This window comes from Muscardinus avellanarius (assembly GCF_963383645.1).
Source record: "Muscardinus avellanarius genome assembly, chromosome: 13".
Taxonomy (NCBI): Eukaryota; Metazoa; Chordata; class Mammalia; order Rodentia; family Gliridae; genus Muscardinus; species Muscardinus avellanarius.
Genome location: NC_137799.1, coordinates 24,271,686 through 24,396,609, shown reverse-complemented (window position 1 = coordinate 24,396,609; position 124,924 = coordinate 24,271,686). Strand labels below are relative to the sequence as shown.

General features: G+C 44.5%; 3 protein-coding genes across 3 annotated transcripts; 2 read left to right on the top strand and 1 right to left on the bottom strand.

The window, feature by feature from the left end:
* Positions 1-40,397: 40,397 nt before the first annotated feature.
* Positions 40,398-68,710, bottom strand: PTGR1 (prostaglandin reductase 1; the record flags this gene model as incomplete). Its single annotated transcript, XM_080708649.1, has 9 exons — positions 40,398-40,508; positions 43,760-43,878; positions 47,821-47,929; positions 50,252-50,407; positions 53,406-53,523; positions 61,009-61,176; positions 64,552-64,608; positions 66,054-66,099; positions 68,605-68,710. The coding sequence occupies 9 exons, from the start codon at positions 68,708-68,710 to the stop codon at positions 40,398-40,400; spliced, it is 990 nt and encodes a 329-aa protein (XP_080564775.1).
* Positions 68,711-88,790: 20,080 nt separating this feature from the next.
* Positions 88,791-110,676, top strand: DNAJC25 (DnaJ heat shock protein family (Hsp40) member C25; the record flags this gene model as incomplete). The annotated part of the gene is made up of 4 exons (XM_080708647.1): positions 88,791-89,102; positions 102,718-102,870; positions 105,494-105,964; positions 110,554-110,676. The coding sequence occupies 4 exons, from the start codon at positions 88,791-88,793 to the stop codon at positions 110,674-110,676; spliced, it is 1,059 nt and encodes a 352-aa protein (XP_080564773.1).
* Positions 110,677-117,385: 6,709 nt separating this feature from the next.
* Positions 117,386-124,590, top strand: LOC308271951 (guanine nucleotide-binding protein G(I)/G(S)/G(O) subunit gamma-10; the record flags this gene model as incomplete). Its single annotated transcript, XM_080708648.1, has 2 exons — positions 117,386-117,466; positions 124,465-124,590. 2 exons carry the CDS (start codon positions 117,386-117,388, stop codon positions 124,588-124,590), a joined length of 207 nt encoding a protein of 68 aa, XP_080564774.1.
* Positions 124,591-124,924: the final 334 nt, after the last annotated feature.

Sequence of the window (124,924 nt, the reverse complement as noted above, 5' to 3'; positions counted from 1 at the left end):
CTGTGTATACACAGATGTGTATATACACATATGCACATACACGTTCTGTGTATACACATGTATGTATACGCACATGTGCACATACACATTCTGTGTATACACATGTATGTATATGCACATATGCACATACACATGCTGTATATACACAGATATGTATATACACATATGCACATACACATACTGTATATACACATATATGTATATGCACATACACATGTATATACACATATGTATATATACATGTGCACATATACATTATATGCATACACATATGTATATGCACATGTATATACACTGTGTACACATGTGTATGCACATGTATACACATGTGTAATGTTTGGTTTGTTTTATATGTGTGTATATATTATGTATATATCCACACATTTAAATAACATTTTGTGGTACTGAGGGATTGAACTCAGGGGCATTCTGCCTCCGATCTACACTCTCAATCCTATTTTCTTTTTTCTTTTTTGCAGTACTGGAGATGGAAGCCAGGGTTATTCTACCTCAGAGCTCCATCCCCAACCCTATTTTTTATTTTACATTGTATTATTTTATATTAAACAGGGTCTGAGTTGCAAAGGGCCTCACTAAATAGCTGAGGCTGGCTGCAAAGCACAGTCCTCCTGTCTCAGCCTCCCAAATGCTGGGATTAGAAGTGTGTACCAAGCCGGATGTGGTGACGCACACTTGTAATCCTAGCATTCCGGAGGCTGAGACCTGAGGATCGGGTTGGCAGACAGCCTCAGCTACTTAGTGAGGCCCTCTGCAACTCAGTGAGACCCGGTTTCAAAATAAAGAATAAAAAATAGGGCAGGAGGTGTAGCTCAGAGGTCGAATGCTCCTGGGTTCCACGCCCAGACCAGCAAAAAAAAAAAAAAAAAGTGTGTACCACCACGCCCGGCTATATTCTTTATTTTGAAACAGGGTCTCACTAAGTTGCAGAGGGCCTAAGTACCTGAGGCTGCCCACAAACCTGAGATCCTCCTGTCTCAGCCTCCCAAGTACTGGGATTACAAATTTGGGCCACCAAGCCTGGCTTATTTTCGATATTGATTATTTTTATTGCCTTAAGCGTGTCCATGAGGTCACTTTGCACACTTGCAAAGTGGAATTCAAATTAAGGGATTGCATAAGTGTTATACTTTTTTTTTTTTTTTTTTTTGGTGGTACTGGGGGTTCCTGGAAACCTTTCTACTTGTGGGCTACACTCCCAGACCTATTTTATACTTTTATTTGGAAACAGGGTCTCCTAAACCAGCGAGGCTGGCTTCGAACCAGCGCGATCCTCCTGTCTCCGCCTCCCAAGCCCGGGGGTTACAAGCGTGAGCCACCACGTTGGCTTATTCTTTATTTTGAAACCAGGTCTCACTGAGTTGCAGAGGGCCTCACTAGGTAGCTGAGGCTGTCCGTGAACAGCGATCCTCTGGTCTCAGCCTCCCGAATGCTGGGATTACAAGTTTGTGCCACCATGCCCAACTTGTGTTGTACTTTTAAATTGATATTATTGGTATGTAATTGCTGTACCCAAAGAATTGTGCGTAATTAAGGGCACATTTTTTTTCCTAATAGGAAGAAATCAAAACCCTAAATGAATTGAAACTGTATTTGAAGATTTCTTAAGCAGAAATCGCTGAATCTCTGTTTCAAAATTTAACATATAGCATTCCAGATGTGACATAGGCGAGTACCTTCCAAGTATTTGCACAACACAAAAGACATTCCTATTTCCTTTATTGTTTTCATTACAGAAATTTACATTATCTTTGTAAAGAGTACAAAATGATTCAGAATACCATAAAAGTGAAAGAACCCCTCCTCCCAGCCCCATTTCACTTCTGAGAGAAATTTATGGAAAATAGAGTTAAGGGTGCATCCTAGAAGGTTAGTTTCTACATTTCTATCTACAATGCATATAGCTTTGGTGAGGGCCTGAGTTCTAGATCCCCCCATAAACATTTTTTCATGTTAATTCAAAAAACTCAAGCCGGGTGTGGTAGCACACGCTTGTAATCCCTGTGCTTGGGAGGCTGAGACAGGAGGATCATACAGGTTCGAAGCCAGCCTGGGCTACTTAGACCCTGTTTCCAAATAAAATATAAAATAGGTCTGGGAGTATAGCCCGGAAGTAGAAAGCCTCTAGGTTCCACCCCTAGTACCTCCAAAACAAACAAACAAACAAACTCTACCAGCACCTGTGTTGTTTATTACTTAATAGTACATTAAGATAACTTTATTTATGATGGAGTCTACTGTATTACCAGGCTGGCCTCCTACTCCTGGACTCAAGTGATCCTCCTACCTCAGCCTCCATAGGAGAACTACAGGCACAGTGACACCAAGCTTTGTTATTTTTTTTTTTTTTGGTGCATTGTATTTATACATCTTAATGGGATACAAGACTTGTGTAGACATACATGCATGTATCACCCAATTAGCCCCTACCCAATCCCCACCCCATTCCCTCCCCGTCCCTCCCTCCCATGCTTGGCTTAGTGATTGACTTTGATATGTTTAAGTACATCATGTGCTTTAGCAAGTATGCTTCTCCCCTCTCCCATCCCCTCAGTTAGGTCGCCTTATTTGCTCCTCTATAAGATCTCCTTCTTCATCTAGAGTTCCTCCTGTTACCCGTTTCTCCTTAGCTTTTGCATATTCGAGAAAGCATCTAATTTCTTCTTTTTTGTGGAACATATTGAAAATGGCATACATTCAGACTATCCTTGGTATCCCTCCCCTTTTCCATCTCCCCTTCCAACAATGAGTGTCCAGGTTAACCATGCTATATTTATATTTTTACACAAATTCGGATGTAGCTCCTTCATTAATCAACCTCAGCCTTCTTCCTCTCCCATCCTTCCATTCTAGCTTTACTGAGGTTTCCCCTCCATTATCTGGAGTCCCTCTGGTATCCCTAATACTCCCTAGTTTGAACATATTAGAGAAAACATAAATTCCTTTCCTTTCTGTGCTTGGCTGATCTCACTTAACATAATGTTCTCCAGGTCTTTCCATCTTCTTGCAAATGACATGATTTTGTTCTTTTTTATAGCTGAGTATAATTCCATTGTGTGTAATTCCCATAATTTTGCAATCCATTCAACTGTTTATGGAGACCTAGGTTGGTTCTATATTTTGGATATTGTGAATTGTGCTGCTATGAACATGGGTATGCATATGTTACTGTAGTTCTCTGATTTCAACCCCTTTGGAAAGATACCCAGGGGAGGTAAAGCCGGATGATATGGTGGGTTCATTCCCAGTTTTCTAGGGAATCTCCACACTGATCTCTATAGTGGCTGAACTAGTGAAACCCAGAGGCATCAGTGTGTGTTTGTGTGTGTGTGTGTGTGTGTGTGTGTGTGTGTGTGTGTTTGTGATACTAGGGTGGGTAGAACCCAGAAGCATTCTCCACCCCCAGCCCAATTTTATTTCTTATTTGGAAACAAGTTCTCACTAGGTTGATGAGACTCTCACTGCTTTCTGAGGCTGTCCACAAAACTGTGATCCTTCCTGGGCATGCCGCTGGAATGCCCCTGGATTCTAGAATGCCCCTGGATTCTATTCCCAGTATGAAAAAAAGAAATTGTCTACTAAACCAACATCAAAAAACAAAGCAAGCCCGGCATGATGGTGCACACCAATAATCCAGTACTTGAGAGGCTGAGACAGGATGATCACAGGTTTCTGGTCAGCCTCAGAATGTAGAGAGGCTCTCAGAAACGTAGTGAGACCCTATTTCCAAATAAAATAGAGCTGAGGGTGTAGATTGGAGGCAGAATGCTCTAGTACAATAAATAAATAAAAACAAAAACAAAGACAGCCTGGCATAGTGGCTCATACCTGTAATGCCAGTTGCCTAGAAGGAGAAGCGAAAATTTTAATCCAGCCTCTTGAACGTAATGAAACCCTATCTAAAAATAAAAACAGCCAACTAAGGTGGTGCACAGCTGTAATCCCAGTACTTAGGAGCCTGAGAGAGGAGGATCACAGGTTCATGGCCAGCCTCGGCTACTTAGAGAGGACCTCAGGCATTATAATCCTCCTGTCTCCTCCTTCCAAGTACTGGGATTGCAGGTATGCACCACCACACCCTGCTTGCACTTATCCCAAAGAAAGTATCCTGGAGCGGGGTGTGGTGGCGCACGCTTGTAATTTCAGCATTCAGGAGGCTGAGACAGGAGGATTGCTGTTCTTGGACATCTCAGCTACTTAGTGAGGCCCTTTGCAACTCATTGAGACCCTGTTTAAAAATAAAGAATAAAAAATAGGGCTGGGGGTTTAGCACGGGGGTAAAATGCCCCTGAGTTCTATTCCCAGTACCGTAAAAAAATTTTTAAAAAGATGGATTTGACCCCAGGAAAAAGGGAAAGAAGGAAGGGAGAGAAAAAGAGTGAAGTGGGAAACATGGAGTATATATTAGGAAGATTTTCATCTAAAATAGCTATAATAAGCAATTTTAGGCAACTAAAAGGATTAATCTTTAACTATCTAGAAAATTAAATTATCCAAATGATTCAATTAGCTATTCTTAAAGAGTTCCAGATCAGCCAAAATTCTATATAAATAAGTTTCATATGGTATTTGTTTTGGTTGCTGAAAAAGTCAGGGACTGGGTCCAACTTGCCCAGGCGTGCTTACAGTGTTCTTTTCAGTTTTTTTTTTTTTTTTTTTTTTTGTACTGGGATTAAACGCAGGGGCATTCTACCTCCATGCTATACCCCTAGCCCTATTTTTTTTTTATTCTTTTTTTTGAAATAGGGTGTCAGAGAGTTGCAGAAGGCCTCACTAAGTAGCTGAGGCTGGCCTCAGCAAACCTGCGAACCTCTTGTCTCAGCCTCCCAAGTACTGTGATTACAAGCATGTACCACCACACCCAGCTGGGTTTCTATGTTTTAGACATTGCAAATCAATTCCCAACATTAAGCAAAGTCTTTGATTTTCCTCCCAAAGGTCATCAGAAGAAAAGCAAAGAGCTGGCTAGTCCAATATATATAAAAAGAAGGAAGGCAGGCAGGCAGGCTCGCTCTAGACTTTTAAACAGTAGAAACCCTCAGCAACTTAATGAGACCCTGTTTCAAAATAAAGCCAGGATTGGTGGCACACACGTGAAATCTCAGTACTTGGAAGGCTGAAAAAGAAGTATTACAGGTTCAAAGCCAGCCTTCACAACTTAGCAAAAACTTCAGTAATTTAACAAGACTCTGTTTCAAAATAAAAAAGTAGCCAGGTATGGTGGTGCACGCTTGTAATCCCCATGCTTGGGAGGCTGAGACAAGGATCGCACAGGTTCAAAGCCAGCCTCAGTTAATTAGTGAGGCTCTCAGCAACTTAGTGAGACCCTGTTTCCAAAAAAAAAAAAAAAAAGGTCTGGGAGTATAGCCCAGAGGTAGAAAGCCTCTGGGTTCTACCTCCAGTACCACCAAAAAAAAAAAAAAAAAAAGTAAAAATGGGCTGGGGGCTGGGGTGTGTAGCTCAGAGGTAGAATGTCCCCATGTTCTATCCCTATACCACAAAAAAAATTAATTAATTACATTAAAAGGTGTGGTGTAAGCTTGGTGTGGTGGCACATGCTTGGAATCCTAGTACTTGTGAAGCTAAAGCAAGAGGATTCGGGTTTGAGGCCAGCCTCAGTTACTTAGTGAGGTCTTTGCAACTCAGAGCCTGTTTCAAAACAAAAATAAAAAATCGGGCTGGGGGTGTAGCTTGGAGGTAGAATGTCCCTGGGTTCAATCCCCAGCCCCCCCCCCCAAAAAAAGGGCTGGTATAAACCTGGTGTGTTTGGGTTCACCTCTAATCCTAGCACTTGTGAGGCTAAGAAAGGAGGTTCACAGGTTCAAGGCCAGCCTCAGCAACATACTGAGCCTTTCAGCAACCTAGCTGGCCCCTGTTTCAAAACAAAATTTTAAAAGGGCTGGGGCCAGATGTGGTGGCACGTGCTTGTAATCCCAGTACTTGTGAGGCTGAGACAGGAGGATCAGCCTTAGCTATTTAGTGAGACCTTATTTCAGAATAAAGTATAAAGATAGGGCTGGGGATGTAGCTCGGAGGTAGAATGCCACTAGGTTCAATCCCCATTACTGCAAAAAGGGTGTGTGGGGGGGTAGCTCAGAGGTAGGTAGAATGCCATGGTTCAATCTCTTGTACCAAAAAAAAAAAAAAAAAAAAATTATAGGCTAAAGGTGTGTCTAAGCCGGGCATGGTGGTGCACACTTGTAATCCCATTATTTGGGAGGCTGAGACCGGAGAATCGCTGTTTGCGGGCAGCCTCAGCTACTTAGTGAGGCCCTGTGCAACTCAGTGAGACCCTGTTTCAAAATAAAGAATAAAAAAATATAATTGGACAGGGAGTGTAGCATGGGGGTCAAATGCCTCAGCTACTTAGTGAGGCCCTCTGTAACTCTGGGTTCCATCCCCAGACCCGCAAATTAAATAAATAAATAAATAAATAAATAAAGGTGTATCTAAGTGGTACAGCATTTGCCCACTGTGGATAAAGCCCTAGGTTTGATTCCCACAGTACAAAAAAAAGAGGGACTGATTTGACACCCACCATCATCTCTTAAAAAAAAAATACACTAACAAGCTGGGCACGGTGGCACATGCCTGTAATCTCGTACTTGGGAGGCTGAAGCAGGAGGATTGCAGATTTGAGGACCACCTCAGCAACATAGTCAGACTTTCCACAATTTAAGATCTTGTTTCAAAACAAAAAAATAAAACTGAGAGCCGAGTGTGGTGGTGCACACGTGTAATCCCAGTATTTGGGAGGCTGAGACAGGAGGATCGTGGTTCTCGGCCAGCCTCAGCTCCTAAGTGAGGCCATTTGCAACTCAGTGAGACCCTGTTTCTTTTTTTTTTTTCTTTCCTTTTTCTTTTTTTATTGGTGCATTGTAATCATACATCACATTGGAATACAAGACTTGAGAGGATATACAAGCACACATCATCCAATTAGCCCTCATCCAGCCCCCATCCCATTCCCTCCCCCTCCCTCGATCCCATGCTTGTTTGGTGATTAACTTTGATACATTTGTTTATGTACCTCCTGCTTTTTAAAGAGGCTCCATCCTCCCCTATTCCATACCCTCTGATTGGTCACCTTAGTTGATTCACTATAGGGCCCTTTCTATAGCTCGACCACTTCCTGTTGCCCGTTTCCTCCTAGTTATTGCTGATTAGGGGAAGCATCTGGTTTTAATTTTCTGCGATATTTCTCTGGACATGCCACATTGAAAATACTAATCCCACTCTTGACGGCCCCAGTTGTGGCCTGGCTACCCGGTGGACTGATCCAGACCTCAGACCTCACTGGCTTAAGCAGCGGCCTTGCCTCATGGGAGGCCCTGATTCTGGTCTCTCTGGCCCCGACACCGGCCTAACCCCTCAGCTGGCTCCGATCCCAGCCTCGGTGGCCCCAGCACTGGCTAGGCCGGAGAACCTGTTTCTAAACAAAGAATAACCCCGGTGTGGTGGCGCACACTTGTAATCACCCCCCCCCCACGCGCTTGAGAGGCGGAGACAGGAGGATCACGCAGGTTTAAGAGACCCTGTTTCCAAATAAAAAGTATAAAATAGCTCTGGGAGTGTAGCCCAGAGGTAGAAGGGCTTCCAGAAACCCCAGTACCACCAAAATAATAAGAAATAAAATATAAAGAATAAAAAAAATAGGGCTGGGGGTGTGGCTAGGAGGTAGAATGCCCCTGGGTTCCATCCCAAGTACTGAAAATATAATAATATAATAAAAAATAAACAAAAAATGAGGCTGGGAGTATAACTCAGAAGTAGATCTCACTAAGTTGCAGAGGCTGGCTTCGAACCTGCGATCCTCCCGCCTCAGCCTCCCAAGAACTGGGATTATAAGGGTGCGCCACCACGCCCAGCTCAGAGCCATTTAATGCAAAGTGAATGTTTGCAACGTGGACTAGTGAGCGGTGGTCATCATTTGTCTTATTGTTCAACATTCCCTTCTTCCTTGTGTTAATGGCGCCAGCTCCCCTTCACATGGTGAACATGAGGTCTAAACTAAATCAGTCAATTCTGCTCTCTCAAGGGATTTTTTTTGGAGGGAAGGAGCTTTGGGGGTTGAATCCAGGGCTAGCCTACCTCTGAGCTACACCTCCCACCCTATTTTATTTTTTATTTTGAAACAGGGTCTCACTAAATTGTTGAGACTGGCCACAGACCTGTGATACTCCTGTCTCAGCCTCCCAAGTACTAGGGACACAGGGGGTGTCACCCAGCATGCCCAGCCTCTCCTTTCAGGAATTTGATCCTGATTCTGTTAAAGAAATCAACTTTGAGCCTGGTGTGGTGCAACTTCCTGTAATCCCAGTACTTGGGAGGCTGAGACAGGAGGATCACATGTACAAGACCAATCTCAGCATTTTAGCAATGTCCATAACTATAGGAGTTATCAATTAAATATTCTTATTCTGGCTGGGCGTGGTGGCGCACGCTTGTAATCCCCGCGCTTGGGAGGCAGAGACAGGAGGATCGCGCAGGAGATATATATATATATATATATATATATATATATATATATATATATATATATATATTTTTTTTTTTTTTAAAGAAACCACTCACACATTGTTACACAAAGCTAATGATTTCATTCATAGCATGAATGAGAAATTTTATCTACTTAAAAACGTTTCCTTTGGCTTCTTATCAAAGAAAGTATAGAATGAGCCAGGCGTGTAATCCTACTGCCTGTAATCCCAGTATTTGGGAGGCTGAGACAGGAGGGTTGCAGGTTTGAGGCCAGCCTTAGAAATATAGTGAGACACTGTTTCAAAATAAGAAAAAGTGCCAGGCGTGGTGGCACATGCTTGTAATCCCTGAGTTTAGGAGGCTGAGACAGGAGGATCGCACAGGTTCAAAGCCAGCCTCAGCTACTTAGTGAGGCTCTCAGCAACTTAGTGAGACCCTGTTTCCAAATAAAGTATAAAATAGGTCTGGAAGTACAGCCTGAAGGTAGAAAAGCCTCTGGGTTCTACCCCTAGTACCACAACAAACAAACAAACAAATAAAGAAATAAGAAGGAAGCCCGGGATGGTAGTGCATGCCTGTAATCCCAAGTACTGGCATTACAAGGGTGTGCCACAATGCCTGGGTTTCCAATTTATTCTTTATTACTGAAGCCAGAACAGTTAAAAAATAAACAAACATACAAACCACTTCATATTACTCATAAGAATACTTACCCAGGTTAGCTGGGCATGGTGGTACACACTTGTAATCCCAGTATTTGGGAGGCTGAGACAGGAGGATAGGGGTTCACAGCTAGCCTCAGCTACTTAGTGAGGCCCTCTGCAACTTAGTGAGGGCCTGTTTCAAATAAAAAAAAATAGGGCTGAGAGTGTAGCTCAGAAGTAGAATTCCCCTGGGTTCCATCCCTAGTACCGAAAAAAAAAAATCCCACCAGATGATTTATAAATGAAAAAGAACGGATTTGCAGTCTTCTGTTTTTTTGTTTTGTTTTTCTTTTTTTGCCGGTCTGGGGATGGAACCTAGGGGCATTCAACCTCCAAGCTACACCCCCTACCCTATTTTTTATTTTTTATTTTGAAACAGGGTATCACTAAGTTGCAGAGGACCTCACTAAGTAGCTGAGGCTGTCTGGGAACCATTCTCCTGTCTCAGCCTCCTGAATGCTGGGATTTCAAGCATGCACCACCATGCCGAACAGTTTTTCTGTTTTCTTAATGATGCACAGTCCAGTACTCTTCACCATGATGGTTGCTTTTATTGATTGATTGATTGATTGATTGATTGCAGTACTGGGGATGGAACCCAGGGACATTCAACCTCTGAGCTACACCCTACGCCCTATTTTTTATTATTTATTTATTTATTTATTTATTTTGGTGGTATTGGGGTTCCTGGAAACCCTTCTACCTCCGGGTTACACTCCCAGACCTATTTCTATATTTTTATTTGGAAACAGGGTCTCTTAAGCCTGCTCAGCTGGCTTCTAACATGCACGATCATCCTGTCTCTACCTCCCAAGTGAGGGGATTACAAGCGTGCGCCACCACGCCCGGCTTATTCTTTATTTTGAAACAGGGTCTCACTGAGTTGCAAAGGGCCTAAGTAGTAGTTGAGGCTGTCCAAGAACCGAGACCCCCCTTTCTCAGCCTCCCAAATGCTGAGATTATAATGGAGCGCCAGCACGCCTGGCGATGGCTGCTTTTAAATAGAACTTACAGTTTGGCTACCTCTCTCCAAAAGATGTCACTCTTTCCTGGTAATTTTTATTTATGTGTAGAATGTCATTTAGTTATGAAATATTTCAACAAGTTAGTTTTTCCTCAAAGTGGGTTCAAAGATCATCTGTAGTGGGGTGTGGTGGCGCACACCTGTAATCCCAGTACTTAGGAGTCTGAGTCAGAATGATTGGAGGTTCATGACCAATCTCAGCAATTTAGTGAAACCCTATTTCAAAATTTAAAAAAATGAAAAAGTAGGGCTGGGGGTGTAGCTCAGAGGGAGTATGCCCTTGGGTTTCATCCCTAGTATTACAAAGAAAAAAAAAAAATCACCTGCAACACGTTGGGAAGTGGAAGGGTTGGAGGGTCCCAACATTTGTTTTCAAATAAAGAACACCATGTAATTTTAAGGTACAGTGAAATTTGACAGCCACTAACTAAAGTGTTTCTATCTTGCCCAGTAAAATATCCAATTGAGCCTGACATGGTGGCTCATGCCTTGGGAGTACTTTAGAAGTTACGACAGGAGAATTGAAGATTCAAGGACAGATTCAGCAAGCAGTGAAACTCGTCAACTTAGTAGGACCCTGTTTCAAATTAAAAATAAAGTAGGGTTGAGGGTGTAGCTTGGAGGTAGAATGCCCTGGGTTCAATCTCCAGTAACACACACACACACACACACACACACACACACACACACACACACACTCATTCAATTGGCATTTTGTGTTCTGTTGCTATATCTAATTTTTACCTGATATCCTTTCCATCTGCAGCAGTCAAAGAGACAATAATAACCTCTCACTCTCAGGCGTGGAACTGGGATAGAGGATAGCCTCTTCTTGACTGCAGGGCAACCCTATTTCCTTGCTTATTTGTTTTCTGTGAGATAAACACAATGGCTCATTTAGTTGATCTTGCTCTGATATATTTTTTTCAGTATTAAGGATTAAACCCAAGGGCATTCTACCTTGAGCTATACCCTCAGCTCTTTTTTATTTTTCTTTGAAACAGACTCTCACTAGGTTGCTGAGAGCCTCACTGCGTTGCTGAGGCTGGCCTGGAACCTGCGATTCTCCTGTCTCAGCCTCCCAAGTACTGGGATTATAGTTGTGGGCCACCACGCCCAGCTTGCTCTAATCCTTAGTCTCAGGACCTCGATTCACCCTGCTCATTCAGTCTGAAATGTCTTTCTTTCCCAACCATCCTTTTAAGAACCAGCTAGTTATTAAAACTCTCCAAACAATCCTTCCAAAGTGTGCCCATGTAAACACCCATTCGTGTGTTCAACAAATATCTGGGCACCTCGTTTGTGCCAGAAACTGTTCCAGGCCTGGAAATACAATATAGCACAAACCTGATAAGAATCCTCACGCTTGTAGAATTCATATTCTGGTGGAGAAGACAGATAATAGTAGATAACAGATAAGGAAATTAGACGGTGTGTGTTAGACGGGAAACAGGGCGGTAGGTTTCCTGGCTTAGATGGATTGGTGGCAGAGCTCACCGAGGGGGTCTGTAGGGTGGGATAGTGGGCCACCAGTTACCCTACAAGAAGAGCCTTCAGGACAGAAGTGGAGGGATGGGGAGGGGGGCCACGTGTGACTGGAATAGGAAAGGGCGGGGGGGGGGGAGAACAGGGAGGGGATGGGGCCCAGTTCCAGCTAAAGACTTGAGTTTCTACTTTGAGTGAAATGTCAAGTCTTTGCAAGGGTCTAGGCAAAGGGGGACGCAATGTGCTTGATCTTTTGTTTCAAGGTGTGTCTGGCCGGGTGGTAGAGAGTGGGCAAGAGAAGGTGAACCCAGTAAGCTATTGCAACAATCCACGACAGGCATCATGGTGATCTGTTTTGGACTATGGCGGCAGGCGTGGTACTCAAATTACCATTTATTTAATTTAAAAGCGGCATTAATTACGACTTGCATCGTATGCATCGCTAATAAGCTTCTGCGGTGGGCTTTTCTGCCTTGGACTTCAGGGAATGGTAGTGATGGGAGAAGGTTGAGAGGCTGTTGGAGGTTGCCAAGGAGACAGAGACATACAGTTCTGGAAACAGGAGATGGTTCCAAGGCCTTTAGGCCTCTGGCGCAGCAATAATTCTGCAGCTGAGCCCACCAGCCGCTTTGCAGTGACCATGCGCAACAGGCCAGGTGCGGGCCTATGGAAAGCACAGAACTTTCCGAAGGTGGGGCGAGCGCACCCCGGGAGTCGTAGTTTGGAGCCGCTGCGCAGGCGCAGTGGGCCCCGCGGGCTTGCGCGCGCAGCCGCTGCGGGACGAGCTTCTGGAAGCTCATTGCGGTGGTGTGGGAGCTGGCTGCGGATGCTGGTGCAGGTAGTGGCGGTCCGCGGCCCCCGGGTTTGGAGCGGCGCCGGCTGGGAGCGCGCACTGGCCGGGGCGGGGCGGGGCTGCGGCTCACCTGGCGGGCGCTGCGGCTGCGGGACCCGCGCTCCCCGGCAGGACCCCGCCGTCCGCTGCGCTCCAGCCCTCCAGGCGCCCAGGGCTTCCAAACTTCGGCGCTCTCGGGATTTGGGGCGGGATAATTCCTTGTTCTGTGTGTGTAAGGCGCGCGCGTTTGAGACTGTCCCGTTCTGTCGGATGTTTAGCCGCATCTCTGCCTGTCTCCTATCTAGATAGCAGTAGTAGCATCCTTCCTTCCCGGTCCTGATAACCAAAAATGATTCCGGGCATCACCAAAGGAGCCTTTGGGGGCAAAATTGCACCTCCCTTTCTCCCCCCGGCGGAGAATCTCTGCCTGCGTCACATTTTCACCGAGCTAGTATTGTAAGATCCCTGGAGACAAAGCCGAGTGGCTTAGTCACCGCGCAGCCCCAGGTGCCCAGCGTGGCGCCTGGTACCTGATGGGCGCCTAATATTGGGGGAGAAAAACAAATGAGGTTTGCGCCCTGTCTCTGCTCTGGGTTGGGAGATGGGTTTTGTATTGATGGGGGAGGCTGTTATTGATAGGATAATTGTTGTAGGAGGCGCGCAAGGAGATAGGTATTGTGTGGGTCTAGGAAATCCTTATTGATATGGTAATTGAGTAGGAGGTGCGCATCCCTCCCCTTCCTTCGCAGTAGCACGTCTCAGGCTGAATTGTCTTTTTCTGGACTCCCGGTGGGAATAGGGGGTTCTCCTGACCTATCCACACGTGTGCCTGTCGTGCCCCGTTCCCAGCTCATTGTAGCTCAGTTTGTTGAATGAATGAATGAATGAATGAATGAACGAAGGAAGGAAGGAACGAACGAAGGCAACACACGGCAGGCTGCGTGCAGAGCAGCATTTAGCTTCACACAAGAGGTGGCTGTTGAAAGAGTCAGGTTTTAAAGAATGAATAAGAATTTGGTGGGAGTTGGAAGAAGGCAGCATCCCAAGGAGAAGGAATAGCGCCTGTGCAAAAGATAGCGTGTGGGGGAGGGGTGCTTTTTTATGGCTGCGCTGTCAATCAGGTAGCCGGAGCTCCAGCGGTGATGTCATCCAGTCGTGTTTCTGGAAGGTTCTGCGCACCTTCTGCATTGAAAATTTATCTGAGCCTGCTGACCAGTGACAGTGTAAGAATGGGGGAGGCATAGTATCAGCTTTTGTGTATTAAAAGAAATCCTTTGGTTACAGTGGAAGACTAGATTGAAGAAGCCCCCCTTACTCGGTTTCAGTGGCATAGAACAGAAAGGAAATAGAGATGCAAGAACTTGGTTATTGATTATATAGAAAGTAAGATAATTTTTTATTTTATTTTATTTTTTTGCAGTGGTGGGGATTGAACCCAGTGCCTCAAGGCGCACTAGGTAAGCACTCTACTACTGAGCTACACTGCCACCCAGCCCCAAGGGAAAAAATTTTGGTAGGCAAATATAAAATCAGGCTTCTGAGTTGAGCAACTGGTGGGAAATGTGTGGCTCTTCACTGAGATATTAAATTAATATGCTTTTTATTACATCCTCTTGGAATAGTGAGCCTTTTCTGGTAAATTTAGTTTATGGAGAGTAAGTAGTATTAAATCTGAATTTATTGTAGCTTTAATCACCCTTAAGTAATTTTTGCCATTTTACCTATATTACTCCCGTAATCCCAGTACTTGAGAGGCTGAGACAGGGGAATTGCAGGTTTGAGAACAGCCCCAGCAAAACAGCAAGACTCTCAGCAACTTAGTGAGTTCCTGATTCAAAACAAAAACTAAAATAGGGCTGGGAGGTGTAGCTTGGAGGTAATATGCCGCTGGGTTAAATCCCCAGCCCCACAAATAAAATAAAATAAAAAATAAATAAAAATAAGCAAGACTGCTCTAAGCATCTAAGGATATGCTATATTTTGGAACCAAACCAGTGTTTTCAGAACTAACAGCAATTTGCTTCACTTTTTTTTTGGTCTTTGTCTTTTTTCTTGACAGTTTCTGCAAGAGTGTGAGCTGGGTCCCTGGAGAGCTTGATATTTGGCTGTTTATTGCCTGTTGGTGGACTGTACTCAGTCTAAAGAGGACTAGGTTCCTGCTCATGATCCACCATGCAAGCTGTCGTGCTCTCGAACAAGATGACAACCATCTACCTAGGCCCTCCAGCTCTGGCCTCAAGCGAACAGAACAGGGTCCCAGGAGTGGCCGCTCCTGGTGGTCAGGAAGCTGTCTTGAGAGGAAACACTGCTGACCCAGAGTCTTGCAGACAGAAGTTCAGGTGGTTTTGTTACTCGAAAGAGGCGGGACCTCGGAAAGCCCTGACTCAGCTCTGGGATCTGTGCAGCCAGTGGCTGAGACCAGACATTCATACAAAGGAACAGATTTTGAAGCAGTTAGTGTTTGAGCAGTTCCTAAGCGTCCTGCCCGGGGAGTTCAGGATTTGGGTAAAGTCACAACATCCCGAGAATAGTGAGGAAGTGGTGACCCTGATAGAAGATCTGACCCAAACGCTGGAGGAAACGGACGGTGAGAGTTATGGGTGGAGGGAGGTTTTTCCTCAAGGTATGAAAGTAGACTCCTCTAAAGAAGCAATTTACTGCCAGGGAGGAGTCTTGAGACTAAAAATTAGGCATTAGAATTATGTAGTCAAAGTGAGGAATTAAGAAACACATTCTGCCTTACAGAATGCTGGCATCCAATGTTTTACCTCAGGGTTCTCCTCTTAGAGGCCCTAATTTCGGAATGCACTGTTGTTGTGACAGGCAAATCAGAGAGGAGTGAGGAAACCCACCTTTCAGACACGGCAGTTAGCTGTGTGAAAACAAATTAAGTCTGTATTGGCAAACACTATTTCCTTATCTATTTCAGAACTCACGGTAGAATAACTTCTACCTATCTGTGACTGCAGCTCGGTGCTTCTCCAAAATTAGGACTTCTTTATAGAGGCCCCTGAAAGAAAGTATTGATTGCCAGTTGTCTGTGATGAAGGACAGTTTCCTTGAATTATGATCCTTTGTCTTTGATTACAGAATTCTTTTTTTTTTTTTCTTTTTTTTTTTTTTTTTTGCGGGTCTGGGGATGGAACCCAGGGGCATTTGACCTCTGAGCTACATCCCTTGCCCTAATTTTTTATTCTTTATTTTGAAACAGGGTCTCACTGAGTTGCAAAGGGCCTCACTAAGTAGCTGAGGCTGTCCATGAACCAGGATCCTCCTGTCTCAGCCTCTCAAATGCTAGGATTACAAGCGTGTGCCACCACGCCCGGCTTGATTACATAATTCTGTCTTTTACTGATTGCCTAATCAATAAAGCTGCTGAAACGCCTTTTCATAAGAAGGCAAAGTGATTTGAAAAAATGCTTTTCCTTTATCTGAAATAACACTCTGGACAGGAGGGTATTTAGTACCTTAGGTTGCTATGAATGCAGGTTCTGGGTTTCAGTCTGTAGGAATTTGCTGGTGATCACGGAAGTGGAGTCAGTTCTTGAATTAGCTCGTTGCCTTCAATCGACAACTTCAGGTGACACTTGAGCGAGGCATTGTGCTAGGCCTCAGACAACAAATTAACAACAACAACAGAAGAAGGAGCCATGCGAATCCAGGCGTGGTGGCGCACGCTTGTAATCCCAGCATTTGGGAGGCTGAGACAGGAGGATCGTGGTTCGCAGACAGCCTCAGCTACTTAGTGAGGCCCTCTGCAACTCAGTGAGACCCTGTTTCAAAATAAAATAGATCTATAAATGTAGCTTAGAGGTAGAATGCCCTAGGATTTAATCCCCAGGAGAAAAACAAAAAACAAAGGAAAATGCTATTATTTCTTAATTCATCTTTTAAATTAAAAATATTTAAAAACTTTATTGTGCAAAAAAACATTGTGTGTGGTACTAGGGATGGAATTCAGGAGCATTCTATCTCTGAGCTACACTCCCAGCCCTATTTTATTCTTCTATTTTGAAACAGGGTTCCACTAAGTTGCTGAGATTGGATGTGAACCTGAGATCCTTCTGTCTCAGCATCCCAACTACTGAGATTACAAGAGTGCGTCACCATGCCCAGTTCAAATTAATTTTTTTTTTCAGTACTGGGGGATGGAACCCAGGGGCATTCTACCTCTGAGCTGTACTCCAGCCCTTTTTTTCATTCTTTATTTTGAAACAGGGTCTCACTAAGTTGCAGAGGCCCTAACTAAGTAGCTGAGGCTGGCCACGAATCTGCAATCCTTGTGTCTCGGCCTCCCAGGTACTAGGATTACAAAGCATGTGCCACAATGCCTGGGCTTCGAATTAAATATTTTAAAGCTGAGTGTTTGTGAGCTTAGGAATTCAAAGAATATTTTTGACCGAGGTAGGGAAGAATGCCTGGGTTTTCATACAAAACGATCTCTGTTCTTTTTCTTTTTTATGGTGGTACTGGGGATTGAACCCACAGGCATTCTACCTCTGAGCTACACCCTTTACACCCTTAGCCTCATTTTTTTTTTTTTTTTTGAAATAGGGTCTAGGTTGCAGAGGGCTTCACTAAGTTGCTAAGGCTAGCTGCTCACCTGCAAGCCTTCTGTCCCAGCCTCCCAAGTACTGAGATTACAGGCATGTGCCACCACACCAGCCTTCTTCTGTTTTAAAAAGTGGGAAAACTTTCTTACCTTTTTCTCCAGAGAGACATGAAACATTGTGATGTTATGAAATATATATTTGAGCCAAGTAAGGCAGTGCACAGTTTAAGCCCACTACTTGGGAGGCTGAGACAGGAAAATCACAGGTTCATGGTCAGCCTCAGCTACTTAGTGAGGCCCTCCACAACTTAGTGAGACCCTGTTTCAAAATGAAGAATAAAAAATAGTGCTGGGGGTTTAGCTCGGAAGTCGGATGCTCCTGGGTTCAATGCCTAGTTCCACAAAAAAAAAAAAAAAAAAAAAAAAAAAAAAATATATATATATATATATATATACACACACACACACACACACACAAACACACACACACGTATATATATTTGAATTTTCATCCACAGTTCCTATATCCTTTGTAATTTCCTAAGTGACTAAAGCAGTAAGTACCTTTTTTCTCCTTTTATAATATTTATCCTAAGCCAGGCGTAGTGGCGCATGCCTGTAATCCCAGCGTTTAAGAGGCCGAGACAGGATTGCTGTACACAGTCAGCCTCAGCTACTACTTGGTGAGGCCCTTTGCAAATCAGTGAGACCCTGTTTCAAAATAAAGAATAAAAAATAAGGCTGGGGGTATAGCTCAGAGATATAATACCTCTGAGTTCCATCCCTAGTACTTCCAAAAAAAAAAAATTATTCTTGTCTCCTCCTTTCTGAAAACCTTTCCCAGAGCAGCTCCAGAACTATCAAGGTGAAAAAAAGTCTTTTTATTATTTATTACAAGCCCCTTTTGATCACACCTGAGTTTGTCCTAATGTGGGGGTGGCTGGTTACCTGGGAAACCAGCCTGGGTTTAGGGGATAAGAACTCAGTGGCATCCCCACCCCTGGAGAGGGGCTGAAGTGTGAGCTGGTCACTAATAACTGATGGTTTAACCAGTCATATCTACATTATGAAGCCTCCTTAAAAACTCAAAGGGATGGTTTTTGTTGTTTTGGTGGTACTGGGGGTGGAACCCAGGGGCTTTCTACCTCCAGGCTATACTCCCAGACCTATTTTATATTTTATTTGGAAACAGGTTCTCACTAAGTAGCCGAGAGCCTCACTAAGTACCTGAGGCTGGCTTCGAACCCGCGCGATCCTCCTGTCTCAGCCTCCCAAGCACGGGGATTACAGGTGTGCGCCACCACGTCCGGCTTAAGAGACGGGTTTGATGGCTGAACAGGAGGAGGTTCCTGGAGAGTGCCTCTAAAGAGGACATGGAAGGGAGTTATGTCTGGGTGTGTCCAGGCCTTTCCTGATTTCAGAAGCTTCGAGCCTTTTTTATACGCTTTCTCTCTGGCTGTCCATACGTATTCCTTATGGTATTCTTTGTAATGAATATGTAAACAGAAGGAAAATGTTTCCTTGCATTTCCTGAGCCACTGTAGCAAATTAACCCAAAGAGATGGTTGTGGGAACTGATTCATAGCTATTGGTCAGAAGTTGAAGAGGCCAGGACTGACCTCTGAAAAGGGAGACAGCTTTGTGGGACTGAGTCCTCAAGCTGTTGTATAGAATGGAGTTGGATCAAAGGACACTTAAGTTGGCGTCCACCGAAGACTTTGCTGCAAAACTATGCTTGGAGGAGCTGAGCGTGGTAGTGCACGCCTGTAATCCCAGTATTTGGGAGGCTGAAACAGGCGGATCACAGGTCCTCAGCCAGCTTCAGCAACTTAGCAAGGCCTTCAGCAACTTAGCAAAAACCTATTTCAAAAAGAAAAGATAAAATAGGGCTGGGGTATAGCTTAGATGAAGGATGCTCCTGGGTTCAGTCCCTAGTACCACCACACATACACACAGCTTGGTTGGTGTAGGGAGTAACCCCCAGTACCTGTGCCTCTAAGTCACGGAAGCATTCATTGTTGTATAGTAGGAGAAACTGACTTGGCTCTTTTCCCCTCTGTATCTCAGAAATGTATTTTATTCTGAAGAACCAATTGGAAAGACCAGACTGTCTGTTTCCTTTCCTAGATCCGGCTGTTCAAGATTTTGCTGTTTGCCAAGAAGATAGCTTGGGAGAAGAGGGAACGGTGGCTGTTCTGTCGAATACTGAGTCAGGTGTAAGTTTTCCTTGCTCTGGTTTTCATTCTTAACTGCGTACTTAACTGGTATAAAGATTCAAAAATAACGAAGACAAGGAACTAAAAGTTTGTTTTTCACATGCCATTTATTTGAGTGCACAGACTGTTAGAAACCTGATTTTTTTTTATCCTGTGGATTGAACCCAGGGGGTATCCTACCTTCAAGCTACACCCCCAAACTGATTTTATTTTATTTTATGGTACTGGGGGTACAATAATATAAACTCTCATTCTTTATAAATATTCTTTATTTTGAAACCAGATCTCACTAAGTTGCAGAAGACCTCACTATTAATAGCTGAGGCTGGCTGTGAACCTACTGTCCTCCTGTCTCGGCCTCCCAAGTACTGGGATTGCAAGTGTGTGCCACCATGCCCCACTTATTTTTATTATTTACTTATTTATTTATTTGGTGGTACTGGGGTTCCTGGAAACCCTTCTACCTCCGGGCTACACACCCAGACCTATTTTATACTTTTTCTTTATTTTTAGAAACAGGGTCTCTTAAGCCAGCGGGGCTGGCTTCAAACCAGCGCGATCCTCCTGTCTCCGCCTCCCAAGCGCGGGGATTACAAGCGTGCGCCACCACGCCCGGCTTATTTTTATTTTTGAAACAGGGTCTCACTAGGCTAATGAGAATCTCACTACTTGCTGAGGCTGTCCTTGAACCTATAATCCTCCTGCCATGGTCTCCCTAGTACTGGGATTAAAGCTGTGCCTCAGTATGCCGGAGTACAAACCTGATTCTGAACAAAAACATTTACTAAGAATTAATAATCCTGATAAAATTAGTCAGGTGGAAGTAGGATTATATTTCATTTATATGATGAAGAAAATCTCCACCGGGTAGTATTGGAAAGAAAAAACCAGTCTTTACAATGTCAGAAAGATAACCAGCCAGGTGTGGTGGTCAACACCTGTAATCCTAGAATTTGGAGGCTGAGACAGGAGGATTTGGGGTTTGTGGCCAGACTCAGCAATTTAGGGAGGTCCTGCCCTGTACAACTTAGTGAGGTCTGGTTTCAAAATAAAGAATTAAAATTGGGCTGAGGGTGTAGCTCAGAGGTAGAATGCCTCTGGATTCCATCCCCAGTAACACAGACACACACACACGCACACACACACACACACACACACAGTACTTGAGAGGCTGAGACAGGAAGATCACAGGTTTAAGGATAGCCTCTGTAACATAGCATGATCCTGTTTCAAAACTAAGTAAAAAGGGGTGGGGGTGTAGTTTGGAGGTAGGTTACCCCTAAGTTCAATCCCCAGTAACCACACACACACACAAATTCACAATGTTGAGTATCAGTGTTGTGGTAGATCAATAATGACTCCAAAAACATGTCTCCTTTCTTTTTTTTTTTTTTTTTTTTATAATAGTGAGGATTGAACCCCCCAGGCATTCTACCTCCGAGCTACAACCCCAGCCCCCAGCCCTATTTTTCATTCTTTATTTTGAAACGAGGTCTTACTAAGTCGTAGAGGGCCTCACTAAGTAGCTGAGGCTGTTCGAGAACCTGTGATTCTCCTGTGTCAGCCTCCTGAATGATGGAATTACAAGCATGTGCCACCATGCCTTTGCAAGATGTCTTTCTTTCCTTCCTTCCTCCCTCCCTCCCTCCCTCCCTCCCTCCCTCCCTCCCTCCTTTCTTTCTTTCTTCCTTCCTTCCTTCCTTCCTTCCTTCCTTCCTTTCTTTCTTTCTTTCTTTCTGTGGGTCTGGGGGCATTCGACCTCCAAGCTACACCCCCCAGCCCTATTTTTATTCTTTTTTTTTTTTTTTTTTTGGTGGTACTGGGGTTCCTGGAAGCCCTTCTACCTCCGGGCTACACTCCCAGACCTATTTTATATTTTTGAAACAGGGTCTCTTAGGCCAGCGCGGCTGGCTTCGAACCTGCGCGATCCTCCTGTCTCCGCCTCCCAAGCGCAGGGATTACAAGCGTGCGCCACCACGCCCGGCTCTTATTCTTTATTTTTGAAACAGGGCCTCACTAAGTTGCAGAGGGCCTCACTAAGTAGCTGAGGTTGTCCACAAACCACGATCCTCTTGTCTCAGCCTCCCAAATGCTGGGATTACAAGCGTGCGCCACCACGCCCGGCTAACTTGTCCCCTTTCTAATCCCAGGGATTTGTGAATGTTACTTCATTTGTAAGAAGGCTCTTTCCAGGTGTGATGAGGAGTTTTGAGATGAATTTATCCTGGATTATTTGACTAGTCCCCAAAAGCACCATTACAGGTGCCACTGTTAGAGGCAGAGGGAGCTGGAATGCACAAAGGAGATGGTGATGTAAGAGACAGAGGGGTGTTAGGGATTGAACCCAGGGGTACTCTACCATTGAGTGATATCTTCAGCCCTTTTGAAAATTTTTCCTTTTGACATTTTTTTGTGTGTGTGGTACTGGGGATGGAACCCAGGGGCATTCTACCTCTGAGCTACACCCCCAGCCCTATTTTTTATTTTGAAACAGGGTCTCACTGAGTTGCAAAGGGCTTCACTAAGTAGCTGAGGCTGGCCACAAACCTCGATCCTCCTATTGCAGCCTCCCAAATGATGGGATGCAAGCGTGTGCCACCACGCCCGGCTAAAATAGGTTTTTGTTAAGTTGCTGGAGCCTTAAGTTGTTAAGGATATCCTTCAACTTTTGATCCTCTTGTCTCAGCCTCCCCATCAGTACTGGGATTACAGCTGTGTGCCACCATGCCCAACTAGGAGGGAGGCAATGAATGTATAGTGATGGGGTCACAAGCCAAGGAATGCTGGTGTCCGTTAAAAGCTTGGGGAGAAAGGGGACGGACTCCCCAGTGCCCCGCAAAGGAATGCAGCTCTTGATTTCCGTGTAACACCTTAATTTTTTATTTCTGTCCTTCAGAACTGTGAGAAACTATATTTCTGTTGTTTTAAGCCACCCAAATCATGGCAATTAGTTGCATGGTATTACATCCACAGGAACCTAATACAGGTGACAAACACTCTGTTATACTGCCTCTCAGACTGGCACTCAGGATGCTATAAAAAGTGAATTTAGTGAATTAAAATTTCTTATAAGTGTAAAGCAAACAGATTTTCTAAGATTGTATAGCAAATGATTGCTACATATAACTAAAAGTTAAATTTTTGTTGTGATGGTAGTGGTAGAGGTGTACTGGGGGTGGAACCCAGGGATCTTCTAACTCTGGGCTATACTCCTCCAAGTCCTATATTATTTTTTTATTTGGAAACAGTGTCACACTAAGTTGCTGAGAACCTCAGTGAATTGCTGAGGCTGACTTCATAACCTGTGATCCTTCTATTTCACCCTCCCAAGTACTGGGATTATAGGTGTGCAGCATCTCTCCCAGCTTTGACATCTTCAAAATGTGAACCGTAAGCCGGTTGTGGTGGTGCACGCTTTAATCCCAGCATTTGGGAGACTGAGGCAGGAGGATCACAGTTCGTGGACAGCCTCAACTACTTAGTGAGGCCCTTTGCAACTCACTGAGACCCTGTTTCCAAATAAAGAATAAGAAAATAGGGCTGGGAGTGTAGCTCAAAAGTAGAATGCCCCTGGGTTTCATCCCCAGTACCACACACACACACACACACACGTGAACCCTAGCCAGGTGTGGTGATATGCCTATAATCCTGGTACCTGGGAAGCTGAGATGGAAGGACTGCAGGTTCGAAGACAGCCTCTAAAGCTTAGTGAGGCTCTCAGCAACTTGGCGAGATTCTATTTCCAAATAAAGAATGAAAATAGGAGTGTGGTGGCCCACACTTGCAATCTCAGAATTTGGGAGGCTGAGACTGGAGAATCACGGTTTGCGGACAGTCTCAGCTACTTAGGTTCTCCGCAACTTAGTGAGACCCTGTTTCAAAATAAAGTATAGCCGGGCGTGGTGGCGCACGCTTGTAATCCCCGCGCTTGGGAGGCTGAGACAGGAGGATCGCGCAGGTTCGAAGCCAGCCGCGCGCGCTGGCTTAGGAGACCCTGTTTCCAAATAAAAATGTAAAAATAGGTCTGGGAGTGTAGCCCAGAAGTAGAAGGGCTTCCAGGAACCCCAGTACCACCAAAAAAAAAAAAAAAAACCACAAAAAAAACAAAAAAAAACAAAAATAAAGAATAAAAATCATGGCAGGGGGTGTAGATCAGAGGTTGAATGCCCTTGGGTTCCATTCCAAACCTGCAAGAAAAAAGAATGAAAATAGGGCTGGAGTTCTAGCTCGGAGTTAAAACACCCCTGGGTTCAATCCCCAGTAACACACACAAACACACACACACGCAAATACTGTCAAAAACCTTTATAACATGATTACTTCTCTGACTCCTTGGGGTCTGTTTGGGAGTTATGCAAGGCAAGCAAAAGGACTGTGTTTGGTGTTCTAGAAGTCTATAACATTAGAGGATGTGGCTGTGAACTTTTCCCGAAGAGAATGGAAGAAGCTGGACCCTTTGCAGAAGGAGCTTTACAAGGATGTGCTATTGGAAAACTTAAGGAACCTGGCATTTCTTGGTAAGGACATCTTTTCATGATCTAGCATCTAAGCTGAGTATCTGTTTGTTCTCTCTTGGAGAAAGATAAGTACTATGTGAAATACTTAAACTTAGATTTCACTGGGCATCTAGGAAATGACTAATCCTAAAATATACTTTACTGCAACATTTTCTCCAAAAAAAAAAAAGCTCTTTGCTTCATGGACTTGGAAACGTGGAGCATCATGTTACTATCGGTGTATACTTTCCCCCATTTTCTCCTTCAATTTGAGCCAGGCATGGTGGAGCACGCTTGTAATCCCAGCATTCAGGAGGCTGAGACCAGAGGATCGTGGTTCATGGCCAGCTTCGTCGACTTAATGAGGCCCTCTGTAACTTAGTGAGACCCTGTTTCAAATTAAATAATAAAAAAATAGGGCAGGGGGTGTAGCTTGGAGGTCAAATGCCCCTCTGGGTTCCATTCCCAGACCAGCAAAAAAAAAAAAAAATTTTTTTTTAATATTGATCTCTGGGGCCGGGCATGGTGGCGCATGCTTGTAATCCCCGCACTTGGGAGTCTGAGACAGGAGGATCACACAGGTTCGAGGCCAGCCTTAGTAAGACCCTGTTTCCAAATAAAATAAAAAATAGGTCTGGGAGTATAGCCCGGAGGTAGAAAGCCCTGGGTTCCACCCCTAGTACCAGTCTGGGGCTGGGATGTAGCTCAGTAGCTCAGTGGCAAAGCGCTTGCCTGGCAAGTGCACCGTCCTGGGTTCAGTCCCTAGTCCAAAAAGATAAAAAAAAAGACCCCCTAAAAAAAATAAGCTATGAATATTGATGTCTGTGGTTTATTTTGTTGTTGTTTGTTTGTTTGTTTGTTTTGCAGTACTAGGGGTGGAACCCAGGGGCATCCTACCTCTGCACTACACCCAAGCCCTACTTTTATTCTTTATTTTGAAACAAGGTCTTACTAAGTTGTAGAAGGCCTCACTAAGTCACTGAGGTGAACCATGAACCTCTTTTCTCAACCTCCCAAATGCTGGGATTACAAGTGTGCTCCACCACACTTGGCGACGTCTGTGTATTTGACAGCACCTTTCATCTTCTCTGGAAAACCAAAGGCCTTGTATGCATGTTGGGACATCTTTCTTCTCTCTATGAACCACCATTTTCCTTTTTTTCTCTGAGCAGGCTTTCCAGTTTCTCAGTTAGATTTGATTTCCCAGCTAAAGTGGATTGAATTGCCAAGGCTGCTGAGAAAAGATGTCTCAAAAGACTCCAGACCAGGTGAGTTGGTGAAAGGCAGATAAGGAGAATGAATACAAACCAGGCTGTGCTGGCTAGAGCAGGCATCTGTAAGCCCAGTACATGGGAGGCAGAGGCAGGAGGATTGCAGGTTTGTGGCCAGCCTCAGTAATCTAGTGAGACTCGGCACCTAGTGAGACCTGGTTTCCAAATAAAACATAAAAAGGACTGGAGTATTTGGAAGTTGAATGCCTCTGCGTTCAATTCCTATTACAACACACACACACACACACACACACACACACGCACGCACGCACGCACGCACGCACGCACGCACACACGCACGCACCCGACAGTTGTTTACCAAGTCAGCAGGGAAGAGCCTTTTGCAGGGCAGTTCTGAGAAAGCTTAGGCAAGGTCAAGAAGAGTCCTGTGTCTCACAAAGTACCCCACCCTCTCTCACTGAGGAGGAGTGTCTTGTGGGTGACTGCCCTAGGGGCATACGGTGGTTGATAACAGCAGCAGAGCTCTCAGCCAGCTTCCCCACAGGAAGAGGAATTTTGAAGGTACATGTTTATAGACACTGAAAAAACAAGAACAACAAATGAGACCCTCATGAATGCACCGTCCTCAAAAAAAAAAAGGGGGGGGATGGAGGTGATATGTAGCTCAGAAGTAGAACACCCCTGGGTTCAATCCACAGTACCAAAAAAACCCAAAAAAGTGTGGGCTGGGAGATAATTCAGTGGTAGAGCACTTTCTAGGGTACCCAATGACCTGGGTATGATTGCCAACACTACAGAAAACAAAAATAAGCCAGGTGTGGTGGTGCACACATATAATTCTGGAACTTGGGAGGCTGAGACAGGAGGATCTCAGGTTCGCAGCCAGCCTCAATGACTTAGGCCATCTACAACTTAGTGAGACCCTGCTTCAAGATAAAAAATAAAATAGGGTTGGGGTGTGGCTCAGAGGTAGAATGCCAATGAGTTCAATCCCCAGTACCACAGAAAAAAAAGCATTAGTAACCTGATACATGCAATAATAATAGCATTATTATTATAGTACTGGGGGAAAAAAAGCAACAGTGCACCAGATGGGCGTGGTAGCACACGCTTATGATCCCAGTAGTTGGAGGCTAAAAGGAGGATCACAGGTTTGAGTCTAGACTTGGCAACTTAGTGAGGCTCTCAACAACTTAGTAAGACCGTTTCCAAGTAAAAAATAAAATAAAGCTGGGGGTGTAGCCTGGAGGTAAAGAGCCACCGAGTTCCATCCCTAGTAACACACACACACACACACACACACACACACACACACACACACACACAGAGCAACAATGCTCTTATGAATCAAATTTTAAAGAAATATTATTTAATCACAGATCAGGTGTTTCTACTCCTTATGTTTAGTGTAAAGTCATATAACCTTATCCCTGCAGTAATTTTGTATTTATGACTCTTCTGAGTTATTTCTTTTGGTCTTGGGATTGAACTCAGGGCCTTTCACGTGCGGCACATGCACTCAACCATTGATCTACAATCCTCGGATCCAGAAACGTTAAATATCTGAGAAACATTCAAGAAGGGAATGACTAAGGATATCTATATGATGGATTATTCTGTAACTGATTAGAAGCATTTTCACTGTGGGTTATCAAATGAGATAGGAAACAGTTGAAAATGAAGAGGTGATCAATAAATACAGTTTTTGCATTCTAAAATGAATTTCTAGAAAATCCACACAATTTTTGGGTAACAGGATTTTGAAGGATTGTGTTTTATAGTTATCTTCATAAAGGTGTTTTACAAGAGTGGGGTGGGATGGGATGTAGTTCCGTGGTGGAGCATTTGCCTACCATCCGTAAGTCTCTTGGTTCCACCCCTAGCTCTTTTTTATCCCCGAAGTAAAAAAGAAAGTTTTGTAAAGGTGATTCTGTGGAGCCAGGCGTGGTGGAGCATACCTGTAATCCCTGTGGGGGAGGCTGACACAGGAGGATTGCAGGTCTTAGGACAGCCTCAGCAATGTAGTAAGACTCTCAGCAACCTAGCGAGATCCTGTTTCAAGACAAAAAATAAAAAGGACTAGAGGTGAAGCTCAAAGGTAGAACGCCCCTGGGTTCAATCCCGAGTAGCACAAAAAAGAAACAAAAAGTGACCATGTGTGATTAAAAGTCAGGATAAATGATAAAATAAAAATGTCAGAGTTTCAAGAGGAACACAATCAGAATGTGGTATTGCAGAAAGCTCTATGGAAATTTGGGACTCGAAGCTGGGCACTGTTGAATTTATGTGTGATAGTGAGGGCACTGTAGAATTACATTCTAGGTAGTAGGAAGTTTTAAAGATCTGAAGAACAGAATTGAAAGTGCTATCTTATAGAAGGGACAAGAAATGGTTGGCTGATTAGAGTGTCCCTAAGGTTGATAAGGCCAAGTTGTAGTTACCTTTGAAAGTTTAGCACAAGCCTGATGTAGCACACACCTGTAATCCCAGTACTTGGAGGCTGAGACAGAAGGATCTCAGGGTGAGGCTAGACTAAGCAAGTTAGTGAGACACTGTTTCCTAATAAAATATATATAAAATAGGGCTGGGGTGTAGCTCAGAGGTAGAATGCCCCAAGAAAAGAAAAGTACAGTGTAGATGGCACTGCATATCTATGATGCGATTGACATTTTCTATAAATTAGCGCTATTTGTCTTCCTTGAGGAGAGTCTGTAGGGAGTAAGGACCAAAGCGCAGGCCTTGGTGTCATACTACAGTCTGTCTTTACCACTTACATGTCCTTGGGCAAGCTGCTTACACTTGCCACGTCTGAATAAAAGGGATAATAGGGCCTATTTCATTCATTGTGTTATTGTAAAGATTAAGAAAACACTACAAATAAAGTGCGTGGTATAGAACCTGACATTTGGCATATATGCAGTAAACATATTAGCATTGCTTGGGAAAAGTTTGAATATAGGGAGACTAGTTTTAAACCTAGTCTGAAATGAGGGTGTAAACCTCTGAAATGAGGGTAAGAACTTGGATCTCTAAAAAACCCTAAACTTTTCTTTCTCAGTATTTTCATAACGTCTGTTCTAATCTCGTTTTGCTGATTTGCCTTTCTCTTCGGTCTCATGAAGCTCTGAGAACTATCCAAGCCATGTTCCTCATCCTCATTCCTGTCAATGTTACTATCTCAGTTACTATTGCAGTCCCAACTACTGTAGCTTCCTCTATTGCAAACAGGAAATTTGTGTGTTATTTCTTTTAGAGAGTGAGCCTAGGAGTGAATTGGAGGTATCTGTTGAAAATCATGATGTGCTTTTTGAAGAATCAACTTTAGAGGATCTAGTAGAAAGATGCTTTAAGGATGATGGTCATGACTTGACGGAGGAACTCTGGAAGCGTTACGGCCGATCCGAGGAGGGTCACAGCAGAAGAGGGCATTCAAAGAAAACTCATAGGAGGGGCAGCAAAGGTGAAGAATTTGACTCAGAAAACTTCCAACAAAGTTCTGAAGTAATTGGTCATCTGAAAGCCTACTTAAAAAAGAAAAAATCTCGGACATCTAGTTTGAACCACAAAGAACATACTGCAGATAAGTCCCGTAAATGCAGCCAAGGTGGGGCGGGCCCAAGTCATTCCTCATCTTCTACCGAACCTCAGAAACGTATAGGGAATAAGTCCCGGAAGTGCACTAGTTGTGGGATCGCCTTTACTTACGGCTCGTGCCATTTTAAGATAAGGTACACTACATGTGCAAAATGTCGGAAGGCTTCCCAGCAAGACAAAACCACGAATGAAGAGGAGGGAAGTGAGGCTGGAGAAAAATCTCGGAAATGCAGTAAATGTGGAAAAGCCTTTCCATGTAATCCCTCACTCACCAAAGCTGATAGAACTCACACTCAAGAGAAACCCGATATGTGTAATGAATGCGCAAAAGCACCCAGTGTTAGTTCACCGCCCCCACCTGCACCTGTGCCCGCACCTGCGCCCGCGCCTGCGCCCGCGCCCGCACCCGCAGCACGTAGCAAAAGTCGTAATAAAGACAAGCCCTTCAAATGTGATGATTGTGGAAAAGGTTTCGGTCTGGCTGCCCTCCTCATTAAACATAAAAGAATTCATACTGGAGAAAAGCCCTTTGTATGTAAGGACTGTGGGCGACCCTTCAATGACACTTCATCCCTTATTCAACATCAGCGAACCCATACTGGGGAAAAACCCTTTAAATGTAAAGATTGTGGAAAAACCTTCACTCTTAGCTCTTCTCTTTCCAAACATCAGAGAATTCATACTGGAGAGAAACCGTATAAATGTAAAGAATGTGGAAAAGCCTTTAGACAGAATTCTTGCCTTACCCGACACCTGAGAACTCACACTGGAGAAAAACCGTATTTGTGTAATGATTGTGGAATGACTTTAAGCCATTTTACATCTCTTGTTTATCATCAGAGACTTCATTCAGGGGAAAAGCCCTACAAATGTAACCAGTGCAGCAAAGCCTTCCCTACCCATTCCCTCCTCAGTCGTCATAAGAGAAGTCACACTGGTGTAAAGCCTTACAAATGTAAAGAGTGTGGGAGAACCTTCAGCCAGAGTTCATCTCTCAATGAACATATCCGAGTTCATACTGGAGAGAACCCCTATGAATGTGACTTTTGTGGAGCGACCTTTTATCGGAGCACAATCCTTGTAGAGCATCTGAAAATTCATACCAGAACAAAAGACTATGAGTGCAATAAATGTGATAAGACATTTAAAAGCAATTCAAGCCTTATGAGACACCGGTTATTTCACTCTGCAAAGTAATTCTGGGACTATCATAAAGTGGGGGAAATTTAGTCCAAATTATCCTCATTAGAAAAACAACAAACCTGTGATATAAACTATGGTGATATTGACGAGTAGCTGCAACTTGGATGAGTTGGCAGCTAGGAAGAACATCTTCTCCATTTATCCCTCTTCAAGGATGTCAACTGCTGGTAAATAAGAGTTGGTAGAGTCACCTGGAATGTGAAAGAAGCGTATGACGTGAAATGCTTCTGAAAGACCAAGCTTCAATCTCAAAAGTGCTTTGGGGGCGTCCCTCTCCTGCTCTTTGGCTGACACATAGCATGATGGAAAAAACTTGATGCATTTAACCTGGATTCTATCCCAGTTTCCCAACCAATTCACCATATGCCCTTGTGCAAATCATTCAGTCCTTCCAAATTTTAGTTTCTTTGCCAGTAGAATGAAGGGATGGAACTAATGATTTCTAAGTTTTTTTTTTTTTTGTATTACTGATTTTGTTGGATGCTGCAGAAGGAACTGAAATGTTTTTGATCCACTGGATTTTTTTTTTTTTTTTTTTTTTGCCTAGAAAAAAACTCTTAGAGGATACTGGACTTCTAGCTTAGTGAGAAAATGGTATACTTTTTGGAATACTTGATGCAGGAATCCCTAGAATGTGATAAATAGGAATGGATCAGGGAAGCTCGAACAAGTCTGCCTTCAGGGAATGTTCGGATCGGACAGAACACCCTAGCTTCTTTTTTTTCTTTTGGGTATTGGCTAAGATGCTTGAGAATTCAAGAAATCGAACTGGAGCCAACCTCACCTTGAGAATAACAGTCTTGGGAAAATAGATTGGAGTTGGTATAAGAAATGTGTTGAAACCAGCTGTTCTTGATGGACTCTCTTTTGCAAAATTGAATTATACTTTTTAAACCTTTTACTTGTAGCAAGTACAACTTCCTGTAGTAGCAGTATAAGCTTTCTGTATAGCAAAAGTTAACTAGCAATTAGACTGGGTCAAATCGGGCCCTTAGACATGTTTTAGTTGGTCCACATGATTGGATTGTGTGCGCGCGCGCGTGTGTGTGTGCGTGTGTGTGTGTGTGGTATGTATTCTGTTGTCATTGTTTAAAAGTTAGGGAGTTTTATGTTAAAGCAAAAAAGACAAGCTCATCTTCAAAAATGAGAGGGGCTAACTACACCAGTACGCTGGGCCCTTATTTCTGTGTAGCACATAGCTACCACCTTTAGATGGGGAATCTTCTGTCTTACTCACCAAGTTTTCTTAAGTCAAGTGTATTACCTGACTTTCCCACTATAGGCTTTGATATTTTGATCCCTTTCCATCTGAACAATAGATACACTAAAATATAAAGAAACCCCACTGATAGCTAGTAAAATTCAGGAAAAGAATATAGAATTGATACAGAATAGCTTTTCAGTTGTATTTTCTGTTGTGAAATTTGACCTTCAAGGAACAGAATGTGTGTGTGTGTGTGTGTGTGTGTGTGTGTGTGTGTGTGTGTGTGTTTTGCTGGATATTAAACCCAGAGGCATTTTACCTCTGTGCTATACCCCCAGCCCTGTTTTCCATTTTATTTGGAAATAGGGTCTTGTTAATTTGCTGAGAGCCTCTCTAAGTTGCTGAAGTGTGCGCCACCATCCCCAGCTATCAGTATATATTCCTTAAAGATTTTACTGGGAACTGGGTACAGTGGTGTATGCTTGTAATCCCAGTACTTGGAGGCTGAGTCAGGAGGATTTTAGGTTCACTGCCAGCATCAGCAAGTTAGTGAGACCCTCTGAAACTCAGTGGGACCCTGTTTTAAAATAAAAATAAAACTGCTAGGGTTGTAGCTCAGAGGTAGAAGACCCCTGGGTTCAATCCACAGTACCACAAACTTAAAGAAAAATTTTATTGGAGAAGCTGAGTTATAATTTCTAACCGAAAAAGGAACTAAAGACCCTGAGTACCTTTGGTTGGTGTCTCAGGTCATTGGGTTCCAGAAGAGCTCTACTGACTCAGCAGTGGTACAGAAAGTTTGAAACTGGAGGCAGCTCCTGTATAAAGAGCACTGAGCCACAGAACTCTGGGTTTATGGAAGCGAGGTGGATCTTAATGCTTATCTGAGACTCAGGAACCTTTGCTGTGATTTAGTGTGTGTAGGTTGGAAATGCTACCTCTGGATCGAAGGTTTTTGGTTTCTTCCTGGTGCCTCCCTTACCCCTAAGCCCCAGACCGTACAGTTCAAATACTGCTGAATGGCCAACCAAAGACATATCAGCCGTGAAGGGAATGTGGCATATAAGAATCATTCACACTGGAATAAGTTTTTTTTCTTCTCTTAAGACAAATTAGGGAAAGAATAAAATTTGTAAAGCTTTTCTCTTGAGAAGAAAGTTATTCCACGATGTTTACTGGTCAGAATCCCCAACTTGCCCAAGATGATGTGTTTTTTTTTTCCCCCCAGATCAGGACTCTAGAACATAAACTTTGTTTTTCAACCTTATTGAGATATAAATTAGATGTATAAAAAAATTTAAGGTGCAAAGTTTTGTGCATTTTAGTAAGTTCACTGAGTTAGTCGTCACCATAGTCCCTTTTCTAGAACACCATCCTAATAACATCCCTTATGCCCGTTTACTGTTAATCTCCCTTCTTACCCTCATTTCCAGTAATCACTAATCAGTCTACTTGCTGTCTATAGAATATGTGGAATATGTTTTATGTTTTCGTTATGTTTGATCCATGTCATAACATTTTAATACTTGATTTTTATTATTAAAAATATTCCATTGAGCCGGGTATGGTGGTGCATGCTTGTAATCCCAGGACTTGGGAGGCTGAGACAGGAGGATCCAGGTTTACGGCCAGCCTCAGCTACTTAGTGAGGCGCTCTGCAACTTAGTGAGACCCTGTTTCAAAATAAAGAATAAAAAAATCAGGCTGGGGGTGGAGCTCAGAGGTAGAATGCCCCTGGGCTCAATTCCTAGTACTGCAAAAAAAAAAAAAAAAAAAAAAAAAATTGTATGAATACTTTGGCCATTAATGAGTTAAAAGTTAAAGGGCATGTGTGGTTTTTTTGTTTGTTTTCCAGTTTGGGGCTATTATAAATAATGCTGCTTTGAGCATGGGTCTGCAAGTCTTTGTGGAGATTTTTTTTTTTTTTCTTAGATGGATGTCCATGGATGGAGTTGCTGGATTTTATTGTAAATATTTGTTTAGTTTTTTAGGAAACTGCCAAAATGACACCATTTTACATTCTAATAGCATGTGCCGCATCTTTCTAGTCTTTGTTACTGTCAGTGGGCTTGGTTTTGTTTGATTATATCCACTGTGTTGGCGAAGTGGCATTTCTTAGTTTGTGTTTGCCTGATGACAGATGAGGGTGACGTGTCTCTCACCTGCTCTTTACCATCCCTGTGTATCTTTGGTGAAATGTTTCTTGTCTATTTGAAAATTTAGGTTGTTGTTGATTGAGTTAAAACAGATCCTTCATCTGGATACAAGTTCTTTATGAAGTATGACCTTGCTAAGTACTGTGTAGCTACCGAGGGAAACCACAAACCCTGCGCAATATTTATCAACAACCAAGTTTCCGTAACTTAGTTTAAATAACTAAGAGCATATAATGATCTGAAGATATGTTCAGTCTGTCCTGCCACCCGTATACTTAAAATAATTACTGGGTTAAGTCAGATCATCCAAAGATTTTTAAACTGCTCGTCCCATACAGAATTGATTTTATTAAGCTTTACCTAACCTTTTTCTGCTTGTTTACATTGATGAGTATTAAAATCGCCGGGCGTGGTGGCGCACGCTTGTAATCCCCGTGCTTGGGAGGCCGAGACAGGAGGATCACAGAGGTTCGAAGCCAGCCTCGGCTACTTAGTGAGGCTCTCAGCAACTTAGTGAGACCCTGTTTCCAAATAAAGTATAAAATACGGCTGGGAGTATAGCCCGGAGGTAGAAAGTATAGCCCGGAGGTAGAAAGCCCCTGGGTTCCACCCCCAGTACCACCAAAGGGGAAAAAAAAAAGTTTCCTCCTAATGAGCTTTTATAGAAGAATTTTCTTTTAGGTCACAGAACAACACAAGGTTTCCTTCTGTCTATGAATTTACTTTTGCTTATTTCAGACTTCTTTTTTAATATAGTAAAAAAAAAAAAAAATATATATATATATATATATATATATATATATATATATATATATATATATATATAGTAAAATGAGCCACTGTAGCACCAAGTACATGCTCGTGTTTGTATGGTCATCTTCAGCCATCTTCCCTGTCATTCCAGACTGAAACTCTATTCTCATCAGACAACAAGTCGCCGCTCTTTCTTTCTTCCTCTAAGCCCCTTGTGACGGCTGTTTTACTTTCTCTACAGATTTGACTATTTAGACTAATCTCATATAAGTGACTTCAGTGTGTGTGCTTTTGTGTCTGGCTTATTTCAATTTGCATATCTGGCAGACGTTCCTTTTGTTTTAAAGAAATCTTGAATTAGATGTTCTAGTACAGAGAATCTTTGTAAAACTACTGTTTGTAAGACTTCCAAGTAACACTGATAAAGAACACCAGGTCGCTAGTGTATTATCCTCTGTCTGTTTCCATAAGCCGGCGATGACTATTCCACAGCATATGCACATATGTACTGAGGAATTGTGACATCTGTGTCCACTATTATTCATGGGGTCTGCTTCAGGAACTGGAGCAAGAATATCTCCAGTTATGAATCATACACTGGAATAAAGCAACGAGAAACATTTATCTTTTGCTTTGGTCTTTTGACCTAACGTAGCTGGAATCTTATCTTCATGATACAAGCTAATTTTTCTATCTCTAGCTGAAATTTTTTGATAGATGAAAAATTGTCAAAAAATATCTGTCATGCCGGGTGTCGTGGCACACACCTGTAATCCTAGTACTTGGGAGGCTAAAGACAGGAGGATCGCAGGTTTGAGGCTGGCCTCAGCAACTTAGCGAGACCCTGTTTCAAAATAAGATAAGGCTGGGGGTGTAGCTTGGAGGTAAAATGCCCCTGGGTCCTAGTACAAAAAATAAATAAGTAAAGTAAAAAAAAAAAAATCTGTCACAAATTTGAGGTTGTAGGCAATGAATTGAAATTTTTTGTAAATTTGGGTATTCTTCAAAACAGAATATATACCCAAAGTTTTCTTTGGGTCATTGATCTTTCATCTTGATGCCTCTAAAGCTAAAGAAAAATACTTGAACATTTTCAAATTTTGAATCAACTAATCTTTGATATTATTATAACTATATACATTTGCTTATGTATATTCTCTAAGCAGAATTGTTAGTGATACAATTGAAATTTTCAATTTTTTTGTGAGCGTTTTTAAAAGTCACCTCACAGTTTTCTAAATGAGTTGTGAAAACTAAATGGTAATTTTTTTTTTCTTTTAAGTGGTGCTGGGAATTGAACCCGGGGCCTTGTGCATGCCAGGCAAGTGCCCTATCACTGGGCTATACCTCCAGCCAGTTTCCTTTTCTCTTTCCATGTAAGAACTTTTTGTGTGTGCATGTGCAAAAATCAAGCTGTTCTGTAGCTGGCCAAATTTATACACCCAGATCGTATTAAGATTATTTATAAATTTTTTTTGTTAGAAATTCTCATTTTATATCATTAATTTTGTGAATTCTTTTCTAAGTTGTTCAGTGACTATATAAATCTTAAATATTATCGTCAGTGCTGTCTACTGTACTCTCTTTGACACTTGAATTCGACAGCCTTCTGTCCTTTTGACCCGCTGTATATTGCAACCATCATTTGTTACTGAATGTCCCCTGTAGTCTCTAGCCGAGTCCTTTTCACCGGTTGTAATGTGAGCTTCTGTATCTGCACTGAATTCTGCCTCAACAATATGCCTTTGTTTAAAATTTAAAGCTTAGATAACTTTTCGTATTTTGCCTATAAAATTACCACAGTTAACATAGTACGTATCTCAGCCTGTGATCCACATCTGGAACGCTGTAACTTGTGCTGTAGGCATGGGTGTATGGTAACCGGTGTTACCTGCGTAAAACATCCAGGTGATTTCATCGTGCTGTTTCATCTGTGCATAGAAGAATGTCTTCAGGACTGAATCAATCTGCAGATACAAGGTTGGTGACACGTTGCCGTGTCACACTAGACATAATGCACGTTCCCGTTAGAATTGTGACAATACCACACTTGTCCTGTGCGATGTGGTGGTCAGAGTGAATTGTAGTTCCATCGAGACAATAAAGTTGTGTTTATTGAAAATACTTGAGTACGCTTCCAGTTTTTAAATTTCCAAGTGTGGCACTCTTCCTCTCTAGCTCTCAGTACCTTGAGGGGCAGCACAGAATCAGAGAAAGCAAAAAAAAAAAAAAAAAGAGCAGACAGTGCTAGCTAGCTGTAGACAAGCCAACAAGTCACATTAGCTTAACTCAGTAAACATGTCCCAGGCAAAGCATGCAGTGTTTTCTTCCTTCCCAACATTTTGTAGCTATTTCATCTGGAGCATGTGACCTCCATGGGAACACGTGACCTGCAGGGTGCCAGAGGCAGGGCCGGAGAAACGGGTACATCACACAGTGTTTTCTTAAGTGATGCCCTGGGGAACAGTAGAGAACTCACAGGGACTTAACAGGCTGTGTTCGCATTATGAAGAGAGCTCACAGGCGACTCTTGGAGACAGTGGGAACTACTGCCATTATGTGGTTTGGAACCAGCTAACAAATAGAACTGGTTGGTATTTCTTTTGGCTGAAGAGCACTCTGGAAAAAAATGAGTACTTGGGATGCTGAGACAGGAGGCTCGTGGGTTTGAGGACAGCCTCAGCAATTTAGTGAGACCCTGTTTCCAAATAAAAAATAAAATAAACACCGGGCGTGGTGGTGCACGCTTGTAATCCCCGCACTTGGGAGGCTGAGACAGGAGGATCGCACGGGTTCGAAGCCAGCCTCAGCTACTTAGTGAGGCTCTCAGCAACTTAGTGAGACCCTGTTTCCAAATAAAATATAAAATAGGGCTGGGAGTATATCACGGAGGTAGAAAGCCTCTGGGTTCCAGCCCCAGTACCACAAAAAAATAAAATAAGAGCTGGGCGTGGTGGCACACGCTTGTAATCCCAGCAGTGTGATTTTTCCAGCAGAATGTATAGTTTGTCCACGGGCATGTTTTTCTAATTAGCCTGGGGCATATAAGCCACTACCACTATCCTTAGGTAGGCAAAAGAAGGCAGTGTGCAAACGAGACATTGGAGTTCATTCCTTGTTGGAGAGATTTCCATTTAATGTTTTTAATCTCACATCGCCCGCCCTTCCTTCCTTCTGTCCTTCCTTCCTTCCTTCCTTCCTTCCTTGACCTGGGATTGAACCCAGGGGTGTTCTACCCCTGAGCTATTCCCCCAGCCCTATTTTTTATTTTTAATTTTGAAACAAGGTCTCCCTTGGTTGATGAGTCTCACTACTTGCTGAGGCTGGCCTTGAACCTATGATCCTCCTGTCTCAACCTCCCAAGTACTAGGACTATAGGTATGCCCCACCATACCCGGCTCCAATTTTGTTTTGTGTTTTGAAATGGTCTTACTAGGTTACTGAGAGTTTCACTACTTGCCGAGACTGTCCTTGAACCTGTGATCCTCCTGTCTCAGCCTTCCAAGTACTGGGATGATAGGCCTGCACTGCCATGCCTGGCTCGCTCTCTCAATATTTTTAAAATTTTTTTAATTTTTTAAAGTCGGGTGTGGTGGCGCACGCTTGTAATCCCAGCATTCGGGAGGCTGAGACCTGGAGGATCATGGTTCGCAGACAGCCTCAGCTACTTAGTGAGGCCCTCTGCAACTCAGTGAAACCAGGTTTCAAAATAAAGAATAAAAAATAGGGCAGGGGGTGTAGCTTGGAGGTCAAATGCCCCTGGGTTCTATCCCCGACCTGCAAAAAAAAAGAAAAAAAATTTAACATGTTTTAACATGATTTCATTTGAACATTTTCTTATTGGCAGAAGGCAATCCAGGCTCATCTTGTATCTCTTCCCTTCTCTGGCTCCAAATTAAGCCATTTCTCCAAGGAACTCTGGTTCCTTTTAGTAGAGAATGGGATGTAAAAGCATTGTTTTAGCTGGGCCTGGTGGCTAAGGCCTGTAATTCTAGTACTTGGGAGGCTGAGAGAAGGATCGTAGGTTCACAGCCAGTCTTATCAGGCTGGTGAGGCCTTCCACAACTTAATGAGACTCTGTTTCAAAATCAAATAGGGCACCAACACTTGGAAGGCTGAGACAGGAGGATCGCACAGGTTCGAAGCCAGCCTTAACTACTTAGTGAGGTTCTCAGCAACTTAGTGAGACCCTGTTTCCAAATAAAATATAAATTAGGTCAGAGTGTAGCCCCGGGGTAGAAAGCCCCTGGGTTCTATCCCTAGTACCAAATAAATAAAATAAAATAAAATAATAAAATAGAGCAACTCCTGTTTGCTCTGCCTGAGCTCTTCTACCTCCGGGCTGTCCCCATGCATGATGGCCTTCTTGCTCTGCTTGCATTCTTATTTTTATTTTTTTGTTTTTCCTTTGATGGTACGGGGGATGGAATCCAGGGGCTACACCTCAGCCCTATTTTATTCTTTTATTTGGGAACAGGGCCCAAGTTGCTGAGGTTGGCCACCGTCATGGGATGCTCCTGTGCTGGCCTCCCAAGTACTGGGATTACAAATGTGTGCCACCAGGCCCGGCTAGCCCTTTTTATTTTTTGTTTTGAAACAAGATCTTGCTATGTTACTTGAGAGCTTTACCAAATTGTTGAGGCTGGTCTTTAACCTATGATCCTCCTCCTGTCTCAGCCTCCCAAGTACTGGGATTACAGGTTTGTGCCACCACACCCCGCCTCTGCTTGTACTGAGTCCTTCTACCAGGTGCCTCCTGTTCAATGCCCTCCTCACTGGCTGTGGACTCTGGCACCCTTCATTGGGCATGCCTTCCTTCCCCCGCCCAGTCATGACTTGCTTACTCTTTTTGGACTTTGACACACCACACTGGGGAGTCCTACTATCATTCAGAAACCATACTTATTCTATTGGGCCACATCACCCAACCGCTGCCACTGGTATAACACACACACACACACACACACACACAGCTTTGGGCTTCAACTCTGTGTGGACAGGACAACCTCAGTGTGGCAGGTCTTCTCCGGAGGATCCCCCTTTCCAAACCCCTGGAGGAAAGCACCTTGGTTAGTCCCACTGATATTAGGATTGAGTAGATTAGTCAAAGAAGAGGACACCACAAAGCAGGGACTTTTACTTTTTAATTGTACTTGTGAATATATTTGTTCATAAAGTTTAGAATTCAAGAGGTACAAAAAGTTACAAAGTGTCAAGTTCTCTCTTATCCCTGTCCTTCTGGAGGACCTGTTTTCTTCCTTGAAGACAAACCATATTTGTACTTTATTCTATCTTTCCAAATTTTTATATAGACATACTTTTTGGTCCATGGTTTCATTGTATTATATATATATATCTCATTTAACCCCTCTTGATGGCAGAATTGATTTATAAAATTGACACTGCTCTGAAATTGAATCTTTCTATCCAAAAGTTTTCTGTATGTTCAAATCTTCTTTTGTGGTCCTCAATAATTTTTTACAGCTTTCTTCATATGACTTACATATTTTTATAGGTATATAAATATTCTTGGGTATTATTTTTTTTACATCTGTTGTGAATGACAGGTTCCTTCTGTGGTCTTTTATGTTATTAGACTCCCCTTCACAGCATTAGTGTGGGCTGTCCTTGGGACTCCTGTATACTAGCAATGATTAAATGTTAAATCTCCTGGTATAATCATAAGCAATAGGGATGAAGACCTTAGAATTTAAAATTCACAAATTTCTGCAAGGAAATAGCTAACATCCTAACTTCTTAGATGAAAAGTCAGAAATCCAAGGTCACAGAGAACACTTTTCTTTCCCAGAGAGCCTTTTCTCCCCCAAGGTTACTTTTGGCATCTGCTTCCATTTGGATAAGTGTTCTCCAAAGGCCCATGTGTTAAAGGCTTGATTGCTAGCCTGTAGCACCATTAGAAGCAGAAACTTTAAGAGACAGGGCCCTCTGGAAGGAAGTTATGGGGGAGGAGAGGCATGCCCATAAAGAGGCTGTCAGGACCCCAGCTTCTTTCCCTCTCTGCTTCCTGTCTGCCATGAGGTGAGCACTCTTCTTACCATATACATTCCACCATGTATATCATCATAGGCCTGGAGCAATGGGGCCAAAGGACCTAAGACTGAGCTTCTAAAACAAGTGAGTCAGAATCAAACTTTCCTTTTTATAACATGAATGGCTCAGGTATTTTGTCACAGTACAAGAAAACTAATGCAGATCCCAACACCATTATTTTCTACCCTAACCCAGAAGGAGGAATAGTAGATACTTAGGTGACTAGTTGTTCTTAACCAAGACGTTTTCATTCTTTGTCACCACTTACAAACCACTAAAATATATCCTATTAGGTAGTTGGAACTCATTGCCATTATCAGATGATTAAGGCAGTCTACATTTTCACGAAATGGTGAAAAACCACATTGTCCAACGATGGTTCACGGATCATTTTTCTCATGCTTTCACTACCGCTTTCCCCAGGTTGTCTCCTTTCAGCATTCCCATAAATGCGGATGGCATGTTTTCAAATCCTTCTGTAACATGTTCGTGATACTTGATTTTACCCTGTATAAATAACAAGTATAATAGGTTGACTTCATATTCTAAATGATATTCGCATCCTTACAACACATTCACCTCATGTACAAAGTACATCATGTGGTCCTTAAAGATATGAGATTGAGAGCCGGGCATGGTGGCACACGCTTGTAATCCCCGCCCTTGGAAGGCTGAGACAGGAGGATCGGGCAGGTTCGAAGCCAGCCTCAGCTACTTAGTGAGGCTCTCAGCAACTTAGTGAGACCCTGTTTCAAAATAAAGAATAAAAAATATGGCTGGTGGTGTAGCTCAGAGGTAGAATGCCTTTGGCTTCCATCCCCAGTACCACACATACACACACGAAATTATTTGCTTGAATCAACTCACAAAGTAGGGAAGCTGAGATTTGAGCCCTGTCTTAAAAGCCCTCGCTCATTATTTCTGGTATGCGTGCGTGCGTGTGCGTGTGTGTGTATTACTGGGGATTGAATCAAATCCAAGGACATTCTATCTCCAAGCTACACCCCAACTCTTTTTTTCTTTTTTTGTTATGGTTCTGGGGATTGAACATAATGGCATTCTACCTACATCCCCAGCCCTATTTATGTATATTTTTTAAAATTTTGGCCGGGCGTGGTGGCGCACGCTTGTAATCCCCGCGCTTGGGAGGCAGAGACAGGAGGATCGCGCAGGTTCGAAGCCAGCCGTGCGCGCTGGCTTATGAGACCCTGTTTCCAAATAAAAAAGTATAAAAAATAGGTCTGGGAGTGTAGCCCGGAGGTAGAAGGGCTTCCAGGAACCCCAGTACCACCAAAAAAAAAAAAAAAAAAAAAAAAAAAAAAAAAAATTTGAAACAGGCTCTCACTAGGCTGATAAGAAACTCACTATTTGCTGAGACTGTCTTCAAATGTGCAATCTTCCTATCTCAGCCTCCCAAATACTGGGATTACAAACTTGTGCCATCATGCCTGGCCACCCTAGCTAGCCCTTTTTATTTTTTATTTTGAAACAGGGTCTCACTAGGTTGCAGAGAGTCTCACTAAGTTGCTGAGGCTCTTCTCAGACCTGCAATCCTCAGTTTCAATATCCCAAGTACTGGGATTACAACAAGCATGTGACATCATGTCCAGCTTTATACCTATCTTAAAAAGGCAGGGAACCTGGCTGGGCGTGGTGGCGCACACTTGTAATCCCCGAGCTTGGGAGGCAGAGACAGGAGGATCGCGCAGGTTCGAAGCCAGCCGCGCTGGCGTAAGAGACCCTGTTTCCAAATAAAAATATAAAAAAATAGGTCTGGAAGTGTAGCTCGGAGGTAGAAGGGCTTCCAGGAACCCCAGTACCACCAAAAAAAAAAAAAAAAAAAAAAAAAAAAAAAAAAAAGGCAGGGAACCTGGATAGGGTGGAAGGCAAGAATTTAATTTAAAAAAGAAAAATAGAGAATGAACACTGTTGTGGACTGAGTTGAAATAACTATACTTGGAAACAGGGCCTTTGAATAAGGAATTAAGGAGCCGTGCATGGTGACACACGCTTGTAAAACCTAGCACAAGGAAGCTGAGACAGGAGGATCACATGTTTGCAGTGAGCCTCAGTTACTTAGTGAGGCCTCTGCAACTTAATGAGACCCTCTTTCAAAATAAATAATAAAAAATAGGGCTGGAGAAATAGCTTGGAGGTAGAATGTCCCTGGGTTCATTCCCTAGTACTGGAAAAAAAAAAACACAAAAAAGACTCCTTAAATCCTCTTAGCAGCCTTCTGAACTCCTCACGAGGGTCTTTTTCTGGTCCAGCAATTCTCTGCTGCTACTGAGATTGCAGATTGACCTGTGGTCCCCAAAAGAGAAGAAACGAGAACAAGAAGGAATCTTACAGATTATAATCAAGACCTAGGCAACCAGAAATCAGTCGGTTACCCACCCCGTGACAGGCTTGACTCACGGGAATGGAATCTTATCTATCCCTCCACTAGTCAGCAACACAGATGCATGGGGACAGGTGGGCTTGGGGTGGAAGGGGCTGAGGAAGGCCGGCCCGCAGGGCCCTGCTTGGCCTGCCATAAATCAAAGACACTGCTTTCTCTAGGAAGGAAATTCCGGACTGGCTTGGCAATCGCATTGGTGGGGCTCCCCACTCTCATTCATTTTTGTAATTGATGCTAGGCTAGAGTCGTGGCAGATCATCCGCCTGCCTAAGGAGCAGAGGACCAGGATGCCTTTGACCGCGGGCTAGTTCTTAGGGATAGCCAAGTATTTTGGACAGAGACTTGACCTAGTTGTGTTAGCAGTTTGTCTTTTCAAGTCCAGCTACTTGGGTTAGCTTGGAGAAGCCAGCTGACCACATCCATGCCACTTTATTTTATTATTTTGCAGTACTGGGGATGAAACCCAGGGGCATTGGTACCTACAAGCTACACCCCCATTCTGGGGAAGAGCAGCAGTGCCACGGCCTAACGCGTGGGTTCAAGAAAGAGTGGGAAGAGAGGAACTATCTTCTACATGGGTATAGACAACACTTCTGGGTATTTTGTTATAAAAGTGGAGCTGTGCCCGGCAAGTGGCGCACGCCTGTCATTCCAGTACTTGGGAGACTGAGACAGGAGGATCGCAGATTCGAGGACAATCTCAGCAACTTAGAGAAATTCTGTTTCAAAATAAAAATTAAAAAAGGGCTGGAGTATAGCTCAGAAGTAGAAGGTCCCTGGGATTAATCTCTACTACAAAAACAAAAACAACAAGAAAAAAAAGTGGAAATAGGTAGGCCTGTATTTGTAGTAGAAATTTATTTATTTATTATTTTTTGTGATACTGGGGATAGAGCCCAGGGGCATTTTATCTCTGAGCTACACCCCTAGCCCTATTTATTATTATTTTTTTTATTTTTGAAACAGGGTCTCACTGAGTTGCAGAGGGCCTTACTAAGTAGTAGCTGAGGGTGTCCTTGAACTGCGATCCTCCTGTCTCAGCCTCCCAAATGTTGGGATTACAAGCGTGCGCCACCACGCCCAGCTAGAAATGAAATTTACAGAGTGTTGATTTGTTTTATTTTCCTTTAAAACAAGATGGAAAAGTAAGAATGTTTACACATACACACACACACACACATACACACACACACACACACACACACACACACACACACACTTATGTGTTTATATGTAATGTTTATAAAAGCAGTGCTCCAAAAACTGGGAGAGGGTGACGATGCAGCAGAGGGAGGGATGGTCTTGAGTGGCAAGAGGTCAGCGGGGGGAGGGAGGGAAGGTGGCCGGGAGTCCTCACCTCCAAGACCCATGTCAGCAAGTCCTTCAGGGCCTTCGCGCGGGCCTCTCCTTGCCAGCGGGTGACGATGAACCCTTCCATGCGGAGTTGCTGATAGATCACCACCTCCGGGGGTGGGCCTGAAAGAGGAGGACACATTGGGCGACTGAGCACACAAGCCACACAGTCACTGCCACCGACCTCCAGTGCTCCCCCACCTCCTCTCTTTTCTGGATGTCACATGCTCTGCGGTAGGCAGCATGATGGCCCCAGAGACGGCCGCATCCAGAACCCCAAGCCTGTGAACCGCTGCTTTACGTGGCAACAAGGATTCGGCATGTAATTCATTACACTAAGAATCTTGAAGTCGGGAGATGATTCTGCATGATACAGACGGTCTGAATATAATCAAAAGCACCCCAAGAAAGTTAGAGTCAGAAAAAAAGAAGTGATAATGAACACAGGTGAGAGAGAAGAGGGAGGGAGAGTAAGAATATGGATTTGGAGTGGGACACAAGAGTTTTAATTTTTGTGGAACTGGGGGTTGAGTCCAACCCAGGGACATTCTACCTCTGAGCTACACCCCCAGCCCTATTTTATTTTTATTTTAAAACAGGGTCTCATTAGGTTAACGAGAGTCTCATTACTTGCTGAGGCTATCTGCAAACCTGTGATCTTACTGTCTCAGCCTCCCAGTTACTAGTATTACAGGCATATATCATCATGCCCAGCTTTTTTTTTTTTTGCGGGACTGGGGATGGAACCCAGGGGCATTCGACCTCCGAGTTCCCCCCCTCACCCTATTTTTTTTATTCTTTATTTTGAAACAGGGTCTCACTGAGTTGCAGAGGGCCTCACTAAGTAGCTGAGGCTGTCTGCATACCGCGATCCTGCGGTCTCAACCTCCTGAATGCTGGGATTACACGCGTGCATCACCATGCCCAACTTTATTTTTTTGTTTTGAAACAGGGTCTCGCTAGGTTGCTGGGAGTCTCACTATGTTGCTGAGGCTATCATCAAACCTGCAATGCTCCTATCTCAGCCTTCCAATTACTGAGATTATAAGCATGTGCCACCACACCCGGCAAGAATTTATATTTCTAACAAATTCAAAGATGATGATTATGCTGCTGGTCCTGAGCCCACACTTTGAGATCCACCAGCCTAGAAAGAGTGTAAGGTTCTCCCACACCCTGTATAAAAGCAACTGTTTTTGTTTGTGTTTTGTGGTACTGAGAGATGAACACAGGGGCATTCTACCTCTGAGCCCTCTTTTATACTTTATTTTGAAACAGGGTCTTGCTAAATTGCTGAGGCTGGCCACCAACCTGCAATCCTCCTGTCTCAGCCTCCTAAGTACTGGGATTACAGTGTGTACCACCACACCCAGCTGGAACTGTTCTTCTGTGTAGGAGAAAAAGGATTGTATTGGTGACCTGGTTCATTTTCCCAAGGATCCTAAGTGATCTGAATCTGAAAAAACGATACCTGAGCATAGTCTTCCAAGATCTAAGAAGTCAGGTGAAGAAGCCTGGGGGTATCAGAGCCAGAATAACCAAGACAAGTGGCAGAGTATAACCTCAGCCTCCTAGAGAGACCGCATCGCTGGTGCCTCAAGGCCTCCCACACTTCTGTGAAGACATGGCATTAGCTGGATAGCAGAGCTCTGTTCCGAGCCAGCAGGGGCTGGTGCATGAAGAGCGGTGCTTCTAATGCTAGAGGGCTTGCAGAAAGAATGCTTCAGAAGGCGCGCAGCAAACATATTTCTTTTTGAGTTTAAGATTGAAACTCTATTTCCTCTTCTTGGGAAAGATGAAATATTGTTTGTTGGGCATGTCCATCCTGAATTCCCTTCCTTCCTTCCTTCCTTCCTATGGTACAGGGAATAGAACTAAGGGGCATTCATTCTCCTTCTGAGCTACACTCCCAGCCCAATTTAATTTTTTATTTTGAAACAGGATCTCAGCTGGGCATGGTGGTACATGCTTATAATCTCTATTTGGGAGGCCGAGACAGGAGGATTGCACATTCGCAGCCAGCCTCTGCAACTTAGTGAGAACCTGTTTACAAATAAAAAAGAATAAAAGAGAGCTGGAGATGTAGCTCAGAAGGAGACTACTCCTGGGTTCCATCCCTGATACAAAAGAAAGAGAGAGAGAGAAAGAAGGAAGGAAGGAAAAAAAGAAAGGCAATTGGCTTCAAACTTGTGATCCTCCTGTCTCAGCCTCCTGAGTACTGGGTTCACAGGCATGGCAGGTGCCACCACACCTGGCTTTTATTAGTTTCTTCTTTGAGAGCAAAAAAGCAAATGTGGCAGTAAAATTGGTAGAAATAATCACTTGCCTCTGAGCTATCCTCAGAGTGGGACATGTTAGAACTTCTGGGCATTCGAGGCAAGGCAAACATTTTGTCTGATTAAAGTGGTCTGGACGTGGCCAGCTGGCTTCTCCAAGCCGACCCAAGTAGCTGGACTTGCAAAGACAAACTGCTAACACAACTAGGTCAATCTCTGTCCAGAATACTTGGCTATCCCTAAGAACTAGCCCGCAGTCAAAGGCATCCTGGTCCTCTGCTCCTTAGGCAGGCGGATGATCTGCCACGACTCTAGCCTAGCATCAATTACAAAAATGAATGAGGGTGGGGAGCTCCACCAATGCGATTGCCAAGCCAGTCCAGAATTTCCTTCCTAGAGAAAGCAGTGTCTTTGATTTATGGCAGGCCAAGCAGGGCCCTGCAGGCCGGCCTTCCTCAGCCCCTTCCACCCCAAGCCCACCTGTCCTCATGCATCTGTGTTGCTGACTAGTGGAGGGATAGATAAGATTCCATTCCCGTGAGTCAAGCCTGTCACGGGGTGGGTAACCGACTGATTTCTGGTTGCCTAGGTCTTGATTATAGTCTGTAAGATTCCTTCTTGTTCTCGTTTCTTCTCTTTTGGGGACCACAGGTCAATCTGTAATCTCAGTAGCAGCAGAGAATTGCTGGACCAGAAAGGACCTTTGTGAGGAGTTCAGAAGGCGGCTCTTATATAGTCAGCTGCTAAGAGGATTTAAGGAATTTCTAGCTTTCTTGCCATTCATGTTCCCCATACACATTTCTCCTTGAACTAGGAATAACAAACACAGCTCTCTGTGGATACTGCTTTGGGACCTCAGTGACTGTGGAGGGAGAAGGGCGACTTCTGTATCAGAGAGTAGAGAGTGGGCGGTGGGGGGCACCTAGGGCACTGGAGAAAGGAAACAAAGCCAGAGAATGCCTGGGGAGACACATGCCAGCCGATGAGGACCAGATGTCGCTGAGTGACAGAGGGCCCCTGGGTTCAACTCTCAGTACTGAAAACCGAACAAAACTAATTAAGCTGATTTAATACAAAAAATATGGTATTATAAAACCAGGCGTGGGGGCGCATGCTTGTAAGCCCAGCATTCGGGAGGTTGAGACTGGAGGATGGCGGCTCACAGATAGCCTCAGCTACTTAGTGAGGTCCTTTGCAACTCAATGAGACCCTGTTTCAAAATAAAGAATAAAAAATAGGCCAAAGGGTATAGTTCGGAGGTCAAATGACCCTGGGTTCCATCGCCAGACCCGCAAAAAAAAAAAAGAGTAAAAATAGGGCTGGGGTGTAGCTCGGAGGTAGAATGTCTCTGAGTTCTATCTCCAGTACTGCAAAGGAAAAAAAAGGCATTACACACACACACACACACACACACACACACACACACACACACACACGTACACATGCACGTGTGTCCATATATTTTTTATACTAAAGGAAAGAAGAGAGCCTGGGGTGGTAGTGCATGCCTATAACCCTAGTACTTAGGAGGCCGAGACAGGAAAAAAGGTTTGAAATCTCATAAACTTAGCAAGATCTTCAGCAACTTAGCAAGACCCTGTTTGAGAATAAAGATTAAAATATGGTTAGGGGTGTAGCTCAGAGGTAGAATGCCCCTGGGTGCAATACCCAGTACCACAGAAGAAAAGATAAAAAGGTTTATTTGAAGGCTGTGAATTATGTGTTTGAATAAACACTCTATCCCACGTCTATGAATCTTGCCCTCGTCCAGCCTTGCTGAGCCTCTTACCTGGGGGAAGTGGGCGGGTGCTGTTATATACAGAGATGGCCCCACAGATGGCGATTCTTCCAAATGTTTTCATGTGAGGTATAACACTGTTTGTAAACTCCCCACCTACCTAAACAGACGAGAAAAACAAAGAGAACACCTTAGATAATTTAACACTTGATTTTAGAGAATCATTAAGTCACAAAAATTATTTCACAAAATTGTTTAGTAGCAACAAGACTGAATGAATTAGCACAATAGTGCATAAAACTGCAAATAGGAAAAGACATAGAAATGAACATTTCCTTTTGACACTAAGAACCTAACTTAAATAACATTTTTTTTTTTTTCCCCAGTACTAGGGATTGAATCCAGGGGCATTCTACCTTGGAGCTATACCCCAAGCCCTATTTTTTTTTTTTTTTTATGGTACTGGGGGTGGAACCCAGAGGCTTTCTACCTCTGGGCTATACTCCCAGACCTTTTTTTTTTTTTAATTTGGAAACAGGGTCTCACTAAGTTGCTGAAAGCCTCACTAAATAGCTGAGGCTGGCTTTGAACCCGTGCGATCCTCCTGTCTCAGCCTCCCAAGCGTGGGGATTACAAGCCTGCGCCACCACGCCCGGCTCCAAGCCCTATTTTTTTTATCCTTTATTTTGAAACAGAGTCTCACTAAGATGCAGAGGGACTTACTAAGTAGCTGAGGCTGGCTGAGAACCTGCATCCTCCTATCTCAGCCTCCCAAGTACTGGGATTACAAGCGTGAGCCACCACGCCTGGCTAAAATAACATAAATTGTAATGCACTGCATTCTGGGGTTCTATGATCCGCCTAATAGTTCCGTTGCCCTATAATCCGGAAGTATGAGAAAAATGCTCAAAAGTCATATGAAGAAAAAGGTGGAGACTCACATTTTCTAGTTTCAAAACATACTACAAAATTAAATTAAGACAGTGTGAAAAGAGAAATAAAGAACTAAACTGGGAGTCTAAAAATGAGCCCAGGCTGGGTGTGGTGGCACACGCCTATAATTCCTGTACTTGGGAGGCTGAGAGAGAGGATTATAGGTTTGAGGACAGCCTCAACAAGTAGTGAGTTTCTCATTAAGCTAACAAGACCTTGTTTCCAAATAAATAAAATCAGGCTAGGGGTGTAACTTGAACGTAGAATACCTCTGGGTTCAATCCCCAGTACTACAATAAATTACACACACACACACACACACACACACACACACACACACGTATATATAAACCCTTACATTTATGATCAATTGATTTTTTTGTGTGTGTGTGTGCTAGGGTTTGAATCCAGGGGTATTCTACCTCTGAGCTATACCCTCAGCCCTTTTTATTTATTTTGAGAAAAGGTCTCACTAAGTTGCTGAGGCTGGCCTGGAACTTATTATCCTTCTATCTCAGCCTCCTAAATACAGGGATTACAGGCGTGCACCACCACACCCAGCTCATCAATTCATTTTCTACATGGGTGCCAAACCCAGTCAATAAGGGGAGGGTGTCTTTACAAATGGTGCAAAACAACTAGTTATTCATCCACATGCAAAAGAATGAAATTGGACCATACACACAAATTAACTTAAAATGTGATATAGACCTGAATGTAAAAACTGAAACTATGGAAATCTTGGAAGAAAACATGTACTAAACCTCGGTGAGCTTGAGTAAGGCAAAGCCTTCTCAGCCGTGACACCAAAGCCAAAAACAAAAAACAAACAAAAAAACCAACGTTTAAAACTTTAATGTTTCGAAAGATACCATCAAGAAAGTGAACATAATTCACAGAACAGGAGAAGTCTGCATACCATAGAAGTCTATCCTTGTTGTTAGTGGAGTCCGTGCTGAAGTTTATTTGTAGCTTCAAACCCAAAACTCCCAGAGGTTTCCCTGGTCATTTGCAGAGATGCACAGGGCAAAAGACAGAGAGGCTGAACAAGGAAGGCGGATGCTCGCCCTCTCTTTTGGACTTACATAGAGAGGACCAGAGGCTGGGGACAGCAGGGGGCAGTGCAGTGTCGTTCAAGACGCTCTGGCTCTGGGAAGCCCGGGATGGGGTATGAATGCCAAATGCGAGGGGATCAGTAAGTACAGGAGGTAGAGACGAGCTACTTGACACTGTGGGGATCTATGATGGTTATTTATTTATTTATTTATTTATTTATTTATTTATTTATTGGTGGTACTGGGGTTCCTGGAAGCCCTACTACTTCCGGGCTACACTCCCAGACCTATTTTTTTTTTTTTTTTTTTTTTTGGAAACAGGGTCTCTTACGCCAGCGCGGCTGGCTTCGAACCTGCGCGATCCTCCTGTCTCTGCCTCCCAAGCGCGGGGATTACAAGCGTGCGCCACCACGCCCGGCGGTTATTTACTTATTTATTCTTGTAGTACTTGGAATGGAGCCCAGCTGGGGCCATTCTATCCAGTTTGTACTTACATTATCAAAATAGCAATCATAACCATCAGGAGAGGCTTTTTTCAATGTTTCTTCCAAAGACTCTACTGTCTTGTAGTTGAAGGCAAAATCAAATCCAATCTCTTTAAGATAAGCAACCTTTTCATCAGACCCCGCTGATCCAACAACTTTACAGCCCTGAATGGGGAGAGAAATGGGAACCATTAATGAGCTAGAGGCGTGGGCTAACTCTCCTTTCCTAGTCTAGTATGGTTGGGGTCCCCAAGAACGCTCCTCCTGTGAGGAATACCAGACAGATCAACAGAACTCACCGCTGAAATGAGTCCCTGAACCAGTGCAACCCAGCTTCAGCCCGCCAACCACCCAGCAGTTCACTCTGTGTCTATTTGGTTTGCAGTTCATTTCAGCCTACTGCTTTAACAGCTTACCAATTTGACAGCCTGGGTTTTTTCTTTTTTTTCTTTTTTCTTTTTTTTGGTACTGGGAATAGAGCCCAGGGACATTGTATCTCTGAACTATACCTCCGGCCCCATTTTACTTTTTATTTTGCAACAGGGTCACATTAAATTGTTGAAGGCTCCCGGATGTGGCGGTGCATGCATTCGGGAGGCTGAGACAGAAGGATCGCAGTTCACGGACAGCCTCAGCTACTTGGCGAGGCCCTCTGCAACTCAGAGAGATGCTGTTTCAAAATAAAGAATTAAAAATAAGGCTGAGGTGTATGTAGCTCGGAGGTAGAATGCCCCTGGGTTCAATCCTCAGTACCACACACACACACACACACACACACACACACTAAATTGTTGAGGCTGTCCTTAAAATTGTGATCCTAAGGTCTGTCTCAGTCTCAGGGTAAATCTTATTAAACCTTTATAATAAAAATCCTATTTATTTATTTTCTTTTGTGTTACTGGAGATGGAACCCAGGAGATTCTGCCTCTGAGCTACACCTCCAGACGATTTTATTCTTTTATTTTGAAACAGGGTTTCATTAAGTTGCAGAGGGCCTCACTAAATTGCTGAGGTTAGCTGTGAACCTGCGATCCTCCTGTCTCAGTGGCCCAAATACTGGGATTATAAGGGTGTGCCAGCATCTCTTTTATCTATCCATCCATCTATCTGTCTATCTATCTACGTTTGTGTTACTGGAGATGGAACTCAGAGGCACTGTAACTCCAAGCTATACTTCTATACTTCTCGCTTTATTTTATCTTACTTTGTTTTGAAACAGGGTCTCACTAGGTTGCTGAGAGTCTCACTAAGTTGTTAAGACTGGCCTTGATCCTGAGATCCTCCTGTCTCAGCTTTCTATTACCGGGGTGACAGGCGTGCACCACCATGCCCGGCTCAGAGTCAGCGTTTCTGTGCCCCGGGTGCCTCCCAGGAATTAGTCCTCAGGCCACGGCCCCACTGCTGTGCCCTTCACTTGCTTCTGGTGCTTTGGTGTTTGTGATGGGGCCAGGTGGGCAATGACTCTTGGTTCAGGTGATCTCAAGTCTCTTTCTGTTGCTGAGACAATCATGGAGAAAGGAGGTGAGAAGAGAATGCCTAAGCCGGGCATGGTGGTGGGCATGCCTATAATCCCAGCAGTTACGAGGCTGAGACAGGAGGATTGCAGCTTCAAGACCAGCCTCAGCAACTTAGTGAGACCCTGTTTCAAAATAAAATATAAAAAGGGATGGGGGAAGAGCTAAGAAGTAAAATGCCTTAGGTTCAATCCCCAATTCCCATCTCTCCATATAGAAAGCCTTGTAAAAATTATGACTTCTAAATTCACTGCTTTGGTGGGGCATGGTGGCGCATGCTTGTAATCCTAGTACTTGGGAGGCTGAGACAGGAGGATCGCAGGCTCACAGCCAGCCTCAGCTATTTAGTGAGGCCCTTGACGATTTAGTAAGACCTTGTTTCAAAATAAAGGATAAAAAATAGGGGTGGGGCATAGCTTGGAGGTAGAATACACCTGGGTTCAACCCCCAGTACTGCAATAAATAAATAAATAAATAAATAAATAAATAAATAAATAAAATTCACTACTCAGGCCGGGCATGGTGGCATACCATGATTCCAATAAAAATAAAAATAGGACTTGGGTGTAGCTTAGAGGTAGAATGCCTGTGGGACCAATCTCCAATGTTACACACACAATTAATTAATTAATTCACTACTCTATACAGAGGCCATTTCTAACTTGGTACTTTGCAATGTTATCAAATAGTAATGCTCAGCTTATCTTTGCTTCAGTTCTCAATCTTTTTTTTTTGGTGGTACTGGGGGTGGAACCAAGGGGCTTTCTACCTCCGGGCTACACTCCCAGACCTATTTTATACTTTATTTGTAAACAGGTTCTCACTAAGTTGCTGAAAGCCTCAGTAAGTAGCTGAGTAGCTGAGGCCGGCTTTGAACCTGTGCAGTCCTCCTGTCTCAGCCTCCCAAGCGTGGGGATTACAAGCGTGCACCACCATGCCCGGCTTCTCAATCTCTTTACTTCAAAACTTTTGTGTGTGTGTGTGTGTGTGTGTGTGTGTGTGTGTGTGTATGATACTGAGGATTGAACCCAGAGGTATTCTACCTCTAAACTACCCACCCGCCAAGCCCTTTTTTAACTTTTATTTTGAATCAGGGTCTCACTAGGCTGAGGAGAGTCTCACTGCTTGCTGGGGCTGTCTTGGATCTTGTAGTTCTCCTGCCTCAGCCTCCCAAGTATTGGAATTACAGGTGTGTGCCGCCACGGACCCAGTTTGTATCATGTTTTCTAATATCTCATTGGTCAAACAAGTTACATGGCCAAGATCTGAGTGAAGGGGTTGGAAATACATTTCTTTCTTTCTGTGTGTGTGTGTGCGTGTATGTGTGTTACTGGAGATTGAACCCAGAGGCATTCTACCTTCAAGCTATACCCCAGCCTGATTTTATTTCTTATTTGGAAAAAGGGTCTTGCCAGGTTGCTGAGACTCACTAAGTAGCTGAGGCTGGCCGCGAACCCGTGACCCTCCTGTGTCAGCCCAGCCAAGTACTGAGATTACAAAGAGCGCACCATCACAGCCGGCTCAATCTCCAACTTCAGAACCAGATCCACTAACTAGACTGTCAACACGGGAGGCCAGGGAAGAAGAGCGCTGCATCGGCTGCTGCTGCACGCCTGGTGCACGCGTGGAACCTGGAGGAAGACACTTACCTTGAGCTTCGCTATCTGCCCCACGACTGAGCCCACTGCCCCCGCCGCCGCATTCACTATCACCGTTTCTCCACTCTTCATACCGCAGATATCAAGTAGGCCAAAATAGGCCGTTAGGCTAGGGGAAGAGAATAGGATATGGAAACAGAGTTGTTTCTTTCCCTTAGAACTCGTGTTTGTGTGTGTGTGTGTGTGTGTGTGTGTGTGTGTGTGTGTGTGTTCGTTTGTTTGAGGGTCCGGGGAAGGAACCCAGGGGCATTCAACCTCAAAGCTACACCCTCTGCCTTATTTTTCCTTTATTTTGAAACAGGGTCTCATTAACTTATGGAGGGCCTAAGTAGCTGAGGCCGTCCGTGAACCGTGATCCTCTGGTCTCAGCCTCCGGAATGCTGGGATTATAAGCGTGCACCACCACGCCTGGCTCCCTTATAACTCTTTATATAAACCCCGAAAGACTTCTTAGCAGCCCAGTGCCATGGGTCCCAGCATAAGATTAGAAATATAGGAAACAAATGCTACTAACCACTATCAGTCCACCTCTTTCTTTCTTTCTTTCTTTCTTTCTTTCTTTCTTTCTTTCTTTCTTTCTTTCTTTTTTTTGCAGTATTGGGTATGGAACCCAGGGGTATTCTACTTGTTCTACCCTCAGCCCTGTTTTTTATTCTTTATTTTGAAACAGGGTCTCACTAAGTTGCTGAGGCCTCACTAAGTAGCTGAGGCTGGCTGCGAACCACCTGCAATCCTCCTATCTCAGCCTCTTAAGTACTGGGATTACAAGTCTGTGCCACCATACCCAGCTCCCACCTTCTTTACTCCCAGATAGGAATAAAGATGACTAGGAATGGAATGGAGAATTGGCTGGAAAGGGGCCCCATCCTATCCCATGTCTGAGCCAAGTCTCAGGGGTAAGAGGAGATCGACTCCCTTAAACTTGGGGGATGTAAGAATGGAGTGTTTGTGCCTCTTCTCCAACTGAGTCCTAGGGAGATGGTGAGCTTCATGGAGAAAGCCATTTGAGATCACGGTGCCTTAGCCAGAGTAGATACAATGCTACAATAGGTCTGGGCCAGAGACGTCAGAGGGAGCATCTTGTGCTTTCCACGGCTCCAAAGAGGTGTGGGAGAGCCTCTGGACTTTCCCCATGTCATCTCAATGGGCTGCTGAACTCAGCCTGCCAGGAAAGGACTACTGAACCTACAAAACCGCTGCACAGATGGTCCTGGTGGGGACTGGGAGGGGACCCCACTGCACCCCAGTGGGCAGGAGCCTGCAGTGGATGGAGCTGGAGGGTTTCAGCCCAAGAGCAGGGGAACACCAACACGGATCAGGATCGAGCAAGGAGCTGGTGTTGCCCTCTACCAACCAACACTGAGCTTGGAGCTTTGCAAATTTTATATTGTTCCCAAATAAAAAATAAGGTAGGGCTGGGGGTGTAGGTCAGAGATTCTGTAGAATGGCCCTGGGCTCAATCTCCAGTACCCCCCCCCACACACACACAGACATGCGCACGTAAAAGGCGAACTTTGGAGGATAGGGGACTTAATAGAATCAACACATCAACATCTTAGAGCACAAAACAGAGTGTGGATCCTAAATGTCCCCAAAGGCCCATGAGTGAGGCCTCTCCCCCAGCACAGCACTACTAGGAGGGGACATAGGCTTTAGGGGCAGGGGCCTTGGGGGAAGTCTTTAGGTCACTGGGGCCTTGGGAGGACTGTGGGACCCTGGTCTCTCCTTTCTCTCACTAACTGGCCGCGGGCTGAGTGGCTTTGTTCTACCACACACTCCTGCCTTGAGGTGCGGCCTCACCATAGGCCTCAAATCTACAGGCCCAATCTATCATGGACGGTGGAACCTCTAAAATCATGAACCAAAATAAACCACTTCTCTTGATAAGTTGATTACGCCGGGCATTTTGTTGTAGTGATGGAAAGCTGACTGCTAGGAACAGAGTAGATGGACTAGTCAACAACAAAGAACTGCTAGGGGAAAAATACAAGGCGCACCTTGGTCTAAGCTAAGACAAGTTGGGGAACAGAACTCATGAGCTCTCCCAACTAAACTGAAGGGAATGATGAAATCCTTTGGGGAAAGGTTAAAAGTGTGGAGCTTGGACCTGAAAAACACTCTGGTTTCAAAGTTCAACTTCATTTATCGTCTATAGCAACAGTCATATCATTCTTGGAAATGGACTCATCTCAGCTGGGCGTGGTAGTGCATGCCTGTAATTCTAGTCCTTTGGAGGCTGGTACCTGAGGATTGTAGGTTCAAGGCTGGCCTCAACAACTTGGCAAGCCCTTCAGTAATTTAATAAGACCCTGTTTTAAAATAAAAAGGAGGAGCCAGGCATTGCATATTTGTAATGCCCGCCCTTGGGAGGCTGTGAGACAGGAGGATCGCACAGGTGCGAAGCCAGCCTCTGCTACTTAGTGAGGCTCTCAGCAACTTAGTGAGACCAAATAAAATATAGTGTTTCCAAATAAAATATAAAAAATAGAGCCCGGCGTGGTGGCGCATGCTTGTAATCCCAGCACTTGGGAGGCTCAGACCGGAGGATCACGGTTGGAGTACAGCCTCAGCTACTTAGTGAGGTCCTTTGCAACTCAGTGAGACCCAATTTCAAGATAAAAAATAAAAAAATAGGGTAGGGTGTGTAGCTTAGAGGGCAAATGCTCCTGGGTTCCATCCCCAGACCCGCAAAAAGGAAAAGAAAAAAAAAAAAAAAGAAAGAAAGAAAAAAAGGCCTGGGAGTATAGCCCAGAGGTAGAAAGCCTCTGGGTTCCACCCCACTACCACCAAAAAAAAAGGAGGCCTCTGGGTGTGATGGTGCACACTTGTAATCCCCATGCTTTGGAAGCTGAGACAGGAGGATTGCACAGGTTCAAAGCCAGCCTCAGCTATTTAGTGAGGCTCTCAGCAACTTAGTGACACCCTGTTTCCAAATAAAATATAAAATAGGTCTGGGAGTATAGCCTGGAGGTAAAAACCCTCTGGGTTCCACCCCCAGTACCACCAAAAATAAAATAAAATAAAAAAAGGAGGGAGAGGGGCTAGGAGTATAGCTTGGAGGTAGAATCCCCCTGCATTCTATTCCTGGTACTAATAATAAATTAAGTAAAATATAAAATAAAACAATTGACCCATTTCATTGGTAAGCGATCTCTAATTGTGGGCAGTATCAAAGGACAGGTAATATGTTGCTAAAGGATGCTCAGGGACCGGCCTGGCGTAACTCATCCCCTCATCATTGAGAACCACTGGAATAACGTTGATTGGTTGGTATAAAAGTGTGCTCCTTAGGGGCTTGGGGCAGATAAGTAAAAAGATGCATCCAATGAACAAATTATCTTCTCTTTTGGGAGTCAAGATTGCCTAACATTTACAAATTACTTTCTCCCCTACCCCAGGCTCCCAGTCCACAAAGCAGCGGGCGGGAGGAAGAGTGCCCACCAGTAGGGGGGTGCAGGGGAGAACAGGAAGTGCTGTTCAGGTCCAGAGACTGAGTGTAAGAAGGTACTGAGCATCCTCTAATTTCAGAGTGATGTCTTCTCAGTGATGACTCTGAATTCAAATTCTGACTGGAATATGAACTTGGGGTGGACATACAAGGGTTTTTTTTTTTTTTAAATCAGAGGCTGATTGTTTGTGGGGGTATATTTTTCCATTTCATTTTGTAGAAGTCCTTTAAAAGAAGAGGGAAGGAGGGTGGGAAAAAGAAGGAAAAAAGAGATCACACAGTAGAGAGAAAGGAAAGAGATTAATTCCAGGCTGGGAAAGTTTTAGGAATGCTAAAAGCAATGACCTTGCTTCTCCGGAACATAAAAGAAAACTTGCGGTGTAAAGTTCAGCTGGGAACTCGGGAGTAGACACAGAATGAACCAAGCTTCCTGGTGATAAGTGTATTTTATTATTTTCTGTGGTACTTGGGACTGAACCCAGGTGCATTCTACCTCTGAGCTACACCCCTGCCTCTTTTATTTATTTACTTTTGTTGTTGTTTAAATCAGGTCCTCTCTGGGTTGATGGGGGTCTTGCCAAGTTGTGGAGGTCTCAAACCTGCAATCCTCCTGTCTCAGCCTCCCGAGTGCTGGGGTGACAGGTGTGTGCTGCTCTACCAGCTTGGCTTGAGCATTTTAAACCTGCTCCCAGCTGAGTATCTGTAGGATATTCTTGTGATTCATTTCAATTATGTAAACTTCAGATTTTCTTATAACTCAGAAAACTCAGATATCTACAGGTAAGGTGAGAAAGGAGGAAGTAGAGAAAGGTGGGGAGATGGAACTCTCTCTGTTTAACCCTGGAGTGAAGGCAGAGATAAGCGGTGGCTGGAGCCAGAGGTGCCAAGGGATTCATGGTCACCCCCTGCCAGCAGCTCCTGGGGACCACGTGCAGCCTGGACCACGTGCTCAGCCTGAGTTCTCTATAGACTCCAGGCGTGCTCCCACCCGACTTCGCCTCTCTTTCCTTCAGCGTCAAGGAGAATTATAGCCCACCCTTTTCCTTTTGCTGCTGCTGCTCCTCCTCCTCCTCCTCCTCCTCTTCTTCCTCCTTCCCTTCCTCCTCCTCCTTTTTCTTCTTTTTCTTTGTGGTACTAAGGATTGAACCCAGAGACATTCTACCTTTGAGCTACACCCCCGGCCTAATTTTTTTTTGGGTGGGACTGGGGTTCCTGGAAACCCTTCTACTTCCAGGCTACACTCCCAGACTCATTTTTTAATATTTTTATTTGGAAACAGGGTCTCTTAAGCCAGCACGGCAGGCTTTGAACCTGCACGATCCTCCGGTCTCCACTTCCTAAGCGCAGGGATTACAAGTGTGCGCCACTATGCCTGGCCCCCAGCCCGATTTTATTTCTTATTTGGAAATAGGGTCTCACTAAATAGATAAAGAGTCTCGAGCCAGGAGTGATGGCATATACTTGTGACCCCAGCATTTGGGAGGCCAAGACTGGAGAATCATGGTTTGTGGCCAGCCTCAGCTGCTTAGTAAGGCCCTTTATGGCTCAGTGAGACCCTGTTTCAAAAGATAAAAAATAGCCGGGCGTGGTGGCGCACGCTTGTAATCCCCGCACTTGGGAGGCTGAGACAGGAGGATCACGCAGGTTTGAAGCCAGCCTCAGCTACTGAGTGAGGCTCTCAGCAACTTAAGTGAGACCGTTTCCAAATAAAATATAAAATGGGTCTGGGGTAGAAAGCCTCTGGGTTCTACCTCCAGTACCACCAAAAAAAAAAAAAAAAAAAGATAAAAAATAAAAAACAGGGCTGGGTAGTTTTAGCTTGGAGGAAGAATGCCCCTGGGCTCCATCCCCAGTACCACAAAAATAATTAAATAAATAAAGTAAAAATAAATAAGTAGAGTCACTGCTTGCTGAAGTGAACAACCCTGACAACTGTAAATTGTTAATAAGACTTAGGCAGAACAAAATCCTTCTACAAAATCCTTCTCTCTGTCTCTAAGCTATCAGCCAAGAGCTGTAGCCAGGATTGACTTTGGTCAGCTAACTATTGGCTGTTAGCCCAGCTGAATACTCACTGTTAAAACCCAAACACTTGCACTTAAAAAAGTTTAAGCTGTGCTGGACGTGGTGGCGCACGCTTGTAATCCCCATGCTTGGGAGGCAGAGACAGGAGGATCTCGCAGGTTCAAAGCCAGCCTTGCTGGCTTAAGAAACCCTATTTCCAAATAAAAATATAAAATAGGTCTGGGAGTGTAGCCTGGAGGTAGAACGGTTCCATCCCCAGTACCATAAAAAAAAAAAAGTTTAAGCTGATATGGTCAGTATGGACCAATCCCCTTGCACCAGACCAACCTTGTTCAGAAGTCACCCAATCATGTAGTAATAGTTCCCCCACCCCTACCCTAACCACCTCAAAAGCTTTGTCTAGCTGCTGCTCAGGGCTTACGGATCCGCTGCATCGGTGAAGCCTGAGAGTCCTAGCTTAAGCCCGAATAAAAGCGCTTTGCTTTTGCATATGGTGATGGTCTCCTGGTGGTCTCTATGAGAACTCCTCAAACTGGTGTGACAGAAGCTGTCCTCAAACCTGCCATCCTCTTGTTTCAGCCTCCCAATTACTGGGATTACTGGTGTGTTCCACCATGCCTGGCTACATGTTTGGTTTTTTTGGTGGTGGTACTGGGGTTCCTGTAAACCCTTCTCTGGGCTACACTCCCAGACCTATTTTTATATATTTTTTTTTATTTGGAAACAGGGTCTCTTAAGCCAGCGTGGCTGGCTTTGAACCTGCGCGATCCTCCTGTCTCCGCCTCCCAAGCGCGGGGATTACAAGCGTGCGCCACCACGCCTGGCACTGGCTACATGTTTTTTAGGAGAATATATAGCCAGGCATGGTGCCACACACTTGTAATCCCCAGTATGTGGGAGGCTGAGACAGGAAGATTGCAGGTTCGAGGTCAGCCTCAGCAAATAGTGATACTCTTATCAACCTAGTGAGACCCTGTTTCAAAGTAAAAATAAAACTGAGCTGGGGTATAGCTCAGAGATAGAATGTCCCTGAATTCAATCCCCAGTGCCACAAAAATAAGTACATAAAGTAAAAGAATATATACATGTATAGCGGAAAGGCTTTATCAAGGCAATTAACAGAAAGATTTTCACATCACTATCATTTTGTGTTAACACTTTAAATCTACCTTTCTTAGCAATTTACAAGTCTTTAAAATATTGTTGCTAACTATAATCACCATGTTGTACTAAATGTATCTCTAGAACTTAGGCCTCGTTTAACTAAAATTTTTAATCGTTTTTTGTTTTTTTGCAGTACTGGGGACTGAACCCAGGGACATTCTACCTCTGAGCTACACCCCCAGCCCTATTTTTTTATTCTTTATTTTGAAACAGGATCTCAATGAGTTGCAAAGAGCCTCACTAAATGGTAGCTGAAGCTGTCTTTGAACCACAATCCTCCTGTCTCAGCCTCCCAAATGCTGGGATTACAACCGTTAGCCACCACACCTGTTGTTTTTTTTTTTCTTTTTAGTGGTACTGGGGATTGAACTCATGGGTGTTCTACCTCTGAGCGACACTCCTGGCCTTATTTTGTTTTATTTTTATTTTGAAACAGGATTTTGCTAAGTTGCTGAGGTTAGCTGCAAACTTGTAATCCTCCTGTCTCATCCTCTCAAGTACTAGGATTTCAGGCACCATTACACCCAGCTGAAATGTTGTATCTTTTGACCAACATTTCCCCCTTCCTCTGGCCCCTCAGCACCTGCTAACCATCATTCTATTCTCTGCTTCTATAAATTCAACTTTTTTGGATTCTACATATAAGTGAGGTCATGTGTATTTGTCTTTCTGTGTCTGACTTATTTCACTTAATATCCTCCATGTTTATCCATGATGTCCTGTCAGACTTTCCTTCTTTTTAAAGGCTGTATAGTATTCCATTGTGTATATGTCCACTCACCCACAGAGGGACTCTTTGGTTAGCCTCTCTCCCTTCTCAATCCTACCATCTTCTCTAATCAGCGCCTTGGCCTATAAGATCTCAAGTCTCTTCTTGTCAACTAAGTTCTAGACAAACCATTTTGCAAAACCAGGCGTCAAGCATTCAAGCAAATAAAATGCACTCGTGAAACTTACCCTGGCATGCCCACGGTCCCCAGAGCCAACGACAGTGGTAACGCATCTGGCCACTCTGTAGGCAGCTTTTCCAGTGCTTTCCCATCAGAAATGGAGTGCGTTGTCCAGCCTGAAAGAGCCACTACAACGGTTCCTGTTGGGAAGGCTGAGTTCTTGCTTTCTACAACCCTGAAAAACAAAGTGTATTGAGACATTAACACATCCTCCTCTGTGTGTGTGTGTGTGTGTGTGTGTGTGTGTGTGTGTGTGTGTTACTGGGGTGGTACCCAGGGGCTTTTCTACCTCCGGGCTATACTCCCAGACCTCTTCATGGGAGTCAGGGTGCTGGGTGGTTAGTTCTCACAAAAGGCTAATGAGGATGACGTTCCATGACTGACACCTCTCATGGCTCCGTCTTGATTCTCAGTGACTCGCATAGGGTCCGTCAGAGAACTCTCAGCTGGCCCACCCACTCCTCCCTAGGTCTCCATCCTCTGGCTGGTGTCCTGGGCGCCAGCTTCCCCTCTGGCCGACTCTCTCCTTCCCTGTGTAAGCGTGCTCAGCTCCGCCATCTTGTGCTGCCCGCCTCTTCCTCTAACAGCCAGATTTGACCGCCTGCTGCCACCCACTCCCACCCCACACTCCACCAAGGCCCAGCAGCCTCCTGCCTGCGAGATCATGACCTGATTTACCCCGCGGCCTCCAGCCCACACTGCAGGTCAGCCACGTCTCTGCCCGCGGGTTTCCAGGTCGCCATCTCTGGCTATTTGCCCCCTCTCTAAGCTGCCTCTTTTGGTCTCATGTACAGATTTCCTTACTCTGATCTTCTCCAACTCTTACTATTATTATGATTATCATAATTATTATGATTTTTTGCAGTACTGGGGATTGAACCTATAGGCATTCTACTTCTGAGCTCTACCTCCAGTTCGTCCGTCTGTCTGTCTGTCTTTCTTTCTTTCTTTCTTTCTTTCTTTCTTTCTTTCTTTCTTTCTTTCTTTCTTTCTCTCATGTGTGTTACTACCTCTGGGCTACACTCCCAGACCTATTTTATATTTTATTTGGAAACAGGGTCTTACTAAGTAGCTGAGGCTGGCTTCAAACCTGCGCTTTCCTCCTGTTTCAGCTTCCTGAGTGCTGGGATTACATGTGTACGCCACCACACCCAGCTATTCTTTATTTTGAAACAGGTTCTCACTAAGTAGCTGAGGTTGGCTGTGAGCCCGTAATCCTCCTGTCTCAGCTTCCCAAGTACTGGGATACAAACTTACACTACCATGCCCAGCCAACACTCTTACTCTTCTTTACCATCTTCCCACAAGGTCATGAAGTTGTATGGTGCACTAGGAGTGGTGGTGCTTGCTTGTAATCCTAGTACTTGGAGGCTGAGGCAGGAGGATTGCAGGTGTGTGGCCAGGCTCGGCAAATTAAGGAGGCCCTCTACAACTTGGTAAAACCCTGTTTCAAAATAAAAATAAAACAGGGATTGGGGTGTAGCTTGAAGGTAGACTGCCCTTGGGTTCAACCCCCAGTACCAAACACACACACACACACACACACACACACACACACACACCTAAAGTCATATGTTTATTTTAGAAATTTTAAATTGAGCTAGGTGTGGTGGTACACACTTGAAATCCTAGTACTTGGGAGGCTGAGACAGGAGAATTGCAGGTTTGAGGACAGCCTCAGCAAGTAGTGAGACTGTCATTAACCTAGCGAGACCCTGTTTCAAAATAAAAATAAAATAGGGCTGGAGGTGTAGATTGGAGGTAGAATCCTTCTGGGTTCAATCCCCAGTATCAAAACAAATTTAAAAAACCACAGCAAAACTTAAAGTAAAAATATCAGTTAAAATCTCAAATCAATAAAGATAACAAAAAATAAAATAAATAAAGATAACTGCTCACTGGGCGTGGTGGCACACACGCATATAAGCAATCTTAGCATTTGGGAGGCTGAGACAGGAGGATGATGGTTCACGGCCAGCCTCAGCTATAGCGAGACCCTTTACAACTCAGTGAGACCCTGTTTCAAAGAATAAAGAATAAAAAATAGGGCTAGGGCTGGGGGTGTAGTTCGAAGGTAGAATGACCCTGGGTTCCATCCCTAGTATCGCAAAATAAATAAAATAAAATAAAATAAAGATAACTGCTAATATTTTGGTATATTCATGGCAATATCAATAATATATTTTAAGATGTATATTTTATGTGTTTATATAGTTGAAATAATGTTTCACAACCTTATTTTTCTCTCAAAATTATACTAGCCTATATAACTTTGACTTTTTTCCTTGTCAGTAAGAATCCTCAAGCCAGCCAGGGATCACTTCTGTAATCCTAGTACTTGAGAGACTGAGACAGAGGATCTCAGATTTGTAGCCAGCTTCACCAACATACTAAGGTCCTATGAAAATTACATGGGGCCAGGGTGTGTAGCTCAGAGGTAGAGTGGCCTCTGGGTTCAATCCCCAGTATCATATATACACACACAAAAGTAACACTGAAGCCAAGCGTGGTGGCACACACTTGTTATCCAAGCATTCGGGAGGCTGAGACCAGAGGATCACGGTTCGCAGACAGCCTCAGCTAATTAGTGAGGCCCTCCGCAACTCAGTGAGACCCTGTTTCAAAACAAAGAATAAAAAAATGGGCAGGGGGTGTAGCTCGGAGGTCAAATGCCTCTGGGTTCCATCTCCAGGCCCGCAAAGAAAAAAAAAAAAAAAGTAACACTGAACAAGTTTTGAAATAATAATATGTTAACAACTTACTTTATGGTTCAGAGAGGGAACTTACTGTTTCAAGATTAAAAAATATTGTTTTATTTGAATTTATACAATAATCATAAACTTGATTAATTTAATTTTTAAAGTAATTACCAGTACAGATGGTAGAAGCCCAGTGCAGTGGCGTATACCTATAATCCCAGTATTTGGGAGGCTGAGACAGGAGGATTGCAGGTTCAAGGCCAGCTTCAGCTACTTAGTAAGCTCCTCCTCGGCAATTTAGCAATACCCTGTTTCAAAATAGGACGCCGAGCGTAGTGGCACATGCTTATAAATCCCCGCGCTTGGGAGGCTAAGACAGGAGGATCGTATAGGTTCAAAGCTAGCCTCAGCTACTTAGTGAGGTTCTCAGCAACTCAGTGAGACCCTGTTTCTAATAAAATACAAAAATAGGTCTGGAAGTATAGCCCGGAGGTAGAAAGTCCCTGGGTTCCATCCTCAGTACCACCAGTAAATAAATAAATAAAATGGGACTGGGGGTGCCGTCCACAGGTAGCTTGCCCTGGGTTCAATCCCCAGCACCACAAAAACAAACAAACAAACAAACAAATGGTAATGATGTCAGCATGGCTGGAATCCCAACAATCTCACACCCTGCCCCCTCCCAGTTACTCAGGAAGGAGGCCAGAGTTCTTCCCAAGTGGCTTCCAAGATCAAACACTCGCGCACTACATGACTGGAGGCACCGTGACTGGACCACTGGACCGTAGGGGCCACGGGAAGGAGATCAAGAGCTGCTTGTCTCCAGCTCCGAGACAGATGGAACTGATTACCTGGCCACCTGCTGCCCCATCATCACGTCACCTTCTTTCAGTCTTTTGGACGCCACTCTGAAAAAAAAAAAAAATCATTCTTAGTACTTAAGAGCATGGCCGAGGGTTAGGGGAATTCTTGAGTTTCAAGACAAATGGGATCCGCTGGGGAAGTGTGTGTAGAAATGAAACTTGGATGCACAAGGGGGTATGAGCAGGTGGGGTGCTGTGGAAGGGCTCTCTGTTTTGGGAATACAGAGATGCACCCTGGTAGTATCTTTCCATGAACGGCCAGGAGAATCTTAACACTGTGTTAAACTGAAGGTGAGTTCCTTTTAATAAATTTAAAAATATGATCCCAGGCACTGCTGGGACTTGATACCGAAAACACTAGCCACACGAAAAGGTATGTTAATTAGCATCATTTTTAAGCTCTACTTTTTAACTTGAGATTTGAATCTCTATCAATCTGCTATTAAAACATATATATTTAAAAGAAGGATCGCAGCCAGGAGTGGTGGTGCACATCTGAAATCCCAGTACTTGGGAGGCTGAGGAATAAAGATTGCTGGTTCGAGGCCAGCCTCAGCAATGGAGTTAACACCCTCAGCAACTTAGTGAGATCCTGCTTCAAATAAAGAATAAGTTGGACACGGTGGTGCATGCCTGTAATCCCAGTATGGAGGAGGCTGAGACAGGAGGATCACAGATTCTAGGACAGTTGCAGCAAGTAGTGAGACTCTTATAAACCTAGTAAGACCTGTTTCAAAATAAAGAATAAAAAACAGGGCAGGGAGTATAACTCGGAGGTCAAATGCCCCTGGGTTCCATCCCCAGACCCGCAAAAAAAAAAATAAAGTAAATAAATAAATAAAAGATTGCCAATCAATGGAAAGCAAGAATAGATGGCTTTAGTCTTAGCAACCTCTGCCCAAATTATCTGCCAGTAATGAAATGGATGAGTTAAGGTTTAGCTTCTTTTTTCTTTTAATTTGTTTTTTCTTTTCTTTTTCTTTTTTTCTTTTCTTTTTTTTTTTTTTGATACTAGGGATGAAACCCACGGGTGTTTTACCTCCGAGCTACACTCCCAGCCCTATTTTTTATTCTTTATTTTGAAACAGGGTCCCACTGATTTGCAAAGGGCCTTGCTAAGTAGCTGAGGCTTTCCACAAACAGTGATCCTCCTGTCTTAGCCTCCTGAGATTACAAATCTGGGATTACAAGCATGCGCCACCACGCCCAGCTTTTGGTTGGCTATTTTAAAAGGTGAGCTATGGTACTTTAAAATAGGGTCCAACATACAACATAAGAATTTTTTTTTGGGGGGGTACCAGGGATTGAACCCAGGGGCATTCTACCTCTGAGCTACACTCCCAGCCCTATTTTTTATTTTAAAATAGGGTCTCACTAAGTTGCAGAGGGCCTCAGTAAGTAGCTGAGGCTGTCCGGAAACCACGATCCTCCGGTCTCAGCCTCCCAACCACGCCCAGAAAACATAAGAATTTTTAAAAGGCAAATCATACCTCATGTAAGGATCCACAGAGAGGAACAAAGCTTCCAGCAGGACCTCTGCAAAACAAAGCATTCCATAAGCAAATAGAAACGCAAGGCCTGGGACCTGCACTGTGTGTGGCCTTCTAAAACACATAGACAATATTTCTGCTTCAGGGCAGCCTGTCCTTTTCAACATTATTATTGTTGTTGTTATTATATTATTGTTGCTGTTGTTGTTGTTGTTATTGCAATGATAGGAATTAAATCCAAAGCTTTGTGCATGCTAGGCAAACACTCTCCTCCTGAGCTACACCCCAGCCTTTCATCTGTGCTTTCTATTGAAGAGACAAGTCTGAAGAACTCACATTAGACCTACAAAATGGTGATGATAATCATAATAATAATGGTATTATTTACTTAGCATGCTCCCCAGGGTGTTTTAGTCAGCTTTTTCAATGCTTTGACCAAAAATGCTTTGACCTTAAAAAAATACTTGGAGGAAGAAAGGTTTCGGGGGGGGGCTCATGGTTTCAGAGGTTAGTCCACAGTCACTAGGCTCCATGGCAGAAGCAGGATCCTCAGGGCACGGCAGAGGAAAAGCTGCTCTCAGCTCATGGCATGGGAAGGAGAGGCAGACAGACAGAAGAGAGAAGAGAGGAGGGCTTCAGGGACAGAGTCATTCCCCAAGGCCACGCCCCCGTGACCCCTGACCCACCTCCTTGGCAATGTCCCACCTTGGAACCTGGCTGCATAGCCTAACACATGAACTTCTGTGGGGGGGGGGCACTCTACATCCAGGCGGTCACACATGGTAACACATGTTCCCATGTTAAGTTTGTAACCACTATGTCACAGTGCTCACATAGGATTTCATGGCCAGCCCCAGTATGAATGATTCGCATTCTGCCGGAGGGACTCTCATGCACACATGTTCTGGGACTCTGAATTGTTAGGATAAGCAGCCCAGTCATGCCAAAGATGGCGGCTCTCCAGCTTCTCTTCCGGATCGTGCTGGTTACCTCATAGCTTGCCAAGGGGGGCCACGGGATGCCCAACAACCAGTCCCCTGATAACACACTCACTGGGGTATGAGCCACCCAATCAGTAAACGCCCCGTACTTTGTGCGATCTTCCCCTGTGAGCGGAAGCCCCCTCCTCCCAGCTGCCTGATATAAAGGGGAGCTGGGCTGTCTTAATAAAGCTTTTGTTTGCTTGCTTGCTTATCTCTGACGGCTGGCCTTGGGTCTTTCCTGCGCAGACCCTTCATGAATAACTTTGCTGATGGCATCCCCTTTTTCTCAAAAGTTTACTTACCCATAAACTCCCCTAACAGACATCGCCTAGTCTGAGCTCTGCACGCAGCTCCTGGGCAGTGTTTACCTGGCTGTCTCCATTGGGCTGACCAGGACAAAGAGGACACTCTTTCCACAGCCTGGTCAAAGCCACAAAGAGTAATGCCCTCAAGCTTGAGCTTCAACTATCAAAAGAAGCAGAGGGATCTTCCAACATGACATTAAGACTTCATACAAGAAGGGTGCAGTGGCGCACACCTGTAATCCCAGTACTTGGGAAACTGAGTCAGGAGGCTTCAGTAACTTAGCAAGACTCTTAGCAGCCCAGTGAGACCCTATTTCAAAACCAAAAATTTAAAAAAATGGGCTGGAGGTATAGCTTGGGGGTAAAATGTCTTTGGATTCCATTCCCAGTAAAACACACCACACACACACACACACACACACACACACACACACACACGTCTTCATATAGAGGACCCTAAAGGATCTCTGTGGCAAATGAAAATTGGCTACAAATACCTAACCTCCCACTTATGTGTGCTGGTCTCTCGGCCACTCCTCCCATCAAGAAACCTCTTTCTAGGGGCTGAGGATGAAGCTTAGTGGTAGAGAGTTTGCACAAAGTCCTGGGTTCAATCTCCAGCAAAAAGAAATCTATTTCCTACCCCTTGACTCAGGCCTTCGCCATGTGACTTCTTTTGACCAATGGGATGTTAGAAAACATGCTACAAAGTGGGTGTGGTGCTGTACACCTGTAATCCTAATACTTGGGAGGCAGAGACAGGAGGATCACAGGTTCAAGGACAGCCTTAGCAAGTAGTTAGACTCTCATCAACCTAGCAAGACCCTGTTTCAAAATAAAAATAAAATAGAGTCAGTTCAGAGGTAGAATGCCCCTGGGTTCAATTCCCAGCACCATATTAAAAAAAAAAAAAAGAAAAAAAATATGATACAAACAAAAGCTTGAAAAGTGCTTGCTTATTAGAGCTTGCAACTTGCCAACTCCAGCTGCTCCAGACCCATGAAACCACTATGAGAACAGAGGCTTGCACATTAGCAGAAAGCCTGCTGACCACCAGACATGTGAGTGAGGCTGCTCCTAGAATAACCATCTGGCCCAGATGAGACCGGCAGTAGAAGCACTCAGCTTAACCCAGCGCAAACTGCCAACCCTCCGAATTGTGAACTAATAAACACTGTTTGAAGTCACTAAGCTTTGGGGTAGTTTGTTAACGCAGCGAAGGCTAACTTATACAATCTTTTCCAAGCCTGAAGTTTGACTTACCTCCATTTTTTAGGGGTGGGAGCTCAGTAGTCTTCAACTCAAAGTCACTATTAGCGGGGTAGCCTTTAAAGTGCTTCTTCAGGGTCCAGCTCTTAGCCTGAACCATCGTGCAGCTCCTAGAACACAATAAACAGGTGGTCAGCTGCCAGGAAGTGACTGGATTCTCACAGATCCCTCACCATTACACCAGGGCCAGACAGTACAACTCTCTTATTACCAGGTAGCATCAACCACATTCATTGAGTATTTACTTTTTTTTTCCTGGTGCTCTGCTAAGTACTTTATCTATATATCATCTTATCCCTACAACTTTTCTCTAAGATAGACATTGTTGCTATTTTTCGGTTCTGTTTTGTTTGTAGTACTGGCGATTGAATTCAGGGGCATTCTATGTCTGAGTTATATCCCCAGCCCTATTTTATTTTTTATTTTGAAACAGAGTTTCACTAAGTTGGAGGGCCTCACCACTAAGTTGCTGAGGCTGGCCCTGAACCTGTAATCCTCCTATCTCAGCCTCTCAAGTATTGGGATTTTAAGTATGAACCATGATGCCTGGCTTGCGTTGTTTTTTGATACTGGGGATCAAACCCAGGGGCACTCTACCTTTGAGCTACACCTTCTGTCGTGTGTGTGTGTGTGTGTGTGTGTGTGTGTGTGTGTGTGTATGTGTGTATTACTGAACTCAGAGACATTCTTCCTTCAAGCTATACTCCCAGCCCAATTTTAGTTCTTATTTGGAAATAAGGCCTTGCTAGATTGCTGAGAGCCTCACTAAGTTGCTGAGGTTGGCCTAGAACCTACGATCCTCCTGTCTCAGCCTCTCAAGTACTGGGATTATAGGCATATGCTACCATACCTGGCTCTATCTTGTTTTTTGTATTTTGAAACAGCCTCACTAAGTTGCTGGGGGTCTTGTTAAGTAAGATGGTCATTGTTATCATTGCCAATGTACTGATAAGGAAACTGAGGCTTACAGAAACCTTCAGCTGGGTGGGCGCATGCCTATAATCCCAGTACTTAAGAGTCTCAAGAGTTCTTTGCTCAAAAGTGGAGACAGGAGGATCACAGGTTCAAGGCCAGCCTCAGCAACCTAGTGACACTCTGCTTCAAAAAAAAAAAAAAAGTTCCAGGAGTGTAGTTTGGAGGTAGAGTACGCCAGGGTTCAATCCCCTGTCTCAAAATAATAATAATAATAATAATAATAATAATAATAATAATGGAGGAGGAGGAGGAAGAGGAGGAGAAGGAGTGCCTCCAGCTAGGTGAGTGTGCACCTGCAACCCCAGTACTTGGGTGGCTGAGACACTTATGAACATATGTGAGACTACCAGTGTCAATCTCAATATCCTGTATGGGGAGTGGGTGGGGTTAAGAGGGAACAGGGAAAGCTCACCAAGTGCTGGTGCCTGTATTCACTATGAACAGCATTATGATTTGAGACTATACTACACCAATAAAAGTATTAACATAAGTAGATAAACTTGCCTTCACACATTGAGGCAGACTTGAGCTCGAGGGTCAGGACTTTGGACACCAAACTACAGGCAACACTGGGAGCCCACCCGGTTCCTGAAAATGCTGGTGATTTACTATGGGGCCAGCGCTGGGGCCCGGGGCATTCTACCCTGGAGGGGGCACTTCCACTTTGGGAAATGAGCAGTGGAAGAGGTCCAATTCCAAACTCTGCTCCTCCTCTTCCTCCTCCCTCCTCTTTTTTTCCTCACCCCTGGGGACTGAACCAGGGGGTGTTCTACTCCCAGCCTTTTTTAGTTAGTTGTTTGTTTGTTTGCGGGTCTGGGGATGGAATCCAGGGACAGTCAACCTCCGAGATAGACCCCCTGCCCTATTTTTTATTCTTTATTTTTAGACAGGGTCTCACTAGTTGCGGAGGGCCTCACTAAGTAGCTGAGGCTGTGGGTGAACCGTGTTCCTCCAGTCTCAGCCTCCCAAATGCTGGGATTACAAGCCTGCGCCACCACGCCCGGCTTGTCTCAACCTTCCCAGTACTGGGAATTCAAGTGTGCACCACCACGCCCGACTTCCTCCTTCTTTATAAATATTATTTTAAATTGACAAAGTATAACTATATACATTGCTGAAGTACAATGTGCTATAAATCCAGCTAAGGAATATATCTGTCACTTTATTGTTTTTACCGTGAGGCATTTGAAGTATATTGCGTTATTCTGAAATTTACACCATTATTCACTAGTCGCCGTGCTGTGCAATCGATCTCAAAACTTACTCCTCCGCTCTGGCCCTCGGTGCCCTTTAACCAACATCTCCCAGCCCCTCCCAGCCTGGGGCAATGGTTCTTCATGTTGTCTCTCTCTCCCAAACTTCAACTGCTGGCAAGGAGGGGAAGACCCGCCTCCTTGGGAAGAAGGGCAGAGGCGGGCGCCATCGAGGACAATCTCATCCACCCAAAGAGGGGGACCTGGTGCGGAGCCCCCGGGCGCACCTCGGCCTCGCCTGGCCCATCCCCGAATTCCCGCCCTATCTCTCTTCTCCTTCACACTCGCCCCAGCAGCAGGCACTCGAGTTCCTCTGTGAGCCCCTTCCCCGGAGCAGGCGGCTTTGGGGTGTGCCCGGGAAATACAACCAGCCCCTGCCCTTCCTCCAGCACTGGTCCCGGGTCTCCCCAAGAACCCGCAGGGACCCCACGCTTCGGAGGGCGGGATCCTGAGTTTCCTCCGCGTGCAAGACCGGAGAAAATTCAGCGCCGGGAGCGGGAGGGCTCGGCACAATCGCTCCACCCGGGGGCGTCTAGATGCTCGAATGGAGGAAAGGAGAAAGAGTGGAAGGAAAGGGAGGAGGAGGAAGGGGGGAGGGGGAGGGGGAGGAGGAGGAGGAGGAGGAGGAGGGCGAGGAGGAAAAAAAGGGTCGGTGCCTACCTACCTTACACTTCCTAGAGACGAGGACCAAATGCGGCCCGCAGGGCGCCGGACTTGCATTTATATCAGGTCCGGGAGGGGGCGTGGCTTCTCGGGGGCGGAGCTATTTCTGGACTTGACCTCCAGAGAGTGGAAGCCCAGTTGGAGCCCAGCTTGGGCGATCCTGGGCCTGCTGTGCCCGCGGGCTGGCTGGGGACCCAGTGGGAGATTTGGGGTGGGAGAAAGAGCCGAGGTCTCCGAAGCGCAGGCCGGCAGGGGTGAGCAGCGGGGCCTCAGGGTGCTTAATGAAAAGGGTTACCTCCTCCGCACAGCCTTCCCAGAATCTTCCAGGTTGGAGAGCGCTCCTGCCTTTTGAGGCCTCCACCCATCCCACCCATCACGCCTGAGCCGGCCTCTGCGAGGGGAGGTGGTCCACCGCTCTGTTAAGCCCAAGCCAAGTCGCTGGTTTTAGTGTTGTGCTCGGAAGCCTGTCTCTGCCACTTGCTGGTGGTGTGGCTTTGAGGGAGTTATTTCACTTCTTGCCCCAATTCATCCCTCTGCAGGATGGGGCTAAGACTACTAATAATGTTTACCAGCTAGACTCGTTTTGGAAATCTCATGCCTTAGGGCTGAGGGCTTGCCTAACAGGAACTAACCGGAGTCAGGATCATATGAAAAGTAAATGTCTTTTTTTTTCTTCTTCTTCTTTTTCTAGTACTGGGAATGAAACCCAGGGGCATTCTACCTCCAAGATACATCTCCAGTCCTATTTTTTTATTCTTTATTTTGAAACAGGGTCTCACTAAGTAGCTGAGGCTGGCTGCAAACCTGGCTGTAATCTGCCTGTCTCAATCTCCCAAGCACTGGGATCACAAGCGTGCGCCATCACGCCCGGCTCCTAAATGTCTTTTTTTTTTTTTTTTTTGGTGGTACTGGGGGTGGAACCCAGAGGCTTTCTACCTCCGGGCTATACTCCAAGACCTATTTTATATTTTTATTTGGAAACAAGGTCTCACTGAGTTGCTGAGAGCCTCACTAAGTAGCTGAGGCTGGCTTCGAACCTGTGCTATCCTCCTGTCTCAGCCTCCAAAGCGTGGGGATTACAAGTGTGCGCCACCATACCTGGCTCTGAATGTCTTTTTAAAAGAGGAAAATAAACCAGGTGTGGTGGCACCCGCTTGTAATCCCAGCATTTGGGAGGCTGAGACAGGAGGATCGCGGTTGGCAGACAGCCTCAGCTACTTAGCGAAGCCCTCTGCAACTCAGTGTTACCCTGTTTCAAAATAAAGAATAAAAAAAGAGGAAAATAAATGAGATATCACGTGCTTAGGCTAGTACAGGTGTGTGGTCCGTATTCAATAAACACTAGATTCCAATAACAGTCTTTTCACTTCTCAACCGGCCCTAAGAGAATCCCAGCAACTATCCATTCATATATTGCCAAAGCCTAACCTAGTCTTAAGGGTCATGTAGTATAGACAGGGAAACAGTGCAAAGATGTTTAAAGAACTTTCAACTTCTCCCTGACTATCCTCCATTACCCCTCCTGGAGTTAACAAGTGTCACCCGCCCACTATTCATTCTTTACTCCCTTCTCCAGGACCATACGGAAACCATGCAGAGAGTTCTATAGAACCGTCCTGAAGATCATCAAATTCTGCCCCCTTTTTTCTGATTCAACATCATAAACAGCTCTTCAAATAAACAAACAGATATAGATGTTACTTGTTACTTAACTAGTTGTTGAGTAGTTTTCCATCATTAAGGTGTTCAATTATTTATTCCTCAATGTTGAAGTTATTTCAAGGTATATTTTGCTCTGTTCCCACCCATAATCCTGCAATAAGCACCTTGTATGGATAGCCTTACAATTCGTCTTCTATTTTTTTTTTAATGGTACTGGAGGTTGAACCCAGAGGCATTCTACCTCCAAGCTACCCCCTCAGCCCTATTTTATCTTTTATTTTGAAACAGGGTCTCACTAGGTTGCCCCAGGACCTTGCTAAATTGCCAAAGTTGGCCTCAAATCTTCAATTCTCTCTCAGCCTCACAAGTACTGGGATTACAGGTGTGTGCCACCACTCTTGGCTATATAGCCTTATAATTTTAATGTTTTTATTTCTGTAGGCTGTATTACCAAATGTGATATTATTGAGTAAAAATAATTTCTATTCATTTGTTTATTGTGGTACTGGGGATTGAACCCAGGGGCATTCTACCTCTGAGCTATACCCCCAGCCTTATTTTATTTTTTATTTTGAAACAAGATCTCACTGCAGAGGGCCTTGTCAAGTTGCTGAGGCCTTGCTAAATTGCTGAGACTGGCTACAAATGGGCAGTCCTCCAGTCTCAGCCTCCCAAGGACTGAGATTATCGGCAGGCACAATCATGCCTGGCTAGAACATATGTTTTTAATGTACTCGGTTGAAACAAATGACACCGTTGATATGTGGCCACTTTGACCTGAAGAAATAGCAGTTTCATAAAGTTAACTCTTATGAAAGGTTACCAGATTTCTTTATAAAAATAGTGTAGCCATTGCTTTGCTACTGGCAGTGTCTGAGAGTTCCTGTTAACCAAAGCTTACCTCAGGAGTGAGGATATTATTTTTGCCTTTCACCAATCCAATGAGTGAAAGTTAGTTTTTACCCTGGGTCACCTAAACCAATCGTATGCCCTTGGGTGTAGGACTCCTCTTTTCTCCTCCCCAGGATTTCAGTTAACGAGTTACTAAATGAAAGCAATAGACTTCTCAACTGTCTGCATAAGACAGCAATGAGGGGCAATCAGATGTTAGCAGTACAGTTTTGTCAGTTTCACAGTAAAAGTTGTTTGCTAAAGTCAAAAGCTTTTCAATAAACCAGGCATGGTGGCACAGGCCTGTAATCCTAGTCCTTGGGAAGCTGAGACAGGAGGATAGCAGGTTCAAGGACATCCTCAGCCAGCAAGTGAGACTTGCTGGGTGTGGTGGCGCAGGCTTGTAATGCCCGTGCTTGGGAGCCTGAGACAGGAGGATTGCGCAGGTTCGAAGCCAGCCTCAGCTACTTAGTAAGGCTCTCAGAAGCTTAGTGAGAACTTATTCCCAAATAAAATATAAAATAGATCTGGGAGTATAGCCTGGAGGTAGAAAGCCCCTGGGTTTCATTCCCAGTACCATAAAAAATAAAAATACAAAAGAAAGAAAGAAAGAAAAGAAAAGAAAGTAGTGAGACTCTCATCAACCTAGCAAGACTCTGTTTAAAAATAAAAATAAAATAGGACTGAGGGTGTTGCTCGGAGGCAGGATGCCCCTAAGTTTAATCTTCAGTCCCAAAAAAGAAGAAAAAAAACCTTTTTCAATAAAAGAGTTTAAAAAATTCTATGTGGCTCAGAGAGTGTGTATTAGTTTGCTAGGGCTGCCATGACAAAATACCATAGGATGGGTGGTTGAAACAACATTTGTTTTTTTTTTTCCAAGGTTTTGGAGGCTGGAAGTCCAAGATTAATGCATTGGTTTGATTTCTCCCGAAACCTGCTCCTGTTCCTTGGCTTATTGATGGCCATCTTCTCCTTGTGTGCCCAATGGCCCTTCTGTGTTCCAACGTCCTTGGTATCTCCCTTCTAGTGGGGCCACCACTTATATTAGAGTCCCACCTAAAGGCTGTGTGTATGTGTGTGTGTGTGTGTGTGTGTTTGTATAGTAAAAAATATATATATAATTACTAGCAAGTAGCAAGGTCCTCAAACATCTTTTTCCTCCATACTTACTTATATATTTATTTTTGGAACTGGAGATTGAACCCAGGGGCATTCTACCCCCAAGCTACACCCCCAGCCTATTTTTAAATTTTTAAAATTTTTATTTTGAAACAGAGTCTCACTAAATTGCAAAGGGCCTCACTAAGTAGCTGAGGCTAGCCACAAACCTGAGACAGATCCTCCTGTCTCAGCCTCCCAAGTACTGGAATTACAAGCATGTGCCGCCATGCCTGGCTTATTTTTCCAATCACTTAAAAATGTACTTATGAGGCAGCTATTGTAAACAAAGCCTGTCTCAGGCACATCAAGATAATTAACACACTGTGCTTTTGGACATTGAAAGAGTTAATAAGATTTCGGCATGAAAAGTCTTTGCAATGTAAGAATTATAGAAATAACGTGCTAGGAACATAGAGAGCCTTGTGATTCACTTGATGTCAAATGGAAGGGATTGATAACATTTGGCCAGATCAAGTCAAACAGGATTTCTTTGCTGAGCAGCGTGACTCAGTGGATCTCAATGGCTGCAGTTAGCCGAGTCATGGTGATTCGGCGGCTTGACTGTTACATAATCATGCTCAGAGTTGCAATACAGAACAAAGGATGAAAGGAAAAGATTGCCTTTCTTTTGCTATGAGAGAAAACCCTTCTTCAGTTCAGTCTTCTGATTTTAGGTGTCAGTGAGCTCTGATCTAACTTAGGGAACAATTCCCTTAAAACACTCAAATTATAGAAATAATAAATGAATGCTTCCAATCCAATAATTCAGATGATAAAGATGTATAAGGCATAAAAAGCAAAAGCCACTGTCATGTGTTTGGTGGAAACTCCTGGATCTGTTTCTGTAGCAATGCATTTATTTATTTATTTATTTTCCAGGTCCAGAAATGGAACTCAGGGGACATTCGACCTCTGAGACACACCCCCTGACCTATTTTTTATTCTTTTTTTTTTTTTTTTTGGTACTGGGGTTCCTGGAAGCCCTTCTACCTTCGGGCTACACTCCCAGACCTATTTTTATATTTTTATTTGGAAACAGGGTCTCCTAAGCCAGCGCGGGGCTGGCTTCGAACCTGCGCGATCCTCCTGTCTCTGCCTCCCAAACGCGGGGATTACAAGCGTGCACCACCACGCCCGGCTTTTTATTCTTTATTTTGAAACTGGGTCTCACTGAGTTGGGGAGGGCCTCACTCAGTAGCTGAGGCTGTCCGCGAACTTCGATCCTCCGGTCTCAGCCTCCTGAATGCTGGGATTACAAGCATGCACCACCACGCTAGTAGCAATACATTTAAAAAGTAACTAAAAGCCAGGTGTGGTGGCACACGCTTGTAATCCCAGCATTCAGGAGGCTGAGACCAGAGCATCGCAGTTGAATGCCCCAGACCCGCAAAATAAATAAATAAATAATTAACTAATTAATTAATTTAAAAAATAAGACGGGCATGATGGCGCATGCTTGTAATCCCAACATCCAGGAGGTTGAGACTGGAGGGTCGCGGTTCTCGGACAGTCTCAGCTACCTAGTGAGGCCCTCTGCAACTCAGTGAGACCCGGTTTCAAAATAAAGAATAAAAAATAGGGCAGAGGGTATAGCTTGGAGGTTGAATGCCTCTGGGTTTCATCCCCAGACCTGCAAAAATAAATAAATAAATAAATAAATAAATAAATAAATAAATAAATACTAAATAAATAAATATCAAAAAGTTAAAAAGGCTGGGGTATATCTTTTTTTTTTTTTTTTTTCGGTCTGGGGATGGAACTTAGAGGCATTTGACCTCTGAGCTACAACCCCTGCCCAATTTTTTATTCTTTATTTTGAAACAGGATCTCATTGAGTTGCTGGGATTACAAGCGTGCGCCACCACACCTGGCTTGGGGTATATCTTAGAAGTAGAATGCTCCTAGGTTCAATCCCTAGTCACACACACACACACACACACACACACACACACACACACACGCACACACAACCACGTGTAGTGACACATGCCTGTAATCCCAGTAGTTAGGAGGCTGAGACAGGAGAATTGCAGGTTCAAGACCAGCCCCAGCAATTTAGCAAGGCTCTCAGCAACTTAGTGAGACCCTGATTTAAAATAAAAAAATAAAAATAGGCCTAGAGGTGTGGCTTGAAGGCAGAATGCCTTTAGGGTTAATCCCCAGTAACACACACACACACACACACACACACACACACACATCTCACCATTTCTCATTAATCTAGCAATCACATCTGAGGTAGGGGTGGGAGGGAGGATAAATATAATACACATAACGGAAATGAAATTTAAACCTACAGATGAGAGTGGCAGTGGGCAAACTAGAATGCCCTTCAGACCAAATCCTGTATATCACGTAAGGTAAGAATGGCTTTTATATAGTTAAAAAATATATATATAACAAAAACCAGGCATGGTGGTGCATGCTAGCAATCCCAGGTACCCCTGGGGTTCTCCTGTGGCAGGAGAATCGAAAGTTTAAAGTCAGGCTGGGCCCATTAGCAAGACCCTGTCTCAAAATAGCATACAAGAAGGGCTGGGGATGTAGCTCAGTGGTAGAGCGCTCCTGCAGCCTAAAAACAGAGTCCAGGGATGAGTTAGAGGCGCACTTGACAGCTTGGAACGCATTAAGGCTTCCACGTGGGCCTCTTGGTCTGTTTGGGCTCTTTAACAAAATGCCATAAACTGGCCAACTTATAAAAACCAACACTTGCGTCTCACAGTTCTGGGGGTTGGGAAGTCCAAGATAAAGGCCCTGGCAGATTTGGCCTGTATCCTCAGAAATGCTGGCCATGTGTGTTCTCGTAGCAAAAATGGGAAAGTAGGAAGGGTTTTCTTTCAGGTCTATTTATTTATTTATTTATTTATTTAATTTATGTACTGAGGATTGAACCCAGAGACAGTCTATCTTCAAACTATACTCCCAGCCCAGTTTTCTTTCTTATTTGGAAAAAAAAAAAAAGTCTCACTAGTTTGCTGAGAGCCTCACTAAAATTGCCAACGCTGGCTTTGAACCTGTGATCCTCCTGCCTCAGCTTTCCAAGTACTGGGATTACAAGTCTGCACACCACACCTGGCTCTCAAGCCTTTTTTTTTTTTTTTTTTTTAAATAACAGTACTAATTCTGCTGGGCGTGGTGATACACACGTGTAATCCCAGCATTTGGGAGGCTGAGACAGGAGGATCGTGGTTCGCAGACAGCCTCAGCTACTTAGTGAGGCCCTTTGCAACTCACTGAGACCCGGTTTCAAAATAAAGAATAAAAAATAGGGCTGGAGGTGTAGCTTGGAGGTAGAATGCCCCTGGGTCCCATCCCCAGTACTGCAAAAAAAAAAAAAAAAAGAAAAAAGAAAAAAGAAAAAAAAATATATATACTAATCCCAGCATCCTTTTTTTTTTTTTTTTTTTTTTTGTGGTACTGGGGTTCCTGGAAGCCCTTCTACCTCCGGGCTACACTCCCAGACCTATTTTTACATTTTTATTTGGAGACAGGGTCTCCTAAGCCAACGCGCGTGGCTGGCTTCGAACCTGCACAATCCTCCTGTCTCTGCCTCCCAAGCGCGGGGATTACAAGCGTGTGCCACCACGCCCGGCATCCCAGCATCCTTTTATAAGGATACTAATCTCATGTAGGGCTCCACTGACATGACCTAATCACTTCCCAAAGACCCCCACCTCCTAATACCATCAACTGAGGATAAAATTTCAACACATGGATTTTGGTGGTACACAAATATTTTAGACCACAGCAGTGCAGAATTCAGGGAAATAAGTATTGGTCCTGCTTTGTTAATGGTGGCCTGGGTGTAAGGGTCTATGTGTATGTACATGTGTGTAACTTAAACAGCCCTGTGTCCCCTAATCCTTACCTCTCCACGCAGCATTGAGTCCCCGAGGACCCACCGCAGCATCACAGGAAGTGTCTCCCAGCCCTAAGTCCTGCCTGGCCTGCTCAAACCCGCGGCTCTGCTTGTCGGCTCCTCATATTGTCTGGGTTGTCATTCTCTCCGGTGCTGATCTGCCCACACACTCCCTCCTCTCCAGCTCCTCTGCTTTCCACGGCTTTCTACCTGTGTCCCAGGGGCCCCGTGTTGGCCTCCCGCGTCCTGCTTGTGTGGGGTTAGAGTTTTACAACACGCACCTGCTTCCCTACTACATATCCAGCAAGAAGCCTTTGGCCAGGAGAAGGGGCATCTTCCTGGAAGGCTTTAAAGAATGTCTCTTGGCGGGGTCCACAGCAGAGGTGGGGTACTGCCTGCACACTTCTGGCCATGCTTGTCTCGGCAGGGGCTGAACTGCAGTGCAGATGTTCGCTAATTCCCAGTCCCCTTGTTATACTTGCCAAGCTTTCCGAAAAGCTTCTAGATGGGACAGGAATCAGGAACGAGGACCTGGCCAAGAAGACTACAAAGCTCAATTTCAACAATTTATAGTTTTTTTCTGTGCTTTTTCCCCCATCTGGTTTTGAATTTATATCAGTTGTTGTTTGTGGGCGCAAACCCAGGGCTTCGTGCCTGCCGGGTGTGTGCTCTACTGTTATGGAGCGCACCCGAACAAGAAGACCACTGACCCAAATTAAAGTATAAATTAAGCCTTTAATACAGATTCGAATCCAGACCCAAGCCTCATCTGTCACAGCAGAGATAGCAAGGGCCCGGACCATAGTTATCAAGCAACTTTTATACCTTTGCAATGAAGTTGTTGTTGTACAAAACTGATTGGTTGACCTTTACTTAAACAAAGCAACAATGTAAAGCTTGCAGTTGTGCTGGAAGGCATAGATCGTTATGAGCTTGTTTTTACATATTTTCCAGGATGTGGTTTATGTGAATATGTCCAAAACCCCAGATGGCCTGTTTATCTAACTGAAACATTTTCTAAACTAACTTCTTCTTGCTCCCTCCTTTGTTCTCAGGCCATGTCCTTTTTCTGTTTATGTCAAGGCAAGCCTTGACACTACCATTGAGCTACACCCCCAGCTCGTGGCCATTTATCACCATTAGCAGAGTAGGTATGAATTTTAGTCCAACTTCTTTCATAATTCCTCCTCAGCAAATGTTTTCGGCTTCCTCACTTCTTGCTTCTTCCATCAGCCACCCTGAGACACAGTCTTACTCCTGAATAAACCAATTGTCCCCTCACCACACCTTACCCAGAGGACCTGAACATTGTGGGAGAAAATCATGTAACTCTAATGACCGGTTTTACTCTACTCATAACCTACATACACACTCAAGACTGCCCAACAATCCCGAAGATCCTCTGATAAGCTTGTTTTTTCCTGCAGCTCAATAATAAGTTTATATTGATTGTGTTTTAGCCTAGTTAAAAATTATGTTAGCCAAACTTCTTTTTTTTTTTTTTTCAGTACTGGGGATGGAACCCAGAGGCATTTGACCTCTGAGCTATAAACCCCCACCCCTATTTTTTATTTTTCATTTTGAAACCAGGTCTCACTGAGTTGCAAAGGGCCTCACTAAGTAAGTAGCTGAAGCTGTCTAAAAACTGTGATCCTTGGGTCTCAGCCTCCCAAATGCTGGGATTACAAGCGTGCGCCACCACGCCTGGCCCAAACTCTCTTATTGTTAGAGATGCCTGTCACATGACAGTCATCATTTAAGCAGAAGCTTCCAGGAAAGCTTTATAAAGGTAAACAGAATTAATCCTCTATTTTTTTTTTCTGCATGGAACACGCATAAAAGTGGAGGGGCCACTTTGCAATGGGGAGGGCCTCAGGCAAAGAGGGCACAGGTGGAGGGCTGGAAGGACCTGGGAAAACCCTCTCATGAGAGCCCTGCGTGAGTTCTGGAATGTTGCATCACACAGATGACCCACTTTCTCCTTTAAGCCACTGTAGATATCTGATGTTTTTGCCACACCCAGCAGAAACAAGCCTTAGCTGCAAACCACTCAAACCAATTTCTCTCTAGTCCTCTCCGTTCTGGATAACTGGGGCCTCCCTCCCCAAATCCTGTTATCTGAAAGCCATCTGAGATTCTACCCATTCAACACTCCACCCCAATCCAGTTTAACAGCAAGTACAGAGGCATCTCCTCCAAAATTCCTTAATCTTCTATGTCGGGAATCCAGCCTGACAGCTGGCAGGGCTTGGCGAGATGATGAGTACCGGACGACTCGAACACAAACCCACGAGCCGGGAGTCAAGTCAAGCGAGATCTCATTTATTTCTTTCCAAGCCATCCTTTATATAGTACCAAGCCACGAGGGGAATTTCCATGAAAAATAGCCTAGCCTATCCGGGATAAAGATCACTAGCACATAGTTTACAGCCAATCCCAGGCCAGTACATGAGCCATTCATGTGTGCGGAAAGCTCCTTTAAAGGTAGAAAGGGAAAAACCGCTCAGTCTCCCCACCCATAGTGAATGGGGAAACCACGCCTTCCTAGCTTCCTCCAGGTGCCATCTTGACCGTTTTTTTTTTGCTGAATCACTTTACTTAAAGTTTTGCCTTAGGCCGTAGGCCGCTCAGGCCGAATCTTCTTAGGCGCTGTATAGACACACCCCATCACTTCCACTTATCTTTATTGCTGCTACTCCTGTCTCTCAAATAACTTGGTCAGCTTCCATCCATCCCTCCCTTCCTTCCAATCTTTTCACCACCAAGAAGATAGAAGAAACTATCACAGTGCAAACCAACTCTCATCCTTCAAATACTTCCCACCCCTCCCTGGCTAGACTTAGAATAGATCCTGAACTGTGTCCTTGGTCCCTGCTGATTCCGATCTCTGTACCATTCCTCCCATCCCCACTCCCCAACCTCACTAATGCCACAGTCAAACAAGCAAGCTCCTTCCAACTTCAGTGGCTTTGAGCATGCGGTTTGTCCTGCCTGGAATATTCTTTCTCTTTCCCTTTGGCTGTCTGGCTCATTCTCGTGCCTTGGGTTTTAGCCTAAATGCCTTTCCGAGACTTCCCTCTTTGTTCCTAAGCCTTGCTACGTGCTGTAATTAAATATGTCTACTTGTTTATTGTCTGCCTCTCCATAACTCATGAGAGCAACAGTGGCACGTGGGCCCAGCTACTGTGCACCCAGTACCCGGCCCAGGGCCTCACACATGGACGGTCCTTAATCCAGATTCATTAGTACAGGCACCTCTCTGCAGCATCCCTGTCCTCCCAGTCCATGAGCAGACTTTAAAGTTTCATAGAGTCAGAGCTTTTCTTGACAAGGACTCCAGAAGATGAGGTTTGGTTCCGCATGTGGCTAATAATACAAGAATTATTCTCTATACAAGAATCCTATTACTTGTAAAACCAGATGGACTGTTTTCTGCTCTCTGAAAGCCTGGAACTATAATTCCTGTAAGAGAAGATTTATCATGTTATATACCACCAGAGCGAGGGCCTGAGAAACCGCAGGAAACCGCGAGTATAGCCAATAGAAGCTGACCAGCAGCAACTCTCTGTATCCAAGATGGACACTTCAGGACGGTGCGCTGTTAAGGAGTTAGGCGGGGTTTATTTATTTTTTTAATTTTTTAGTTTTTTGCAGGTCTGGGAATGGAACCCAGGGACATTCGACCTCTGAGCTACACCCCCTGCCCTATTTTTTATTCTTTATTTTGAAACCGGGTCTCACTGAGTTGCAAAGGGCCTCACTAAATAGCCGAGGCTGTCCACGAACCATGATCCTTCGGTCTCAGCCTCCCAAATGCTGGGATTGCAAGCGTGCGCCGCCGTGCCCGGCTTAGGCAGGGTTTATAAAGATAAAAACCACAGACAGGACAGTAGCCAGTGTTCATTTCAGCTGAGGCAGCTATCAAACTGTGTCGGGCACTGATTAGCTATTGTTTGGGACACCGTGATCTGGGACTTGCCAAGGTTCAGGACACTGCGGTCTGGGAAACAGAATGTTGGTTAGTTCTCCAGGCTCCTGGGGGCCTGGCCTTTAAGCTGATTGGCTGGCGAGGGTTCAGGGGAATTGTCAGTTACTGCAGGTTGAAGGCAGGGGTGAAGGTAGGGGCAAACATGGAGTCACTCTGGTTTCCAGGCTTTAACATTGTGTTTTTTACTGGAACACAGGGTCACTCGGAGGACAAAGATGGAGTGGAGTTAGGCTAGGTGGCTAGCCTTCTAAAATCGCCAGAAAAAGCTTGCGAAGGCCCACTTGTGGAGTCAAAGGATTGAGCTCCTTTAGGAAATGGTGTCAGTAGATACTAAAATTACACAGAAGGAAATCAACTGCTGCTCTGCCTAAGAGAAGAAAGATAACTTGGAGCTCCCTGTTCTAGAAGGAAAAAGTGGGAAGCAGGGAGAGAAGAGTTCTGTGACACATAAGGGACCCCCTCCCATAATTCCTTACCCATTAGCAAAATTATGAAAAAGATTTTTTTTGTGTGTGTGTGTGGTACTGGGGGTGGAACCCAGAGTATAGTCTCCAGACTATACTCCCAGACCTTTTTTATATTTTATTTGGAAACAGGGTCTCACTAAGCTGCTGAAAGCCTCACTAAGTAGCTGAGGATGGCTTCGAACCTGCCCGATCCTCCTGTCTCTGCCTCCCAAGCGCGAGGATGACAAGCGTGCGCCACCAGGCCCGGTTTATGAAAAAGATTTCTAAATGTGAGAATGAACCAGTTGTTTGTGGAAAGTGGTAAAGAGGCTAAATGTCCTATCAATATCACCCCAGGACAAAACAGATGAATAACTTAAAGGAATGCAGGAGGAGGTAAGTCTAGGAGATCACGGATATTGATGAACTTTGACCAGAAAACATGGACCTAGGTTGGGCCAGGTTTAATGAGATCTCTGAAGGGCAGCAGGGCCTCTAAAAGCTGGCTCTGGGTTCTATTTGGGTTTTATTTGCCAGCTTGGAGGTATTTTTTAAGTTAGCAGATACTAGTTATTCTTAGTTGGGCATGGTGGGACATCCTTGTCATGCTGATACTTGGGAGACTGATAAAGGAGGATCGCAGCCTTCCAAGTACTGGGATTACAGGTGTTCACCCCCACACCAGCTAGCTGACTCTATTTTTAAGGGAGAAGAACGTATTTGCAAATAAAGATCTCTAATATGCAGGCTGACGCCTATTTAGAGTTTGTCTAAATAATCCATTAAATTAGGTAAACAGCCATTCTGGAAATATTCTCTATGATAATGTTTTACACAGGAAACATAAGGGGATGAACATCTGCTAATTAACACAATTTATACACAGGTATGCCAGGCTTCTGCCCCTGCTGTGAATCACTATATCTCACTAAAACAAAGCAAAATCCAAAAACTAAAAAGAGATGTGGCTGGACACTGTGGGGGCATGTCTGTAATCCCAGTACTTGGGAGGCTGAGACAGGGGGACCACAGGTTTGAGGACAGGGCACAAAAACTCAATAAGATCCTGTTTCCAAATAAAAAAATAAAAATAGGGCTGGAAGTGTAGCTCAAGGGTAGAATGCCCCTGGATTCAATCTCCAGAACCAAAAACAAAACAAAACAATGACAACAACAACATGAAAACCAACCAGAGTCAACTGCCAGGTTTAAATAGTATCATGATCTCAAAAATCCCTTTCACTTTCATCCTAAAAGGATAGGGGCGTGTGGACATTGGAGCTGTTTCTGGCTTTCCATAGATCTATGCAATCAATCCTATATGTTGATTTTCCTGTTTTAGGTGCTTTGTTGAAAAAGGGTTTCATTCACAAATTTTGAGGAAGATTGGGGAAAATATAAGCCATTATAAATGGTGGAATTTAGCCACAAGACATCTGCAACTGACTCTAAGAGTGGGTAGCACCCTCTGGCGGGCAATTTTGCAACTGGCCAAGGAGGCATTGGGACCAGTTGGGGGAGACCCAGAATCAAGCTCAGTCCTCTCCCCAAATCTCTGCTCAGCATCATTTTTTTTTCTGCATCTCTCTAGTGGTCAGCAAGTATCTTTTTTGTATCCCCGATGACCTAGTGGGTCTGGGATATAAAGCTATGAGGAGTGGGCTGTGATTTTTTTGCTTGCCTTAAATAAGAATTCCAAAAAAGTGGAAGAAATGGAAAGCGAGTTTCTTCCCAAAAGTGGCTGAATGGGGGGACTGAATAGTGAAGGGCAATAGATGTAAGAAAAACCAGGGCTCATACAGGCAGAATTCCCCCCTGTTCCTTAGTGCATGGGTTTCTGAAGAGATAAGGAGATTCATCATACTGTTGCTGGAGGCTGAGTCTCCAGAGATAAGACACTGGTGGGAGCTGGATAGCAGGTTACTTCATTCATCTGTGTGGCTCAGTAAGCAAAGTCCCGAGCTGAGCCCAGAGCTTAGAATGTGCAAGTTTTTTTTAATGCGTTCAGTCACTTAAATTTTAAGAAGGGGGGAGTAAGTGTGAGACCTGTTTTACCTAGTGTAAGCAAGATGCAGAAGCAGAGCAGCCTTAGTCTGTGCACTGTTTCTTTTTCTAGCAGTTCTGCACCTTATCTCAAGGGCTGTCTGGGAAAGCTCTGCTTGTTCACTGCTGAGGGGGCCTGTGAAGAAGCCTTTATTCTTCTATCTTGTTCCTAGGCTTCTAGCCAAGAGTAGTCTTCAAGGACATAACGGCTCCAGCCTCAACACAAGCTCGAGAAAATTAAAAATCAGGGTTGGCCATGAAACTGGTGGAGTGCCAATACCATTAACCACCTTCTTCACACTAGCAGACCACTGGACTAGCAGTTGACCTGCAATGAGATGGACAGATTTAAACACATGACCAAAAGGAATTTCTAGAGCAATGCTGATTCTGAGTTAGCTTTTTACATTTTTAAAAAATGTAATAGTGCCAGGCATGGTGGTACACGCTTGTAATCCCAGCATTTGGGAGGCTGAGACAGCCTCAGCTACTTAGTGAGGCCTTTAGCAACTCAGTGAGACCCAATTTCAAAATAAAAGAATAAAAAAATAGGGCAAGGGGGTGTAGCTTGGAGGTTGAATGCCCCTGGGTTCCATCCCCAGACCCGCAAAAAAAAAAAAAAAAAAAAAGTAATAGTATATATGTGTGCGTCTGTGTGTTGAGACATTTCTTTCTCCACTTTGGTTGTATCTGTGTGTGTGGTGGTAATGGGAATGGAACCCAGGGCACTCTACCTCCAAGCTATGCTCTTGACTTATTTGTTATTATTTGGAAACAGGGCATCACTAAGTTGTGTAGGGCCTCACTAAGTACCTGAGGCTGTCCATGAACCTGTGATCTTCCTGTCTCAGCCTCCTAAATACTGGAATTACAAGTGTGCACCACCACACCCAGCTATTTAGTGAGGCCCTCTGGTACTGGGAGCCAGAGAGCCTCATTAAGTCATAACCCAGGGAGTTCAATCCCCAGCACTGCAAATAAATAAACAATTAAATTAAATTTAGAAATAGAAGGAGGAGGAGGAGGAGGAGGAGGAGGAGGAGGAGGAGGAGGAGGAGGAGGAGGAGGAGAAGGAGGAGAAGAAGGAGGAGGAGAAGGAGAAGAAGGAGGAGGAGGAGAAGGAGAAGAAGGAGGAAAAGGAGAAGGAGAAGGAGAAGGAGGAGGAAAAGGAGAAGGAGGAGGAGGAGGAGGAGAAGGAGAAGGAGGAGGAGAAGAAGAAGAAGAAGAAGAAGAAGAAGAAGAAGAAGAAGAAGAAGAAGAAGAAGAAGAAGAAGAAGAGGAGGAGCTGTTATAGACCAAATTCAATGACTAGAATCCTAAGAACAGTTGTGATTAATGTGCTGGCATTGGGAAATGGTTTTGGTAATAATTTCTAAATGTATTAGAAAATAGCATTGGTATTAATTTCCAGAGCTTGTGTGTGGTGCTGAAACTCAGGCAGGGAGGAGGAGGGAGCTGTTACCCTGCAGAGATACCAAAAGTGATTAGCAAGAGCACAAAAGAGTTGTAGCCCAGGCCCTTCATATTTTAAAGACAAGTTTACATAATAAATAGCTTCTATTTTACAAGTTTACATAATAAATAGCTAAAACTCCCCAATGACTGGGAAGAGGGTATCTCTGACTGTTAAACTACAGGAGACAGGGGCAGGCCTACACCTGCATTAGGACAGGAGCAAATGGAAAGACTAAACAGGATGTAAGACAGTGAATCCTCATAATCACATCAAAAGACTTGCCCAGGAGAAAATGGGTGGATCTATGCCTAGTCATGTCAGGAAGACTATTGGTTAGGCAGGATAGAGATAATCGATCTTTATAAAAACCGTTCTGTATCCAAAAACTTCAGTATCTTACTTTCAAGACACTCTACCACATTTTCTCTGATGTGGTGCTTTATTCCTCTGTCCCTTCTTTCTACCTTTGTAATAATAAAAATGGCTTAAGCTTACAGCATAGTTCTGGCCATTCTTTTCTAGGATAGTTAAGACCAAGAACCTGCAGCTCCATCCCACACCATCCCACACTGTAACAATCAAGTTGCTGATCATGAACCATTTTTGCTATATACTGCAGCAATATCTGGGACATGTTTATACCAAAAAACTTTGTTGTTTATCTGAAATTAAAATCGAATGAAGCATCCTGTATTTTTTTCTGATAATCCTTCTGCCAGGAGACATTTGGCAAGCTCTAGAGACATTTCATGGGGGTTGTGGTGAAAGTGAGGTCTAGTGTGGAGAGACCAGGGTTGCTGTTAAAACGAATAAAATAGCATCTCCAAGGGAAATAATCATTTGATCCAAAATGTTAATAGTATGAAAGGTCCAAAAACCCTGAACCAGAAGATCACGGAGTTTCAGGGTTCCTTCATGGCGCTTCAGGCTCCCAGAGTTGTTTTTCTTCCGTTTTGGAAATGGGTTAGAGCAAAGGCAACAGGGACTAGAGACCTGACTTAAAACTCTATGTACTGCCGTGTGTGGTTGGTGGCAGCACGTTTGTAATCCCTGTACTTGGGAGGCTGAGACAGGAGGATTGCAGGTTCGCGGTCAGCCTCAGCAATTTAGTGAGGGCCTTAGAAACTTAGATTGTTTTAAAAATAAAACAGATCTGGGGTTGTAGCTCGGAGGTAGAATGCTCCTGGGTTCAACCTCCAGCAGCACAAAAATAAAACAAAAATTGTATGCACCTGCAGGGCGTGGTGGCACACGCCTGTAATCCCAGTACTTGGGAGACTGAAACAGTATGAACACAGGTTCCCGGCCAGTCTCAGCAATTTAGCGAGGTCCTCCACAACTCAGTGAGACTCTGTTTCTGAGTGGATCCTATGCATCTTGTTGCTAAAGGGATGCAAGGAGAGAGAGAGAGGCTGCCTATTTCAGCAGGCAAAGGCATGGGGTGGAAAAGGTTGGATGTGACGGCTGTTGTGCAGTGTGGACCGTAGGGCGCCAGTACACGATAAGTGCTCCCGGAACACAAAGACTCCTTCCAGGTTCGGCTGAGAACAGATTCTCGCGCTACACAGGCCCGGAAGGCTTTAGGTAACGGACCGGAAGCAGCCGGGAGCTTGCGGCGTCCTTCTCCCCTAGCAACCGGTCGCGAAGGAAGTGGAAGCGGCGGGCGCCTCCCGTGCGCCTGCGCGGAAGCGCCGCCTGCTGACACGTCGGGGCCGGGGCCGCAGAGCCGGGCGCGCTGGGGAGTTCGGGGACAGCCGGGGCGGCGGAGCCGGGAGAGGCCGGGATGGCGGCGCCGCTCGCTCGGCGCTGGGGGGCCGGCAGCCGGCGCTGGCTGGTGCTCCTGCTGTCGCCCCTGCTGCTGGTGCCGCTGCTGGCGCGGCCGGCGGGCGCCCTGGTGGAGGGGCTGTACTGCGGCACGCTGGACTGCTACGCTGTGCTGGGCGTGAGCCGCTCGGCCGGCAAGGCGGAGATCGCGCGGGCCTACCGCCAGCTGGCCCGCCGCTACCACCCCGACCGCTACCGGCCCGAGCCCGGCGACGAGCGCAGCGCCGAGGAGGCTTTCCTGCTGGTGGCCACCGCCTACGAGACTCTCAAGGTGAGGCCCATGGGCGCGGTGGGCGGCGGGGAGCGGGGGGCCCGCGAGGTCCGCGGTGACCCTTAGGAGGCTCACGTTCCCCACGTGGCCGGCGAAGAGCCAGCTCGGCCCGCTGACCCGAGGGCAAGCGGAGGGACAGCGGCCACCTCCTCTCCTTAAACAAGCACGGTTAGGTGAAACACTGGGCATTTATGATTTCGTGAGAACCTTCGGACAAGAGGGTGTTCGGAAAGCGGGGTGATTGTTATTACTAGGAGGTGGGATAGGAAACAGGACCGGCCTCGAGTGTTGAGTGACACTGGTCGTGCCAGTTCGATGTGACAGAAATTTGGCTTCTCGATGACACCTAGCTTGGGTGTAAGGAAGCAGAGGAACACCAACCGCAAGGAGCCAACCAGCCCGAAGACCGACCGGTGTTCCAGGGACCCCGGAGTGACCTTGGATAGCTGTTTCTGCATTTGAAAAGCAAAGGCCATAATACCTCCTCACTGGGTTGTTATGGGGACTTCATGATAAGTGGGAGAGCCCCTGTGTATAGGACCCGAAAACATGTGCTTAATGACTTGGGATACAGACTGACAGTGTCTAGTAGGAAATATTTTTATGAGCTTAGTCATTTGACAGAGGTTTTATTGTGGCCTCTGGGGATGGGATGGGAGGTTTAGCCTGATGCCCTTTTTGTCTATTACTGCAAAAATCAAACCATGTAAGAAATCACGAAGTATGGAGGTATTATTGCATCAGGGTATCATGCTTCAATTATTATGCTAATTCAACAACGATTGTGGTTGAAAGCTATTAATTCCTTAGGTTTTTTTTTTTCTTTTTCCCTTTTTTGGTTCTCCTGGGGACTGAGCATAGGGCCCCATCCATGCCATGCTATGGCAGATCTTTATCACCTAGCTACATGTTCGGCCATTTTAAAAAATGGATTTTATTTAGAGATAGACTCTCACTAAGTTGTCTAGTCTAGTCAGGAACTTGCAGTCCTCTTGCCTCAGCTTTCCAAATAGCTGTGATTACTGACGTGTGCCACTGCTCCTGGCTTATAGTCTGCTTTTAATAACTACTTTGAGTGGATATACTATAATTTAGCCATGGGTTGTTTCTCCAGAGTAGCTTTATGGAGCTGAAAGCACTGATTCAGGGAATTAGAGATTTTTCCTTCATGCTTTCCAGAGCAGTTTGGGTAATTTGGAATCAGAAAATGAGTGTGCTCGGCTCACTAAATTCTCAGTAGCATTAGTGAGGTTGTGATTTTTATTGGCAATTAACTGAGGTATGAGTGGAGAGTTGGAAAAGTGCTGAGGCTAGTGAACTTAGTTGCCTGTTGTTTAGGGTAAGGGGTGATTGAGGACAGACTTAAAAAAAAAAAATGGGAGCCAGGCATGGTGGCACACGCCTGCAGTCCCAGTTACTTGGGGGGCTGAGACAAGAATCGTCGGTTTGTGCCCTGCTTCAGCAACTTAGGGAGGCCCTCAGCAACTTAGTGAGATCTTGTTTTGAAATAAAAAATAAAATAGGGCTGAGGGGTAGTTCAGAAGTAGGATACCCCTGAGTTCACTCCCCAGTACCACCAAAGAAACAAAAGCAAGGCGGGCATGGTGGCGCATGTTTGTAATCCCAGTACTTGAGAGGCTGAGACAGGAGGATCGCAGTTTCATGGCCCGTCTCAGCCACTTGGTGAGACCCACCCCTCCAAAAAAAAAAAAAAAAAAAAGAATAAAATATAAGGGTGGGGAATGTAGCTCAGAGGTAGAATGTCCCTGGGTTCAATCCCCAGTACCGCAGAAAGAAAGAGAGAAAGAAGGAAATAAAGTCCCCAAATACAAAGGGAACGGCAGGGAAACCCAGCATGTGAAACCCCAGCCTGTTTTTGTAGAGAAAAGATAGGAGTCCAGATCACCCCAGTGTGCTGGTGGTGCCCCAGGGAGCTCTGGACAGCCGAGGAGCACCTAGGGTGTGTGCTGCAGCTGTGGCTTTCCGCTGGGTTTTGTGGGGTTGGGGAAGGGTAGGTTTGGCATGAGACTGGGAGCATGTTGGTAAGAATATTGAAAACAAGCACCATGGTTAAGGGGCAGAAAAAGTGATAGTAGAGAAATTCACACTGGGACAGCCTCTGGGACACTAAATACTGCCATTTTCTTGAAAAGACAGTTTCAGAGGACTGAGCTGATGGATTAATGTGGTTGCTTCTAAAGGTTTCTACCCCAAAATTTCAATACTGGTCTGTCAACTAATAAAAACTAGATGACATGACTTGTCCACTCAACAATAAGAAACTTTTAGGCAGTTAAAAACTACTATGTCTGGAGAAAATTTTACTCTACTCTGACAGGATGTTTAGGGTAGCTGTAAGGACTTCCCAACAGGGAACTAGAAATGAGATTATGCCAATGGAGGAAGGAGCCATGGAGTGTTCTGTACCTCCCCACTCCCTTGGTATTACTGCCAGATGATGCAAATTGTCTGAGAGAAAAGAGATGTCTGGACCTAGTTTCAACCTTTGAAAATCAGACCCAGCAGAACTCTGTTTAGAGTTTATAGAGATGACAGATTGAGCTTCTGGTGCAGCACCTCCAGGGCCTGTTTTCCTCATAGTAGTTTCCCTTACCTGGAATAAGGAAAAGGACTTTACTGGGTATGGAGAAGTTACTGAAAACAAATAGGTGGCTTGGTTTTATTCTTTCCTAATGGAGAATTAATTGTGAGAAGATGGCCAGAGAATATCATTTCTGAGTAATGCAAAACTTTAATGAACTGGGGACATGCAATTTAAAGGGCCTCAAGTCTTCCAAATCATCCCACGGCGGCAATGGGGATGTAACCGTTGCTTTGTTTGGATTATATCCTCAGTCTGGAAAAGCTTGTGAGGGTTGAGGGGTCCAGGGGGCCTTTGCTTGGAGTGATGAGGAAGCAGGGAGGGAAGAACTGAGTTGCAATGGTTTGGGAGTAGCTTGGCATGCAGAAGCGCATCTCTGAATGTTGATAATAACAGTGACGAAAGGGAACTACTTGTATAAGGCATTGGCGGGTCTATGATTCTGAGGTTATTTTGGTAAAAAAAAAAAGCCTTTTGGAGAGAGATTTTTTTTTAGATAGCGGTTACTAAACAAGTACATTAAAATGATTTAAGTGTAGTTGCAAAGATAAGACAGCACTTAGTCATTACTATTTCAGCAATAAAAGATTTGTTCTGTTCATGGAAAGAATGGGGAAAACTAGAAAAAGAAGGATGAGTAATGATGGAAGGCAAAGGCATTGGCCAGATGCCTTCTCCAAGTCAAGCCTCCTTCGTGTTCCCAAATAACTTAAAATTGCAGATCTCGGCAAGACATCAAACCATTGTGAGTTCATATGTTACTGTGTGAGGTACGTAGCATTTTGGACTATTGGGGATTCAGGGAATTCATGGACTTTGGAAGGAAGTAAACAGGCTCCCACTGGCTGTGTCGATGCTGGCTCCCATGAGTTGGAAGCGCTAGACCTGCTTACTGTCCTTCTGTGGCTATAGCACTTATCACACTGCATTGTGGGTATGGAGTAGCCCCTCCCCTCTCCCTAAACCATGCATCCCTGCTTTTTGTGTGTATATCCTTATCCTTATAGAGCTTAACACTTAGAGCTTAGCACAGTGTCTGGCACATCAGATAATCAATATTTAATTAAACTCATGTCTGGAAACAGATTCAGATAGAATGGAAATTGAAAGTGAATTTCTGGCATCTTGACATTGTTATATGCAGTTTACTTTGCTGTTTCACCCAAATTAATTTTCAAGAACTATATAGGTATGCCAATTGGATGATTATGAGTGAAAAATCCCTGCATGAGAGAAAAGTTGCACTTCTACTTTTAATGTTAGGTTTTTTTTTTTAAAGTGAGAAAATAAGCATTCTTGAATGTAGATAAAAGTTGTATGAACTGTGAGAAATGGCATAGACATAATGAGATGCAGGAACAGCTGGAGAGAGACACTCAGAAAAACTGTGATTGGTAGGAAATGGGAAAGCCATCCAAAGGTCTGGGAATGCTGCGGCGTGAAGGTTGCCTGGTGAGCGGAGGGCTGTGCAGAGACCATCTCCTCCAGCCGGTCTCTGGTCTCCGGAGCCCTCGCCCCAGGAACGCTGTGCGTTCTTCGTACCAGTTGATGGAGCTGGAGGGGTTTTAACACTTAGGAAGAATTTGGCAAAAGAGAGGGTTTGAATCCAGGCCCTGCTGTGTTACTGTCATCCTTATTCCTTCATATATTCCTTTACTCCACCCTTTCTCTAGCCAGCACTGACACAGGTGCTGGGGAGGAGACTAGGCCCTGGAAAGCTCTTACAGTTACTTAGTGTTTGGCTGCTATTTACCCAAGTTATATAACCAAGGTGTAGAGAGGAAGCAATTACCTCTTGGGGGATTAGAGAAGAAAGAATATACTCTTTGAGCAGCTGCGTCCAGAGAAAGGTCACCAAGGCCGGCAGTGAAGGGACCTTGCTGGTGGAAGGGAAACTTGATCCACAGAAGTAGGGAGCTCTGAGTGGTCCAGGCTTGTTCCAGGAATGAGAGATAACTTGGGAGGTGGAGTAATAGGTATTTTCTCTCACCAAGGATCGCTCTTATTATAATTCTCCCAGGGACTCTGTTCTGGGGAAAAGCCGACTGCATTTACTAGCATTTCTCCTTTTCAGCATTATCCTGGGCTTGATCATTTATTCATGGTAACTGGGCACAGTTGTCCTCTGTGTCTGTGGGCTTTGCATCCGTGGGTTCAGCCAATTAAGATGGGAAATATTTGGGAAAAATTGCATTTGACTGAACATGGGCAGACTTTTTCTTGTCTTTATTCTCTAACCAATACAGAGTGAGACCTTTTTACATATCATCTACATTGTATTAGGTGGTGTGAGTGATTTAAAGTTACCTAAGGGAGGACATGCATGGTTTATATACACACACATGCCATTTTGATCTATTTATTGGTACTGGGGATTGAATCAGGTGCATTCTACCTCTGAACTATACCCCCAGCCCTTTTTGAAAATTTTTAAAATTTTGAAACAAGGCCTTGCTAAGTTGCTGAGAGTCCACTAAGTTGCTAAGGCAGGCCTCACAGACCTGTGACCCTCCTGTCTTAGTCTCCCAAGTCTTGGGATTACAAGGCATGCGCCGCTGAGCTGGTTTATGCCATTTTATCCAGGGGACTTGTGTATCTGAAGGTTTTGGTGTTCAGGGCGATTTTAGAATCAATCCCCTGTGAATACTGAAGGATGACTATATTCATGAAAACACTATGATATTATGTAAATTTCTATTACAGTTGTGATGCTGATAAACAACCAAATTAAATAAATTTATAGATTATAGACTGCAGATAGTTTTCAGTTCACATGCCTACTCTTTTTAATTTTTTTTTTCTTTTGCGGTACTGGGGATGGAACCCAGGCACATTCTACCTCTGAGCCACACCCCTAGTCCTCCCTCTCTATATATCTATATCTATATCTGTATATATGTATATATGTATATATACATATATTTTTTTAAAATATATTTTAAAACAGGGTCTCACTGAGTTGCGAAGGGCCTTGCTAAGTAGCTGAGGCTGTCCTGGAACCACGATCCTCTGGTCTCTGCCTCCCGAATGCTCAGATTACAAGCCTGCACCACCCTGCCCGCCGGGCTCCGCCTACTCTTAACTGGGCACCACTACCTAGAACGCTTGTTTATAACGGTTCTGAGGTCTTTTGTGGGAAAGAGAGCAGCATGTTTGATAGTGATTTCTCCCATGTTTGATGGTCTCCAGGAGACTGTGGTAGCTTGTGTGCCCTGTTTACTCTTTCTGCTCTGAGCCATACATGCGATTTATATTTTACTGATTCCTCAGTTCCAGGCATTATTTCCTGCTTATGGCTGAGGTTTATTATATACCAGATGTGTTTACTTCTGGTACTGCCCCTACCTGACTCATCACGTTATCAGCAAACCAATCAGAGCTCTTGATCAACCTGAAAACGACTGAGTTGCTAGACTTCCCTCCAGGAGCCGGGCGCTCGGCATCTTGGTGTGGCTTGTGCAGGTTTACCACGGGTCAGGGGAACACTGTGACTGCAGGAGAGGGCAAAGGCCTCTTTACAGTTTTCAGGGACTTCTCATGGATCTGCCACTTTTAGGTTGGAAGCTCATCCATGAAGGGCCAGAGAAGGAGAAGATTTCAGGAGGGAGATGATTTCTTTAAACTACCTGTTCAGGCCGGGCGTGGTGGCGCACGTTTGTAATCCCCGCGCTTGGGAGGCAGAGACAGGAGGATCGCGCAGGTTCGAAGCCAGCCGCGCGCGCTGGCTTAGGAGACCCTGTTTCCAAATAAAAATGTAAAAATAGGTCTGGGAGTGTAGCCCGGAGGTAGAAGGGCATCCAGGAACCCCAGTACCACCACCAAAACAAACAAACAAACAAACAAACAAACAAACAAAATAAACTCCCTGTTCAGGAATGTGAATTTTACGTTTTAACTTGGAGAAATGTCACGGTCGTACATTGGTAACATCCTGGGAGCGGTATTGAGGATGGGTGGGAGGGCGCGAGGGCGTTCGTGACTGGACTCCTTTTGTGCCCAGGGCCGCCCCGTGCGATCCAGCACTGCTCTTGCAGCCTGACAATCTCCGAGGTGGTTCATCCTCCACCCCGTTGGCTTCATTTAAAGCTACACTCACCTTTTTTCTTTCTGCACTGGTCACTGTCTGTGCTTCCCCATCTCCCTTTCGCGCTGACATGTGTCAGGCACGTGGACTGGGACTGGCTTGTCAATAGGTGGACAGTGGCGCCGACCCCACGTCTGACGGCTGCTCTTCACGTCTTCCTCCCGGAACTGGCTGTTAGCTTCTGCAAGGAAGTTCTGTCTTGATGTCATTTTCTCCAGTTTTTCCATTTCTTTTTGGTATTTATTTAGTTAGTTATTTCACAGTACTGGAGAGATTGAACCCAAGGGATTTTACCTCTGACCTTTAACCCCAGCCCTATTCTTTATTCTTTATTTTGAAACAGACTCTCACTTGGTTGCAGAGGACCTCACTAAGTAACTGAGGCTGGCCTCAAACCTGTGATCCTCCTGTCCCAGCCTCCCAAGTACTGGGATTACAAGCGTGCGCTACCACACCCGACTTGTTATTTATTTATTTTTAATTCACCCCCCCTTTTTCTTTGGTGGTACTGGTGATATTTGACCCAGAATCTTGCATATATTGGGCAAGTGTTCTGCCATTTAGCTGCACCCCAGCCCTCATTTCAAAGTCTTCTTTTCCTCTGCCTAGCCTTTAAACATTGCTTTCCTGTAGAGTTCTGTCTTTTTTGAGTATCTTCCAAGCTCTTATTTTCTGAGCTCTTCCTGACGAACTCAACTCCGTCTCTGACGTTAGTGACTGTTCTTAAGCTGACAGCTCCAACACCCGCCTGCTCTCCAGGTGGTCCTCAGCTGCCCCTTCTGCAGCACAGGTGTTCACAGCTGCACGTGTCTAAAACCAATCTTGTTATCTTTGTTAAAATGTAAGCATTAGAAGAGGCATAATCGTGATCCTGACTCAGACAAATAAACATATATCAGAGATTTTCTAAATCATTAATGAGGGAACCAGTAAGATATTAAAACTAATTCGGAAAAAAGCATCATCGCTTGTAGGCAGAGAGGGAGCCTTGAAATGACTGTAAAGTCAGCTGGGTCACTGAACAGTTTGTCTTTCTGTCAACAGGAATTATACACATTATTTCGTTTTCTACAAGTTATTTCTGTTTTAGAGTTAAAGTAGCTTAGTCATAGATGAACAGGGCTCTAGGGATTGAATGGATATGTATAAATTTTTTTATTCCCATTTAAAACATTTTCCTTGCATTGTCTTCTCACCCCTAGCCCTATTTTTTAGTCTTTTTATTTTTTGAAACGGTCAAACTGAGTTGCGGAGGGCCTCACTAAGTAGCCGAGGCTGTCCGCTAACCACGATCCTCCGGTCTCAGCCTCTCGCATGCTGGGATTACAAGCGTGCGCCACCATGCCCGGCTTTAACTCTTTTATTTTCAAACAGGGTCTCACTGAGTTGTGGAGGGCCTCACTAAATAGCTGAGGCTGGCTGCGAACCTGCGATCCTCCTGTCTCAGCCTCCCAAGTCCTGGAGTTACGAGCTTATGCTATCGTGCCTGGCCAAAAATTTCATTTTTAATATCACAAACAATAACACCATAACTCTGTGGCATAAGCTCTTCTGTGGTTCTTGAGCACATTTAATTTCCTGACTACATTTACTGCCCGTCACTTGGTCTCACTGCAGTCCCCACGGCCATGCTCTGTCCTTAGTGCTTGTTATCTTTGCTTAGAGCAAGTGACTGCATCTTGCCTCATTCCAGACCCAGCTCTCATTTCATCTACTTTAGTCATTGCTTGCTAGGTTCCTCTTCTAGATGGGGGGGTTCTTGAGGCCAAGACTCTGGGTTTTTATCTATCCTCCCTTGTCTTCCATATGTGGCTGCTAACCTGTATCATTATTTACTGAATCAAAAATGACAGCTTCTGAAAATTTAAGCGACCAAGTAGACGGCCATATTATTAACGGAAACACTGACGAACAAAGTTGATCTCTGAGCATGTTAAATTGGAGATATTTATGTTACACTCAGAAAATATTCAGGGCATAGTTGAAAGTGGGGAGGCGGCAGGAAAACAGATGTGTCGCTAGTCTGTAGGTGATAATCCAGGCCGTAGGAGTTGTCGAGGCGGCACAGCGAGGCGGACACGTGTGAAGACAGCTGCGCTGGGATGTGCAGTTCGTGTCCTTCCTCTGTAGTACCATCTGATGGCTTAGAAGGAATCCAGGGGAACAGAAGTCATATTGTAAATATCGCGTGTATGTCAGATTCTACGTAAAATTAATACATATTTCTAAGAATGAACAAAATATGATTATGTTTTTATATATTATTAATTCCTGGCCTTTACCATACCCAAATAATTTCTCTACTCTGTGTCATAAAACATTTTAATGTAAAACTGGCTGCAATATTATATTATTGCAATTTATGTTTATTGAGGTCGAGCGATTCATTATTTCTTGCAAGGGCGAGAAGATCATGTTTTTGCTTCTGGGGAAGGGGATGGTCATTTTCACAAGAGAAGGAAGGGTTCCGTGCTTTCTTTGCTTGTGGGTTTCCTCTTGTTCACTTTTGATCTAGATATTGGTGGTTATGTTCCAGTCCTCCTGCATATGCCCAAAAGGATTGGGAGCGGATGGACACCAGCAGAAGCTCCATTTATTCCAGTAGAGAGTAGAAACAAGGCGTTAATTGCCCTGCTTATCAAGGCTCAGGACAGAGAGGAGGAAGAAACAAGTATAAAGGTTTTGGTTTTGGAAAGAAGTTGGAATCTCCTGACCCTGGGACCTTAAGATCCACAAAATTGCTGAAAGAAAAAGTACTACCTTATTGAAAGGTAAGATATTAAACTGTTTTAAGGTTTAAGCTGTGTTAGCCACATTAGCATATTTTTATAAGCTATGTTCAAGCAGTTACTTCTGCCAAGCTAAAGTTTTTGGAACAAATCGCCCATCTAGCCTCGCTGGTGAGATGGAGACCTGTGTGGCTGGAGAGATGTTTTCAGTGAGGAGAGACCTTTGCAACATTTCACTCATTTTTGAAAAGACATTTGCTGATACCAGGCACTGTGCTAGGCTTTGGATATACAGAGATTAATAACTCACCCTAACTACCTTCAAGAAATCCTTATTCAAGGAAAAAAAAAAGAAAAAACCTTGATGATTACAATGTGATAAGTGCTATAATAAATAGGTATTAAATATAATGCGTGTGGTCCATGGGCTAGGGTTATAGCTTAGTTGCAGAGCACTGGCCTAGCATATGGAAGGCCCTGGGTTTGATCCCCAGCACAGGAAACAAACAAAACAGAACTGTCTGAGTCAGTGACATTCATTCCTAAGGAATTAGCAGGAGCTCCTGAAGTTGGAAGAATGGGATGGGCTTCAAATTAGAGAGAATTCTGTGTTCAAAATCTGTCTGAGGAAGGATGTTGTATCGGAAGAACATACCAAGGGCCAGAAATCGCTATCCGAATGCTTGCTGTGGGTAAAGAGGCGAGAGTGGTAGGAGGTGGTGTTGGAGGTGAGCTTGGCCGCCGTGAAGGCCTTGCTGCTGCATGCCATGGAGATTTCGGCTTTGGCTGTGGGGAAGCATCAGAGATGAAAAAGCAGAGCATCGTAAGGTCACCTTAGTTCCAAGATGGGTAGAAGGAAGGAAGAATGGTGTTAACGATACGAATATACTTTAGCGCTTTAATTGGGTCCCTAAAACAAAGATGTTCTTACTCTGTTTTTGCTTTTGCTAATGTTCTTGGTATTCTTGTGTTCTAAATTTCATAGGTCACTAAAGAGTAGAATTTTGACCTAGACTGTTGAGAGCAACTAACTTTTACCAAATTTGTGCCAACTTTGAATACCTTCTAAATTGTATGCATGCTTCAGCCTAAATATCATTTTCTTCTTTCTGGAGAGAAAACTATAAACCTGATGGTGAAAATTAAACAAATTGAGTAAGTGCTATCACAAGGAAGTGCCCAAAACAGTATCATAATTTATGGTGATCCTGGGAGAAGAGGCCATCCTAAGAGGAGTCAGAATCGACCCTAAGACCTGTTGTAGGAACAGGTAGTGTGTGGCCTGAATAGATCCCATGGGTTCTGCTTCAGCAGAGAGGCCAGACACAAGGCGTAGATTTTGGAGTTGCTGGAGCATTACGGTGTCCAACATGTTAGAAGAAAGAGCTCAGGACTTGATGAAGTCACAAATCTAGAAACAGTGAGAAGATGGTGGCGCTGGGGGGAAATCTGGGTGAAATGCTTGAAGAAGGCTGACGTGTGCATTCTGAGGAATGTGACTTTCACGAAGAGAACAAACGAGAGGATGGCAGTGGGGGCACGACTTCCACTACCAGCTGTCAGTGACACGCACCATCTTGCATGTACACACTTCAACCAGGTGCACGGCCAGCCACATAGACCGTGATGCTGGACGCTCACAGGAATCTCATCCCAGCCTGGCATTTAATTTTAGAATTACATGTAATCTGGTCCGAGCGAGAAGAATCATGTTTGAAGTAAAACACCTCAAAAGGATCTGCCAGAATTGGAAGGCTGAATTAAAAGTCAAGGATTCCCAGTCCGAAGTAGGGCATGTGTATAAAATTAGTCTAAACAGGCAAACACTGGAGGGAGTACAGGAAAATTCCAAAAAGACACTTGGAAGTACTCAAAATGAGATGCACTAAGAGATGAGGTCTTAGTCTTCAGGACTATCTGTGTGATCTCTAAAGATTTGCCCTATTTTTTATTTTTTATTTTTTCTGGTTCTGGGACTTGAACCAAGGAGAGTTTTACCTCTGAGCTACATCCCTAGCCCTCTTTTTTTTTTTTTTTTTTTTAGTTTGAAACAGGATCTCACTAAGTTGTGGAGAGCCTTGCTAAGTTACAGAGAGGATGGCCATGAACCCGCCATCCTCTTTCAGCCTCCAGAGTAAACGGATCACGAGTGTGCCGGACCACGCCCGACTCACACCTGCCCTTTTGAGCCAGATTTGGTGGTGCTCACCTGTAATCCTCCTGATTTTGGAAGCTGCAGCGAGGGTGTAAGCTCAAGGTCAGCCATGGCCATTTAGTAAGGCCCTTTCTCAAAATAAAAACCAAAAGGGCTGGAGATGCAGCTCAGCGGTAGAAGGGCCCTGGGTTGAATCCCCAGAACCATAAAACAAACCAACATCCTTTTGTGGGGTCGAGCGCTGGGATATGACAGTGACTCCCAAAGGCACCGCGAGTTGGCAGTGAGGCCTACGGGAACTGCCAGGAGGCAGCTCTGACGGGAGGAAGCGTGCGGGAGTGGATTTGAAGAGAGTTGTCAGCCTGAACCCAGGCAGTCCTCATGTTGGGCCTTCATGTGGCGCCACCAAATACTCCTTAAATACGGTCATCTCTAATTTAAACTCAATGTAGTTTATCTAGTTTCACATACTGGTGAGAGGTCAAAATTATTTGAGTGTAATGAGAATAGGACAGTGACTACTAGTGTCACTCCAGTTAACTTATTTAAACATTTTTTGCAGGGCTGGGGGTTGAACCCAGGGCTTCACGCAAGCCAGGCAAGCGCTTTACCACGGAGCGGCATCGCCAGCCCAAATTCAGAATTCTTAAGAGGAAATACGTAAATGAACACGGAAGATTTTGCCCTTAGCAGATGATTTGTTTTAGTGTTCCTGGGGTTGGACCCGGGGGTGCTCTGCCACAGAGCCGCGTCTCCAGGCCCCTCACTCCCCTTTGAGACAGGGTCTCAGTGTGCTGCTGAGGCTGGCCTCACACTCGGAACCCTCCTCCCTCAGCCTCTCTAGCAAACTTACTGCATATGTCTGAGGAGCTGCGTGTTGAGGGACTTGGAGGAGGCCTCGCCTTGCAGTGACCGGCTGCTGAGTTAGACGCTGAAATGCCATTAGCTTAGAATTGCAGCTCTGTGGATGTTGAGTAGTTCAACCCAGAAGGAAATCCTCTTAAGTGAATATTTTTGTTGATTTTTTAAAATAGTTTCTCTGATACTCACATATAGAGAGTAAAGAATTCGTTTTGGTCTTAGTCTTAATCTTTACTGTTTTTTGAAATGGGACAAGCTGAAAAAGGTTTCCTATGGGATAAAAAGCAAATTGTAACCTGGTCTAATAGCTCTTTGTCTTAAATAGCTCAATAAAACATTGACATTCTCGTTAGAAATTGGTTAGAATTACAGGAGATTTCTTTAAAAATGTTTTATTTGTGAGCATTCAGAGCAGCATTTGAGGGTACTGTGATTCTTTGAGTAAGTTTATATGATTAAGAAAGATGTGTTGCCTTATTTATGAACCGGGCTGTGATGATTCATTAGAGTAGTGAAGTACATATTTGTAACATGTTTTTGTATGATGTATGCTCTTTGACATTCAAAAGAATCATGTAAAAATACATGATGAAAATAAGAATGAGGCTTAGAGAGGTCACAGAACTAGACTTTGACCATTGCACTACATTGACGTCTCAGTGTTAGAGGTGAACATAATTCAGTGTTGTAGGCACAGATTGGTGTCATCTGCTTTGTGCTCTTAATCATTGCTTTCAACAGAAAACTTTCTATACAAGACTGGAACACAATTGTGAATATATACAAGAGATAAACACTTTTTTATCAATAGCTGTTGAATAGGTGTCAAGATGCTTTTAAATTATAGGAAATTGGTGCTTATTAGCACCATAGCATTAGCTAAAAAGGCATGGTTTATTGTTATTAAAGTGTTTATAATTTTCCAGGAAAACAAACTACTAATACTCAAAAGATTTGGGAAATACTTCTATTATGCTCTTATAGCTAATCTAAAGTCCTGGAAACAAATTTACAAATGCCTTTGAAGAGTACTGGCAAGTTTTTTTAATTTATTTCAACAATTTTAATTTTTTTATTCAGAATAAATTTAGTAAATTATAAAATTCTAGATTTGGCCTAGCAAATTATCAACCAAGGCCATTTAATGAAATGTCCTATGAAACTGAGTATCTGTCATTTTTCAGGATGAAGAAACACGCAAAGACTATGACTACATGCTGGATCATCCAGAAGAATACTACAGCCATTACTACCACTACTACAGCAGGCGCCTGGCCCCGAAGGTGGACGTCAGGGTGGTCATTTTGGTCAGTGTATGTGCCATCTCTGTGTTTCAGGTGAGCGTCAGCGGGTGTCTGTCTGTGGCTATGAGTGTGCGTTGCCTAGTGCCAGCACTGCAGTTGCACCACAAGTACCTTTTGGTAAGGGTGCGAGTAATTTTCTCTTTTTGTGTGTGGTGTTGGGAATTGAACCCAGGCGCATATTACCTCTGAGCTCTTCCCTCAGCCTGATTTTTTATTCTTTATTTTGAAACAGGGTCTCACTGAGTTGCGGAGGGCCTCACTGAGTACCTGAGGCTGTCTGCAAATCCAGATCCTCCTGTCTCAGCCTCCCAAGTACTAGAATTATAAGTGTGCACCACCACGCCCAACTGAGAGTAGTTTTTATACTAGAAAAGTGTTCATTTATTCCAGCAACTGATAGTATTGGGATTTTTGTTGGTGGGAAATCTAAGAAACTGGGGACAAATTTAATTACATAACTACAAACCCCAGCTCTTTTTCTCATGCATTTTCCACATAACAGCCAGATCAGTCCTTTACCTCTGTAGAACTTTGCAGTGATTTCCTATAACGGGAAAAGTAAGAACTCCTTAATGTGGCCCAGGGCGTCCTGGCTTCCATCTGCAAATGCCAGTAGTATTTATGCATCCTAGCAGTCGCAATGCCCTGCACATTCCTGTAGGACCCCAGAGGTGCACCCTCAGGTTTAAAACCACCGAAATACATGAAAAGAGACAGTCACTTTTTAAAAATATTACAAGCTAGGCATGGTGGCGCACACTTGTAATCCCCGCACTTGGGAGGCAGAGACAGGAGGATCGCGCAGGTTCAAAGCCAGCCTGGCTGGCTTAAGAGACCCTGTTTCCAAATAAAATATAAAATAGGTCTGGGAGTGTAGCCTGGAGGCAGAAGGGCTTCCAGGAACCCCAGTACCACCAAAAAAAAAAAAAAAAAAAAAAAAAAATCACAAAAATTCAACTTGGCCTATAGTGAGTTTTCCTAGTTGTTGTTATTATTATTATTTTGGTATTAGGGATTGAACCTGGGCATTCTACCCCAGCCCTTTTTATTTTTTATTGAAAAAGTGTCTTACTAGGCTGCTGAGTCTTGCTGCTGACACCCTACTGTCTCAGCATGCCTAGCCTCCCTCCTATTCTTCTTCTTCTTTTTTTTTTTTTTTGGTGGTACTGGGGGTAGAACCCAGGGGCTTTTCTACCTCCAGGCTATACTCCCAGACCTTTTTTATATTTTATTTGGAAACAGGGCCTCACTAAGTTGCTGAGAGCCTCACTAAGTAGCTGAGGCTGGCTTCGAACCTATGCGATCCTCCTGTCTCAGCCTCCCAAGCGCGGGGATTACAAGCGTGCGCCACCGCGCCCAGCTTCCTACTATTATTCTTAAACTAAGCACACTTGTCATGTCTTTTGCTCCTTTAAAGGAAAAGAACAAGTGAGGTGACTAGAGGGAGGCAGTTTTTAGTTTGAAAATTACTTCTCTAGGTTAATTCCCAGAAAGGATGTTTAATTTATATAGCAAAAGAATTCCCTGTTTGAAGACTGAGGTGGTATATTTTAAATGTATTGGCTTTTGCAGAAGTATTGCTCTTTCAAAGTGGAAAGCAGGGATACTTTTAGTTTTTGTTTTAGACAATGTTATGCCGTACTAGTTTTTTTCCTTTGTATTCCTAATAGACTTACTATAATATTTCAGAAAATTAATAGTATAACTGCTATACTCACTCAGAAAACCGAAACTGAAATGTATGGAGATTCTGAAGAGCAAGTATTTTTCTTACAATAAAACCCTTTGTGGTTGAAGTTCCTATTTTTCTATCCAAATAAGTAGAATTCAAACCTATTTGAATCTTCCAGTACAGAGTAGGGTAGCTTTACTGTGGTATATGTAAATGATGTAGAAAAGAAGTAAACACCAATATTTGCCCGGAATCTACTATACTCTGTGAAATTTTAAAACAAATTTCTTACCGGCTAGTTCTTGCCATGAACTCTTCCTGTAGTAAGCAGGTTGCAGTTCCAGGGAGGGAGGGCTGAGGATGTGGCTCAGTGGTAGAATGCTTGCTTAGCTTGCACTAGGCCCCTGGGTTCAAACCCTACTATCGCGCCGGGCGCGGTGGCGCACGCTTGTAATCCCCGCGCTTGGGAGGCGGAGACAGGAGGATCGCGCAGGTTCGTAGTCAGCCTCGCTGGCTTAAGAGACCCTGTTTCCAAATAAATAAAAATATAAAATAGGTCTGGGAGTGCAGCCTGGAGGTAGAAGGGCTTCCAGGAACCCCAGTACCACCAAAAAGCAAAACAAAACAAAACAACCCTATTATCACAAAAATAATTACATAATAGTGGCCTATGGAAAAGCCAAATGGGAGAGATGTGAATTCCAGGTGTGGTGTGGTCACACGCTCCGTCCTCTGAACTTGGGTAGGTCCTGTCTAAATACATTGGGCTTTTGGCCTAGCTCATTTTGGTTTGAGGTCCCAGGATGTACACATGGGCATTGTTTAGTTGTATCTTTTGCTTAGAAAGTAAGATCTTTAAGATCCCTATTCTTAATCAGAGTGAGTTTCTTGGGTGATGGTATTCACTAAGATTATTATTGCTTTAGTTAAGATGAAGTTTGGTAATAAAAATGACCTAATTTTTTGTTTTGTTAAATATTCTAGTTTTTCAGCTGGTGGAATAGCTACAATAAGGCAATCAACTACTTAGCCACAGTGCCCAAGTACCGTATCCAGGCCACAGAGATTGCCAAACAGCAGGGATTGCTCAAAAAAGCCAAAGAGAAAGGCAGAAACAAGAAGTCCAAAGAGGAAATTCGTGATGAGGAGGAGAACATCATAAAGAACATTATCAAAAGCAAAATAGATATAAAGGGAGGGTACCAGAAACCCCAGGTTCGCGATCTTCTCCTGTTTCAGATTATCCTCGCGCCTCTTCACCTGTGCTCCTATGTGGCCTGGTATTGCCGGTGGGTCTACAATTTTAACATCAAAGGCAAAGAATATGGGGAGGAAGAAAGACTGTATATCATACGCAAATCCATGAAGATGTCAAAGTCTCAGTTTGATAGTCTAGAAGATCATCAGAAGGAAACGTTCCTTAAGCGGGAGCTCTGGATCAAGGAGAACTATGAGGTGAGCAGGCCTCGCCCCCCACCCCGTCCCCAGCGTTGCACAGGAGGCGGCCGCAGTGTGCTCAGGTTAAGCCAAGAGTTAAGTAACGAATGACGATCGTGCTTTCATTGGAAGTATGACTATATTTTGTAAGGGGACTCTGGGGCCTATAATTTGTTTTTTTAAAAGATGAGCTTCAAATGCTTTAATCAGCTAATCCTAAAAGAAGTTTTTAAAATGGTGTCATTTTTTTGTATTATGCTGCTGTGGAATGATGTGTGTTTTTGCAAGGGTGTTACAACAGCTTTCTGTAGCTTGCACTGAAATTTGGTCCTTCCTAGGTTTTCTTCCAGTCATGTAAGCCTAGCCATAGAAATTAAAAAAAAAAAATCAAAAATAGGAAATGAGAGACAAAGATTAAGAGATGAAAATTATGTATGGAAAATTTTATTTTACCTTTTTTTTCCCCTACTGATGATTGAACCCAGGGGCATTCTACCTCTGAGCTATACTCTAGCCCTGTTCTATTTTTATTATATTATTATTATTAATTATTGTTTTTGTGTGGTACTAGGGATCAAACCCAAGGGCATTCTGTCTCCGAGCTATACTCTCAGCCTTATTTTTTTTTTATTTTTTATTTTTTTTTGTGGGTCTGGACCCAGGGGCATTTGACCTCCGAGCTACACCCCGTGCTCTATTTTTTTTTAAATTATTTATTTTGAAACCGGGTCTCACTGAGTTGCAGAGGGCCTCACTAAGTACCTGAGGCTGTCTGCGAACTGCGATACTCCAGGTCTCAGCCTCCCGAATGCTGGGATTACAAGTGTACGCCACCATGCCCGGCTGTTCTTTATTTTGAAATAAAGTCTCACTAAGCTGTGGAGGGCCTAAGTAGCTGAGACTAGCTACGAACCTGTGATCCTCCTGTTTCAGTCTCTCAAGTACTGGGATTACAAGCAAGTGCTACCATCTGGCTTTATTTTTATTTTGAAATGGGGTCTCCCTAGGTTGATGAGTCTCACTACTTGCTGAAGCTGTCCTCAAACCTGATATCCTCCTTTTTTACTCTGTACCCAAGTATTAAGATTACAAACATGTATCAAGATGCCCAGGCTTAATTTTTATTTTGAAACAAGGTCTTACTAAGTTGCTGAGGCTGGCTTTAAACCTGTGATCTTCCTGTCTCAGCCTCCCAAGTACTGGGGTTATAGGCATGCACCACTGCTCCCAGCTGTTTCATTTTACTTTTAAATTAAATTGACTTGCTGCCATGTTTTAAACTGCAGGCATTTTATTAAATGTTGTATTATATAATTGCCAGCTACATAAATTACTTTGAGGTCATCTCCCACCCACCCATGATGCTAAAGGGACTGTCTGTCTCATTATCATAAAGATATTCCTTTAGGTTCTGGTATAATTAATTGGCTAATATATTAAATATAAGAGTAAAACACATTGAAACCTTTCTTAAGAAATTTGAGATATATTAGATTTTTTTTAGTTTTCTATTTGATATTCTCAGATTTTATTATGTGATGTCCTTTTTATCTATTTTTTATTTTTTGGTGGTACTGGGGATGGAACCCAGGGGCCTTCTACGTCTGGGCTACACCCCCAGACCTATTTTATGTTTTTATTTGGAAACAGGGTCTCTTAAACCAGTTTAGGCTGGCTTCTAACCTGAGCAATCCTCCTCTCTCAGCCTCCCAAGTGCGGGGATTACAAGTGTGCAGCACCACGCCCAGTGTGACACCACGCCCAGTGTGATGTCCTTTTTATATGCTATATCCTGCCAGGCGTAATGGCACATGCTTGTAATCCCATTACTTGGGAGGCTGAGACAGGACAAATGCAGGTTTGCAGCCAGCCTCAGCTACTTAGGGAGATTTTGTTACAATAAATAAATAAATAAATAAAATTAGGCTGGGGGTATAGATTAGGTATAGAATGCCTTTGGGTTCAATCCCCATAACACACACACACACACACACACACACACACACACACACACACACATTATGTTCTAAATAGATTTTATTGAAAGTAAAAATTTTGGTCTGAATTATATTGAAGTAAGGTTACTTACTACGAGTTGCCAATGCTTTGGATATAAAGATATTTGGCCATAAAAATGAAAGTGATAGACCATTTAAACTTTTTGAAAAGTTTTCTCTTGTGAGCACAAAACTGTATCTTTCTTTGGTTGCTGTACTGTGCCAAATATGTTATCATCTGAGGTTACCTTATTTGCGACTTCCCAAAATTTGGAAGTAATATTTCTTTTTATTTTTTGTTTATTTTCCGTGGTACTGGGAGTGGAACCCATGGGCTTTTCTACCTCTGGGCTCTACTCCCAGCTCTATTTTTATACTTTATTTGGAAACAGGGTCTCACTGTGTTGCTGAGAGCCTCAGAGGCTGGCTATTTTATATTTTATTAGGAAACAGGGTCTCTTAAACCAGCTGAGGCTGGCTTCAAACCTTTGTGATCCTCTTGTCTCAGCCTCCCACGCGCTGGGATAACAAGCATGCGCCACCACGCCCGTCTATGGAAGTAATATTTTACCAGTACTGGAATGGCCTAGGAAGATTTGGGAAAGCTCTGATTATTAATATATTTCAAAAGAAAATAATTGGTATATTTCAAAATAGTTGTGTCAAAATGGCGGCAGACATGGGTAAAGAAAGGACTTGATTTCTGCCTAAAACAGGCAGCTATTCCAATGTAAATTAACCTAGCTCAAAGTAATTAACCAGTCTTTAGGAGAGGAGAACTAGGCCTTTCTCTATCTAGAGACTGATCTTAAGAGAGGAGAACTAGGCTTTTATCTAAAGACAGATCTACATGATGATCTAGGGAGGAGGGAGCAGGGTTTGACCTTGCCCTTCATGAAAGAAGACACCTTGCTGGGGGAGGTACCTTTCAGGGTTAAGGGGAGGTACCTTACTGGGTAAGGGGAGGTACCTTACAGGGACGTTCACTAGTTAGAGTCATGCAAACAAGATGGAGGTCATGGGTATAAAAGGCTGAGTCCACGTGTAAGTCCTTTGGTGTATTCATTTCAAGTCACCCCCCCCCATCCCATTTTGGCATGGGGCTGTATTTCTATTTTTCTAATAAACTTCTTTAAATCTTCAGCAACTGTCCAAGCTATGCATATTTATTCTTAGGATAAGAACCCGCGGTTTAATTTCTGTTTTTGGTCGTTTTGGTTTCTGTTATGGGTTGGGGGAAAGTGTGTCGGGGACCCTCGCAGGGGTTCCCGGGGAACAGTTTCCTCAAACCATATTCTCCCAATCCGTAACAATATTTCTTTGTAGTTTTATGTGGCTATGAAACTGGCTATGACAGCTGGTCTGTTTAGCTTCAGCTGACATCCACTAAAGGTTAAAGAAAAGCTTTAAGGACAAGTTTTGTAGCCGGGCTTGTAATTCCCACGCTTGGGAGGCAGAGACAGGAGGATCGGGCAGGTTCCAAGCCAGCCGCGCTGGCTTTAAGATACCGTTTCCAAATAAAGTATAAAATAGGTCTGGGAGTGTAGCCTGGAGGTAGAAGGGTTTCCAGGAACCCCAGTACCACCAAAAAAAAAAAAGACAAGTTTTGTGCTCCTAATCTGTGTGGTTTATCTAACCTTCTTTGGAAACTTTAATTAAAAAAAAAAAACTTTTTTAAAGCAGTAATTGTTCTTGAAGATTAAAACAGATGTGAGTCCAGATTGAAGACAAATGTATATTTAAGGTCAGTTTGTTCCTTGGTTAAGATTAAAAAGTCTAAAAGTCATCAGTTAAGGCTGAGACAGGAGGATCGCGAAGGTTCGAAGCCAGCCTTAGCTGGCTTAAGAGACCCTGTTTCCAAATAAAATATAAAATAGTTCTGGGAGTGTAGCCCGGAGGTAGAAGGCTCCTGAGCTTCATCCCCAGTACCACACACACACACAAAAAAAAATAGAATTGATTCTTTAATATTAGACATTAGTTACAGAGAAGAAATGTTGGCCAGTTTATTCTTTCTTTTTTTCTTTCTTTTCTTTTTTCTTTCCCTCCTCCCTCCCATCCTCACCCTCTCTCCCTCTCCCCTTCTCCCTCCGTCCCCCTCTCCTTCCTTCCCTCCTTCCTTCCTTCCTTTTGTATGGTACTAGGGATTAAACCCAGGAGGACTCTACTTCCTAGCTAACACCCCTATTCCTATTTTATTTTTACTTTGAAACGGTCTTGCTAGATTGCCGAGAATCTCACTACTTGCTGAGGCTGTCCTTGAACCTTCCATCCTCCTGTCTCAGCCTCCCAGGTACTAGGATTATAGTTGTGTGCCAACATGCCCGGCTTTGTATGATTTCAGTGAAGAAAAGAATGCATTCCTAACTTACAGTAATTGGTGACAAAAAAGGTACCAGATTTTGCACAAGTTGTTCTTATTTTATTCACCACTGAACATTGAAATGCTTGATCGTTAAGTATTTTTAGATGGTCTTCAGAAGACCAATTGTTACATTCATTGGAAAGTTTTACCTAGTTATATTTGAAAAATGTAAAAATGCCACAAAGCTAATGGCAAGTGTTTTTTTCCTGCATTTTAAAGTCATTTATTGTTATTTATACTTATAGGTTTATAAACAAGAACAAGAGGAAGAGTTAAAGAAAAAATTGGCCAATGACCCTCGATGGAAGAGATATAGGAGATGGATGAAGAATGAAGGGCCTGGACGGCTGACGTTTGTGGATGACTGAAGGCTGACGGAATGCTACTGTGCCAAACCTTACTTGTGATATTTTCATAACAATTATTTTAGAAATGTATCAGCTGCTCCTCAACAGTGACTATAATTCCTCAAGCATCTCAACAGAATGGTGTAGAAATTTCCACTTTCCCTTAAAACTTTATAAGACACAGTTGTTCAAATTTTATAATCTATTTGTGGATTTTGTTAAAAGATTTGACATGAAAATTTATTGGTTGCCATTTTAAAGTTTTATATGTTTAGTTAAAGATTTGACATGAAAATTTATTAGATACTCTGTAAAATTTTCCCGTGTTAAGTGTTTATTCTTCAAGAGTGTTTCCTTATTCTTTTTCTGCTTTTCTGGCCCCCTGTATTTTCACAAAACCTAGAGAAAATGAGACTAGCATTTAATTATATTATTGTGTCTTTCTGGACACGCACGTCCTCAGCAGAGCGGCTCAGCTGGCATGTCTGTTATGTTCCAAAGCAGTCTCTCTAGGAGAGCCTTCTGCTATACGTCCTCACCGTCCCCAGCCCTCTGCCATCATTGCAGTGTTCCTAATAAGATCAGAAACTCTCTGGGAGAGTGGGTCTACCCTCATGTCCTTGTAGGATGATCTTTATTACAGTCTCATTATAGGACTATAATTATTCTCAAAAGACTTCAGCAGAAGGGGACCTTGTAAAAAGATCTCTTGTATCACGGTATTGTTTCCATCCTTTCTCTCATCTTCTTCCTTCCTTTCTTTCCTCCCTTTTTTCTTTCTTTTCCTCTTCAATTAAAAAAATGAATAGCAGGACAAATACTGAAAAGTTGTTCATCTATTATAAAGTCCTTGAGTGGCGAAAAATTCATTGTACTTGACAGTGTTTACATGCATTTAAACTAGAAAGCAGGTGTGCATGGCTGTGTGCTGTTCTCTCGACCACTGACATACAAATGTTTCTAGACATGTGGAAGTTCAAGTAAATGGCATATAATTTGACTGAATCAAGCATGGTACTGCACCCAGAGTATCAATACACATTCATGGTAGTGAATTGATATTTCTGTTAAAAGATTTATTCCATTGCTTCATATTAATAAAATGGTTGCAATATATCATGTTTGTTGGTATGACATTTCAAAGATCAGCACGTTACTTTTGTATTATATACTTTTTAAAAGATTAGGGTAGCCGGGCGTGGTGGCACACACTTGTAATCCCCGCGCTTGGGAGGCAGAGACAGGAGGATCGCACTGGTTCGGAGCCAGCCACGCTGGCTCAAAAGACCCTGTTTCCACATAAAAAAAGTTAAAAAATAGGCCTGGGAGTGTAGCCCGTGGGAGTGTATCCCAGAGGTAGAAGGGCTTCCAGGAACCCCAGTAACACACACACACACACACACACACACACACACACACACACACAGATTAGGGTAGCATAGTACATGAGTAGGATCTGTTTCTAGCTAAAGTCAGCTAGCTAGTCCTTATAAGCTCAGCCCAAATATGTTAACCAGAGACCTGAGGCCAGCTATAGATCTGTGAAAGATGGTTTCAGTTGCCTCAGTTATAAAATTAGGAAAGAATTTGACAAGGTTGTGATAAGGGCTTTTGCAGCTCTAAAGTTCTGAAATGACATAATAGTTTATATCTCTGTAAACTTGAGATGAACATGTTTATGTGTCCATTCTGTCTCTCTTTTTTTTTTTAGGATTGTGGAGGAAGCATAAACCTATAGTAGCTATGTTTCCAGCTTCAGATACCTGGCTCTTAACCACAGACGAATGCCTTTCAAAGGTGCTGTGGTTGTACGACTAGTGCTTGACTGAGTAGATTATCATATAGTTAAAACACACTGGTATGTATCAGCTACGAATATAAGTGTGTGCTGTACATCATAGGGACCAAAAAGAAGTGGAGGCTCTTGCCCCCAAATCTTTGAGAGAAATTTCTAATCGCCTATATTTTTTACCAAATGATATAAATAGTAAGAGGGCAGATGTCAGCATTCACATAGATTAACTGGTGAGGACAGTGTATCTTTGGATATTATTTTGTCTCTCTGCTAAATTACGGTATTTCTTCCTATCTTTCTAGGAATCTCATTTCTAGAATTCTAGCAGCCTGCTCCCTTGGTAATGTTTGGAGTCATGGTCAATGTACGAGTCAAGCTGCTTGGACTGTCTTCAACAGATGGACTATGACTCATCTTCCCCTCCCCTTCTATACACTAGCTGTGCTTTGGGATCCTAGGGCCGGCCAGGCGTGTGGTGCACGCTTGTAATCCTAGTACTGGGGAGGCTGAGACAGAGGATCCTGGTTCACGGCCAGCCTCAGCTACTTAGTGAGGCCCTCTGCAATTTAGTGAGACCCAGTTTCCAAAGAAGAATAAAATATTGGGCTGAGGGTGTAGCTCAGAGGTAGAATGCCCCTGGGTTCAATCTTCAGCAACACACACACACACACACACACACACACACACACACACACACACATCCTAGGGTGAAGGAAGGGCCATTAGCGGTCACAGGGTCATTTAGTACTCTGGATATTTTTGCAATCACCATCACCACCATCGTCTGCCCGCCCTTCACCAAAAACAAAGCAAAATTCCAAACCTCTACATTTTAGAAACATCTGGAAAAGACTCCTGGGTGGAGGACCCTTAACCTCCCCCCACAGTTCTACTATTTGCAGGGGCTTCCTCTAAAAAGTGTTTCTTGTGCTTTGTTTTCGGGCTCTCCCTTTTCCCTTTTCCTTTTCCGTTGGTATTCGGGGCTTGTTAGCATAGCTGTTCATTGCTCTGTATTCATTATCATAGAATTGAAGGCTGCAGAAATTACCCTCGGGTAACGTTGGTATCAGATGTCTTCATCACAGAGGGCACCACGAATCCTTTTCTCGTTGGTCTTATTTTTCTTTTTATTTGCTGAATTTTCCAAATGTTCGGTTGCAGCTTTATAACACATCTGCTAGATAGCCACCCTGCTTGGAATCTTAAGCCCTATAATTGCTGTATAAGATTTTTAAAGCTACTATATGAAAAAAGAAAGTTTAGTGAATTTACTATTTAGAACTATTGGATTTGTGTTTGGAAAGTCAGTTTGTTTCCTTTGACTTGAGAGACAGTAAACTTAATATCCTAAGGTTGGAGATCATTTTATTTGAGAGGAGGCCAAGTGGTATGCTACACAGTTCAGCTAATAGTATGAATCCAATTCCTGGCACAAATTGAAAGTTTTGTGGAAATTATGGAGAAAAAGTGTGTGTTGGTACTGGAGAAGGAACTCAAAAGGCATTCTACTTTCCAGCTACACCCCCAGCCCAATTTTATTTATTATTTGGAAACAGGGTCTCACTAGGTTGATGAGTCTCACTACTTGCTGACGAGACTGCCCTAGAATCTGTGATCCTCGCATCTCAGCCTCCCAAGTACAGAGATTACAGGCCTGCGCCTCCATGCCTGGCATGAGAAATGGCTTTTATTAGACATTTTTGTAAATAGGATCTGGCTACTATAAGACATCAGATCAAACGTGATCTCTGTTGAGTTATATTGTGCCTTTGAGGCAGCTAGATAAATGTTCGTATTGATATAACCCAGTGGTGTATAGATGGATTATAATCTTACTAGCTAAATATGATAGTCTTCAAATTTATTTATTTTATTTTATTATTATTTTTAATTTTTGGTAGTACTGGGGGTAGAACCCAGAGGCTTTCTACCTCCAGGCTATACTCCCAGACCTATTTTATATTTTATTTGGAAACAGGGTCTCACTAAGTTGCCGAGAGCCTCACTAAGTAGCTGAGGCTGGCTTTGAACCTGTGCGATCCTCCTGTCTCAGCCTCCCAAGTGTGGGGATTACAAGCGTGCGCCACCATGCCCGGCTTGTCTTCACATTTAAATAAGGGCTAAGGCCAAATTTAGAAGACAGTAACCTAGTTATTAATAACTTAATTAACCTTTTCTGGTTTCCTTATCTATGAAATGATCTTTTTAGATAAGGGCCAGATAGATTGTATAATCAAAGTCTACTTAATTTGCATAGGTCTGAAATAGATTGCTGACAGTTGAGGAATTGTTAGAAGTATTTGAGTGAAAAGCCTACATAGTTATTTGTAAACTTTAATCAATGTATTTTTTAAGGGATTCAAAATCTTTTCTTTTGAGCCGGGCGGGTGGCGCATACTTGTAATCCCCGCGCTTGGGAGGCGGAGACAGGAGGATCGCGCAGGTTCGAAGCCAGCCGCGCTGGCTTAAGAGACCCTGTTTCAAAAAATATAAAATAGGTCTGGGAGTGTAGCCTGGAGGTAGAAGGGCTTCCAGGAACCCCAGTACCACCAAAAAAAAAAAAAAAAAACAAAAAAAAAACTTATTTTTTTATTTTTTGCGGTACTGGGGGTGGAATCCAGGGGCATTCTACCTCTGAGCTACACCCCCAGCCCTATTTTTTAATCCTTTATTTTGAAACTGGGTCTCACTAAGTAGCTGAGGCTGTCCGTGAACCACAATTCTCCTGTCTCTCAGCCTCCCGAATGCTGGGATTACAAGCGTGTGCCACCACGCCCATCTAAAAGGATATTTTCAACAATTATGAATAAGATGGATAATCGGTTTTGGATCAGAGTCATAAGTTTCTTAGAGTTTGGTGAGAAACCTTTCTGTTTGGTGAGAAAGTAGAGAAGCCTCCCGTCATTGGACAGACTCTCCTCTTAATAACCTCAGTAAGAGTCAGAAGGGCACAGGGGATGGCTGGCTTTTTAACCAGATAGATGAAGATTACTTTGAACTTTGAACCTCATTTTCTTCACCAAATTCGTGTGAGAATTAGACAAGTTAACAATGATAAAGCTCCTGGCATATATTAAGCACCCAGTAAATGTGAATCCCCTGCCCTTCAGAGAACAGGAGAGTAGGTCTTCATAAAATCCATGGTAACGAACCAGGCATGGTGGCACATTCCTAAAATCCCAGTACAAGTCAGCAAGTTAGCAAGACCCTGTTTCAAGGAAAAAATAAAATAAGGTTGGGAGTGTAACTCAGAGACAGAATGCTGCTGGGTTCAATCCCCCCAAAAAAAATTCATGGTTAAGGGTAGAGTGTTTTAGTGATGATTGCAAACTCTTTTTTTTCTCTTCATAGGTATTTGATTTCCTTACCTTATGCAGGATACAGCGCTAAAGTGAAAAGGGCGCCCCCTAGGCTTGGAGCTGGGGACTGCTCCCTTCCCCCAGCGCGCAGGGCAGAGCATCCCTCAGGAAGGAGGGAGAAGGCCCAGAGATGAGAGCCATCTTAGGCCTGCGTTGACTGGAGGGACATTTAGTGAGACAGACGTGGGAGCGCACGCCTGCAGTCCCAGTATTTGGAAGGCTGAGACAGGAAGATTGCAGGTTCAAGGCCAGCCTCAGCAACTTAGACTCTCAGCAACCTGGCGAGGCCCTGTTTCAAAACCAAAAAATAGAAAACCAGCTTGGGGGGCGGGGGCTGTAGCTTGGAGGTAGAATGTCCCTGGGTTCAATCTCCAGTAAAACACACACAAGCCGGGCGTGGTGGCGCACTCCTGTAATCCCAGCATTTGGGAGGCTGAGACAGGAGGATCGTGATTCACAGACAGCCTCAGCTACTTAGGCCCTTTGCAACTCAGTGAGACCCTGTTTCAAATTAATACAGTACTGCAACACATACACCCGTAGGCCTAGGTCCCATCACCTCTCCAAAATGAAAAAAATGCCTGTGGAAATCTCAGTAAAGAAGCCCTTTATGTGTCTGCAAACCTGCTGGAGTTTCTTTTCGCTCCAGGCTCATTATTCTAGGATCTAAAGATAATGCGATAGGTAAAGGAAGTAAATTTAATGGAACACTGTACTGTGTCACATTAAACGCAGTTGTTCTATTTCTTATTTTGGGTTTTTTGGGGAACTTGCTTACGTTGGCCTTGCTCTCCTGGGCTGAAGCACATCTGCCTCAGCCTCCTGAATAGCTGGAATTCCAGGCATGTGCCACCGTGCTGGCTGAATATAGTTGTTTTCTTGTTTCTTATTAATCACTCTGAAAAGCTACAGAAGGCATATACTGTAATTTTTTTTTTTTTTTTTTTTTTTTTTTTTTTTTTTTTTTTTTTTGTGGTCCTGGGAATGGAACGCAGGGGCCTCTACCTCCAGGCTACATCTCCAACCTATTTTTATTTTGAAACAGGGTCTCACTAAGTTGCTGAGAGCCTCACTCAGTAGCTGAGGCTGGTTTCGAACCTGTGCGATCCTCCTGTCTCAGCCTCCCAAGTACTGGAATAACAAGTGTGCGCCACCACACCAAATTTTAAATATTAATTAAATACTAGTAGCCTTTACCCCAATTCTCTCAGGAATGTCCTTTTTTTTTTTTTTTTTCTTAAATTTTGTGGTACTGGGGATTGAACTCAATAGCATTTTACCTACCAGCTATACCCTCAGAACCTCCCCCCCCCTTTTGTTTTGACACGGGGTCTCGCTGGGTTGCCGAGAGGCTCCGTATGGTGCTGAGGCTGTCCTCGAACCTGGGGACTGATCCCAGGTGCCTTCTCCCTCCAAGCAACACCCCAGCCCTTTCTCCTGGTTGTGCGGGTGGCCTGGTGGGCTGGGCCAGTGCCGCCCCCTCCTGTCGCTCAGCCGCCTTGGGGAGGGTGCAGCGGCTTCCCCGCCCCGGGGCGGTGCAGCCCAGCCCGGCCTCCTCAGAGCCAGCACCGCCGCCATGTCTTCCGGGCCCAGCGTGAGCGCCCTGCAGCGCCTGGTGGAGCAGCTCAAGCTAGAGGCCGGCGTGGAGCGGATCAAGGTGAGGACTGGGCGCTGCGGGCTGGCGGCTGCGGGGCCCAGGACCGCCTCTGGCGCAGGGGTGTGGGGTGGGGGCCGGGGGTAGAGGCCCTGCCGCCGCGCCCAGACACCGGCCAGACCCGGAGGGCACCGTGGACAGTGACCGACTCGACTCAAGGCATCGGCCGTGCAGCGACACGCTGGCATACTGGATGCGGCTGCTGCAGGAGGATGGAGGGGGCAGAGACGGCGAGGCCGCCGAAAGATCAGGACTTGGGGATGGATGGATGGGTGGGTGGGGGCGAGAGAGAAGAGGAGAAAGGATGCTCAGGTTTCTGGCGCAGCGACAGGCTGGATGGCATTGTTCCCTAAGTGGAGAGGAGAGAGGAGGAGTTTGGGGAAAATGAGTTCCATTTTGGAACTGTGGGCTTTGCGGAGATTTCCAAGAGGTATTTGGCTTAGGACTGAAGCTCAGAGCACAAGGCTACAGGAGGGCATCATAAAGTGCGGGAGCGAGAAGGGGCCGTTATATCAAGAGCAGAGTCGGAGCCTGCGACCAGGGACAGTCAGACAGGGCTGGCCAGGCCTGGTGGTGCACACGTGTCATCCCAGGACTTGGGAGGTGAGACACGATGATCGCAGGTTCGCAGCCAGCCTCAGCACCTTAGTGAGACCCACTGCAACTCAGCGAGAACTGTTTCAAAAAAAAAAAAAATACAACAGGGTTGGGGGTGTAGCTCAGAGGTAGAATGCCCCTGGGTTCAATCCTCAGCACCACAACATAAACAGTAGATGGCTGAGAGGAGGAAGCTCTAAGAGAAAGCAAGAATGGAGAGATTGGCTGAACATCGGGCCTAGTTAGTATACATGCACTGTGTTTGCTCCATTGGCCCAGAAGCATCTGTGTCCGAGTGTGGTTTCCAGTCCAGCGCTCTTTGTGGGACCCATGGATATATGTGTGAACAGCACTGTGGTGACCTTGGCACCCCAGTCGTGCTTTTTACTCCACCTCACACTGTCCTAGGAAATAGGGTTATTCTAGTTAGGAAGGTAAATAATAAACAAATTAGCCAATAAAGAAAATGATCCCAGATAGTACCTGGAGATTGTAAAATATGCAGAGAACTTTCAATGACCTGTAGCAGGAAAAGCAGAATCAGGCTGGGCGTGGTGGTGCAGGCTTGTAATCTCAGTACTTGGGAGGCTGAGACGGGAGGATCACAAGTTCACGTTCATTCAGACTTAGCTACTTACTTAATGTGGCCCTCTGCAACTTAGTGAGGCCCCGTTTCATAGTAAAGAATAAAAAATAGGGCTGGGGTGTGGTTTGGAGGTAGAAGGCCCCTGGGTTCAGGCTCCAGTACCGTGGGGGACGGGGGAATAGGGTAGGCAGACTTATTTTAGTAAAGAAACCTAGTTTTGCTGGACAGGGTGGCACCTACCTGCAATGTCAATATTTGGGAAGTTGAGACAGGAGGATCACAGGTCTGAGGACAGCCTCAGCAATGTAGTGAGACTCTCGGCAACCTGGTGAAATGCTGTTTTAAAGAGGAAACTTAGGAAACGAAAGCCCTAGTTTGGAGTTGAGAGGAAGGAACTTTTTTCCTAGGTCAAAGGGGAGAGGTCTCGGGGGTGGGGTGGGAGGGGCAGCTGGTGAGTTGACAGAAAAGGACATGTGTCAAGGTAGATGTTTCCAGATGTGGGTAAAGGACGTGTGTGATAGCAGTTGTGTTTGTGAAATAGGAGGCCTGGTTTCTTCCGGAGCAGGGGAAGGGGAAGCTGAGTTGTGGAGTGGAAAGTGGGAGCAGTGCCGTGGGCAACGGAGGGGACCCCGAGCAGGCTCACCCACAGGTACCTGTGACCAGACCCTGCTGCGGCGCGGTCGGAGACCCGCTGTCCTTGGGATTTGTTTTTCTTTCTCTAGCAGCATTTGATCACCTAGGTTTCATTTTTATTTTATTTTATTTTTTTAAATTTTGAAACAGGGTCTAGCTAAGCCTCTAAAGCTGGCCTTGAACCTGCGATCCTCTGTCTCAGCCTCCCAAGTACTAGGATTACAGGCGCCGCACCACCACACCGGGCTGATGGGCTGAAGGTGAGCGTGGCTGATGGTGTGGGTGAGCCAGGGGGTGTGCCAGAAGGCGGAGGTGGGATTTAAGGCCAAGGAGTTTGAAGGTCTGGCCAGAAAGAAGCTAAACCGAGGCTGGGTAGACAAGGAACTGAGTCGGCTTCCCGGTGACCTCCTGGTAGACCAAAGGGAGGAGGCCTCAGGAGTCTGGAGGAGAAGGGGGTTTAGGGGAGAAGGTTGGGAACTGAAACAAGGGTTGGTGAAGACCATGCTGGAGACCACGCTGGTGTCAGCTCTGAGGCAGAAAGAGCACTGACTCAGCAGCCCAGGAGAAGTAGCACAACCCCAGGGCGGGGCCGGGCCGGGCGTGGTAGCGCACGCTTGTAATCCCCACTTGGGAGGCTGAGACAGGAGGATCGCACAGGTTCAAAGCCAGCCTCAGCTACTTAGTGAGGCTCTCGGCAACTTAGTGAGACCCTGTTTCCAAATAAAATATTAAAAAGAAAGGTATGGGAGTATAGCCTGGAGGTAGAAAGCCTCTGGGTTCCACCCCCAGTGCCACCAAAAAAGAAACCCCAGGGCAGGAGTGAATGGCGCCAGGCCAGGGCGGCACATTCGCCTAACACGCTGTCCGCTCCGCGGCCGTGCTCACGCAGCAGGGTCTGGGCACTTGGCGAGGCCTCTCTCAGAAAGCACCTTAGGGAGTCACGTTCCAGAGTCTGGCCGGTCTCAGGTTGGACGTTCTTCACAGCCAGACATGTCTTCTCTTTGACAGACTTGCGACATGGTAAATAAGCCAGGCACCAATTTTCTAGCATAAGAAGGGCGGGCGCCCCTTCCCAGGGTCGGAATGCTTGCTGTCCGTCCAAGGACTACTTTGGAGCAGCTTCTCAGAAGTGGCTGGGGAAGCCTAGGCTGAGCCCAGGAGGGTCAGATACCCCCCCCCCCCGGGGTGGGAGTGCCCTCCTCCACCGCAGGGCACGGCTGGCCAGGCTTGCCAGGTTTGGGCGTGCCTCCCCACCCAGAGTCTCTTTCCTTGGATACTACTAAAGATGCCGAGCACTGCTGCTGCTTTTTCTTTTCTTTTTTCTTTTTTTGCGGTACTGGGGATGGAACCCAGGGACATTCGACCTCCAAGCTACACCCCCAACCCTATTTTTTATTCTTTATTTTGAAACAGGGTCTCACTGAGTTGCAAAGGGCTCACTAAGTAGCTGAGGCTGTCTGTGAATCACGATCCTCCTGTCTCAGCCTCCCAATGCTGGGATTACAGGAGTGCGCCACCGCGCCCGGCCTTGAGCATTGCTTCTCATGTTTTCCCTACATATGTCCTTACTGTAACTTTTTGGCCATGTTTTTTTTTTTTTTTTTTTTTTTTTTTTTTTATGTGTGTGGCACTAGGGATTGAATCCAGAGATGTTCTGTCACTCAGCTGAGCCCCTAGCCCTACTTTATTTTTTGAAACAGGTTCTTACTAAGTCGCTGAGCGTCTCACTAAGTTGCTGAGGTTGGCTTCGAACCTGTAATCCTCCTGTTTCAGCCTCCCGAGTGCTGGGATTAGAGGTGTGCACCATCACGCCCAGCCTGGCCATGTTCTTCAGAGGAGAGTCTAGTTAGTCCCATTCCTCCAGGGGTCCTGGGAGATGGCCTCTTACCTACCACATGTGGTGTTCACTTGTTATCCTGATGCAGAGATCGTGTGCATGGGCATAATCCATCCTAAATTTCTTTAAAATTAAAAACTACCCAGGTGTGATAGAACATGCCTGTAATCCCAGTACTTGGGAGGCCGAGATAGGAGAATCACAGGCTTGAGGCCAGCCTCATTGACTCAGTGAGATCCTGTTTCAAAATAAAAAATAGGAAGGGCTGGGGGGTGTAGCTTGGAGGTAGAATGTTCCTGGGTTCAATCCCCAGTACCAAAACATATAAATAAAAAAATTAAAGCTGGGCGTGGTGGCCCACACTTGTAATCTCAGTATTTGAGAGGCAGAGACAGCAGGATCACAGGTTTGCGGCCAGCTTCAGCTACTTAGTGAGGCCCTCTGCAACTCAGTGAGACCCTGTTTCAAAATAAAGAATAAAAAGTAGGGCTGGGGGTATAGCTCGGAGGTATAATACCCCTGGGTTCCATCCCCAGTACCACAAAAATAAATAAATGAACAAATAAAAAAATAAATAAAATATAAATAAAACTAATAACTTATAAAGCCATTAATTCCAATTATAATGTGAAAATTTCAGAGTTTCTACTCGGGAAATACACTTAAATATTAGTCTGACTATACTCTATTATGCATTTTTATTTATATAACAAACCAAACTATTATAAAAGCAAAACTCCTAAACATTTCAAAAACTTGGTGGCCGCTGTAACATGCGCAGCTGTAGCGGTCTGTCTTCTGTTGCTAGGAGCGGAATGCCAAACACTGGGTAAGTTATAAAGAGAAGGTGTCCAGGGCAAGGGCTGCCTCTGGTGATGGCCTTCTTGCTGGCCGCTTCCCGAGGCAGCGTGGAGCACACGCACTTTTGTTCTCTCTCCCTATAAAGCCTCCAGGAATCAATAGTGGGGCTCTAACCTGATGACTTCAGTATGAATCACCGCCCCTAAATCCCATCTCTGAACACACAGCCAGATTAAGTTTCCACTTTCTTAGTATCTCACAGTGGGGATGAAATTTCAGCACCTGAACCTTGGGGGACACTCTCACGGTATCTAAACCATGGCAGCAGTTAATATTTCATGTATTTGGAGACCAGAAAATTAACACAAACTAATCGTAATACTTAAATGGCAATTTGAACCCTTTTTAGACAGTATTGGGCACATTTTCTTTCAAAACACCTTTTCACTGCAAGAAAAATGGGAAGTGAGGACAGCCTTCAAGTAGGAGTAGGCACCACATGGAGGAGGAGGAGGAGGAAAGGCAGAGTCATATCCCATCAGCTAGCTTTGCTGCTTGACAAACTACCTGGAAACAGTGGCTTGAAACATTTCACTCACACTTCTTAGGTCGGCAGTTTGAACTAGGCTGGGCTGCGGGCTCTTCTCTTTGCTGGCCTCGCTCCGTCATCTGCGGTCAGGTGGTCTGCATGGTCCAGGGCGGCCCGTTCACGTGTCCTGAGGTTGTAGGTGGCTGGCTGGCTGGCTGGCGGTGCAGCAGGGGAGGCTGGGCTCATTCAACATGTCGGTGTCTCAGGGATCCCACGGCCACACGAGAGGCAGCTGCGGAGACTGTTGAGGCCTCGGGGTGGAACTTTCCCGTTATTTTTGTCCCATCCTACTGGTCAGAGTCACAGGACAGCCCAGATTGAAGGGGTGAGTGAGTAGACTCTCTTACGGGTGGGGAGTATTGGGCCATATTTGTAATTTGAGGCAAACATATTACTAATTATGTGTGGGCACTATTCTAAGTGCTTCGAGTATATTAGCTCAGCCGTCAACAATACCTTCCGAGAAGGAAGGTTTTGTTAGTAAATACATTTCGTCGATGAGAAAATAGGTACTGAGAAGTAACTTGCCCATGGTCACATGGGGGTGACAGCTGCGTTTGAATCCAGGCAGTCTGGTTCTGGAGGCTTCATTCTGAACCAGTAATCTGTGTGGCCCCTCAAAGCGTGGTGGAAGGCCTTTATTACTTACCTGGAGTGAACTAGATCAGCTCCTGTCTTTGCAAACATTAAAACAGCCAGGCATGATGGCACATCTCTAATCCCAGGACTTGGGAAGGCTGAGGTAGCAGGATCACGGGTTGGAGACCAGCCTTAGCCACTCAGCGAGGTTCTCAGCAACTTAGATCCTGATTCAACATTTAAAAAAAAAACCAGGAAGGGGTTGGGGGTGTATCCAGGAGGTAGAGCACCCCTGGGTTCCTCAGTATCAAAATAAGTAAACAAACCTAAACATTGAAACAGTTTGTTTACACAGCAAACTTGAATATATTGGTGCATGCTTTATATAACAAAAATTTGTACAAGGAGCACTAGAGTGAGCTATTTCTTTATCAATTTAGTCTCAAAACCAGGCTTTTTTTTTTTTTTTGTAGTACTGGAATTTGAACCCAGAGTTAGTCTACCTCCAAGCTACACACCCAGCCCTACACACCTAGCCTTATTTTTATTCCTCCTTTTCTTCTTCTTCTTCTTCTTCTTCTTCTTCTTCTTCTTCTTCTTCTTCTTCTTCTTCTTCTTCTTCTTCTTCTTCTTCTTCTTCTTCTTATTGTGGTACTGAGAATGGAACTCAGGGGCATTCTACCTCTGAGCTACACCCCCAGCCATAATTTTTTATTCTTTATTTTCAAACAAGCTGTCACTAAGTTGCAGAAGGCCTCACTAGGTAACTGAGGCTGTCCATGAATCGTGAACTGCAATCCTCCTGCCTCCACCTCCCAAATGCTAGGTGACAAGCGTCCACTGCCACGTGGCTTTTATTCTTTATTTTGAAACAGGGTCGCACTAAGTTGCAGCGGGCCTCACTAAGGAGCTGGGGCTGTCCACAAACCTGCGATCTTCCTGTCTCAGCCTCCCAGGTGCTAGGATGACACGCACGTGGCACCACACCCAGCTCTCAAGTCCAGGATTCTAAGTGGACCAAAGCTTAAGCTTTTCTTGAGTTGCAGTATAAAATTGTCACCTTTTCCTCTTTTTTTTTTTTTTTTTGTGGGTCTTGGGATGGAATCCAGGGACATTCTACCTCCAAGCTACATCCCCTGCCTATTTTTATTCTTTATTTTGAAACAGGGTCTCACTAAGTAGCTGAGGCTGTCCTCTAACCAAATCCCCCGGTCTCAGCCTTCCGAATGCTGGGATTACAAGTGTGCGCCACCACGCCCGGCACCTTTTCCTCCTTAGAGTCAGCAAAACCGAGACTTGGCGGTCCCCCAAAGCCTGTGCTCTGCTGGGTCGGGGGGTCGGTTTCGGGGCGGGGTGAGCAGCGTGTCGTCCTGTCTCAGGTCTCTCAGGCGGCCGCAGAGCTGCAGCAGTACTGCATGCAGAACGCCTGCAAGGACGCCCTGCTGGTCGGCGTCCCGGCGGGAAGCAACCCCTTCCGAGAGCCCCGGTCCTGCGCTTTACTCTGAAGACCGGTGAGTAACCACACCCGGTGCATCGCAGGCTTCCCAGAGGACACGGGCAGCTGAGGTTGACTCTGCTGTTTAAGAGGCCCGCGAAGCGCAGCCTTCCCCGAAGGATGGCTGCAGCCTGTAGTTACCCCCGCTGGTGCAGTACGTCCCCTTGAGGAAGCGAGTTCTCTGTGGCACCGGCCCTGAGATGCTGCCGCCCTTACGCACTTGCACCCCGTGAGTGGTGGGGATCTCCTGACCGTGGCCTCGTCCTCTGCCCTTACACCTTCACACCGTCCGCGACCCCAGAGTTAGGATTTGCTACTTAATATTACCCCCTGACTTGCAATTC